The 117,966-nt window shown below is 41.1% G+C and overlaps 1 protein-coding gene across 1 annotated transcript; it reads left to right on the forward strand.

Moving 5' to 3' along the window:
* Positions 1 to 4,813: 4,813 nt before the first annotated feature.
* LOC122558118 (low choriolytic enzyme-like) lies at positions 4,814 to 114,972 on the forward strand. The gene is made up of 9 exons (XM_087996199.1): positions 4,814 to 4,949; positions 24,746 to 24,901; positions 36,018 to 36,135; positions 41,800 to 41,978; positions 58,950 to 59,031; positions 71,615 to 71,739; positions 101,355 to 101,482; positions 104,566 to 104,794; positions 114,293 to 114,972. Exons 1-9 carry the CDS (start codon positions 4,814 to 4,816, stop codon positions 114,364 to 114,366), a joined length of 1,227 nt encoding a protein of 408 aa, XP_087852325.1. The 3' UTR covers positions 114,367 to 114,972.
* Positions 114,973 to 117,966: the final 2,994 nt, after the last annotated feature.

The raw sequence follows: 117,966 nt of genomic DNA on the forward strand, positions 1-117,966 counted from the left end.
TGGAAGCTGGCTGATCCCATTGTGAACGGCAGTGACCACATCTGCAGCAAGTGTTGGTTGCTGGAAGAACTGCAGATCAGAATTGATGATCTGGAATCTGAGCTTCATACACTGCGACACATCCGCGAGGGGAGAGTTACCTAGATGCCTTGTTTCAGGAGGCGGGCATACCTGGCAGATTAAGTAATTCAAATTCAGTCAGTGATCAGGAACAGGGTTTGATTGTAAGTGAGGCAGGTGAGGGGATTCTGAGTTCAGGAGTGGAGGAGCCTCAGCCCTTGACCTTGTCCAACAGCTATGAGATTCTTGCTCCCTGTATGGATGAGGAAAAGGGCTCTGGACAGGATGAGCCAGCTGACCGCGGCACCATGGTGCAGTAGGCCATTCAAGAGGGGGGGGGAGCAAAAAGACAAGTAGTTGTTACAGGGGCTTCTATAATTAGGGGGCAGATAGTATCCTTTGTGAGCCCGATTGGGAGTCCCACATGGTGTGTTGCCTGCCTGGTGCCAGGGTGCAGGACATCTCCGACTGGCTTGAAAAGATATTGGAGCGGGAGGGAGAAGATCCAGTTGCTGTGGTCCACGTTGGCACAAACAACGTAGGCAAAGCTAGGAAGGAGGACCTGTTTGGAGAGTATCAAGCACAAGAAAGGAAATTGAAGAACAGGTCCTCGAGGGTCATAATCTCTGGATTACTGCCTGAGCCACTCGCTAATTGGCATAGGGATAAGAAAATTAGGGAAGGAAACACATGGCTAAGAGATTGGTGTTGGAAAGAGGAATTCCATTTCATGGGACATTGGCATCAGTTTTGGAACTGGGGTGATCTGTACTGATGGGATGGTCTCCACCTGAACCAATTTGGAACCAGTGTTCTGGCGAAAACAATAAATAGGGTAGTCACTAGGACTTTAAACTTGTGAGTCAGGGGGGGAAGGGAATGGGAAAGCAATAGGGAGTACGGAGTCAAGTAGAAAGATAAGCTGCAGGTTAGCATGTGTGCAAGTTTTAAGTTCAAGGCAGACTAGGAATGAAGCAAAAAGGAAGGATAACTTCGGACATATTACTGGAGATGATGGAAATCATGAGGATAAGAAAATTAGCATTAAGGTGCTTTACCTGAATGCTCATAGCATTCGTAAAAAAAGTAGATTAACAGCACAAATCATCGTAAATGATTATGATGTGGTAGGCATCACAGAGACGTGGTTGCAGGGGGTTCAGGACTTGCAGTTAAACATCCAAGGATTTACAACTTATCGAAAAGACAGGGAGGTGGGTAGAGGGGGTGGGGTTGCATTGTTAGTTAAGAATGGAATTAAATTTATGGCACTAAATAACACAGGGTCAGATGATGTGGGGTCTATGTGGGTGGAATTGAGGAACCACAAAGGGAAAAAAACCAGAATGGGAAGTTATGTACAGACCAAGAAATAAATAGGGCATGTCAGAAAGGTAAGGTCACGGTGATCATGGGGGAATTCAATATGCAAATGGACTGTGTGAATAATGGTGCCGATGGATCCAAAGAAAGGGAATTCATGGAATGCTTACAGGGTGGCTTTTTGGAACGGCTTATGATGGAGCCTACAAGGAAACAGGCTATTCTGGACTTAGTGCTATGTGACAAGCAGACTTTATAAAAGTTCTTAAAGTCAGGGAACACTTAGGAGGCAGCGGTCATAATATGGTAGAGTTCAGTTTGCAGTTTGAAAGAGAGAAGGCAAAATTGGATGTACTGGTTTACAGATAATTAAAGGTAATTACATGGACATGAGAGAGGAACTGACGAAAATTGACTGGAAGCAGAGCCTAATGGGGAAGAACAGTAGAACAACAATGGCAGGAGTTTCTGGGTGTAATTGAGGACACAGTACAGAGGTACATCACAAAGAAAAGAAAGATTACAGGGAGGGGGTGGAAGGGGAAGGATTAGACATCCATGGCTGATGAAGGAACTCAGGAAAAGTTTCACAGAAAAAGAGCGAGCCTATAAAGTGGTCAAGAACACTGGGTATTCAGAAGATTGGGAAGACTACAAAAACAAACAGAGGATAACAAAGAGAGAAATAAGGAAGGAGAGGATCAAATATGAAGGTAAGCTAGCCAGTAATATTAGAAATGATAGTAAAAGTTTCTTTCAATACATAAGAAACAAATGAGAAGCAAAAGTGGAGATTGGGCTGCTCCAAATTGATGCAGGATAGCTAGTGATGGGAGATAAGGAAATAGTTGAAAAACTTAATAAATACCTTGTGTCAGTCTTCACAGTGGAAGACATGAGTAATATCGCAACAATTAAGGAGAGCCAGGGGGCAGAGTTGAGTATGGTGGCCATTACAAAGAAGAAAGTACTTGAAAAGCTAAAAGGTCCAAAAATTGATAAATCTCCTGGCCCGGATGGGCTACATCCTAGAGTTCTGAGGGAGGTGGCTGAAGAAATAGCGGAGGCGTTGGTTGTAATCTTTCAAAAATCACTGGAGTCAGTGAAAGTCCCAGATGATTGGAAAATCACTGTTGTAACCCCCTTGTTCAAGAAAGGATCAAAGCAAAAGATGTAAAATTATAGGCCGATTAGCCTAACATCGGTTGTAGGTAAAATTCAAGAATCCATTGTTAAGGATGAGATTTTTAAATTCTTGGAAGTGCAGTGTTGAATTAGAATAAGTCAACATGGATTTAGTAAGGGGAGATCATGCCTGACAAACCTGTTAGAATTCTTTGAAGAAGGAACAAGCAGGTTAGACCAGGGAAACCCAGTGGGTGTTATCTACCTAGTTTTCCAAAAGGCCTTTGATAAGGTGCCTCACAGGAAGGTGGTCAAGGTGTGCTATTGGCACGGATTGAGGATTGACTGTCTGACAGAAGGCAGAGAGTTGGGATAAATAGTTCTTTTTTTGGAATGGCAGCTGGTAACAAATGGTGTCCCGCAAGGTTCAGTGTTGGGGCCACAGCTGTTCACTTTTTAAATAAATGGTCTGGACGAAGAGACTGGGGGCATTCTGGCGAAGTTCGCCGATGATACGAAGTTAGGTGGACAGACAGGTAGTTTTGTGGAGGTGGGGAGGCTGCAGAAAGATTTAGACAGTTTAGGAGAGTGGTCCAAGAAATGGCTGATGAAATTCAACATGAGCAAATGCAAGGTCTTGCACTTTACAGGCATGGACTATTTTATAAACAGTGAGAAAATTCATAAGGCCAATGTACAAAGGGATCTGGGAGTGCTACTCCAGGATTCTCTAAAGTTTGACTTGCAGGTTGCGTCAGTGGTTAAGAAAGCAAATGTAATGTTGTCATTTATCTCAAGAGGGTTGGAATGTAAAAGCAGTGATATGCTACTGAGACTTTATAAAGCTCTGGTTAGGCCCCATTTAGAATACTGTGTCCAGTTTTGGGTCCCACACCTCAGGAAGGACATACCAGCACTGGAGCATGTCCAGCGGAGATTCACACGGATGATCCCTGGAATGGTAGGCCTAACATACGTTGAAAGGTTGAGGATCCTGGGATTGTATTCATTAGAGTTTAGAAGGTTGAGGGGAGATCTAATAGAAACTTAGAAGATATTGCATGGCTTAGAAAGGGTGGATGCTGGGAAATTGCTTCCGTCAGGCAGGGATACCAGGGCTCGTGGGCAGAGCCTTAGAATTAGAGGGGGTCAATTTAGAATGGAGATGAGACATTTCGTCAGCCAGAGAGTTGTGGTCCTGTGGAATTCATTACCACGGAGCACAGTGGAGGCCAGGATGTTAAATGTCTTCAAGGCGAGATTGATAAATTCTTAATCTCGCAAGGAATTAAGGGATATGAGGACAGTGCAGGTACATGGCGTTGAAATACCCATCAGCCATGATTGAATGGCGGAGTGGACTCGATGGGCCAAATGGCCTTACTTCCACTTCTATTTCTTATAGTCTTAAAATTTTGAAAAAGCTAGCCATTCCTTGTAAATTGTCTGGAATCAATAATTTTACTAGCATGTAGTATCCTGTGAAATAAAATTATTATTATTAAGTAAGCCTTTGATGAAGAGAAAACAGATGAAATGAGATTTAAAAAATCTGTAAATCTACCGTATTTGTAAAGTCTGTGAATTAGCAGTTTAGATTTGATTCCCTACAGTGTGGAAACAGGTCCTTCAGCCCACCAAGCCCACACCAACTCTCCGAAGACTAACCCGCCCAGCCCCATTTCCCTCTGACTAACGCATCTAACACTCTGGGCAATTTAGCTTGGCCAATCCACCTTTTGACTTTGGGAGGAAACTAGAGCACCCAGAGGAAACCCACACAGACACTGGGAGAATGTGCAAAACTCCACACAGACAGTCGCCCAAGGCTGGAATTGAACCGGGGACCCTGGTGCTGTGAGGCAGCATTGCTAACCACTGAGACACCGTGCCACACATTTGGAACACTCCAGTGTTCATTTAATGGTATAGAACCTCTCCAGAAATTAACAAAATGTTATTGGCAGCAGGAGATAGAAATTTAGAAGACAGGAATTTAGTTATATTAACCATATGTCCTCCTGAAGGTTAAAAATTTTAGTAAATAATTGAGAATAAGGGATGATAAACTTACAGAATAGATGGGCCAAATGTGAGATTTGTAAGATACATTGAAACACACCATCACAGCCTATAGTAAATCTTTCCTTAATGAGGTAGTGGCTTTTGATTTGATTAAGAAAAATTTGGCAACCAGATTTTGCCAGTCGATGGTGATGCATAGTAAAGATTTTTTTAAAATGTGGATAAGGTAAAGAGAAGTGGATAGGAACTGGACTTACACAATTTGCAAAATTTGTCATTGATGACAAGGAGGGTGGAGGAGTTTGCCAACAATGGATTTAAAGATATGTGTGCAAATATGAACATAATAGTTATGAAAGCAGCAGTAGAAAGTCAAGTTAACAATGAGATGAATGAAAGGAACCACATAATTACAGGTAAGATGTTTCAGAAAATTTTGACAAATCAGCCACACTCTAAATTATCATCTGCATTAGCTTGGACAGTACATGTGAAAAACCTGCCATAGAAGGAGAGAGGGTATTGTTTGTATCAATTAATTTTTAGCAGAAATCCTAAGGTTCTCACAATAATAAATGATCAGTTTGAATCCCCTGCACTTAGGAAGAAAGGCTTTCATTAAAATTGAAGCTTCTGTGGCCTCTGTTCTGATAATGAGACCTTTTGCAAATGGGCCTCAGAAATTTCCACCTGTTTTGTCAACCCAGCATTCACTTGTAATTGTGGTTGATAGGTCCCTCAGCTGAATACAACCTATCTCCTGCACTTCTGCCCTCACCCCTTCCCTTCCTTCCCAAAACAATGAATAGGGTCCTCTTGTCCTCACTTATCACCCCACCAGCATCCGTATCCAAAGGATCATAACCATCATTTCTGCCACCTCCAGGAAGATGTCATCACCAGTCACATCCCCTCTCTTCCCTTGTCAGTATTCCACAGGCAAGTTTCCCTCTAGAGTGCTCTGGCCCACTTCTCCACTCCCAGTATCTCCCCACAAGCCCCAGCAACTTCCCATGAAAACGCAAAAGGTGTAACAGTTGCAATGTTCCCCATCCTCACTATCCAAAGCTCCTGACACACCTTCCAGGTGAAGCAGCAATTTACCTGCACTTCATTCAATTTAATCTGTATTCACAGCTCACAATGCGAGCTCTTCTATGCTGGGGAGCTGAAAAGCAGACTGGGTGACTACTTTTGGGACACCTATGGAATTCATTCAAGTCACTCTGGGCTTCCTGTTGTCTGCCACTTCAACTTGGCCAGCATTTCTGTCTCCGGTCTGCTGTACAGGCTAGAGGAATAGCATCTCATTTTCCATTTGGGTATCCTGCTGTAACCTTCAGGACCCAATATCAATTTCAGTATTTTTGGGTCTGACTGCATCCTTTCACACCCACCTCCTCACCTCCCAAGCAGTCAAGACATGGGTTGCTTTCAGCACAGCCAAACCATCCTTATCTACTCAAAGTACCTATATCACCTGTCTAGATTTACTTCTTCCCTGGATTACTATTAAAAATCCCTTTGTCAGCCTAATCTTTTCCCTCTCTCTCTCTTGCACAAGCACTCCCAAACCTTTGTGTTGTAGTTTTCTGCATTTTTTCTCAATTTAAATAATATTCACCCATTGTATTTTTCCTGCCAAACTGCACAATTTCACATGTTACCACATTACATTCCATCTGTCTATATCCTTCTGAGTCATCCTCACCACTTACTTTCTAGCCTATTTTTGTGTCATCCCAAACTTGGCTATAGTACATTTACTTTCCTCATCCAAGTCATTCATATATATTGTAACTAATTGTGGCTCTGGCAATGATCCCTGTGGCATTTCACTAGTTACAGTTTGCCACCCTGAAAATGCAATGTTTCCAACTCATTGTCTTCTAGTAGTTACCCAATCCTCTGTTCATGCTGATATACTATCTCCAACACCAATGGTTGTTATGGGTAGCCTAATATGTCATACCTTATCAAATGCCTTCTGAAAATCAAAAAAAATTACATTCACTGCTTCCCCTTTATGTAACCTGCTTGTAGCTAAAAGTGGATAAAGAATGGAGCTGGAAAAAGCACAGCAAGTCAAGCAGCATCAGTGGAGAAGGCGAGTCGATGTTTCAGGTCATAACCTTCCATCAGAACTCGGGGGAGGGGAAGGAGGCTGCAAAATAAATAGGGGGGAGGGGCTGTGGGAGAGGTGAATGGGATGGTGATAGGTGGATGTAGGTAGGAGGTAGCTGTGATTGTTACCTCTAAAGAATTCCAGTACATTTGTCAGGTATGATTTCCACTTCATGAAGCTACACTGAGCCTGCTTGATCATATTATGCATTTCTAAATGCTCTGCTATTATGTTCTGAGAATAGATTCTAATATTTTTCTAATAGCCGACATTGAGTTAACTGGCCTATAGTTACCTGTTTTTTGTCTCCTTCCATTTTTAAATAAAGGTGTTACCTTGGCAACTTTCCAATCCTCTGGGAGGTTTGCAAAATCAAATGATTCCTGATAGATTACTATAAGAGGGAGTTCTAGGATTTTGACCTGTTGACAGTGAACATTTGCAATATTTCTTATTTGCATCCTGTCCCTCATTAACACCATGCTGAAACACAGCTACAGATTCCAACTGTATGCAGGTATCTCATTGCTCTACTTCACTCCACCTCACTCAACAGTTTCAGAGCCTCTGATTTGTCATGCTGAGTCTGGCATCCAAACATTGATGAGCAAAAACGTTGTCCAGTTAAGTATTGGGATTTCTGAAGCCTTGACTTCAACCTTTTTCCCCAGCTACCAACTCCATCCCTCCTTCAAGCAAGTCTCCAAGGTTAAACCAGAAGGTTATCAACCAGGCCATTCTATTCAACCTTGAATTGAAATTGCAACCAATAGCCTGTTCACTGTTAAAAAGAGCACCTATTATCAACCTCTGAGCAATATTTCACCTCCGTATCTGCTTCTGCTCATCCTTTTTTTAATGTCCTGATTTGATTATTTGAATGTTCCTCAGTGAATATCCCAATTTCCGTCCTCCAAAACCTGACTTCATTCAAAACTCCTCTGCTTCCATTCCAACCCATATCAAACACCTATCACCTTGAATTCTAGCTCCTGTTCCAGAAATACCTCTGATTCAAATTTTCACTCTCGTGCTCAGATCTCTCCATTGCCTACTACTTACTGTTTCTATAACCTGAAGCCTAATTATCATCTGTGAGATTCATGTTTCCCAAATTTTAGCCTTTTATATATACAGTTTTGCTTTGACTTTACCTTGAGTCATTTGTTTTTAAAGTTTTGAATCTCCTCTCTAAACCTTGCTATGTTTTGCTCCCATATGTTGCTTCTGGAAACCTAACTCTTTCTCCAGGCTCTTTTCTTATTATTACCTCCTCTGGCTTGGTCTCACATTGTGTCTGAAAAAACCTATGTGAAGTATTGTAGGATGCTTTCCTATGTTAAAAAAATGCAATTTGTTTAGATTGAGTGAATCTTTTTTCAGTTGTGGCGTTTTGAGAAACAATTATGAATTGGATGTTCTGGCATAAATTTACTGGTTTCATTGTTGGAGTAAACAGTGAAACCTGCATTCCCTGATCTATTCCCTAAGTTTCCATCTCTGTTCATTGGGGCTGTGTTTATCTCTTTAATCCATGAATTATGTGACGCTGGTGAAAAAGGAAAATCCTAAGGAGAAAAGACCAATCAGACTACACATACTCATACTGTATAGAAATAACTTTTAATAAGTGAATAAATAAACTTTTTCTTTTTCTTTTTACATATGCTGAAAGAGAAAGGAACACACTTCGGCGAATTGGATATAGGTAGCAGTATTATGGAAATTAACAAACAACTTGGTAAGGAGTCAGTTGGATTAAAGAGTTTATGAATTCTTATGAGTTATTTTATATGCTTTTCTGATATCTTGAAATATCTTTTCATGAAACGGGGAAATGAATGTTAACTCATTTTAGAAAAAAAATCAAAATTCCATAAAATATTTTCAAGGAAATAAGATATTAGTTGATATATTACAATTTTCATTGAAAAATGTTGGAAATATGACCATTTTAATCTTTTTGGCACAAAGAAGCCTATGTTGAGTCCACTTCAAGGCTATGGGTCTAGTGCTGGAAGGTGGGACTAGTGTAGATTTAATGCTTTGTTGGCTGTACGCATGATGAGCTGAAGGACCATTTGTGTATTGTATGATTTAATGATTCTAGATGTGGAAAAATCAGAAAAGTCATTATTCTCTTTTAACTCCAAAACATTATCTGAGATTTTACCTCACCATGGTTAAAGAATGCATGAAACAACATTTCAATTGTCTTATATTTAAACTCATTTATGATTTTGGATCAAAATTAGTTTAGTTGACAAATGGGCACTTCTCTGGCTGCTTCGGTTTCCTCCCACATTCCAAAGATGTGCAGTTTAGGTGAATTGGCCATGCTAAATTGCCAGTAGTGTTCAGGGATGTGTAGGTTAGGTGTATTAGTTAGGGGAAATGTAAAGTAATAAGGTAGGGGAATGGGTCTGCGTGGGATACTCTATAGAGGGTCAGTGTGGACTTGTTGGGCCAAATAGCCTGTTTCTACACTACAGGGATTCTATGATTCCAAGTCAAGTTGCTCTGAGAATGCTAAGTGAGTGATTTAATTGTTTCCTACCAAATTATTAAGAAGAAGAATGATCAAGAGTAACATATTCAGTGTTATCTTTTGGCTGCAAGTTACAACTTACAGTTGAAGCTGAGTACATAAGTGCTTAATACACATGCTTCACTACAATTATTTGTAATTTGCATAGCATTTATTAATAAACTGAAATACTTAATAAAACAAGTAGTAAAGACAATTCAGCATCTTGCCTCACATCACCATGTCTAGCAAGATGCTGAGCATTAACTATACTAGTGATCAGACACTGAAGTTGTGAAAAATGAGCTATGTTAAGAATAAATCCTCTAATAATTGACTAATTACTTTTGAATCCAAATAATTTACTTCTATGTTTAATGACGTTCAGAACTTACATCATGCCATACTGATGAGTCATATTGATATGACCAGATCCCAGGCAAGGTACACCAAGATATTATGGTTTCAGACCGGGTACCCCAAGCTTTCAAGCCACAAAGTGAGTGAACTTCCCTTCTTTATTGACCCACACCCTCCATTTACAAAGGACTTCCTTCCCTAGTGTATACCTTTCTCCCAAACCAAAAGGATTTATGTTTTTAAAATGAATTAATTTAACCATGCTGTCTTGAAAGAGTGAGTTTATTGGCTACAAATAGTACGATACACATATTAGAAATGAGCAGTTTGTCCATGCACTGATCGTGAAGAGTGGAGGGTGGAACATTCATAGTCAACCAATTAATTGGAATTCTTTGCTGCGTAGGTTACTTGAAATTCTTTTATTCTATTTCCATTTGATGGTGGTTGGCTGGTAACACTCAGAATGAGAGAGTTTTTCTTGACTTGATTCCTTTTGACTGGCATGCTTGGCCATTTGGCTTCTAGCACTTAGGGTAGAGACAACATTCTACCTCCAAACAGTGGTGACAAATGGATAGTTCTTTGATTGTGACCTTTACAGCTCACTAGCATTCAAACCTGGCCTAGGACACACGAGTAACACAGCTCATCCACACAACCTCTTCCACCAGACCATGAACTGGGTTTTAACCCTTGTTCTTGTACATTCTTGACAGAGGAATGCATAAACCTTGTCTCTTGCCCAGCCTGCTATCTTTTATCCCACCATTTTCACAGTCTGAGACACTTCCCAAGAAATTACAATTTAGCTTCTCTCTCTCTCTCCCCCAGGCAGCCTTTTAGTCCTGTTTACAGAGTCAGAATGTCAATATATGATCCATGTTAATATTCTGCATTCCACAAGATGAAAAAATGAACTCTGGAATATTGAACAATGAACTTCCTTTGGCAGCAGAATAATCTGCTTTTTTTAAATTCTGAGTTAACCTCTCATGAATAATAGAGAAAAATAAAGAAATGAGTTACATAACATTACAGATCTGCATAGTGTAAGTTAGGAAAGTAAGAAATAAAGCTAAAAAGATAGAGATTACAATCTTTCTATAAGGCCTTCCATGTAGTCTGCCTGGGCTCCACTGGTTCCCATCTTCGCTCCAGGCTGCTGGCCATTCCCACTTCGCTCCTGGTCAGCTAGCCATCATTCTCACTCTGGGCCACTGGCCACCATCCCCCCTTTGTTCTGGGCTGCTGTCCCCACACTCCAGACCACTGGCCGCCATCCCCATTGATAAGGCCAATCTCATAGCGCATGGAACTGGACAAACCACTGCATGTATACTGACCAGTGAAGGTAGGTTTATGGTAGTCAATAGTATAAATGTGTGGCTAATTTCTCAATGATGATATCAGGGAAAGGGAGCTCATTTGACTGTTCCTTTTCAAATGTGAATTTAAGCACAGAAAAGGATTCATTAAGGCACGTAAGGAAATTCTTGCATGCAGCTATGGATTCAAACATGGCAAATGTATCATTTACATATTAGGAATATTCAAGAGATGCAGTTAGATGTCATTTGATTGACAGTTTGCTTCTCATGGAATCCAACAAAAATATTTGTGCAAGCTGAGCCTGGTGGAGATCTTATGACAGTAGAATCTGTTTGGGTATATGTACTGCCATTGAAACTGAACTCAGCTGCATGAGTCAACAAAATAGGTGAACCATAGAATCCCTATAGTGTGGAAGCAGGCCATTTGGTCCATCGAGTCCACATTGACCCCCTGAGGAGCATCCTGCTCAAACCCACCACCCTACCCTCTACCCCACATGTCCATGGCTGATTCACCCAGCTACACATCCCTAGACACTATGGGTAATTTAGCATAGTCAATCCACTTAACCTGCACATCTTTAGACTATGGGAGGAAATGGAGCACCCAGAGGAAAAGCATGCAGACACGGGGAGAATGTGCAAACTCCACACAGGCGGTCACCCAAGGGTGGAATGGAACAGTGGCGCTGTGATGCAGCAGTGCTAACCGCTGAGCCACCGTGCCACCCATGAATAGTGACAATCATTCACTGGTTTATTTCTCAGGGCAAAGGCTTGACCAATCAAAATCAATCTGCATGGTTAAATATTTAAACAAACCCTGGCTGTTAACTGTCAATCAGCATTAATGGGTCCATTCTCCATGTAAACACTTGTTCCACTTGCCAACAAATCAGACTCCTCTCTTGCAGTATCAATATCAGTTTTCCCCTTGATTTGGTACCCTTGTGAATTTCCTGTTGAGTGCACAATGGAAAGCTTCAACAATACTCAAGTTCAATTCTAGGAAGAAAATGAGGACTGCAGATGCTGGAGATCAGAGTCAAAAGGTTCTGGAAAAGCACAACCAGTCAGGCAGCATCCGAGGAGCTGGAGAGTCAACATTTTGAGCGTGAGCTCTTCATCAGAAATGTGGGGGGTGGGCCAAGAGGGCTGAGAGATAAATGGGGAAGGGGTTGAACTGGGGGGTTGTAGCTGGGGATGCAATAGATATGAGGGTGGGGTGTGAAGGTGCTCGGTCAGACTGGAGGGTGGAGCCAATAGGTGGGAAGGAAGATGGACAGTTAGGACAGGTCATGAGGGTGGTGCTGAGTTGGAGGGTTGGATCCGGGATAAAGTGGGGAGATGAGGAAACTGGTTAAATCCACATTGATCCCATGTGGTTGGAGGGTCCCAAGGTGGAAGATGAGACTTTCTTCCTCCAGGCGTCGGGTGGCTAGAATTTGGCAGTGGAGGAGGCCCAGGATTTGCATGTCCTTGGTGGAGTGGGACGGGACGTTGAAGTGTTCGGCTACCAGGCAAAGGGTGTTGTTTAGTGCGTGTGTGCCGTAGATGTTCTCTGAAACGTTCCGCAGGTTGGCATCCTGTCTCCCCATTGTAGAGGAGACCACATCGACAGCAACAGACACTGTAGATGAGGAGTGTGGAGGCGTAGGAAAATTTCTGTCGGATGTGGATTGGATCTTGTGGGATACTCTTCGGAGGGTCGGTATGGACTTGCTGGGCCAAAGGGCCTGTTTCCACACTGTAGGGATTCTGTGATAAATGAGTGTTCAAAAGCAATAAGTTTATTAGCTAAAAATAATATACATAGACATGTGGGTAAGGATAAAAGAATCTTCACATGAACATAAAATCACTTAGCGAATTTTGAGAAGATTTCACTGTCTAAGATTCTTGCAGTCCTGTTATCTCATGAAGTGAAGGGGTTAAAACTTGAAGTCAAATTCAGTATCTGTGCTGTTGCCTGTGGTCAGGTATTTGCCTTGTGATGTGTGTGATCCACTTTCTCATGATTTAAGGGCTCGCAGAGTGTTACGTTGTAATATAGCACAGGTTATTCCAGCGGTTGCTGTTTCCAATAGGATTTTTAAATTGTTGGATCCTGTTCAGGAATGAGAACAGGATGTTTTCAATAGGTTTCTCAAAATAGTTCAAGTACCACTGAATAGGTAATTTTCAGTTAAGTTGGTTGAAGACAATTAGTGCAGATGTTTGCTACTGATGGTTGCTGGCCAGTCATGTGTTTCAGAGCAGGAGAGAGTCACCTTATTGAAAATGTGCTGCTGGAGCACTTTGCAAACATTAGGGCTCAGGAAAATCCCTGTGAAATGTCTGGAACAGATGGGGGCTTGTAAAGAGCCTGGAAATAATTGATCATTCAGTGTGGCTATGAGTGTGAGTAAAAGAAGCCCACAAATATTCGTGCAGCTGAGATAGTGGAGTTCAGAGAACTCCCAAGGTGGAACTTGGTAGAGCTAGCTGACTGTGAAAGAACTGCAATTATACCCATCAACATACTGACGAGTTGCCACAGGAAGTCAGTGGGACACAATCTCGAGGGAGGAGATTAAGTAACTAGGATGTGTGCAGTCATTGAGGCAGTCCATGATGGAACAGCTTTTGAGGAAGTTTCATGATTAGATCTTCACAAGTGAAGAATTAGATTTCCTTGTTAAGGAGATAATGTTTTAGTGAGATTTGGTGATCCACATGTCACTAATGCCTGGGTGGTTTGTGGGTGGCATGGTGGCACAGTGGTTAGCACTGCTGCCTCACAGCGCCAGAGTCCCGGGATCAATTCCCGCCTCAGGCGATTCTCTGTGTGGAGTTTGCACATTCTCCCCGTGTCTGCGTGGGTTTCCTCCGGGTGCTCCGGTTTCCTCCCACAATCGAAAAATGTGTAGGTTAGGTGAATTGGCCATGCTAAATTGCCCGTAGTGTTAGGTAAGGGGTAAATGTATGGGTCTGGGTGGGTTACGCTTTGGCGGGTCGGTGTGGACTTGTTGGGCCGAAGGGCCTGTTTCCACACTGTAGGGAATCTAATCTAATCTAATCTAAAAAACCTGTGGGATCTGTTAATTGCATTTGCTATTTTATGTGACCTGTGGGGTGTTTAGCAAGTGGGTCTTGTTTTGTGGATAGTTTAACTTGCTATAGTAAATTTTATTTCATTTACAAAAAAATGTGGAATCTTGTGGTTTTAGTCTCTTAGTAAGTGCCTAAGATCTAAACCTTCATCTATAGTAAACAGAAAAAAAGCTGTTCGTCTCTAACCAGATTGTAATGTAATTTTTGCTCTCATAATATGTCATAACATCCTATATAGGTGGACTCAGCAGGATTTAGAAGAGAAAGAGAAGGTTTTTTTGTTTTTCCACAGTTTAATGGGTATGGTGTATGCAACTTACCTCCAATATTTGTCTGCAGTACAGGTTGCAGCATCTGCAGTAATTTGCTCCTGCAACTTACTACATTCTTTTTGTGAAACTATGGTTGATTTTTGAATGCCTTCTTCCTAGTACTCCCTTTGGCTGAGAATCTTCTCTGATGATATTTGTCAGTCTTCCATGGGAGTAAGAGAAATGGCCAGGTGCCCCTCAAGTGTCATCCTCAGAAGGAAATATGAGCACGTAGCAGAGAGATCAATTTCAACTGTCTAGACGTTTTTGGCCTGACAATAAATAGCGCTTCTCTGATAAACTCATGGGTGGCCAGTGTCAAAGATTGCATTTTCACATCACTAATCCAGTACATCTCCAATCTCATAAGTTGCTCCATTCAACACAACTAACAGCACTTATTAGCATTTAGGGCTTATGCCTAAGTCTAGCGATACTCCATCTTATCCTCACACACTTGCTCACCCACCTCTCACTGCTTCCACATCCCTCCAGCCAATCAGTTATAGCATGCAGTGCACCATAAAATCACTGATATCTTGTCCTCAGTCTTTCATGACAATAGAATGCAGCAGAGCAGAACCAGGAGGAGATAAAGACTTGCATTTCCTGCATCTGACAGAAAAAAACAGCTCTCAGCATCATAGAGTTAGCTGTAACCTGGCTCCTAGCATCTTGCGTTGCTGACAGCATTGAGATTGATGGTATGTTCAAGCCTTATAACACTTTCCAAGTCCCAACATACTGCCTTCCTGCTGACTGACAAAATGAGCAAACTGCAGGTGATATGATAATGGGCCTCTTGCTGTACTTCTGACCCCACTTTCATCACCCAGGCCTTTCCCTTTTGGCTGGCTGATTTCTGATATGCAAACCTATCACCAGCCTACCGCTGCAGTCTAAAGAGAAGAGAGACCAACAGCAAAGTACAGATGAAGAGGTCCTATCACTTGATTTGACACACATAGCCATCACCTCATATAATTGTATTGCATGTACCACAATAAATCAAGGCCGAACTGTGGTGTAATATTGAGTGAGCTGTTGGTGTTATCTTTCAGATGAACCATTATTTTGTTTGCTGCTCGGATAGATGTAAACGATCTCATAGGCAACCTTTGGAACCAGTCTGTGCTGGATTTCAGATCTTGCCATTCTTGGATGTGATTTGCTGGTTTGCTTTAGCCCATCTACTAGATCAATGGTTGTCCTGGGAGAATATAGCTTTTAATCCAGACATCATCAATTTTCATGACGTCAGATCAAACATAAGCAAGGAAAGCTCCTACTGATTGCATCTTTCAACTGAGGAATTTCCTCTACATTGAACACTAATTAGATGAATCATTGAAAGTGATAAGGGCACAGAATGTTTTCTGGTTGGGGGGGGATGGCGGGGAGGGGATTGATGTTCATCACTAAGAGTATCTTGAGATCTTCATTACTGACCAAGCATGTTGAACCCTGAAGAACAGATCTATTAGATTGGATTTGCGGCATATGGTGAAAAGCCAACATAAAGGAAAGACCTCATTAACTTTGTATCACCAATCTATCTGTCACAGATTAATTTGTCCATGACAGTATTGGTAGTCTTGACCATTGCATAGTCCTTATGGAGAAAACGTTGTGTCTTCACATTGTGGATACCTTCTACTGTATGTATGACTGAGCACCATGCTAAATGCTCCCCTTCTGTTGGCTATGAATCCATTCACCTTTTCCTTTTACTGACCTCACAGCTATAGATACCTCAGCTCATTGTTCAGGCTGCTGGCAGATATCCATTTGGCTTTCCACAGTTCTACAGGCTAACTCCGACTGCTTTCTACCACAGGGTTATGTAAAGACCATTGTAGGTTTTCCTTAATGAAATCCAAACTGTTTGAAATGCATTTTAACTTGTTTCAGATAGAAATGCAAATTATCGACATTTTGATCCCAAGGCTTTGCTTAGTTCTGGAAAACCATATGAATAATTTCTATCTCTAATGGAGTTTTATGACTCTTTTTTTTCCTGGAATTATTAGCTTTTAGCTTTTATTGAGTTGACAGAAAACACATTAGCTCGAATAAGACATCTAGAAATAGAAGAACATAAGGTACCTTTTGACTAATTAATTACTAGCTTTTCCGCTTAACTTACATTTAACACTTTAACCACCTAAACTAAGAACTATATTCTAATACATATGAATTAAGAACAAGATACATGGTATTTACACCAAATTGCACAAGAAAAGGGTAAGTAAGGATAATGGGAGCTGGAAGTTTGCAAGTCTTCACTGTTGCTCCAGTCCCTCAATATGACTTAATATGGCTTAGTGCATCTTTGCACAAGAGTAGGTGCAATAGTGTTCGGCAGAACCTCACTTCTAGAGGCTGCAGTTGTCTGCTAATGCATTCTCTACTTCATCATAGCCCTCTCATAACATCATAAAAAATAGGAGCAGAAGTAGGTCATTTGTATTATCATTTTTTCTCTTACTTGTGTCAATTTTAGATGAATGTGCTTATTTATGTTACAGTACAAGTAACGTTTTCATTTAAAATTAATTGAGATCCGAGGTACTTAAAAGAATAAATCTACAAGATTCCACAGTTAGCAGTAAAATAAACTTTCCGTAAAAAGGAAAAGAGTTGGCACTATTAATTAATTATGGTATTAGCACAATATAGAGGGATGACCTAAGTTCAGGAAACCAGAGGTGAATGCAGAAGTGGTTTAGGTAAAGGTAGGACTACCTTGTGGAAGTGGTGTACTGTCCCCCAATCAATAATCACATATTAGAATGGAGTATAAAAAAGAAATAATGGGAACTAGTCATAAAGATACGATAGTAATCCTGGGGCTTTTACTCTATGTAGAACTGGAAAAAACAGAAGGGGAAGGTAGCCTTGATGAAAAGTTCATAGAATGTTTTCAGGGTAGTTTCATAGAACACCTTGTTCTGGAGCCAACCAGAGAGCAGGCTGTACTGGACTTGGTATTGCGCAACAAGATCGAATTAATTAATGACCTTGTAATGAAGGTGTCTTGAGGTAGCAGCACCTAAAATATGATTGAGTTTAAATTCAGTTTGTGTGTGGTAGTTCCATATATCATGGGAGTGCAGCAGACCATCAAGAACTATAAAATAGTCATGGTCATTGGTTGGCATTGTGGGAATGAACTGCAAACTGTGTTGGTTTTATTTGTATTTGCTTTTGATGTTAGTCAATAAAAGCTCATGTTTAGAATTATCCAATTGCTTGTTTGTATATGAAGTTCCCCTTTGGACAGTGATAAGCTACATTGGGCATTGGGGATAGAGTAGCAGTGACAGAGAGTGTGTTAAGACAGAATGCAGCTAAGGACAGGTAAGCTGTAGCATGGTGGTTAATCATTGAGCAATGTGGCTCTGTGCTGTTACATTGCCAGTGGAGGGGCAGTGTTGGATTATCAATGCTTGATAGGTCCACGGCAGCCTTTTAAAGATGATGTGGGCATTAGAGATGCTAGTGTTTAGTTTGATGTCTGGTGAAAGGTCAGTTGTCTTTGAAAAGCATGTAGTAAGGTGGGTCTAGAATCAGATGTGAAGGATGGTAAACTAGAAAAGCAGGGTTTTGGCAGAATCAGGCAAGCAAAATTAATTTTATTGTGTCCATGTGACTATAGAGACATTGAAACCATGAGTTTTATTTTGTGGAAAAGATCTGAGCGGGCGGAATGCACAAACTGAAACCTGCGCTGTAACGAGAGCTAAGTCAAGGCTGAAACATTGCTACTGTGCAGTGCCCTCTGATCTTTTGTGCATCGAAGAAAAGCAATTTAAGATGGAAGTCTTGGGAATGAGAATTCTTAAAAAAGCAATAAGTCTTAACACCGTGGCACCGAAGTATCCAGTTATGAATTGAAATGTTCTGAACAAACATCATCAAAATTACGTAAACACAGAATGGAGCTGTGTTTCTTAGATCTATCAGTTTTAGAACCCAGCATGTAATCAGGAGACACACCGATCTGATTTGGGATGGTGGTCTTTATTGCGTTAACAGTCAGAAACAAATAAGAATTAGCCACTTAAACAATGGACAGTACAGGAAGATTAAATAAAACTTCAGGTCAAACTTATAATCTATTGAGTTAATCTGATCTATAATCAATACCCCATATAAACTATTAACCATTTCATTATTAAATGTCAGGATAATTTCAGATAGAGAACTTTCTGAGAGAATATTAGATCTGGCCTTGATTTCATATCAACTCCAGTAAAGGCATTCCAAAAGGAACTGCTTGATATGAAAAAGGAACACAGCATTGTCACTGAATTAAAGATGCCAAAAAGCACAAGACTGTAGTTACATGCAGAAATTAATGCATATGCTTGGAGCAGAAGTTGAGGTATCCAGGCACCCATGTGGACAAGGCTTGCAGCAAGTATGATCAAATGCAACAATGACTCACCTCCTCACTCCCAAAAACCTGTCCACTTTCTACGGCACAAGTCAGGAGTTTAACAAGAATGCTCCCCACTTGCCTGGATGTGTGCAGCTCCACCAGCATTCAAAAAGCTTGATATAATCCAGGATAAGGTAGCATGCTTGATTGCCATCGAATTCACAAACATCCAATGCCTCCACCACCGACATTCAATAACAGCAGAGCATACTATTTATAAGATAGTAAAGATATTAAATGCACTGCAGAAATTTACAACAAATCCTTGGACAGCACTTTTCAACCCGTGGACAGTGCAGCAGATGCAAAGGAACACCACTGTTGAGTATTTGGTAAGTATGGTTGTCTGTCACTTTAACAATCTGATCAGATGACAATGTAATGATGCTATCAGTCACTTTGGAGGGAAACATTGCTTCCTGCAGACTGAAAGTTACTGCTGTTTAATACTTGGGCCTCCCGGCCCTTCTTGAAATGTAACACAAGAAAGAAAAATGGCAATGAGGATAAAAACTGCTTCAGGCTTCAATGTGTCAAACCACTGATTCACCAAAACGAAAAGAATTGTGATCCTTACAGCAGATCTCAGTCATTTTAATAAAAAAAGGAAATCAAAAGACACATCTCCGCACTGAAATAAGTACAGTCAATGGAAATAAATAATTCATGCCAGGGAACAGGTGAACAATGCAGAAGAAGCTTAGAGCCCTAAACAGAAGGAAATGATTTGAACTAGGGGTATAGACTCAGAAAGAAATAGCCTCAGGAATACCTTGTTTTACATGCAAAGAAGCAAGGTGATGCTAAAGTTTTGTGATACATGGTGTTACACAGGCACTTTCTATTTAAAAAGTAAGGCAGGGAATTTGGCATTGGAGGACAGTGTGGTCAAAATACAGAGAGCTGGAACTCCTACATAGATTTAATTGTTTTGTTCAAGCTAACAAAACTGAAGCAGTTACAGTTAATCCTGTGTCCCTGAGTATTATGGAAGGTAATACTTTGTAACCTCCTGGAGGAATCTGGTGCAGCCAGAGAAGCTGGGTTCCAAAACTTATGAAGAAATAGTCGGAATCCTACAGAATCATTTTTCATGAATACCATTGGTACTTGCTGAAAGGTTCAGATTTCACAAACACAATCAGCATGATTGAGAATATACTTCCAGGTTTGTAATAGTTTTAAAGGAGTTAGCAGAACACTGTGAATTCAGAGACAACTAAAATGATGCTATCATTGGTGTTTATTTTAAGATGCAAAGAAATCCAGAAGTGTTTACTGATGAAAAGGAAGCTTACAGAGGCTGAAAGAAACAATGGAAATATCAGTCTCGATGGAATTAGCAGCCCAGGAAGTTCAATATCTAGGTTCGAGCATCAGAGCTAACAAAAATGACAGCTGAGAGACAAGCACCAGCACAGACTCAAAACCGCTATTGGTGTGAAGAAACAGGTCACTCAGCAGCAAACTGCTGGTATAAAGAAGCTTTATACAGAAACATTGGGAAAGGAGGGCACCTTGAACCGGCATGGTTGAGGAAGAAACATGAACAACTTATGGAAAAAGTACAGATACCACAAAGTAGTGAAGAAAACTACATAGTACAGAAAGGGCATGAGAAAGGTCCAAGCTTTCAATCAGAAGAGGAGCTGTTATTCAACAAATTAGCCATTACTGGCAACACCAAATAATACTGGGTCACTCCCTCACTGAGTGGCAAACTGATAAGAATAGAGGTAGACACTGGACCAACGGTTTCATTGATACCTGAAAGTGTATCATAGGCATTTTTAAGGGGTTGTTTCAATGTGAATTTCAGTTATACAATCAGACCAAAGATTTGTTCTTACACAGTGTGAAAGGATATTTTCTAATTTTATCAGGAAGGACATGGTTAGAGAAAATCAAAATCAACAAAACTGAAGTTAAAAATCACACAACACCAGGTTATAGCCCAACAGGTTTAATTGGAAGCACTAGCTTTCGGAGCACCACTCCTTTATCAGGTGGCCCAACCACCCTATGAAAGAGTGGCGCTCTGAAAGCTAGTGCTTCCAATTAAACCTATTGGACTATAACCTGGTGTTGTGTGATTTTTAACTTTGTACACCCCAGTCCAACACCAGCATCTCCAACTCGTGAACAAAACTGAAATAATTGTCAGATTCTGAGACTAATCTACTATAGGTTCTAAAGAAACATGTCATTGTTTTCAGTTGGGATCTGGGAAGCATTGAAGAGATCTTTGTCAAATTGAAAATAAAGGATGAGAATGAAGAGATATGCTACAACTAATTGGAGATTAGCTTTTTAGTAAAATTGATGTTTGTTAAACCAATCTTTAGATGAAGATGATCCTAAGTCATGATTGTAACACATATAGGGCTATTTAAATATAAGAAACTTCCATTTGGAAACTAAATCAGACATTTCTGGAGAAATTTGGGTCTGGCAGCATCTCTAGTAGCATCTTCAAACTAGGAAGGAGCACTCTACTAATGGCAAGACAAGTTAAGAAATGCACAAGAAATAATTAATTACTTATCAAAAGTGATGGATATGGTACGCCGTGGCAAGATCACAGGAACAACTGCAGAACTGAAGTCATATGAAACACTGAACCTAGAGCTATATGTACAAGCAGGATATCGCCTGTGGTGAGGGAGGATCATTATTCCACTATAATTAAGGGTATGTGTATTAAACCATCTACACAAAGGTCACTTTGGTATTGCTGAATGAAGGAGATAGCCAGAAGCTACTTTTTGTGGTCAGGACTCGACCCTGAAGTTAAAGGGAAGGTGGGAATATGTGCAGCTTCTGCAAGAGTTCATAATCTACCTCTGTTAGCTCAATTACACTGAAAACATCAAAGGTTAATGCCAACCTGAAAAGTAAACAGAATGCCTGGTATGGTTGATAGCCACACAGAAATTGATACCATCTGAAGTGTCCCACCTATTGACGGTTGTGCATATGATTGTAAATATTGTCAATGTTTCATTGCAGAAACCATTGATGTAAAGAGGGAAAGATTTTATACATTTGTGTAAATATGGTGGACTGTCATTTTCAGAGTCCGATCATGTGATGTCATGCTAATATTGACCATTTTGCACAGGAAATAGCTTAGTCTAACCTTGCTACCTGCAGAGTGGACACCTCTTTAACAAAGCTCCTGCTGTTCCTCCTTGAAATATAACAATCACCACTTGTAAGTTACCCTCCAAACCATTCAGCATCCTGCCTTGGCAGTATGTCATCATTTCTTCAGTGTCATGAGGTCCAATTCCTGGAATTTTCTCTCTGATAATATTGTGGGTCTACCTGCAGTGCATGGGTGACAGCATTTCAGGAAGGCAGCTCACCATCAAGGGCAACTAAGGACAAGCAATAAATGCTGCCAGCCAGCAATGCTCACATCCCACCGTGAATAATGGAAAAAACCTGAATCAAAAAATTATTAGAAGACCAAAGAAGGTAATCTAGATACACAATTGGCTTGATGGTAGGAAGCAGAGGGTAATAGTAGAAGGATGCTTGTTGGATTGAAAGCCTGTGACGAGTGGAGTGTCTTAGGGGTTTTCGCTGGGCCAATTGCTGTTTGTTATCTATATCAATGATTTGGATGAAAATGTACGAGGCATGATTAGTAAGTTTGCTTGACACTAAAATAGGCAATATTGTGGACAGTGAGGAAAGTTGTCAGAAATTGCAGCAGGACCTTTGATCAGCTGGGGAAGTGGACCGAGAAATTGCAAATGGAGTTTAATATAGATAAGAGTGAGGTCTTGCATTTTGGAAAGTCAAATCAAGTTAGGAGTTTCATGGTGAATGGTGGAGCCTTAAGGAGTGTAGTGGAACAGAGAGACCTTGGAGTTTGGGTGTACGATTCTCTGAAAGTGAAATCACAGGTAGACAGAGCAGTGAAGAAGGCTGTTGGCACACTGGCCTTCAGCATTCAGGACATTGAGTCAGGAAGTTATGTTGCGGTTGTACAGGATGTTGGTGAGGCTGCAGTTGGGGTATTGTGTTCAGTTTTGGTTGTCTTGCTTTAGGAAGCGTGTTATTAAACTGGAAAGAATGCAGAAGAAATTTACAAGGATGTTGCCAGAACTCAAGGCTTTGAGTTATAGTGAGAGGTTGAACAAGCCAGGACTTTTTTCTTTTGAGCATAGGAGACAGAGAGGGGTTTTACAGAAGTGTATAAGATCATGAGAAGCATGGATAGGGTGAACGCACTCTGTCTTTTTCCTAAGGTTGAGGAATCAAGGACTAGAGGGCATCAGTTTAAGGTTACACGGGAAAGAATAAAAGGGAACCTGAGGGGCAACTTTTTTACACAGAGGGTGGTACGCATATGGAATGAACTGCCAACAGAAGTGGTTGAGCAGGTACATTAACAACATTTAAAAGACATTTGCATAAATACGTGGATAGGAAAGGTTTAGAAGGCTGTGGGCCAAGTGCGGGGAAATGGGGTTAGCATGGGGTTAATATTAGCATATTTTGGTCATCATGGACAATTTTTGGGTCTGTCTCTGTGCTTTAAGACTCTAACTCTGTCAAGCCTGCAATGACGCTCTAATTGACTAATTAACCTCGTGCCGTTCTCCTGCCTTTTCTTCGTAACCCTTCACATTGTTCCTTTTCAGATAGCAGTTTATTCTCTTTTGAATGTTTTAATTTAACCTGATTCTCAAGCAGTGCGTTCTAGGCTTTAACCACTTGCTGCATGAAGAAATGTTTTCTTCAGATTGCCTGAAATTATTTTGCCCATTACTTTAAATCTGTGCCTTCTCGCACTTGATGTTCTCACGAATGGGAACAATTTCTCCTGTCAGCCTTCCAAGAGGAGCAGTGCCAACTTCACAAATCTGTCTTCCTGACAGTCATTTCTCATCCCTGGAAACATTCTTGTGAATCTTTCCTGTACAGTCCCTGATCACTTTGCTTATTTCCTAAAGTGTAGCACCCAGAAATGGGTATAAGCATCCAGCTGAAGCCAGTCTTAGTTCTTACTCAACATTGTTTCTTGCTCTTCTGCTCTCTCTTCCTATTAATAAAACCTATGCATCCAGGTCCCTCTGACCTAACACTCTTTTTTTTTAATTGTACCCTTTCTTGTATATTATCTTTCCATGTTTTTCCTACCAAACTGAACCACTCCACGTATTCAGAATGAACTCCAGCAGGTACTTGTTCACTCATTCCACTGACTTGTCTGTGCCCTTTTAAAGGTCTGCACTCTGATCCCCATTTTTCACAATCCTTCCAAATTTTGTATGAACTGAAAACTTTGAAATTGGCTTCCAGACACGAAGGTTTTTGTAATTGGTATATATCAAGGATCTCGACACTGACCCTTGTTGAATTCCACTATTAACTTTTCTCCAACCCAATGAATATTCACTAACCACTTGTCTCTGTTTGCTGCCAGTCGACCAATTTTGTATCTATACTGCTGCTGTCCCTTTATTGATTGCGCTATAACTTTGTTCTCAAGTCTGTTGTGAAGCACATGGTCAAATGCCTTTTCAAAAAAGTTTTGGAAGTCAAGAAGATGCATGGGCTAACTTAGATATTTGAGCTAAATAGCTTCATTATGCAGGCTGGTTCATTTAGATATGCAGGCTAGTTAACTCATATGGCCTGAATATTCAGCTTATAATCTCCAAAAGACCAGTTCATTCCTTACACTGGTTAACTGTGTTCCCTGCAATTACTTTTGTACAACAGCAGATATATGGAGTTTGGTCATATTAGCTAAGACCTCTTGAATAGTAGTACAGGCTAAATAGTTTACTTGTGTTCTATATGGTGTTCCTGTGTGCTTAAGAATAGAAAATTAAATCTTACTTTGCATTCTCTGGGAAGTCATTATTTAGGACAACAACTTCCATTCAAATTATAGACACATAAATGGATACACACCTACAACTTATACAAAATTGTCAATTTTTCCTCTGGTTATAGAATCTGTATTTTACTTGATGCATGAACTTTTTTCTTTTGTAGAAAATACTAGTGCCTGGAAGCATATTATGGGTGGAGATGTTAAAGTTGACATATACAGAAGTGCCAAAAAATGTCCACATGGTTTATCAAGTTGCTTATGGCCCCATTCTAGTGATGGAAATGTTTATGTACCATATGTTTTGATGTCAAATTTTGGTAAGTTAATTGTCCTTTTAAAACTATTTACTTTCATGATTTGGAAGTGCCGGTGTTGGACTGGGGTGTACAAAGTTAAAAATCACACAACACCAGGTTATAGCCCAACAGGTTTATTTGGAAGCACTAGCTTTCGGAGCGCTGCTCCTTCGTTTGTGTGTGTGAGTGAGTTAGTGTGTGTGTAGTGTAGTGAGGTCAACTGTAGTGTGACATGAATCCAAGGTTCCAGTTGAGGCCATCCCCATCGGTACCCATACACGCACACGCACACTCTCTCACAGACAGACAGACAGACACACTCCTACAGACCCAGACACTCACGCAAACCCTCTCTCATACACAAGCTCTCTCTCATACGCTCACGCATACACTCCCACACTCACACACACACCCTCTCACAGACATATACCCCTTTACACTTCTCGCGCACACTTAGATATAAGTTTGTGGGGTGAATTTGTACTTGCAGAATTACATTTTATTTTGCTCAAAAACTGCATGAGTCCATGTAAGATTCTGTAAATCCCTATTTTATAAATAGAATCAGTCTGAACACTGGGGCACAGACAGCCTCGCACAGGGCATCTCACACCTTCAATGCATTATCTGGGCCAACATGGCACCTATTGTTAAAGTTCACTTGAGAATGTAACTTTAAGAATGTTCTGGAATTTACATATGAAAGAAATGAAACCAACATGCCCATTTTAAAACACGAGAGATTTAACAAACAATCCAGGTCTCTTTCAATGTATAATCTCAGTTACATCACACTGTAAACTTTTGCTTTAATTCTGTGTTTTACAATCTTATTCTCCGCAACCACCCGATGAAGGAGCAGTGCTCCAAAAGCTAGTCCTTCCAAATAAACCTGTTGAACTATAACCTGGTGTTGTGTGATTTTTACCTTTGATTTCATGGCTTACTAAATATTAAAAGATAAAATAGAAAGTTTTCAAAAAATTATATACTTCAGTTGAAGAATTATATAACTTTTACAATATATATTAGTCAAAGAGGACAGACATGCATGGTATGTATTTGCAATATTGCAGGTGAGTGGATGGCCTAGTTAAACATTATATAAACTTTGTGTCTAAAGTAACATGCACAGCTAAAACATAATACTACCTCACCTTATTTTCCATACAGCTGGTCAAAATAAAAATGGAGATTGTCAATGTAAAATTGTTATCTTTCATTGATGCGGTCTGTCTACCCATGACTTTCTATCAGTGGAGTGGCAAAGTTTAAGTCAAGGAAATCTAATAGGAACAGCAGGGAGGGTCTGATTAATGAAGACTTTTATAGACACAAACTGGAAGAATTAGGTTGGGAGCAACTGTTTGAAGGTAAATCTACATTTAAAATGTGGGAGTCTTTTAAAGGCCAGTTGATCAAAATTCAGGACAAGTATGTTCCTGTGAGGATGAAATTTTGAAAGGTAGTCAAGAAAAATAAGGAAGCATATGTATGGTTTAGGAAACAGAAATTAAACAAGGCCCTCGATGCGTATAAAAGAAGCAGAAAAGACCTTAAACAAGAAATTAAGGCTAGAAAAGGCCATGAAATATCTTTGGCTAGGAGGATTAAGGAGAATCCCAAGGCATTTTAAATGTCTATTAGGAGCAAAAGAGTAACTAAGGAAAGGGTGGATCTATTCAAGGACAGGAGGGAATTTATGCCTGGAGCCAGAGGAAGTGGATGAGGTCTTTAACAGGTACTTCATATTGATATGCACCAAGTGGAAGGACATGGATAATGTTAAAATTAAGAAGGAGTATATTGATATTCTGGGGAATGTCAATCTTAAGGAGTAAAAAGTATTGGGTGTTTTGAGAAGCAGTAAGGTAGACAAGTACCCAGGTTCTGACGGGCGGCAAGGGAGGAGATTTCTGGGGCCTTGATCAAGATCTTTGTATCCTCTTCAGTCACAGGTGAGGTCCCAGAAGATTGGAGAACAGCCAATGTTGTTCCTTTGTTTAAGAAGGACAGTAGGGATAATCCAGGAAATTATAGGCCAGTAAGTCTTATAAATTATTGGAGAAAATTTTAGGAACTGGATTGCATGATTTTGGAGAAGAATGGACTTATTCGGGATAGTCAGTAGGGCTTTCTGTGGTGGGCTGGGGGTCTTGTCTCACAAACTTGAAGTGATGAATATGACTGAAGGTAGGACAGTAGGTGTTGTCCACATGGACTTTACTAAAACATTTGACAACGTCCCTTATGGTAGGCTGGCCCAGAATATTAAATCGCAAGGCATCCATGGTGAATTAGCAAGTTGGTTGTAAAACTGGCTTGGTCTTAGAACACAGAGTGTAGTTATGAAGGAAAGTGTTTTTTCTGTCTGGAGGTCTGTGACCAGTAGTGTTCAATGCTTGGACTTGTGTTGTTTGTAGTATATAGCAATGATTTGGATGACAATCTAGGTGGCCTGATTAGTAAATTTGCAGGTGACATGAAAATTGATGGATCAGTGGATATTGAGGAAGGTAATCAAAGGTTACAGCAGGATATAAATCAATTGGAATGTTGGGTGGAGAAATGGCAAATGGAGTTTAATCCGGTCAGATATGAAGTGATGGATTTTGGGGGGTCAAATGCATGAGGAAGGTATACGTTAAATGGCAGGACCCCTAGGAGTGTTGATATACAGAGAGTGTAAGTCTGTAGTTCCCTGAAAGTGGCATCATAAGTGGACAAGAAGACATAGGCAGTAAGTCATGTTACAGCTTGAGTGTCAGAGGCTGAGGGAGTGACCTGATGGAAGTATTTAAAATTATGAGAGGCATGGATAGGTGTACAGTCAAAACCTTTTTCTCAGGATGAAAATATCAAATACTCCGGGCACAGGTTTAAGACGAGAGGTGAAAAGATGTGCGAGGTAAGTTTTTTTTACACAGAGGGTGATAAATACCTGGAATGTACTGGCAGAGGAGATAGTAGAAGCAGATACAACAGCAATGTTCAAGAAGCATTTGAGCAAGCACATGAACGTGCAGGGGATAGAGGATATGTATATACAGGCAGATAGGATTAGTATTGAATGGCATCATGGTTGGCACAGACATGGTGAGCTGAAGGGCCTATTCCTGTGTTTCATTGTTTAATGTTCTATGTCATTGAGTCAGTTTTCCCAGTAAAACCTAACAAGAAAAGTGAAGGACGTCCCTTCACACAGATGACTTTAAACTTTTAGAGATAATGAGCTAGACAAAGAATTGTTTTCTGTAGCTTGCTTTCCCTGGAACAGGTTTCTTAGTCATAGAGTCATAGAAATTTACAGCATGGAAACAGACCCTTCGGTCCATTTTGTCCATGCTGACCAGATATCCCAACCTAATCTAGTCCCATTTGCCAACACTTGGTCCGTATCCCTCTAAAACCTTCCTATTCATATACCCATCCAGATGCCTTTTAAATGTTGCAATTGTACTAGCCTCCACCACTTCCTCTGGCAGCTTATTCCATATAAGTACCATCCTCTGCATGAAAAAGTTGCCCCTTTGGTCCCTTTTATATCTTTTCCCCCTCACCCTAAACCTATGCCTTCTAGTTCTGGATTCCCCCACCCCTTGCTTAAAGCCCGAGGGCTAGAGCATGAGGGGTGACCAGGAACCTGTCCCTTTCTTAACATTTGCCAGAATGAATTAGAAAGATTTGTAGGTTGGCAGTCAACCTGCTTGGCCACATTATGAACACCATTTCTATGGCCATCAAGTCTTAGGTAGGTTTTGAGCCTGGAGTGTCTAGCTCAGAGACAGAGATGCTAACTACTGCATTTGAGCTCCCAGTCGTCAAAAGGTTTCCTTAGTGAGTTTGGAGGTGCGGGATCTCTTCATGAAAACTTAGAAAAAAAGATTATGCTTCTATTGACTTCACCATCCCAGAAATAGCCAGAACCTCCCCAGCACAGTAGTATTTAACTTAATACCTGTTCATACTCTCAAGGTCAAAAAACCTCACTTGTTTGCTTTATCTTACCCAAGGCCTCTTATGGAGAGTCCAGGGCAGGGCAGCTTCACAACCAGAGGTTAAAATCCATTCTCAAAAAATCCAGCAGCAGGTGAAGCTTCACTGTCCAACTCCACTTCTTTCAAGGACCACCCTTCAGAGTTCCATGAAATCCTAGGTTCCCATTTCACAATGATGCCAAACGGAGAGAACTCTGCACGGTACTAAACTTCAGCAGCGGCACTGAAATCCTATCAAATTCCACAAACCTCTTACCCAGTGTTGCCTAAGACCTGAATTGCTCCAAAGTGCAAACAAATACTTTAGGACACCAAAATAGGAGGATTAGTAATTTGTAGATGGGAAAGGATATTACAAAGGGACATAGATGGATTTTGAGTGGATAAACTGTCACAGATGAAGCACAGAGTAGAAAAAGCAAGTGTGAGATCACATGTTTCATATCTAAAAGAAAACTGTGGCTTGTCCCATTCACCATGATCTAGTCTGCCAAGCTACTGAGCCATGAGGATTTGTAGTCATTGGTGGGTTCCCTCAAGTGCAAAGAGGCATTGAAGTACACTCACGGTGCTCAGAGGTCCATACCATCACCAAACAAGATTTCTGACGAGCAAGGAATTTCACATTTTTAATTTCAGTTTCATTTGTGACCACAGGAAGCAGTTCCTATAGGCATGCAGCCACTATCTAGAGAGCTGTCACAGTGCTTACATTGTACACCTAGATTCTGCAAATGTTTGCCCCTCTCCCTGCATCATTGCCAGGGCTGACTATGGGAGACCATGGCTAATGACTCCAATGTGAAACTTTCAGACTGACGGCAAACAGCCACTACAGTGCAGCACAAACAGCCACTAAAGCCATGATTGATGAGATGGCTGGGCATCTGAAAGTGTGCCTCCATTGCCATCAGCCATTCAGGAGGAGCATTTCTTTGTTAGTACTTGTACTCAATGTACTGGAGCTCCAGAATAGCCTTTTGTTTGCCTTGCCCTGTATAACCTAACTTAACAACAGCTTGAGAACTTGGAATGTGGGCCAGCCATTTGGCTTCCTGGATGAGAAATAAGGGATGTCTGACAAAGGTGCAGAAGGAGCAAACTCTGATGCTAAGGATGCTGAGAAAGCTAAGGAAATGGTGCAATTTGACAGATGAAGCCCAAGAGAACCTGATAGTAGTTAGGTTTGAGAACAAATATTTTGCATGAACATTTGTGGACATTTCAGAAATGATAGGCAATTACTGCCCTCAAGGAAGGTCTTGTTTTATAACAGTGAAACATTATAACTCTCTATTTGTCATACATTGTACATTATAATGCACCTTTTGCAGTAAAATGTTCCTTTTCGTTTTGCTGACCAGGTCATATTTTGGAGTTCTGTAGGCTTACATGGTAGGCATGTATGGATAATGCAAAGCTTAGTTTACAAATGCCACTCATTTATAAAACAAATGTTATGCTGATTGAATCCTGAGGGACAATAATGTAGCTTACATTCTCATTTCTCAAAGGATAAGACATTCCAGCTGATAACTGTGAAGAGAACCTCAGAACTATTTGCAATACTCTGGATGATGTGCATATGAGTATGTAGGGTAATCATGGCCACTCATGGTAGTCTACAATGAAATGGGAATACAGTATTGTGTTGGTAATGCCACGAGACTAGTAATCTGGAGATATGAGATAAAAGCCCTGAGGTCTTGGTTATTGATGTTTAAATTCAGTGAATAAATCCTGAGCATTAGTTTACTTCCAATTGGAGACCTTGAAAGTACAATTGATTGTTGTAAAAGCTCAGCTGGCTTTAGAGAGGGAAATCTGCCCTATTAACCAGTCTGACCGACATGTGCTTCCAGATACAAGTAAGAAAGTTTGATTCTTCTCCCCTCTGAAATAGGTTAGCAAAGCATTGGTTTGAGAGCAATTGGTGTTCGGCAACAAATGTCAGCAAAACCAACTTCCCACAAAAGAATTAACAGAAGTTGGAAAACTTTATAGAGTAAATGAAACCAAAGGAATGCAGATAAGGTTTTCTGTTATTGTTTTCTTTAGTGATGTATAGACGATTTATAACTATACATCCAAGATAACTTCAATATTCTTTAACCTCCCCTTTTCTCACACTAATGTGAGTAGTGGAAACCTACTGACTCCTTTGCTGCCTTGCCTCAGATGACTTTGGCAGGTTTCTTCTGGTAGCCTAGGGCCTAGAGGACCCTGGCTTACTGTTTGGACTACTGCACCAATGCAGGTAAAATTTATTCAACTAAGCTGATGATAGCATGTGGGTGAGAGTCAAAACGTGTAGTGCTGGAAAAGTACAGCAGGTCAGGTAGCATCCTGAGGAGCAGGAGAATCGACATTCCGGCCATAAGCCCTTCATGAGGAATAAAATGGGTCCCTGACATATATGAAGTGGTGCAGTAGGCCACCCTGAGTACCCTGAATTCCTTGGTTGTCCATCTATTCATTCCTTCTCTGTGTTGATGGTCATGGGCACCTCCTTCACCTTTTGAGGGATGGCACACTTAGAGATAAAGGCCAGGGTTCCCTGGCCCTGTCTCACCAAGCCAGTGAATAAATGTGTCCAGTACTCAATGAAGTGAAAATGAGAGTAAATATCCAGCAGATATTGACAGTCTACTTGGAGTCTTGCTGGAGCCATGACATCAGGCAAAACTTGGTCAGACTTCTGTATCCTGTGGTTTAGTCTATGAGAGGTGTTTGGCACATCTCCCGGACATTCCCCTGCTTGCCTCTCCATTTCTGTCAGCTCATTAATGGCTGAGTACAGAGATTCATCAGCTGTATTGAACTCAACAGGGGCATGTTCTCCAGCAGTTCTACAAGTGTTAGAGACCTCAGCTATTTCTTTCATCATTATTGTGGGTCATGTCACTGCAGTGCTCACCAGTAGGTGACCCTGAGCCGACTCTAAACACATTACCCATTGCGATGAATGTTTCTGCATTGGTGGAGGAGGAGGTGGATTTCCTTGATGGTGCATTCTCTGGAGCTAACTGGACAACTCCCCAGTTGCCTGCATGGGTGCAACTCCAACAACACCCAAGAAGCTTGACACTATCCAGGGCAAAGCAGCTACATGATTGGCACCATACCCATAAGCATCCATTCCTTCCACAATTAACTGACACTGAGGAGCAGCAGTGTGTACCGGTTACAAGATACACTGCAGAAATTCACCAAGGTACTTTATATGGCACCTTCCAAACCTATGAGCACTTCTAGAAGGACATGGGCAGCAGATACATGAAAACATCACCACCTGCAAACTCCCCTTCAACCCACTCACCATCCTTACTTGGAAATACATTAGTGTTCCTTCAGTATAACTGGATAAAAGTCCTAGAGCTCCCTTGTTAACAGTATCATGAGTGTACCAATAACACATAGACTGCAGCAGTTTAGAACGCAGCTCACCACCACTACCTCAGTGGGCAATAAATGATAAGCTAGCCAATGATGTTCAAATCCCTTTAATGATTTTTTAAAAAAATGACTCCAAATATAATTGCCACAGGTTTTCATGAGAACAGTCTAGTCTGTACTGTGACTTTACGGAAAATAGCACTGCCGTAATTCACTTACAAATGTGTGCCAATGTTTGAGCCCCACTGCTCCTGGATCTTTACAAAACTTAAAGATTTGATCAATTTAATCACTTTCCCCAATTTTCCAGTCTGATTAACTCAAATTAAAAGAAAACACTGACCAGGTTTCAGTATATAAAAGGAAATTACTATTTATATCACAAATAGATCAGTTCTAAACACCATGATTGTGGTTGTTGGAGCTTAGTTATCTCAGCTCCAGGATATTTCTGCAGAAGTTCCTCAGAGTAGTCTCCTAGGCCCAACCATATTTAGCTGCTTCATCAATGACCTTCCCTCCATCATAAGGTCAGAAGTGGAGATGTTTACTGATCATTGCGCAATGTTCACCATTTGTGACTCCTCAGATACTGAAGCAGTCCATGTTCAAATGCAACAAGATCTGGACAATATCCACGCTTGGAGTGACAAGTGGCAAGTAACAGTCACACCATATGTCAGGAAATGATAATTTCCAATAAGAGACAATCCAATCACTGTCCCTTGACATTAAATGATGTTACCATCACTGATATTCCCACTATCAGCATCTTGGGGATTACCATTGACCAGAAACTCAACTGGACTCACTATAAAAACACAGTGGCTACAAGACCTGCTAGGAAAGCTGTGAGTAACTCACCACCTGAGTGTGATGGAATATTTCATCACATGAGCTGCACCCAGTGACTGAGATTCATCAGTAAGGTTCACTAATGTCCGAAGGAAACTGCCATCCTTACCTGGCGTATATGTGGCTCAGGTTCAGTAATGTGGTTGACTCTTAATTGCCCTCCGGACAATTTAAGGATAGGCAATAAATGCCAGTCTAGTCAGTGACATCCTAAACCCACGAATGAATGAAAAAAATTGCATGTGCCTGTGTCTTTAGCAAAGAATTGAAAGATCAGATATGAAAAGGACTTGGAAGAAGAAGGACACTGCACTGCCTGGATCAGTGCAGCTGCAACAATGTCCATGAAGCTTGACTCCATCCAGGACAAAGTAGTCTGCTTGATTGACACCACACCTACAAGCATCCACTTCCTCCACCACCAATACTTAATAGCAGCAGAGTGTATAATCTACACGATGCACTGCAGAAATTCACCAATGATCGTTAGATAGCATCTTCCAAACCCAGGACCACTTCCAGCTAGAAGGACAAGGGCAGCAGATACTGTACATGGGAACACCACCTGCAATTTCCCCTCCAAGCCATTCACCATTTTGACTTGGAAAATATCACTGTTCTTTCACTGTCGCTGGATCAAAACCCTGAAATTCTCTCCCTAAAGGTATTGTGGGTTACCCAACAGCATATTCAAGAAGGCAGTTCACCACTAGGGACAGGCGGTAAATGCTGGCCAGCCAGCAACATCCACATTCCATCTGTGAAATAAAAAAGAAAAAAAATGAACCCATAACTCTACAAATATCTACACTTTAACCATTCTCACCCCATAAATACACATGCAGACAGCCATAGAATAAAAACCAAAAATGGTGTAAATGGAGAAAAAAATTCCTCAGGGAATGCAGTCCAGTACCATTAGTGTCAGTGCAGTGTCCTTCTTCTTCCAAGTCCTTTACATATCTGATCTTTCAATTCTTTGCTAAAGACACAGGCACATGCAATTTTTTTCATTCATTCGTGGGTTTAGGATGTCACTGACTAGACTGGCATTTATTGCCTATCCTTAAATTGTCCGGAGGGCAATTAAGAGTCAACCACATTACTGAACCTGAGCCACATATACGCCAGGTAAGGATGGCAGTTTCCTTCGGACATTAGTGAACCTTACTGATGAATCTCAGTCACTGGGTGCAGCTCATATTAAATAGTGGGAGAAAGTAGATAGCTATCTATCAGTTCTTGGGTCCTTCTCTGCAGTGAGAGGGCAAGAGAGAGAGATGCTATCTTCTTACAGTCTGGAGGCTTTCAGGCCATCTGTCCCTCTGCCTAGAAGCCAATCAGAGAATTGTTGTCATGCAGATGATTCCCGGCCTATACATCTGGGCCTGATTGAAAAACCAAGCATCGATCTGTTTCTGGATAAAACCTGTCCTGTTCACACACTTAAGAGTGCCGTTGACTGTTTAACATCATCCCCAAAGCAAATATAAACACAACCCACAATGAATTTCAGTGACTTCTCTTTGAAATTGCAACAACTCCTTTTATAGTTCTTCGTTTAAAACAATTATTTTCCTATTTTGATCCACAATTAAAAATAAATTAAAACATATGATCTTTACATTGCAAGGTGAATATCTCCAGTCAGTGCTCTTGGCAGAAATCACATGAGTGCAGCAAATCAGGAGGACCATTGGTACATTTTGTCCCAAACAGAAATTTCAGTGCAGGTGGCCAAATTAAAACTGAGAATCCAGAAAAAGGATACTCTTTAGAACATTTGATAAAAGTAAGGAGACACTTCCTTCAAACCAAACTCTTGCACCAGCTGTAGAAACTAAGGAATAAGATTATATAGAATAATACACCATCAATGGTACTCATTCAGCCCCTTGAGACTGTGCTGGCTCTTTGAAAGAGTTTTCCATTTAGTTCCACTCCCTTTCGTTTTCCCTGTAACCCTGCAAGCCTACTTCCTCTTTCAGTATTTACTCAAATCCATTTTGAAATTTGCAGAATTTCAAAATCTGGAAATAATGGAACTGATCTGAATTTGTCTTATATACCTGAAAATGGAGCTTCAATTCCATAATCAGAATGATATGCAATTAACTGGTTTTCCCCCTATAGTTTCAAGAAGCATTTTGCAGATCATAACATCTCACTGTGTTAAGGATATAGTGGGAGCTTCGATAATTACCTTATTCTATAGTTACTAAAGCTCCTGCCATTGAAAATACTAGAACTCTCTATTACTCCAGCAAAACTCCATAGAAGTTTGAATACTATTATATTTCCCTTAACTTTATATTCAGGAAACAATCCTGGGTTCTCAAGACCCCCCGAACAATTGAGCTTCCTCATCCTTGGTAACATTCTAGTATATGTCCATTGTACCTTGTCAAAGACTTTACTATTCTTCCTAAGGTCTGACACCAGAATTGAACACCATACTCCAGCCAGGACCGAACCAGTGATTTATTACATTAAATACTTTTAACATAACTACTTTGCTTTTGTGTTCTGCCTCTTTTATGACACATACATCTATAAATCATTTATGTCACTGGCTAGGCTGGAATTTATTGCCTATCCTAAACTGTCCGGAGAGCAGCTAGGAGTCGACCACATTGCTGAATCTGAGCCACATATAGGCCAGACTAGGTAAGGTACTTCAGCAAGGAAACAAACTTAAAATAAATAAAGGAGTGTTGTATACCTGCAAATGTAATGTAGACTTTGGTCTGAAAAATCCTATGAATATCTATCTTTGTTTCCATATACAAACAACACAAACAGCAGTGAAGTATGAACAAAATGGTTTCAAATTTTAATTGTGATCATTGGAAAAATAATTATTGCAAACTGTTTGACATCTTTTGTAGATCAAAACGAGCAATTATTGTTGCGTATTGCCTTGGATGAGTTTGGATTTTTGACATGTGTCAAGTTTAAACACAGAGTATTTGAGAGTGACTACATTCAAATTGTTTCGGAGTCAGGGTAAGTGACAAAGATACTTGTATAAAGGGTTTAATTGACTCCCTGCCAAGCCGTCACCTCTTTTGGGTATTCCTTTCTATTTCTCTGGGAATGCTGGTGATGAACTTTGTTCCATCCCATCATTTCTACATCTGCTGAGCATGGGTTCTGGGTTTTGCTGTTTACCTGATGAATGATCAAACTATTCAAAATTATTTTTATCATGTTTTCAGCAACCATAATTTTAATCAAGACAATTATTTCACAAAAGATTGTATTAATATGATCTCCAGTGTTGTCTTCAATATATTTTAATAACTTGGTTAAAATGTTAATGAAAGATCTAAGCCTGCCTTAAAAGTTTTGGTGAGAAATAAAAAAATTTGCAGGTGCTGGCTCCAAAGTAGATAGGCAGGGGACTGGAAGAACACAGCAAGCCAGGCAGGAGAAGTTGACATTTCGGGTGTAACACTTTTTCAGGACTGGGGATGGGTGCAGGCGGAGCTGCAGACAAAGGGGATGGCAGGGGTAGGTGGTGAATCGAGGATAAGGGTCAAGAGTGTGGTGCTTGAAAAGCACAGCAGGTCAAGCAGCATCCGAGGAGCAGGAAAATCGACGTTTCGGGCAAAAGTGCAGTCAGGTCGAAAGTTGGTCTTGGTTGGTCAATGGGAGGAATGAATCCAGTTAGTTGCAGGGAGGAGTGGAAGGGAGCGGGAGGGAGGGAGGGTGGACGGATGCTGGGAAGGGAATTGGGGGATGGGAAGCAAGTTTATTTGAAATTGGAGAACCCAATGTTGAGTGGGCTGTCGGCTGTCCAGGCGGAAGATGAGGTGTTGTTCCTTCAATTTGCGGTGTGGTTCGTTATGGCAATGGAGGAGGCCAAGGATGGTCATGTTATAAAAGGAATGAGAAAGGGAATTGAAATGGGTGGGACTGGAAGGTCAGGTTGCCCCCTGCAAGCTCGGCTGCAATACCCCTGCAAGCCCGGCTGCAATGTTTGGCAAACTGTTCCCTAAGCTTATGTTCGGTCTCCCCGATACAGAGAAGACCACATCAGGAGCACCTGATACAGTAAACTAGGTTGGAAGATAGGCAGGTGAACCTCTGACTCACCTGTAAGGACTGTTTGGGGCCCGATGCTGTCTTCGATGTAACAGAGAAAGAGTTGGGACGCAGTGCCTGTATAGGTAATAAAAAGCGACTGTTCAATACAGCCAACAAAGAGGCAGACATAGCGTGGGCCCTTGCGGGTGCCCATGACCACCCCCTTGATTTGGAGAAATGAGAGGAGTTAAAGGAAAAGTTGTTGAGGGTGAGGACCAGTTCGGTGAGGTGAAGGATGGTATTGGTGGTGGAGTTTGAATGGGTCAATTGGAGGGGAAGAAGTGGAGGGCCTGGAGGTCATCCTATGGACATGTGTATGGACTGCAGCATTCACTTGCTCCACAACAACCCCAGTTCACCATCAAACTGGCTGACAAAGACAGGGCGGTGGTAGTCTGGAGAACGGACTTATATGTCGCCGAAGCTGAACGCGAAATCTCCAACAGCATGTCCTACCTCCCCCTTGCCCACAACTCCACCGTGACATATCAGGCCAAAATCACTTGCACTGTCAGTGCCTCTGGTGATCTCACCTCTACTGACTCCAAACTTGTAGTACCCAGCCCCACACTGTCCAGTTCTACCTGCTCCCCAAGATTCACAAGCCTAACTACCCTGGCCAACCCATCATCTTGGTATGCTCCTGGCCCACCAAGCTCATCTCGTCCTATCTCCACCACATCGTCTCCCCCGTGCTTCAGGCACTTCACACCTAATCTGCAACACTACCCATGCCCTCTATCTCTTCAGCAACTTCCGCTTCCCTGGACCCCAGTGCTTTACCTTCATTAAGGATGTGCAGTCCTTATATACATGCATATCCCATAAGGATTGGCTTCATGCGCTCCATTTCTTCCTTTCCATCAGACCCATCCAGTCCCCCACCACCAATACCCTCCTCCGCCTCCTGGTCTTCACCCTCAACAACTTTTCCTTTAACTCCTCTCATTTCCTCCAAATCAAGAGGGTAGCCATGGGCACCCAGATGGGCCCAAGCTATGGCTGCCTCTTTGTTGGCTACATCAAACAGTCCCTCTTCAGTACCTACTGCCCCAACTCTCTGCTGTTACATCAATGACTGCATTGGTGCAGCATCCTGCATCCAGGCTGAACTGGAGCAGTTCATCCACTTGGCCCACAACTTCCACCCCACCCTCAAATTCACTTGGTCCAACTCGGACACTTCCCTCCCCTTTCTTGATGTCACCATTTCTGGTGACAATCTCCAGATGGATGTTCACTACAAACCCACAGACTCCCATAACTACCTGGGCTACCCCATCTCCCACGCAGCATCCTGCAAAAACTTCATCCCATTCTCCCAATTCTTCCGCCTCCGCTGTATCTGCTCGGAGGAGACATTTCACACATGAGCATCCCAGATGTCCACCTATTTCAAATAACATGCTTTTCCTCCCTCTGTCATCCAGACAGCCCTCTGCCGCATCACCTCCATTTCCCCCTTGTCCTCATTTACCACCCCATCAGCGTCTGCATCCAAAGCATCATTCTTAAACACTTCCGCCAACTCCAACTAGACCCCACCACGAAGAACATCTTCCCCTCCCCACCCCTCTCTGCCTTCCGCAAAGACTGTGTCTTCGACAGTCCTTGATTTGCGTCACTCTCCCCACTGAACCCCAGGTACCTTCCCCTGCAACCAGAAAAAATGCAAAACCTGGTGGCACACCACCGCCCTCATCTCCATCCAGGGCTCCAGCCAGTCCTTCCAGGTGAGACAGAGGTTCACCTGCTTCTCCTCCAACCTAGATTACTGCAACAGGTGCTCCTGATGTGGTCTTCTCTATGTCGGGCAGAACGAGCGTAAACATAGGGAACAGTTTGCCGAGCATCGCAGTCTGGCCCGCACAGGGTGACTGGACCTAAATGTCCTTCAGGTCATGTACACATCAGCCCCTTTAAATTTCCCCAAGTATACCGCTGTGGAAAAGAATTTAAAGAAGCCGTGCACTTAAAAAGTTCACTCCAAAGTTACATTGATCAGCATGCATTTATATGGCATGCTTCCTTATTCTGTGAGGACTAAAGAGTTTCTTTACCTTATTCAAAAACACAATGAGTAAACTGGAAAATAAATTATCAATATTTTATTTCAGCAACAAGTTACATTGCACCTTTAATGTTGAAAACAAAATTCCAAGGTGCTCAGATCTTTTTATTTACAATGTCCAATTTCAATTAGGAACCGATCATAGATTAGGCAATGCTAGGCCAGCAGTGATTTAATCATTGATGTTTAGTGAACAACCTGACAGATTGTTAAAACACGAGTATAGTGATATTTTTGAGTCTCAGCTCATTTTATTAAGCAATTTAAATTTAGCTGGATTTAAATTATTAAACTCTCCTCAATCACAGCAAGTCATTTCCTCTATTTCAACTGAAAGAATTTTCACATTTAAGATTTGGAAACTGTATAAATTATTAACCTTAGAGATAATTGTTTACTTGAGGAAGTTAATGCCAGTTAAAATCCATTTAAAATGGTAAATTTCAAAGTATTCTAACTGCTTTTGGAACATATCAAAAAGAACAATTAGATGACAGAAAAAGGGGTACATGACAAAACAAAAGAAGCTTCACACAGAAGCTTCCAGGAACGGGACTGAAAAGTAGAAATCAATTTTTCTGTGCCTACCCTCCCAAAAAGATTTCTCCCCTACTCTTTTTATCTTCTCTGACATACTGCTAATATTATTTTCATCCAAACTGCAGTCGCTTGAGATATTTTTCTGTGTTAAAAACCATAAATAAATGCAATTTGTCGTTCTTCTCATTACTCAGCATATCTCAGCTACTCACAATACTAGCCTACTTTGTTCCCATTGCTTGAAGATCCCTCCCCAGATCTGCTGAACCAGAGATAACATTACTTTTTCCCTCTCAATGTACATCATGATTATCAAGCCTCATCTCAGAGTAATATACTTTATATTTTTTATATTTATATTCTTTATAAATCCCAAAACCATAATCCCAGTGCTCTTTAATCTGAAAATTACTCCTAGTCCTGCCACTCCTGAAATTTTCTTCATGAATCTCAGGTTCATATCTCAAGTGAATCCAAATATCGTGATGTTCCCAAAATTACCACTGCAGCATTCGTGAATCTCCAAAACACCCTCACTTTATTTTTGTGGGGATTAGATTTTGTCAATATTCTGCTTTGGAGTATGGTGGGAGCTTGTGGAACCGCTGCATTGATCTTTCATATAAGAGGTTGCAAATTCAATGGTTATTTGGAACCGCATGATGTCCAAGTTCCTATGCTTCCTACCTGACCAGTCATGGCTAGCTCTTCCAGCTCCTCTACCAATATCTGCCGCTCATTTCCATTCAGTGCTAGGGTTTTACTTCGACCTCTCTTGGAAGATTGCACAACACCCAGTAGATCAGGATTTGTGTAGCATGATGAAACAATTGATGGACCAGTATTTTCTTGTCTGCCTATTTTGTATACAAGTATATAAATTTCCATCCCTCCTATGACAAGTGACAATAACATTGAAGTTCTCCCCCACAGAAGACATTAAGCATCACGTATCCTTAGCCTTTTTTCAGAGGAATCCATGAAACCTCACAGCATTCATCAAGTGTTCAGAAAGGATTGACAAGGATATTGCCTGGGTTGAGGGTCTAAGCTGTACGACAGGCTGAATAGGCTGGGACTGTTTTTCCCTTGAGCATCGGAAGCTGAGGGGTCACCTTATTGAGGTTTATAAAATCATGAGGGGCATGGGTAGGGTAAATAGACAAGGTCTTTTCCCTGGGTTGGGGGAGTCCACAACTAGAGGGCTTAGATTTAGGGTGAGAGGGGAAAGATTTAAAAGGGGCCTAAGGGGCAACTTTTTCACACAGAGGGTGGTACATGTATGGAATGAGCTGCCAGAGGATGTGGTGAAGGCTGGTACAATTATAACATTTAAAAGGCATATGAATGGGTACATGAATAGGAAGGGTTCAGTGTGATATAGGCCAAGTGCTGGGAAATGGGACCAGATTAATTTAGGATATTAGATCGGCATGGATGGGTTGGACCAAAGGTTCTGTTTCCGTGCCAAACATCTCTATGACTCTAAGTGTTGGTGCTGAGGAGTCCAAAAAACAAGTTCACCCAACTATATGTCATCTCAGCCCACCAATGGTAAATCCAGCTGGGGGCAGTGCACTTCAGGGATGATGATGATAATGGAGGAATATGAGATTTATTACTTTTTTAAAAATCTAATACTAACTTGGAGCTCAGAACACAATAGTAGATGCTGAAAAATTGAAAATTATTTGATTCACAAGTATTCACTTCACCAACATTGAAAAATCAACATTTATAAAAGAAATTCCTCAGCTTATTATGCATAGTGACAGTATAAATGCGCTTGTGATGGATTTCCCACTAGAAATACTGAAACAATAGAAATATTCAGATATGTTAGAATTGTACTGCATATGGGAACAAGAGACAATTGTTATCACCAATCAGTATCTTAGATTATTTTATTGAATTTCACGTCTCATATTTTGAAAAGTAGAAACATTTATGTGTTGATTTTTATCTTGTAGTTGTACATCAACTTTAGGACCAGTAGGAGGACCACAAACAATATCACTACAGAAACCCGGCTGTGTGAAATTTTCAACAATACAACATCACTTGATGCATACAATTGGTTTTTATCATGAACATACCAGAAGTGATCGTGATAAATATATAGATATCAAACATGCAAATATTCTTAGTGGTAAGAAAATTCAAAACATTCTATGTAAACCATGTCTTGTACATTTGGTATTGCATTTTACAGTTGAAATTTAAATATTAGGGACAGCAAACAAATGGCTCTTACATGTGCAAGAAAGCACACCGAGATTAGAATTGTATTGACCCTATAGAAGAATCCAAAGTGTAGGAGAATATGATGAGAATTAAAGTTGCATCGGTCATGATTTTTATGGAGACCTTTTAAACCAAAAGAATCGTAAGGAAAGAATGATTCCAACAAAAAAGAACAAGATTTTACTTGGTATAACTTTTACTTTAACAATAGAATCAAAATCAAGATCAATTAAACATGAATTAACAGACATGCCTTGGTCAATGTATATTGCACATTATGCATTAAATGTTAGAAAAGAAAATAGATATCAGGGCCATGCATTCAGCGTATTTGGCACCAATTTCAGCCACAACATCCTTCAGAGCTCTGAACTCGCTTACGTAGAATTCCAGCTCATTTTCTTCAAAGAGTTAGCCAACAAAAACAGCATTCAGGATGAAGATCAGCCATGATCTACTTGATTAGTGGAGCAGGTTTGAGTGGTCATATAGCCTGTACTTGCTCCTGTTTCCTGAGTTCCTGATTCGCAACTGACAGCAGCTCCCAATCATTCCAAGTTCCATGGTACAGTCTTTGAACAAAAGGAGACGATTTTCATCATCTCCTCACCTTCACTTACAAGTCTTGATGATGTGGATAAACCTGTATTAGCTTTGTCCACGCCTTCAATGACAATTTTGTGCATTGTATGGTCGAATCTGGCTAATTCATTTCCTTAAGTCACAGAGAAAGGTATAGCAACTCTGAATTTGCCAACTTCTAGCTCCTGGATTCAGCCCTGCTTTTCTTCACTAAAGTAGTGCACTACTGGGCAATCTAAAGTTTGAGCTTTCCTTTCACTTAAGATCTGATTCAAAAACAAATCATTTGGAACCAGATTCATGCATTAAACAGAACATCAAACATCTTGCATACACTTCTCTCACCCCTTTTGGCCTAGAGCGTGGGACACTGCCACTGTGCTACAAGACCCTTTTAAAGCAACTGCACCAAATGTGGAGAACAATCCCATGATTCTGAAATTGAAAGTCTCATCTTATCAACTGATCTAACGAGACATTGATTGACGTGTGTAACTCTTCTAAGCAACTGTAAACAAATTAAACCAAATTATCAACCTTTAAAGAAACACTGTAATGAAAGAAAATCTCATCCCATCCAAGGGGCAGCAATGGCCTAATGCTATTGGCACTAGATTGTTAATCCAGGGACCCAGGTAATGTTTGCAGGTTTAAAATCCACCACAGCAGATGTGGAATTTGGAATCAGTAGAAATCTGAAAGTAAGAGCCTAAGGAAGAAACCACTGTCAATTGTCATAAAATCCCACCTGGATCACTAATGAGGAAGAAATCTGCTGATCTTACCTGTATGGCCTGCATGTAACTCCAGACTCACAGCAATGTAAATGACTCTTAACAATTAGGGATAGACAATAATGCTAGCCAAGCTCACATGTGAGCAGCCCTCTCAGAAAGTAAAAAAGGAGTTGCAGTTTATCCACAAGTGTACATGTGGAATATCTACTCTTCAAGGCTGCAAAATACACAAGGAAACTGCGAGTCACCTTAATATGTTATTGCGTGGGACTGCTGTGTGCAACACCCCTCCATGTTTTATCACTGATGCAAAGGGGAGTACTTTTACATAGGGAACTTCCCACTGGAACCCTGCAGTTTTGGAATGTGAGAACTAAGAGCCAGGGTTCAATGAATACTCTTTAAATCAGTTAAATCAAATAAATCAATTTGAGTCCAAAACTATGGGGCACTGTTTGAAATGTAGATGTTACCCTTTTAGGAGAGAGAAAGGAGATTTTCTTTTCTCTCAGAAGATTGTGTCACTTTTGAACTTCTGCCTCAGAGAGTGGTGGAGATGGGAGTCCTGAATTATTTTTAAAGCAGAGGTTAAATTCTTGGTAGATGAAAGATTATCAGGGGTAGGTGGGAATATTCAATTTAAAACACATTGATAAATGAATTTTCATTCTATTGTAATCTCTGATAGCATATGTGAAACCAAATTTCTCCCATTGGTGAGAAATTTACACTACATCAATTGCAAAAAGCCTGAAAATGCAGAACAGCTTTGCAGTGGTACAATGACTTCACTTCCTATTCATTTGTCTTATAGAGTCATAGAGATTTATAGCACGGAAACAGACTCTTTGGTCCAACTCATCCATGTTGACCAGATATCTCAACCTAATTTAGTCCCATTTGCCAGCACTTGGCCTATATCCCACTAAACGCTTCCTATTCATACACCCTTCCAGATGCCTTTTAAATGCTGCAATTGTACCAGCCTCCACCACTTTCTATGGCAGCTCATTCCATACACACACCACCCTCTGCTTGAAAATATTTCCCCTTAGGTCCCTTTTATATCTTGCCCCTCTCACCCTAAATCTATGCCCTCTACTTATGGACTCTCCCACCCCACGGAAAAGACTTTGTCTATTTATCCTATCCGAGTCTTCATGATTTTATAAATCTCTAATTAGGTCACCCCTCAGCCTCTGATGCTCCAGAGAAAACAGCTCCAGCCTATTCAGCCTCTCCCTATAGCTCAAATCCTCCAACCCGAGCAACATCCTTATAAATCTTTTCTGAACCCTTCCACATTTCACAGCATTCGTCCGATAGGAAGGAGACCAGAATTGCATGCAATATTCCAAAAGTGGCCTGACCAATGTCCTGTACAGCCGCAACATGACCTCCAAACTCCTGTACTCAATGCTCTGGCCAATAAGGGAAAACATACCAAATGCTACCTTCATTATCCTGTCTACTTGCGACTCTACTTGCAAGAAATTATGAACCTGCACTCTAAGGTCTCTTTGTTCAGCAAAACTCTCTAGGACCTTACCATTAAGCATATAAGTCCTGCTCTGATTTGCTTTTCCAAAATGCAGCACCTCGCATTTATCTAAATTAATCACCATCTGCCAATCCTCAGTCCATTGGCCTGTTTGTTCAAGATTCCATTGTACTATTAGGTAACCTTTGCTGTCCACCACCTCCAATTTTGGTGTCATCTGCAAATTTACTAGTATACCTCCTATGTTCACATCATTTATGTAAATAATGAAAAGTAGAGGACCCAGCACCAATCCTTGTGGCACTCCATTGGTCACAGACCTCTTGTCTGAAAAGCAACCCACCACCACCACTCTCTGTCTTCTACCTTTGAGCTAGTTCTGTATCCAACTGGCTAGTTCTCCCTGTATTCCATGAGATCTAACCTTGCTAATCAATCTCCCATGGGCAACTTGTCGAATGCCTTACTAAAATCCATATGGATCACATCCACTACTCTGCTCTCATGTATTCTCTTTGTTACTTCTTCAAAACACTCAATGAAGTTTGTGAGACATGATTTCCCATGCACAAAGACATTCTTACTATCCCTAATCAGTCCTTGCCTTTCCAAATACATGTACATCCTGTCCCTCAGGGTTCCCTCCAACAACTTGCCCACCACCAAGGTCAGGCTCACCGGTCTATACTTCCCTGGCTTTTCCTTACCACACTTCTTAAATAGTGGCACCACGTTAGCCAACCTCCAGTCTTCCGGCACCTCACCTGTGACTATCGATGATACATATATCTCAGCAAGAGGCCCAGCAAACACTTCCCTAACTTCCCACAGAGTTTTAGGGAGCACCTGAATCAGGTCCTGGGGATTTATCCACTTTTATGCATTTCAAGACATCCAGCATCTCCTCCTCTGTAATATGGACATTTTTAAAGACATCACCATCTATTTCCCTACATTCTATATCTTCCATGTCCTTTGCCACGTAAACAATGATACAAAATACCCGTTTAGTATCTCCCCATCTCCTGCGGATCCACACATAGGTTGCCTTGCTGATCTTTGAGGGGCCTTATTCTCTCCCTAGTTACCCTTTTGTCCTTAATAAAAAAAAACCCTTTGGATTCTCCTTAACCCTATTAGGATGTACATGTATTTGGAAAGGCAAGGACTGATTAGGGATAGTCAACATGGCTTGGTGCATGGGAAATCATGTCTCACAAACTTGATAGAGTTTTTTGAAGAAGTAACAAAGAGGATTGATGAGGGCAGAGCAGTAAATGTGATCTATATGGACTTCAGTAAGGCGTTCTACAAGGTTCCCCATGGGAGACTGATTAGCAAGGTTAGATCTCATGGAATACAGAGAGAACTAGCCATTTGGATACAGAACTGGCTCATAGAAGACAGAGGGTGGTGGTGGAGGGTTGTTTTTCAGACTGGAGGCCTGTGACCAGTGGATTGCCACAAGGATTGGTGCTGAGTCTTCTGCTTTTTATCATTTACATAAATGATTTGGATGCGAGCATAAGAGGTATAGTTAGTAAGTGCAGATGACACCAAAATTGGAGGTGTAGTGGACAGCGAAGAGGGTTACCTCAGATTACAACAGGATCTGGACCAGATGGGCCAATGGGCTGAGAAGTGGCAGATGGAGTTTAATTCAGATAAATGCGAGGTGCTGCATTTTGGGAAAGCAAATCTTAGCAGGATTTATACACTTAATGGTAAGGTCCTAGGGAGTGTTGCTGAACAAAGAGACCTTGGAGTACAGGTTCATAGCTCCTTGAAAGTGGAGTCGCGGGTAGATAGGATAGTGAAGAAGGCATTTGGTATGTTTTCCTTTATTGGTCAGAGTATTGAGTACAGGAGTTGGGAGGTCATGTGACTGTACAGGACATTGGTTAGGCCACTGTTGAAATATTGCGTGCAATTCTGGTCTCCTTCCTATTGGAAAGGTGTTGTGAAACCTGAAAGGGTCCAGAAAAGATTTACAAGGATGTTGCCAGGGTTGGAGAATTTTAGCTATAGGGTTGAACAGGCTGGGGCTGTTTTCCCTGGAGCGTTGGAGGCTGAGGGGTGACCTTATAGAGGTTTACAAAATTATGAGGGGCATGGATAGGATAAATAGGCAAAGTCTTTTCCCTGGGGTTGGGGAGTCCAGAACTAGAGGGCATAGGTTTAGAGTGAGAGGGGAAAGATATAAAAGAGACCTAAGGGGCAACTGTTTTACGCAGAGGGTGGTATGTGTATGGAATGAGCTGCCAGAGGATGTGGTGGAGGCTGGTACAATTGCAACATTTAAGAGGCACTTGGATGGGTATATGAATAGGAAGGGTTTGGAGGGATATGGGCCGGGTGCTGGCAGGTGGGACTAGATTGGTTTGGGATATCTGGTTGGCATGGATGGGTTGGACTGAAGGGTCTGTTTCGATGCTGTACATCTCTTTAACATATTTGCCAAAGGTATCTCATGTCCCCTCCTGATTTCCCTCTTAAATCTACTCCTACTGCTTTTATATTCTTTGAAGGATTCACTTGATCTATCCTGTCTATACCTGACATATGCTTCCTTCTTTCTCTTAACCAAAACCTCAATTTCTCCGGTCATCCAGCATTCCCTACACCTACCAGCCTTTCCTTTCACCCTCACAGGAATATACCGTCTCTGGACTCACATAATCTCATTTTTGAAGGCTTCCCATTTTCCAGCCATCCCTTTACCTGCAAACATCTGCCTTCAATCAGCTTTTGAAAGTTCTTGCCTAATACCATCATCTTTCTCCAATTTAGAACTTCAAGTTTTCGACCCGGTCTATCCTTTTCCATCACTTTTTAAAAACTGATAGAATTATGATTGCTAGCCCCAAAGTGTTCTCCCACTGACACCTCAATCACCTGCACTGCCATATTTCCTAAGAGTTGGTGAAGTTTTGTACCTTCTCTAGTAGGTACATCCACATAGTGAATCAGAAAACGTCATTGTACACACTTAATAAATTTCTCTCCATCTAAATCGTTAACACTATGGCAGTCCCAGTCTATGTTTGGAAAGTTAAAATGCCCTACCATAACTACCCTATTATTCTTACAGATAACTGAAATCTCCTTACAAATTTATTTCTCAATTTCCCACTGACTATTAGGGGGTCTATAATACAATCCCAATAAGATGATTATCCCTTCCTTGTTTTGCAGTTCCATCCAAATAACTTCTCTGGATGTATTCCCAGGATTATCCTAAGTTCAACTGTATTATTATCCCTTATCTAAAACACTCCCCCCCCCCCCCTCCCCTGCTTTCCCTTCTGTCCTTCCTGGACCATTAAGCTGTCAGTCCTATCCAGCCCTGAACCATGTTTCAGTAATTGCTACAGTATCCCAGTCCCATGTTCCTAAACATGCCCTGAGTTCATCTGCCTTTCCTGTTGCATTGAAGTAAATGCAGTTTCATTTATCAGTCCTACTTTGTTCTCTGCTTTGTTCCTTCCTGCCTTGACCATTTGACTTACTCCCTTTCCCAACTGTACCAGTCTCAGATCCCTTTCCTCACTATCTCCCTGGGTCCCACCATCCCACCTTACTAGTTTAAATCCTCCCAAGCAGCTCTAGCAAATCTCCCTGCCAGTATATTAGTCTCCTTCCAATTTAGGTGCAATCCGTCCTTCTTGTACAGGTCACTTCTACCCAGAAGAAATTCCAATGAACCAAAAATATGAATCCTTCTCCCATACACCAGCTCCTCAACCATGCATTCATCTGCTCTATCCTTCTATTCCTGCCCTCACTAGCTCGTAGCACCGGGACTAATCCAGATTTTACTACTCTCAAGGACCTCCTTTTTAAATTCCTGTCTAACTTTCTACATTCTCCCTTCAGAATCTCATCCTTTTCCCTTCCTTTGCCCTTGGTTTCAATGTATACAGTGACCGCCTGCTGGTCTCTCTCCCCTTTGAGAAAATTCTGCATTGTCCCTGAGGCATCCTTGATCCTGGCACCAAGGAAGCAACACACCATACTGCTGGCCACAGAAACATCTGTCTGTGCCTCTGACTAGAGAGTCCCCTATCACAATCAATCGCTTGGAACCCAACATACACCTGATTACATTAGAGCCTGCCAGAAACCTTGCTGTTCGTGCTTCATTCCCCTGAGAGTCCATCACCCCCTACATTTTCCAAAACAGTATACTTGTTTGAAATGTGAGAACCACAGAAGACTCCTGCACTATCTGCCTACTTTTCCTGTCTTTCCTGGAGTTAACCCATCTATGTGACTATACCTGCGGCTTTTCTCCCTTCCAAAAACTGCTATCCATCACTCCCCGTAGCTCTTGTAAATTCCTCATTGTCTCTAACTGTTGCTCCAACCAATCCATTCGATCTGATAGGATTCGCAACCAAAAACGCTTCCTGTGGGCATAATTGTCAGTAACATATAAACTATCCCACATCCGACAAGAAGAGCATATCACTATACTAGAATCTTAGAATCCTGACAGTGTGGATACAGGTCCTTCATTCCAACAAGTCCACACGAACCCTGGAAGAGGAAGCCACCCAGACCCATTCCCATACTACTCTACATTTACCCCAGACTAATGCACCTAACCTACACATCCCTGAACACTATGAGCAATTTAGCATGGACAATTCACCTAACCTGCTCACCTTTGGATTGGGGGAGGAAACCAGAACACCCAGAGGAAACTCATACAGACACGGGGAGAATGCACACCCTCTGCACAGACAGTCGCCTGAGGTGGGAATTGAGCCTGGGTCCCTGGCATTGGGTCCCTGAGGCAGCAGTGCTAACCGCTGAGCCACTCTGCCGCCCCAAAAGGCCATCTTTGTTCCTTCACAATCTACAAACCCAGGAAATAGCACTGTCTTTTTGCTCTTTAAAAAAAGTGCTCCAGGCTAACTTAGTATTTATGGTTTATATTTTTAAAATGTAATCAAGAGACAAATTTCAATAAAACATATAAACAAGAAAAAACCCACTCTACTCACTACTGTAGACTTACAGTAAGGTTACACATATTATACATTGTGATTTTTATCCATTATGATTTATACATGTATATTAATATCAAATATAAATCATTTATTGAATGGACCCCAGAGTTTTAATTGTTTTATTGTGTCATTTTTAACATTCATGGCTGCATTTAATGATATGTGTATTGATATCCCATATTTCTCTGTTCTTCTACCCATTTAAACAATTGCTTTCCAAGAATAGAGCTCCTTTGTTCTTCAAAGTATTCACACATAGTTAAATTGAGATTAATTTGCAAATCTTATGCTCATTCTATAAGTTTATTCATAGGTTGCTGCATTTTTGCAATCCTCTTCTGTCTTAACAATACATTACTGATCAAACAACAGTAGCCTAGGACATGAATGAGCATTGCAAAACTCCATTTTTCTAGATTTATTTAAGTTGCAATGGTCTTGAAGTTTGTAGTGTTGATTCAAGGTATGACCATAAGACAAAGGCATGGGCGGCACGGTGGCACAGTGGTTAGCACTGCTGCCTCACAGCGCCAGAGATCCGGGTTCAATTCCCGCCTCAGGCGACTGACTGTGTGGAGTTTGCACGTTCTCCCCGTGTCTGCGTGGGTTTCCTCCGGGTGCTCCGGTTTCCTCCCACAGTCCAAAGATGTGCAGGGTCAGGTGAATTGGCCATACTAAATTGCCCATAGTGTTAGGTAAGGGGTAAATGTAGGGATATGGGTGGGTTTCGCTTCGGCGGGTCGGTGTGGACTTGTTGGGCCGAAGGGCCTGTTTCCACACTGTAATCTAATCTAATCTAAAAATCTGAAGGAACATTGCTAGTGTATCGCTTAGTAAGGCAGTACACTCTCATGGCTATTTAAGCCCTTCGCTTGGCCAAGCCTTTATCAGAGGTGCTCATATGTACTTTTGGGCGTCCACATGCCTCATATCATTCACTATATTAGTTGTTATGATCCCAGCTGAAGGTGATACTGGACAAAACAAATTCGAGAGAGAGAATCTGATTGACATAAGTTTGTTTGGTTACCACGTGGTCATTCAATGAACACAATCACATGAATTTGCCAATATATTTTTATCTAAGAACATAACTTTTTAACATAAAAGAAAAACAACTTTACGTATACAACGAAATAGAAAGATCATATCATGAACAGCAACACAAAAGATTCTTTCACAGAGATATCCTTTAGCGAATCTTAACCTCAGTGAAGCATCATTCCTAGTTTCACTGTTTCATTTCTTATTTAGTTGACGAGGTTGAAAGTGTTTCCTTTCAATGAATATCTACATATTCACCAGATATGGTCCTCTCCACCCTGAGACACAGAAATACAAAACAACTCTTTGACTTGTCCCATTTAACTCTTGTAGTGATTGGATCTCTTTGAGTATGAGTTCCCTGATTGGGGCTGTTAACCTGGGCCCATCAGAGATTCCTGGCTGACCAATATAAACAGGAGTGTCAGGGATTCTCCTCACTCTAAAGGACTGACTGTGAGCTGGTTGGTCAGAATCCAAATACTTGGTGATGGGATACCAGCCTCTGTGCAGTAATTTCAATGGCAGTGAAAGAAAACACTACACAAATAAAAAGATCTTGCTTGCAACAGTCATCTTTGAGTTGAAGTAAGCCTTGCTATCATGATGTCTTTGCCTTTATTTGGGAAGCTTGACTCATTCAATCCTGCAGTCAAAGACTGGGCGCAGCATGTGGAAAGAATGCTTTACTTTTTCTGGGTAAATGACATCCAGAGAGATGAAAAGAGATGTAATTCTTCTGACTGCTCGCGGACCTGCAGCATTTTCAGTTATTAGGAGCCTGATTTTCCCTGAGGTACCAGACTCTAAAATCTTTCCACAGCTTCCTCTAATTCTAAGATCCTATCTGTTTTATACAGCAGTTTGAAAACGAGGGGAATCTGTATTGGAATTTTTGATAAGGATAAGATGACTGTCAAAGATATGTAATTTTGGGTTAACCTTGAATGAGATGCTGAAAGGTTGTTTGGTATGTGGGATTAATAATATAACCTGTGCAAAAGCTGAAGAACTGGATTTCAAACAGACACCACAACTGATTTTGCCATTAGTAAATGCAACAAGTGGAGCATGCAAGCTGCAGGGTATCCGGATGGAAGTGGACACCCTCACCTATCTTATTGAACTTGGAGAACACAGCTTGAGTGCAGGTAATCACAGAGACTAAGCAGAGGGACCCAAGGTCAGACCCAGCAAAATCCCAAAACAAGGTTGAACCTCAGCCAAATAGTTAAAGGTTTCTTCAGAATTCAGGCCATCAAGCCATTGCAGACTCGAGACAGCAAAAGAATCCTACAAGGGCTGACTTGTGTAAGAGAACTCATAGGCTGGTATTTAGGAGAGTGCACATCTCTGAAAGTGCATCGCATGTGGTTTAGAACAGTTAAGTTACTTAGCAACATTAAAATCTGAACCAATCAAACTAACTGTCTGGCCTCAATTAGAACTCTGTGACCATTTAGAGTAGTTGTATCTGTGGTTGCAGAACCAAGATTCACTCTGGACTCCAACCCTTAAGTTTGCATAAGACCTTGGCCAGACTGAGGAGCAGTTGGTGCCATTACCACTGATTGTAATAACAGACTCAGGCCCTAGCTCAGTGGGGCAGACTTTGTAGAGAAAGGATCACCTTGATTGCTCAATATTTTTCAATTAGAAAATAGCTGCCTGAGTGAAGACCTAATTAAATACCCAGAATTTTTTTCAGTAAGGTCTAGGAACTATCCCAACACCTGACATGTTGACCAGGAAACAATTTTACAAGCAATACCATTTGCCTGTGTGCAAAAAGAGAGACAGAAGTCAGGAGGCCGGAAAACAAAGGAATCATCAAGCCAGTATAGTTTGTGGAATGGGCAGCACCAGCTCAACAATTGTGGAGTCTGACAGATCAGTCCACCTTTGTGGGAATTTTAAACAAACGGTAAATTGCTTCTCACAGCTGGATAAATACCCAATTGTTTGCATAGAGAACTTGTACACAAAACTGGTGGAGGGGGTTGTCTTTCATGAAGCTGGACATGAGCCTGCAATTGTAACTAGATGAGGAGTCTCAGAAGTATGCCACAATTTATACCTATAAGGGTTTGTACCAATGTATGGGACTGCTATTTGGCATATCACTAGTCTGCGTCCTTATCACGCAGATGATGGAAAACATTTTACAAGGTCTACCCCAAGTTTGTATTGTACTAATAATTGGGAAAACCAATAACGAGCACTTGAAAAGTTTGGATATAATGTTTAAATGTTAAAGTGGGATTATGCCTTAGGAGAGAAATGTGTGTTCCAGGCACCCCTAGTATCCTACTTGGTCTACAGAGTTGACAAGACATGGTTGTGTCCATTGGAAGCTAAAGTAAGGGCAATCAAAGGTGCCAGCTCCCATGTCTGTACCAGAGCTTAGGTCTTTCTTTGGATTGGTGACTTAATATGGAAAATGCATATGTAACCTGGCCTACATCTTGGCACCATTGCACCTATTGAACGAGGGTCAGCCTTGGAAATGGTCACATAGCCAAGGTGTAGCCTTCAGTGAAGTGTAAAAGTAGTTATTGTCGTCTAAGGTCAACTACAGTCCCAAGCAAGATGTGGTGCTGATATGTGATGCCGCCCGTATAGTGGTGGAGTAGTGTTGGCTGACTGGTCACACAATGGAGAGGAACACCCAATAGCGTATGCTTCCCAGATTTTGGCTGATGCTGAATGAAAATATGTCCAGATAGAGAGGAAGGCTTGGTGGTCGTCTTCAGTGTGAGAAAATTCTACCAATACCTTTATGGATGTAAATTTGTCGTAATACTGGATCACAAATCCCTGCTGGGTCTACTTTAAGAGGACAGGGCCACGCCTACCATAGCTTCAAGTCAAATTCAGTGGTGGGCCCTTATTCTAAATGCGTACAATTTCAAGTTGGAACATGATCGAGAAGGCCAAGTGGCAATGCCTTGAGCCACCTCCCACTGGCAGATACACCATCGGAAGATCCTCCTCTGGAAGGGTTCATTCTGGATTTAAACTTTCTAGATACCTTTCCAGTTACCACTGACAATATCAGACTGAGGATGTTAAAATATTCTGTCCTGGCAAAACTAAACCAGCTAGTACTGATGGGAAAAACAAAAGAGCTATCACAACCAGAATTGAAACCTTTCTGAATCTGGTGAGTCCAGATCACTGAGGCGGACAGCATTTTATTATGGGGAGCAAGAGTGATAGTCCGGAGTAAAGGTCACAGCCTGATACTGGCTGAACTCCACCAGGCTCACCCAGGGTTTTCAAAATGAAGATGTGGCAAGAAGTCACATCTGGTGGCCAGATTTGGATGCCAACAGAGCTGTGTTGGTCGGGCAGTGCCCGAATGTGCCAAAAGGACAAAACTTACAAGCAGAAGAACCCCACATTTGTGGGAAACTCAGTTACATGTCGACTATGCCAGTTCTTTCATGAGTTTAATGTTCTTAGTCATGTAGATGTCATTCAAAGTGGTTGGACATGCATAGACTTCACTCATGAAACTCGGATGACAGTTGAAAAGCTGCGAGCATCGTTTGCAATACACAACTCCCAGAAGTATTTGGTCATGGGCAACAGGACGTAATTTACAAGCAGGGGTTTTGAGTATATCTTAAAGTCAAATGGCATTCAGTATGTATTGAAAGTGGAGTCGCAGGTAGATAGGATAGTGAAGAAGGCATTTGGTATGCTTTCATTTATTGGTCAGAGTATTGAGTACAGGAATTGGGAGGTCATGTTGCGGCTGTACAGGACATTGGTTAGGCCAGTGTTGGATTATTGCGTGCAATTCTGGTCTCCTTCCTATCGGAAAGATGTTATGAAACTTGAAAGGGTTCAGAAAAGATTTACAAGGATGTTGCCAGGGTTGGAGGATTTGAGCTATAGGGAGAGGCTGAATGGGTGGGGCTGTCAGATGCTGAGGGGTGACCTTATAGAGGTTTACAAAATTATGAGGGACATGGATAGGGTAAATAGGCAAAGTCTTTTCCCTGGGGTCGGGGAGTCCAGAACTAGAGGGCATAGGTTTAGCGCGAGAGGGGAAAGATATAAAACAGACCTTCAGGACAACTTTTTCACACAGAGGGTGGTACGTGTATGGAATGAGCTGCCAGAGGAAGTGGTGGAGGCTGGTACGATTGCAACATTTAAGAGGCATTTGGATGGGTATATGAATAGGAAGGGTTTGGAGGGATATGGACCGGGTGCTGGCAGGTGGGACTAGATTGGTTTGGGATATCTTGTTGGCATGGACCGGTTGGACTGAAGGGTCTGTTTCCATGCTGTACATCTCTATGACAGCTCCATACCATCCATCATCCAATTGTCTGGTGGAAAGAGCAGTCCAAACTTTGAAGGCAGACTTAAAGAAACAGCCTACAGCTTCACTTGATACCAAAACTGTCCCGGTTTCTGTTTGGTTACAGGACCATGCCTCACCCAACTATAGGGATTGCTGATGGGGAGAAAACTCCGCACCAGGTTAAACCTGATATTCCCAGATCTGGGGGAGAGAGTGAAACGGCAGCAGGAATACCAATGCCAGCCAAATGCTTCCACTAAGAAAGACAGACAGTTTACTTCAGGGGGTGAGGTTGGTGTCAAAACAATGGAAATGGCAAGGTAATGTCAATGCAAGGTCAGGTCCAGTGACATACAGTATTTGGGTAGGAGAGGCGGTCCTGAACAAGCATGTGGATCACATAAATGCTGCAAACTCGTGAGTGGGGCAGGAGAAAACATATCCTGCTCCTCAGAACAGCTGGCAACATTGTAAGAAGCCATGGGGTCTTCTTGCCTACTGTCAAAGAAACCTTGGAGTCTGAGATGGATTCAACTGATGTTGCATTACCATCTGAAGAATGGGAGGAATTTCTTCCAAGACGCTCCAGGCTAAAGAGATGGACATGGTCCAGTACACACCGCTCGTGTCAGAGTCAAAGGAACCAGACCTCAAGCATAAACACCCTTTGAGAAGTTACAAAAAAGAACAGGCCTACATCCCAGCCTTACCTAGGCAGGAATGTAGTGATTGGAATGAGGTTGGCCAGGTGTTGGCCATTAAGTATGAGTTCCCTGATTGGGCTGATAACCTGGTCCCATAAGGGAGTCCTGGCTGACAGGTATAAACAAGAGTCTCAGGGATTCTCCTCACTCTAGGGACAGGCTCTGAACTAGCTGGTCAGAGTCCATGGACTGTGTACATGTTAATAAAGGGTGACTTGTTGACAGGATACCAGACTCTGTGGAGTTATTTCAACTCTCAGATAAAAATTAAAGTTTGCTAAAATAGATTTAAATTTTAGTTTTGGTTCTGATTTGTCTGTGGTCTGCCAAAACTAAATTCTGGCCTATTGATGATGTAGATCGTTTCTTCTTCTGAATTACAATCTGCTCTGGCCTCTGGCCTGTCCTTTTATGTGTCATATAAAAGCTTAACTTAGTAAACAACTTAAACAATTATCTCATCAGGTAGCTTGACTTGTCATTTAGTTTAAGTCACATGCTTCCTTGGAAATGAAGTTTTGAACTCATTATTTAGAATGATTTCTGACCTTTAAAAATATTGTGACTTCAAAATGTTGTAGAGTCACCAATAGGCTCGATTTTTATTCTCTGCAGTATTGAATATTTTTGTTTGCATGCAGTACGTTTACTTATAAAAGTTTTTGACTTTTTGCATTTCTTGCCTTTTCACAGCAAATTCTGAACTAACCTCCAAATAAAATCCATTTGTGACAATATATTGTAGGATTTTGCATTTTATCTTAGGCCTAAAAAGTTCCAAATTGCCCTTATGTTTGTTTTTCTGTTGCTATTTGCCTCGTTCCACAGTGTGGTCTAAGTAAGTTAGTTTGGCTTTGGAGAATTCACTTTGAGACAACCGCATGTCCAAATTATACTTTTGTCACCAATTAATCAGTTTGTTCAAGTTATGTAAATGGTTTTCCTAGGTTTGGCAGAATGCAATGAAATCATCAAGAGCTATGATATGATTTCCCAGCTCTTCAATGACCTTGCTAGTTAAAATAAGTTTTTACTGTGGTTGGTGCATTTTTCATTCCAAACAGCATTTTTCATTCCAAACAGCATGACTTTGTATTGCATCCAGTGTTACAAAAGCTAATATTTCTTTGATTGTATCAATCACTAGAGCTTGCCAAAATCCTTTTATCAAGACAATGTTTGTAATAAACTATGCTTGTATTATCTCAGTACAATCCTGTAATCATGGCATCAAATATCCAAAATTGAGGATTCACCTTTCTCATTCAGGAACATCTCCCTAATTAATTTTAATGAATCTCTAATCTCATGATCTTAAAACGTTTGAATGATCTAAATCCAGTAGATTCATTTGGGGAATTTCTGGTAGCAAGTAAGAAATCTAACCCTTTACCCAAATCCTGTGAGTATTTGTGACAGTATGCCTTAATCATGGAGAGTCTAATTACGGCGACGTCCCCAAATATTCCTCAAAGATTGTAGGAAAGGAAACTTGGTACATAGTCAGCCTTTCATCTCCTTGGAATTAATGCTTGTATACAATTTATTTAATAATGTTGTTTTTCAGGTTATTAATGTGTAGTAGATTATGATGACTTCATTAAGGCACGTTTCTTAGTAATTATGGTGTTTAAGGCAAGCTGAAATGATGGACACATTCTCAACTGTAAACTGGTTCTTTTCCAGATTCAACACATTATTAGTCTATAATGCAATTATTGGCAGGAACACTTTTTGAATCATATATTCCAACAGCAGTTTTTCAAATTACAAACGCAATAAATACTTGGCATTAGCCATCCATTAAATTTAAAATCTCATGTAGAACTGGTGAAAGTATTCTCCACTAGAACCTTGCCAGAATTTTATTGAACCTATCTCAGCTGAAATCTAGCAGGATCCTTACATATGTCACTGGTACCTGTGATCCTGATTCTCTTGACTGGTGTTTTATTTATGAAAGTTGTTTGGAAAAGTTAATCCTCACAGACTTTAAATGTTAATCTATTTGTGATCCTGTATTTCTGATGGTTCATTAAGTCTCATTATTTTGCAGCTTTAAATTTTAAATCCCGGTAACACAAATGTAAGAGCTTTCCCTGCCACACAGTATTATCACTGTTATGGACCAGACCAGACCAGGCTCCATATATTATGGAGATAGCTTCGACCCTACTTTTATACTTTTTAAAAAGAAAAGTGTAAGGCACTGTGTTCTAGACATAATTCAATTGGTCCACCATTAAGCTTTAATCAAAACACACTTTATTCTTACGACACAGTTAAAATACAATTTAAAGAAGCATTGGCACAACTTTATTCTATTGAAATATTTGACACAATGCTGTATTATTTAACCACTACTCAACAACTATTCCAATATGGGCAGCATCCCATAAACACACCCTTGGCAAAAGCAATTCATCATCACAACTATTAGTCTCATGTACTGTCACTGTCCAGAACAGTAAAAAGAAGTCTATCCTTTCTGATTCTTAAGAGGAAGCTTTCTGTCTAAGACTTTATCATAGCAGCAGTGAATTTAAGCTCTAGCAACCAACAAAACCCACCAACTAACTGAAAGCAAAACTAAAATCTTTTTGGGTCTATTTGAGCCTGGTCCTGCTGACTCATGATTCTTTTGTATTACTTTTAAAAAATACTACCAGGAAGAACACAAAACTGTTTACCAACTGCATGTCTGAAGGAGACATTCCAGCACCACTGTGACAACACCCCGCTGCAAAATAAAAAGGACAGAACATGTCTCTTAAAGGCGCAGTAATGCCATATCACCTGTTCTCAATTGCAGCATAAACTCTAAGAATTCAAGACATATTTGGTGGAGATGACAATATAATCCACAACAGAGAATCATGAAACAGTCATCATGTTCACTAGTTGTCAGAGATGTGACAATGTGTAAGTGAAAAGTAACTTATTTAAATTAATTTTAATATCTGTTATTTTTAAAGGCAAGGAAGAACAATTTGAGAAGAAAGACTCAAATAATCTGGGCACACCATATGATTATGATTCCATTATGCATTTTGGAAAGTAAGTGATACGTTGTATTGTGTTGTAGTTATGAGTAATATTTACTTAATTACGACATGGGGGTAAATCCCTCAGTTAATTTAAACCCAACACACAGAGAAGCTCTCCTCGCACCATTATCTGTTAAATTTCGAGAGGCAAAGAACTATCCCAGATCTCACTGCTTAAAGTAAAAATTAACAATTTTATTCTTTAAGTCCAAAAGAGAACATTAAAACCACAACTATTTACAACTCATTTCTCTTAAACCTACCTTTTACCTCCCACTCTACAATACTGGTCTGATAAAAAATAACTCCAATTAAGATTTACAAAAAAGAAATCACGTTTCAAAGCCAGGCAGCTTTGTAGATTTTCCTCTGTATTTTCCTGGGTCACCTTTTCTTCGGTCTTCTACTGTACAACTTTTCTTATAGACGGGTACCTTTCAGAGAGAAGTCTTTACTTGTTGGTGCTCTTTGTGGTCCTCCCCCTAACTGTTCAAAATCTCCGGTTTTATACGCTAAAACATCGGATCATTTCATTGGTTTGATGTCGTCCCAAACAGTAAAATTCAAATTCCACAGGATTGTAGTATCTGGGGCATAATTTAAACAGATTGGCCGAATTTAAATTTGTTTTGTTCCATGGCAATGCAACTCTAGCTATTTGTTTCAACCAAATGTTACATTTTTAAATTGTTCAGGACACTCTGTGCTTTCAGTCAGCTCTTGCCAGCTTGCTCTCTCTCTTAAAGGTACAGCACACACCTAGACTTTCATAACAATATGGTAGCTTTTCAAAGTTTGGGAGAAGATTTGTAGCTTGGGTGCTCGTTGTTGTGGTTCTGTTCGCCGAGCTGGGAATTTGTGTTGCAGACATTTCGTCCCCTGTCCAGGTGACATCCTCAGTGCTTAGGAGCCTCCTGTGAAGCGCTTCTGTGATGTTTCCTCCGGCATTTATAGTGATTTGTATCTGCCGCTTCCGGTTGTCAGTTCCAGCTGTCCGCTACAGTGGCCGGTATATTGGGTCCAGGTCGATGTGCTTGTTGATTGAATCAGTGGATGAGTGCCATGCCTCTAGGAATTCCCTGGCTGTTCTCTGTTTGGCTTGTCCTATAATAGTAGTGTTTTCCCAGTCAAACTCATGGTGCTTGTCATCTGAGTGTGTGGCTACTAAGGATAGCTGGTCGTGTCGTTTCATGGCTAGTTGGTGTTCATGGATGCGGAACGTTAGCTGTCTTCCTGTTTGTCCTATGTCGTGTTTTGTGCAGTCCTTGCATGGGATTTTGTACACTACATTGGTTTTGCTCATGCTGGGTATCAGGTCCTTCGTCCTGGTGAGTTGTTGTCTGAGAGTGGCTGTTGGTTTGTGTGCTGTTATGAGTCCTAGTGGTCGCAGTAGTCTGGCTGTCAGTTATACCGGCCACTGTAGCGGACAGCTGGAACTGACAACCGGAAGCGGCAGATACAAATCACTATAAATGCCGGAGGAAACATCACAGAAGCGCTTCACAGAAGGCTCCTAAGCACTGAGGATGTCACCTAGAAAGGGGACGAAACGTCTGCAACACAAATTCCCAGCTCGGCGAACAGAACCACAACAATATGGTAGCTTCTTTATGAAATTAATGTTCCAATCCCCAGAGGTAGTTAGTGAGTCTCAAGAGGGGTATGTTAGTATCCAGGGCATGCCAATATAAAAAAAGAGTAGGTGTTAGGTGTTTTAAAAAGCATTAAGGTAGACTAGTTCTCAGGACCTGATGGGATCCATCCAAGAATGCTAAGGGAGGCAAGTGAGGAAATTGCTAGGGCCTTGTATGAAATACTTATATCCTTCTCTACTCATAGGAGAGGATTCAGAGGACTGGAGAATTGCCAACATTGTTATAAGAAGGGCAACAGGGATAATCTGGGAAAGACCAGTGAACCGTATGTCAATGGTAGGGAAATTATTGGACAAGTTTCTAAGGGATAGGATTTACTCACACTTGGAAAACTATGGATTTATTAGTGATAGGCTGCATGGTCTTGTGCAGGGAAGGTCATGTATCACAAACGTGTTTGAGTTTTTTGAGGAAGTGACAAAGAGGGCAGGGCAGTAGATGTTGTCTAAATGGACTTTAGGAAGGCCTTTGACATGGCAGGCTGATACAAACGATGAAGTCACATGGAATCCACGGTGAGCTGATAAAATACATACAGAACTGGCTTAGTCATAAAATGCAGAGTAGTGGTGGAAGGGTGTTTACCTGATTCGAGATCTATCATCAGTGGTGGGACCCTTGTTGACTAATATACGTAAATAATTTGGAGGAGACTATAGGTGGCCTGATTACTAAATTTGCAGACAGCACAAAGATTGGGAGAGCTCTGAATAATGAGGAGGATCACCAGAGAATACAGGAAGATGTAGATAACTGGAGAGATAGGCAGAAAAATGGCAGATTGATTTTAATCCGGACATTTGCAAAGTGATGCAATTTGGAAGATGTAATGCTAGAATGAAGTATACAGTAAATGACAGAACTCTTAAAAGCATCAACATGCAGAGGGATCTGGGAGTACAGAATCCCATGCAAGGACTGCACAAAACACTACATAGGACCAACAGGGAAACAGCTAACACAGATCCCTGAAGTTGACAACACAAGTGAATAAGGTCATCAAGAAGGCATAGAGCATGTTGTCTTGGTTGGTCGAGGCAGAGTGTAGAAAGTGGCAAATCTTTTGCAGCTGTATCGAACTTTAGTTAGGCTCCATTTTGAATGCTGTGTACAGTTCTGGTCACTGCACTACGCAAAGGGTGTGGAGGCTTTTGAGAGGGTACAGAAATGGTTTACCAAGATATTGCCCGTTTTGGAGCTATGACGAGAGATTGGACAAGTTTGTTTTCACTTGAACATCAAAGGATGAGATAACCTGATAGAAGTTAATAAAATTATGAGGGGCATGGATAGATTGGATAATTAGAATTTTTTTACCCGATTACTAGGGAAGTTAGATTTGAGGTAAAAGGGGGTAAATTTAAAGGGATGTGAGATGCAAGTTTTTTACAGAGAGCACAGTAACTGCTTGGAATGTGCTGTCAGAGGAGGTACTGGAGATGGATATAATAACAATGTTTGAAAAGCATCTTAAAAGATGTATGAATGGACAAGGAATACGGGGATATGGCCTGCATAGAGGCAGAAAATCTTTGGTTTAGAAAGGTATCATGTGTCAGTGCAGTCTTGGTGGGCTGAAGGGCCTGTTCCTACGCTGTACTGTTCTTCTTTGACAAGACCTTCATTCCAGGGACCAATTTTGTAAATCTCCTCTGGACCCCCTCCTAAACCAGTACATCTTTCCTTAGATATGGGGCCCAAAACCGCTCGCAGCATTCGAAATGTGGTTTGACAAGAGCCTTCTGCAGCCTCAACAGTACATTTCAGCTCTGTATTCTAGCCCTCTTAAAATGAATGTTCATATTGTACTTGCCTTCCTAACTGCTAATAGAACCTGCCTGTAAATCTTAAGAGAATCTTCACCATGGCTCACAAGTCCCTTTGTGCTTCAGATTTCTGAAGCCTTCCCCTGTTTAGAAAATAGTCTGCACCTGTATTCCTCTGACCAAAGTATATAACCGCACACTTTCCCACATTGTTTTACTCTGTCACTTACTATCCTATCTAAGTCTTTCTGCAGCCTCCCCACGTCCCTAACACTACCTGTCCCTCCACCTATCTTTGTGTCATCTGCAAACATAGCAACAATGTCCTCAGTTCTTTTGTCCACATTGTTAATGTATAATGTGAACAGTTGTGATCTCAACACGGAGTCCTGTGAAACTCCACCAGTCACCAGCTGCCATCCTTTTATCCCAACTCTGTCTTCTGTCAGCCAGCCAGTCCTCTATCCATTCCACTACCTTGCCCCAACACCACATTATCTTATCTTAATTAACAGCCTCTTATGCAACGCCTTGTCAAGGGCCTTCTGGAAATCCAAATAGATTACGTTCACTGGCTCTCCTTTGTCTAACTTGCTTGTTATCTCCTCAGAGGATTCCAACAGATTGATGAAGCTGTGCTGACTCAGTTCTATTTTACCATGCACTTTCAAGTACTCTGCAATCTTATCCTTATTCATGGAATCTAAAATCTCACCAGCGACAGAGGTCAAGCTAACCAGCCTATAGTTCCCATCTTCTGCCTCATTCTCTTCTCAATCAGGGGTGTTACATAAGCCATTTTCCAATTCTCTGGGACACTTCCTGACTCCACTGATCCCTGAAAAATCCTCACCAATGCTTCTAGGACCTTCTCAGCTGTCACCTTCAGAACTCTGGGGTATAGTCCATCTGGTCTGGGTAATTATCTATCTTCAGACCTTTCAGCTTCTCCAACACCTTCTTCTTAGTGATGGTCACTACACTTACCTCTGCCCTCTGACCCCTTTGAAGTTCTGATATGCTGCTGGTGTCATCCACTGTAAAAACTAATACAAAATACCTGTTCAGTTCCTCTGCCATTTCTTTGTTCCCATTACAGCTTCTCCAACCAATCAATTCTTGCCTGTCTCTTTCCTTTTAGATATCTAAAAAAGAATTTTGTTTTCTGTTACATCTAGCTTATCCTCATGTTTCATCATTTATCCCCCCATCATTTGCCTTTTTAGTTATCCTCTGCTGATTTTTAAAAGCTTCCTAATCCTCTGGCTTCCTACTAAACTTCACCACAATGTGTGCTTTTCTTTTGCTTTTATGCTGTCCCTAATGTCCCTTGTCAGCCATGGTTGCCATGTTCTCCCCTTAATATGTTTTTTCTTCCATGGGATGAATTTCTGCTGAGCCTCCTGAATTGCCCCCCAAAACTCCTGCCATTGCTCCTCCATCATGTCTTTGTAATTACCTTTACTCACTTGTAAGACTGTTATATCTGATTCCAGTTTCTCCTTCTCAAACTGCAGGGTGAATTCTATCATATTATGATCAATGCTCCCTAGGACTTCCTTCACCTTAATCTCCCTAATCAATACTGCCTCATTACATATCACCAAATCTAAATAGTAGGATCTACCATAAGCTGCTCCAAAGAAAATCTTGTAGACATTCCACAAATTCTTTTCTTCATGATTCACTACCAACCTGATTTTTCCAGTCCACCAGCATATTGAAGTCCCTCATGATAATTGTAAATGTGCCTTTGTTACATGAATTTTCTATCTCCTGATTTATTTTCTTCTCCTCATTCTGACTATTGCTAGGAGGCATGTACACAGCTCCCATCATACTATTCTTTTTAATTTGTAGCCTGTAAATATTTCTCCTAATTACGTTCTGTCTGTAAGTAAACTATAAAGATAATCCAATTAATCACTATCACCAATGAATGAACTCACGTTTTACCTGTGATGTCACTCTTTTGTGCTGGATCCCTAATCCTGGGCTTCAATTTGTCCTGTAAAAAAAATTCACAAGCTGTGAGGCAAAACAGCAAGCAAAAATCACCTATTATCTTCCAAATTTGCTGAGCTATAAACTCATTCAGCTATGTCTCATTCCCAATTTGATCTGCCCTTCCTGACCATGCACAGCTTACTAATCATACACTTTAGTAGGACTTCTCTGTATTGGGTTCTTCTCCTCACAAGAATTAATTGTGTTCCCCTTCCTGTGTCTTTGTATCTGTTTATGTTTTAATCCTCCGCCTCCTCCACTTTTAGCTCTCCTTTATGTCTGTTCCATGTCTTGACATTTTATTCCTTCCTGACTGTACCTCTTCCAGATCAACGCTCTCCAGATCACACAGATCAGCATTCTCATTATCCAGGAAAATGTAAACTCTTATGACTCCAACAGTTCTTCAAATGGGATTACAAATAGGATTCCAGGCACCCCTAAGTGACATACTGGGGCTACAGAGGCAACAAGATGGGTTACACCCATTGTAAAATAAAGTGAGAGTGATCAAAGGTGCCCCAACTCCCAAGTCTGTACTAGAGCTTGAGTCTTGCCTTGAGTTTGTGAATTATTATGGAAAGTTCATATGTAACCTGTGGGTCTCCAGCCTGGCACTCTTACATTTGTTATTGAAAAAAGGGTCAGCCTTGAAAATGGTCTCGTAGTCAAGATTTAGACTTTCGGAAGGTGAAAAAGCCATCATCATCATTTAAGGTGCTGATACATTATGATCCCAAGCAAGATGTGGTGTTGACACGTAATGCCTCTCATGATGGCCAAGTGAGAGAACATGCTATAGCTCATGCTTCCTGGACGTTGGCTGATTCCGAATGAAGATGTGCCCACATAGGGAAGGAAGGTTTGGTGATCATCTTTGGTGTGACAAAGTTCCACCAATAACTTTATGGTGTAAATTTGTAATAGTACTGGACCACAAACCTCTACTAGGGCTACTTAAGGAAGACAAAACCATTACTTCAGGTTAAATTCAATGATGAACTCTTATTCTGAGTGCATACAATTACATGATGGAACATTCTGGAAGGCCAAGAGGCAAATGCCGATGCCTTGAGCAGCCTCCCACTGACAGATGCACCACCGATGGTGCTGCTATTGGAAGAGTCCCTTCTGGTTTAAAATTTTCTGGACACCCTTTCAGTCACTGCTGACAATATCAGAATGTGGACTGCGTGCTGGCAAAACTAAAGCAGATGTTACTGATCAGGGAAGCAAAAGGGTTGTCACTACCAGAATTGAAAGCTTTCTGGACCTGGCGAGACCAGATCACTGTAGAGGATGGCACATTATAATGGAGATCAAGATTAGGGTAGTGCTAGAAAAGCACAGCAGGTCAGGAAAATCGATGTTTTAGGCAATAAATGAAGGGCTTTGCCCGAAACGTCAATTTTCCTGCTCCTTGGATGCTGCGTGATCTGCTGTGCTTTTCCAGCATCACTCTAATTTTGACTCTGATCTCCAGCATCTGCAGTACTCACTTTCGCCTCCATTATAATGGGGATCAAGAGTGATTGTCCAAGTCTAAGGTCACCATCAGATCCAGGGGTTTCCAAAATGAAGATGTTGGCAAGACGTTTGTGTCTGGTTGCCAGGATCAGATTAGCTGTGTTGGTGGGGCAGCATGCCAACAAGGATAAAAATTACCTCTATCAGCTCCCCCACATTCATGAAAATGACCTGGTGAACCCTGGACTTGGTTACATGTCAACTGTTTACGTTTTATGCTTCTAGTTATTGTGGACACCCTTTCAAAGTGGTTGGATGAACATAGAGTTTATTCATCAAACACAAGGGTGGTGATTGAAAGTTTGTGAACATCGTTTCCAATACAGTGATTCCTAGAGGTGTTGCTCACTGTCAATGGGTCATCATTTACCAGCAGGGAGTTTGAGTCGTTCCTAAGGTCAAATGGAAATCGGGATATAAGGACAGCTCCACACCATCCATTACCCAAAGACCTGTGGAAAGAACAGTCCAAACTTTGAAAGCAGGCTTAAGGAAGCAACCTGCAGCTTCACTCGATCCCAAACTGTCCTGGTTCCTGTTTGGTTACAGGACCCTCATGCAACTACAGGTACAGCCCCCAGCGGAGTTTCTAATGGGGAGAGGACTCTGCACCAGGTTAAATCTGATCTTCCTAGTCCTGGCGGGGAGGGGGAAACAGCAGCACAAACACCAATGCCGGACACAAGACCCCTCTAAGTGAGAGAGGCAGTTTACTTCAGGGAATGAAGTTTGGTGTTGAAACCACAGGAATGGCCCTGCATGTGTAAGAACCATGGTTGGCGGGTGGGTAGTCAGGTCCCGTGAGGTATAAAGTATGGGTTGGGGAGGTGGCCCTGAACAAGCATGTGGACCACATGAAAGCTGCAACCTTGCAAACAAGGCAGGGGCAAAATGTTACCGGCCTTTCAAAACATCGGCAAAGCTGTCAGAATTAGTGGGCTGTCTTCCTCCACCTAGCGTCAAAGACATCTCAGAGGATAAGATGGACACAACATATGTCGCAGCCTTGACACTGTTACCGCCTGAAGATGAGTTTCGGCAGAGATGCTGTGGGTGCATCATGTGGCCTACGGTCTGGTAAATGCCACCAATATCCAAGGCAGTGTGAGAGGAACACAACCTGGTGCAAAAACACCCCAGGAGAGGCTGCAGGATAAAGAATGGGCCTACTTCCCATAAATTAGAGGGGAGGGATGTAGTGATAGGAACGAGGTCAGCCAGATAGACCTTTTAGAATACAAGTTCCCTGAGTGGGACTCCTGGATGACAGATATAAACAAGACTGGCACGGATTCTGCTCACTTTCGGAGCAAGGCTCTGAGCTAGTTGGGTCAGTGTAGTGTACATTGCATGTGCAAATAAAGGGTGACTTGATAACAGGATACTGGCCTTCATAGAGCTATTTGACCATCTTGATTGTATTATCAGTAGTCTTAGATACATTGCTCTTTGTCTTTTCATGATTGTACGATAGATTGTAAATGGCTGAGGCTCTCATACTGATCCTTGTCATTACTCCACCTGCTCAACAGTACCTTAGTTAGGTGTTCTATTGATTTTCTGTGTGTTAATCAATCTTTTATCCGTGCTAATATATCACCCACACCTCCATGAGTTCTTAGTTTATGTATTAACCTTTATAAGGCACCTTACTGATTGCTTTTTGGAAATCAAGGTATATTAGATATTATCAACATTTTAGTGGCATTTTGCACAATACTATATTTCAAATAGTTTTATCCTTAGTTGGTTCTACACCTTATTGTGACTACGTGATCTGTCACAAAAGATTCTGCAAACTCATCTTCCAGCCAACTTTTTCCAATGTGATTGATCTAGTTTGAAGGGAAAATTAAACTCCACCACAAATCTTACATTACATTTGTTGCAGTCCCCACTAATTTCTTATTTTAGGCTGTGCCCAATGGTATATCTGTTGTAAGGGAGCCAATAAACTACTCTCAACATTTCCTGCTTTTCCTGATTTCCATTCTTACTGATAGTATTTCTGGATTTTCTGAGCCAAGATGCTATTTGTTATTAATATTCCCTCAATGCATCTTACTCCCTGATCCACTTTTATCATGAAACTTTTCTGGTTCCCTCTACTCAGATCATATTTGCTAGTGTAGATATTAACTTTCCAATGTTCTCATTATGTGAATTTCAATGTCCAAAGCTCAGACTCCAGCCCGGCCTCTGTGAGTTTAAGCTACTTTAATCTACTTTAAGATTCAAATTTATTCTGAAGAAGGGTCACTGGACTTGAAGCATTGATGCTGTGTTCTCTTCTCTCAGATGCTGCCAACCTGCTGAGTTTCTCCAGCAGTTCCTATTTTTGATTGTATGAATAACTAGGTTGTTGTGGAGCAGAAGGCAGCAGCAAGTGGGGTGCCACAGGGATCAGTATTTGGGCCCCAGATATTCACAATGTATATCAACAGTTTGGCTGAGGGAATCAAGTGTAATATTACCAGGGTTACTAACAACATAAGACTACGTGGGATTGTGAGGCTTCAGAGCAATTTCAACAAATTGACTGAATGGGCAAATACATGACCGATGCAGTATAACATGGATAAATGTGAGGTTATCCACTTTGGTGAGAAAAAATCAATGGAAGGGTATTATTTAAATGATAATAGATTGGGAATGGTTGATGTACAAAAGGACCTGAATGACCTTGTATAGTGATCATTGAAAGCAAGCATGTAGGCATGGCTAGCAGTTAGGAAGCCAAATCATATGTTGGACATTCCAAGAGGTTTTGAGTATGGGAACAAATGCATCTTATTGCAGTTGTTTGGGTCTTAGTGAGACTACACCTGGAATATTATGTGCAGTTTTTTTCTCCTTACTGAAGAAAAAGCATACTTGCCATAGAGGGAGTGCAGTAAAGGTTCACCAAACTGATTACTGCTGGCAAACCTGATGGCAGGTTTGACATAAGAGTTTGACTTGACTGCATCTGTATTTGCTGGTGAGGAAATTGCATTGAAATGTATAAGCTTCTGGTAGGATTGGACAAATTGAATGCAGAGATGATGTTTCTCCTAGGTGGGAGGTGGAGTCGTCCAGAACAAGGGGTGACTGTCTCAGGATATGCAGTAAACCACTTCAAACTGAGATAAAGAGAAATGTTCTCACTCATAGGATGGTGAACCCATAGAATTCTTTGCTACAGAACTACGGAGTATGAGATTGAGTAAGATCAGTTATGAACATATTGAATGATGAAATAGGCTCAAGAGTTCAGGTGGGCCCCTGCTACTCCTATTTTTAATGTTTCTATGATTGTTTACTGCCATATCTTTTAATGTAGTCTTCCAACTACCTTAGGCAGCTGGCCTCTAATGTCCATTTCATTTGCTTTGTTCAGGTTCAGAACATTGTTTCTCTTCTACTCTCATATGATGGTAACACCTTGCTGGAAGTCCATTTGCTACAGGATTATTAATTAATCCATTCCCATTCTTGCTGACCTAAAACAACTTTGTGACATTCCATGATCTCATCCACCATAATATTTTTACAAATTTGGTTTTCCCAGTGAAGGTGAAGTTTGAAGTTGCTGGTTTCACCAACCTGGAGAAGGGTTTGGTAGTGAGCCTGCATTCTGCATCCCTGACCTGGCTGGCTCTGTATTTGTAGGTTGGCATTTTCAGTGCCATGCTGGGGCCATATTTATTTACAGGCTCATCAATATCGTGGATAAAGGAAGTGAATGTGCTCTAGCCAAACTTGTGGATGACAAAAATAGGTGGAAAGGCAGCTGGTGAGGATAACAAAAGTGCCTACAGAGGGATATGGACTGATTACGTGAGTGGGCAAACGCTTGTCATGTGGAACATAACACAGGAAGATGTGAGGTTACACTCTTTGGTGAAAAATAGAGGAGCTGAATAATACTTAAATGGCACAAATCTGCAGAAAACTACAGCACAGAAGGATTTGGGTGTACTACATGAATCACAAAAAAGCTAGCATCCAAATTCAGTAGGTAATAGGGAAGGCAAATGGAATGTTATTTCAGAGGTAATGGAGTAGAAAAATAGGGAAATCTATACAAAACATGTGTTAGCCCACATCTAGAATATTGTGAACTGTTTTGGTCATCTTATCCACGGAAAGATATTTGAGCATTGAGGACAGTCCAGGGAAGATTTGTGAGGTTGATCTTCAGCATGGAGGGATTTTTTAATGGGAAGGGTTAGTAGGTTGAGCATTTAAACATTGGAGCTTAGAAGAATGAGAGGTGACTTTATTAAAATATAGAGGCTTGACATGGTAGATGCTGAGAGAATGTTCCCCTTCGAGGGAAAGTTTATGACCAGAGGGCATAATCTCAGTGTAAGGGAATGCCCAGTAGACCAAAGATGAGAAAGAATTTCTTCTCTTGGAAGGTAACAAATCTATAGAATTCCATATGGTAGAGGGTTGTGGAGCTGGGACATTATGACTATTCAAGACTTAGACAAACAAATTTTCAATCAGTAAGGGAGTCAAGACTTATGGGGATAATGCAAGCAAGGATGATTAGATCAGTTACTGAATGGAGGAATAGACTCAAAGAGCTGAATGATTAGATTCCCTACAATGTGGAAACAGGCCCTTCGGCCCAACAAATCCACACCGACCCTCCGAAGAGCAACCCACCCAGACCCATTCCCTGACATTCACCCCAACTAAAGCACCTAACACTATGGTTAATTTAGCATGGCCAATTCACCTAACCTGCACATCTTTGGACTGTGGGAGGAAACCGGAGCACCCGGAGGAAACCCACGCCCCCCTTCTGCTCCTATATTTTATGGTCTCTGTTGTGTCATAGCCATCTTCATGAACTGTTGCATTAAATCTAGTATCCAGCAGTTTGGTACAAGTAAGTAGTTTTAAAGAGCATTTTAGGGGGCAGTTAATACGCAGTCACATTTTTCTTAGTCTGGAGTCACATGCGGGCCAAACCAGGTAAGGATGGCAGATTTCCTTCTTTAAAAGGCATTAATAAGTCAGATAGGTTTATACAATAAGCCTTCAATGCCAGATTTATTAATTGAATTCTATAAGGTGGGATGTGAGGATTTATAATGATTCTATAATGGGATTTGAGCTTATTTCTCTAGAACATTCACCTGAGCTACTAGATAACTAGTCTGATGACATTACTACTATTTCACCGTCTCTCCCATTTGAGTCAGGTGTGTTTGTGCCCCAAGCCTGCAACCACACCCCTCCACCCCAACACAAATGCACTAGTTTCCAGTCTTTAATCTTTTACTGTTTTCTCCAAAACATGAGCTGCCATTTCCTCCTTCTGATGTTCACTTTTGACATTGAAGGTTACATCGAATGAAAATATAGTTTAGATAAGGACACATCAAAGGACTTTAACAGGATTAAAAGTATAATCTGAATAAGAATGCTTACTGCATTGAAAATAGATTACTAATCTTAAATTGATAACAGGCATCACTGTTTTGAGATTGAGCATCATATGTCTCCAGTAGTTTTTGTTTACAATCGATAGTTAATGCAACCCATGCAGAAATAATAAGAGGAGCAAGACTAATAGAATGGTTTTAAGCATTGAATACATAATGAGTGTTTCTTTTTAACTGCAATTTATTTTTGATTGCAGGTACTATCTTGCCAAATCTTCGCAGCCTACTATAGTACCCAAACGAAATCCAAACATACCCATTGGATTTGCTGAGGGGCTCAGTGAGATAGATGTTTTGAAAATAAATAAATTGTATCAGTGCAGTAAGTATGAATCTAGTTATTCTGCTGGAGGTGGGTTATGATCATATAAGATTTTGATTGTAATGGGTGTTTATGCCACACTACAAAAATATTCAAACTTGCATGGCACATTAACATAGCATTTTATTGTAGTAGTATACCACAGAACACTTTTTATTGCATCTTATTTTCTTAGATATTCATAGGTTTAGACAAAGGTTTTCTTAAGAACTAGAGTACAGAACAGAACTCAAATTCTAACTGAGGCAGCTCAAATGTATTGCTGCTCAGGTTAAGGATGTTTTGTTTCAATCAGATTCAAAAACATGCGCTTTCCAGTGCAAAACTGAGTAAATAATAACATTCAAACTTGTTCACTTGCTTGCTTTTATCTAAAAGTAGAAACAGCTTAAACACAGATCGAGAATGCTGACATCCATGCAGTATTCACATCACTTAAGATGCACATGATCTAAAAAAAACCTTCCTTAGGAATCTCATTCCCTTCCTTCTTTCCAAAACGATTTGGATCAAGCATTTGTCATTATTACATAAATGTGATGTAAATGTATTTGATTCACTGGTAAATTGTGTTTGATAATGCTCCTGTGATTTGCAAGGGAGCACCTTGTTATGTAAATTTACATTACATAAATTCAAGTTATTATTGTAGTTGCAATGGGAATGTGTTCTGAATGTGTCTATGATGATATATTCTAGCGAGAATACATTGAGATAATATGCTGGGATCTGTCTATAGTGAGATGGTACATACTGATCTCGATGGATTGAGATAGGGTACACATATGAGCCTATAACAGGAAGCTTGATAAGAATGTGGCAGATCTTTCCCTTTTGTTGATTTTCTGATCATCTGCTGCAGGGCCAGTATTGGTGGATGGATCATTTAGGATTCAGCAAACTTGGTCATTAGTGATGCTCCTGACCAGTATTGGTAATGGACATTGAAGCCCCCCATTCAAAGCACATTCTGTGTCCTTACCTGTTCCCTTCCTCTTTAACATTCCATGGTTGACTCTGGAATCTCCGTTGAAATAAGATCTCTATTTTATTGACAACTTTCACAACTAATGTCTTCAGAAGTATACCTGTGTGTCTCTTTTTCTTTGGTACTCCAGTAGTATTATATAATTTAAGCAGATCTTGCTGCTGCATTTCCCTCCACATCAATTATTATTCCATCGTAAGTTTTCATTAAATAGAGATCACTTATTTCAGAAGCTTTGGTCATTTATATATAGCACAATTCAATCTGAATTGAATGACCAGGTAGTACAAGTTATATGAGGACACCAGGCAAAAGCATATTCTTCTTGAGGTAATGTACAATCATCTTTATAAAATGCTTGAGAAGACCATTAGGTCATTCTTAACTAGAAGTTAGCACCTCCAACAACTCAGTATTTCCTCAGCAGCGCATTAATGTGTCAAAATAGAGTTATGTATTCAGCATCTACGGAGTCAGGCTTGAACCTACATCTTTCTGGCACAAAAGCAAGAGTGGTATAACTGATTCAATTTATAAATTGCTGATAGAATAACCAATCATCAGATAAGATGAAATGAACGACAGTTGAAAATAATCATATTGCAAAATATCATGGTTTTAATTTTGTGGTTATTCATCGTATTATCTAATTTATTTGATACCATTGTGTTTCGATCTGATTCATTTTAAAGAAACGTGTGGAAACCTCTTAACTCAGAATGATAGAAGTTTCACCTCTCCAAATTTTCCAGCTGTGTATCCGAATAATGTTCGATGCAAGTGGATGATTCGAGCTCCTGCAGCAATGAAGGTAGGCCATACAGAGTATCTTGAAGCAGCAGTTGATTTCTTGTACTGTAGCAGTGTGAGGAGTAACTTTAACTTGTACTGGAGTAGTAAATGGACTTTATTGGTTTGGCTACCATTTATACTCCACCCAAATTTCACTTCCATTTGATTTGAGGTGTGATTACAGTCGGTTCTGATGTAACACAATAGTTCAGTTCCCATGCAATCTCACGTTATAAGAAAATCTGCAATAGCTGCGCTATTTAAACTAATGGGGCTGGAATTGTGTCATAGCCAATACAGGTAAGGAAAGTTCGGGTTCTACAACTAACAGTCTAAATTCTTCAATTGCATTAAAGATGTTTTGCATTGAAAAAATACACATTATAGCAAAACCAATTATATAGCCCTATCTGTCCAGCCAAAGCCAAGTTGACAGGTGGTTAAAATTGATCAAAAGTGCTTATCCATTCCTGATGAAGGGCTTATGCCTGAAACATTGCTTCCCCTGCTCTTCAGATGCTGCCTGACCTGCTGTGCTTTTCCAGCACCACACTCTCAACACAAGAGTGCTCATCTACTCACATCCTGCCCCAGTGCTCTTGACTGAATTTTAATTTGTTCTTTCAAACCTGTCCAGATCAGGATGATGTAACGTCATTGGGTCCCAGCAATAATATTAATTGATGGCCAGAGCGAGGATCTCATTATGGATTCCCTTAGATAAGATTTCAGCAAAAGCAACTGAGGCAGACAGAAAACCAAAGTTTTTAATGAAAAATGAAATACTGCAAAGTTAGAAATGTAAAATAAAAACAAGATTCTGAAAATTCAAAGGCAGTATCTGGGGAATGGAAAACAAAGACAACAAAGGTGATTGACCTTTCAACAGAACTGGGAAAAGTTAGAGATGCAAAAGCTTTTAGCAAATGGAAAGGAGGTGTTTGAAATACAAAGCATAAGAAAGAAGAGATATAATACAAAGGAGAGATGAAATGATAAATGAATAGATGATGCAAGGCCAAAAGCAGTAGCAGTGGCACAAGAATTTTCTGAAATCTCTGTTTTAATTTCGTATGCCAGTTTCAATCAAAGAAGCTACACCATTGACTGACTGAAGAAACAAAGGTAGTATGAACTTAGAACGTCCAAACTTTTGAAAGGCTAAAGGCTATTTTAACAAAGAAGCTTTCAGCTCCAAATCTTAACCAAGTATTTAAAATAGCCTTTGATAATAGTGGTATCAGGACAGGGGAAGTCCTACTTCAGGTACTTGAATCAGGAATAAAGAGACCAATCAGCTATTCATCCAAAAAAATCTAAACAGACTTCAGAATCAGTGGTCCACAGGAGAAAAGGAAATTCTTACTTTATCACTGGTTCTAAAATATTTTGATATATTCACAGGGTGAGAGGGTCCCTGGCTAGGCCACCCCTACTTGCCCAGAGCACATTTAAGAGTCAACCACATTACTGTGGTTCTGGAATCACATGTAGACCAGACCAGGTAAGGATGTCAGTTTCTTTCCCTAAAAGGCATTAGTGAACCAGATTTTTTTCTGACAGTCAGCAATGGAGTCATGGTCATCATTAGTCTGTAACTTACAGATTTTATTGAATTCAATTTACACCATCTGTCATGGCAGGATTCAAATGTCAGTCCTCAGAACATTGCCCAGGTCTCTGGATTAACAGACAGTAATAATACCATTAGACCGTTGCTTCCTTATATATATTGATTGCAACTATCTTTCATAGAAAGGTTTAAGACCAAGGATACCAGGTATTCCACTAGAGCTTGTTCCTTGAACCATACCAGTTAAAAATCACTCACAGTGCTGGGCAACCAAATCTGATTGCAACCCATCTCCAGGATTTAAACAGTCTCAGTTAGAATTATAAAGCTAATTGACCAAGGGTAGAGGAATGAACGTGTCAGTGTCAGCTGTTTCATGCTTTTTAAAAATATTTTTCCTCTGTTGTAATGAAGTGAGAATGAATGAGAATCAGAATCTCATTTCATTGCATCGGAGGAAAATATATTTTTTAAACATTTTTAAAAATGAGATTGAATATCATTTCATTCATCCTGCAGGGGGAGTGCTGCAACATTGGATTAGAATCTTTAGAACTTGCAGATGGTTTTTAGTTTTAATTCCAGCATGTGTACTTTTTTTTGAAAAGAAGAACTGCTGCAGAGAAAAAAATAACTAGGAATGTAAATACAGTGACTGTTTGGCAGTGAATAAAACCCGCAGAATGTCCCACCCAGAAAGTTTTAGGGAAACATCAAACAGGAAGAGTCTTAAGAGAGAAAGTCTTAACAAGGCGAGATAACAAGCAGGTCTAACTAGGGTAAAACAGCTCGAGAGGGGGGCTAGCCAGCAACAAACTATCTCTTGAAAGTATATATGTTTTACCCTCCATCAATATACAAAGAGGGGGTTAAAAACTGACTGCAACACTAGTATATGTGTGTTATTGCCAGATGTCCTAATGTATGGATGAGAGTGCTGTGAGTGTCACAGCTTTGGGCACTGTCATTTAAAACACCCCACACTTCAGGTAAACAGAGGGAAAGTCTCTCTCACCATGAACACTGGAATTCAGTCACCATCAAAGTTATCAGAACAACAGTATTTATGGAACCTGCAAATCAAAAACATCTCACCTGCTGAACTGTCAACACCAATGCTATCAGTGCCATCCAGTAGCAATCATAACTCTGCTCTTCTTATCTCCTCTTCCCAAACAATTAAGGGGCTGATCCATTTTTTTTTACTTTGATCTATTTGGCCTTGCCTCTCGTTTTGATTCTGTATAACTGTGTTGTGTTACTATTTCTTTTTGTGTTTTGTAATTAATAAACTCATTCTTTTTGTTAATTTAAGAAAGTCTGGTTAAATTGGCTGTTTTTAAAGCATGATTAATTTGAATCTGGGAGAAAGGTATCCAAAGGGTAAAGGATCATTTGTAAATTAATCTTGTTGTAACCAACCAAGGAGGCAGATGAATAACCAGAAGGAGCTGGTTCATCACTTCTCTCTTGGAAGCTTGAGGTATCCCATCTGGAACCAGAACAAATTGGGGAACCTCAACTGGTGTCTGGTCATAACATATGAGGTGGGATATGACTGAATTTAACACTGACACTCTAATTGAGAGCACCATTCAATTAAATACCTACACTAATGTGGGCAAATGGAGTGCAAGGTCAACATAACTGAAAGTTCCTCAACTTACCCATTATTGTAGCAAGATATGTCAACAAACCAAGGTTAATGGGCAAAAGCTAATTTCCCAAACTGTACTAAGACATGGAGCACGTTTTTCAAGTTGAGATGACTAAGCAGCTTAATCAGCTAGTGAATAGCCGTAGTACTATTTTCAAAGACATTTATAAAAGTATGGTTGACATGAAGGTATATATCTGAATCAGGCATGATGTAAGGCCAATCAGTTCCAAGGTGGTTCTGCTCAAAACCCAGTTGAAGAGGAATTAAAGAAGTAACAAAGAAATGGTGTGCGGGTGAGAATGGGTTATAGTGATTGAGTACCTCCAATCCTAGTAGTGCCTCAGATAGAAAAAAGACTATTTGAGGTCCATAACATCATAATCAATAGGCAATGAATGATGAGCAGCATCCATTACTAACCTCTCAAAGTTTGTACAGAGTGAGAGATCCAAAGTATATCCTGAATCTAGGTGTGTCCCTTGTTTATGCTTAGTGTAGAATAAAACCGTCAGTAGCATTTCAGGATTGGTATGATCAAGATGGGAGGAATGTACTGTCTTTAATTCCATTACTCTGCAAGTCACAGCACAAATTTAATTCTTTTACAAGGTTACTAATTTGACCAATCATATATTGGACTTCAAATAAAAATATTCATCAAACAAAATCTTTAATAAACACAAAATACTGATTTATTATGAAATAAAATCTATTCAGTGAAGATGTATAACTAGTTAACACCTTGTTTTCTATACAAAATGTAAATGTTTATAAATAACCAAAAATACACAAACAAAATGCTCTTGTACATATCATGTAAAGGGGAATAAACAGATTTTTCTGTGCAAAGAATCATTTCTGGGGAAAAAGACACTTTTGTTCAAGAAGTATTAGTTCTAGAAAGCAAGAAGGATAAGATTTGAAATGTTTACGTGACTGTTAGTGTGACATTCTGGCATGTGCAGACAGATGGCACCTAATATAATATAGCTCCAGGCTCTTAGAAGCTGGCTTCAAATTCATAGTGTCAATTATTTCCCTGAATGCTCTTCTGAATGACAGTCAGGGTTCAGACTGGGCCAGAGCTCTAGGTACCACACTGCACTCAGATCAAGAGGTTTTTCAGAAATTGGAGAGCTAGGCTAGGATGCTTTTTTCTTTCTCAAGGCTGGCCACCTACTGAAAAGTATAAGCTGCAACCTGACAGTTGTAAATCTAGGTAGAGACTGCAGTAAACAAGCAGCTAGCACAAGACATGAGACTTTTAAGCAATGCTTTGTTTAAAAATAAATCCAACATCCTTTAATTGACCTCTTTACAACACACCTTCATGTCAACCATACTTTACAACACAAATTCCACAATCCTTTAAACTCAACTCTATAAACAATTGTTAAACAGAATGCCACTGTAACATGATAAACACACACGTGGGATTACACGCCTACATGAAACTGCCTTATGATGTGAAGTCTTCAGCAAATATTTCCTAAGTTATAATTAAGCTAAGATTTTGCAAGGAATGCTGCATGCACAGGGTTATGTATTGATTTGGACTGGAGCAGATAAAGTGAATCTTCAAGTGTTAGGCAAAGTGTAAAAAAGGCTCCATGGTCATAGTATGAAGCTGTAAGAGTACTGGCCTGAAAATCAATCTACAAATGGCTCTAGCCAATGAAAGAGAACATAAAGATGTTTAGTCAATGCTCTAAAACCAAAAGACATGTCTCAGCTTAGATCTTTTCTCACAATTTCTACCTGAGCTCACAAGTGTTAACTTTACAAAATGAGGTGTTGAAAAAAAATTGAAATGGGAATGGTCTCAAATGCATCAAGCTGCTTATGATGCATGTAAGGAAAACATGGCTAGTGATTCTGTACTCATTCATTATGACATAAATCATGACCTCAAGGTAATGCATCATGCTTTAAATGTTGGAATTGAGGCAGTCATTGTCATGGGGAGTGTTCAGGAGAAGCCTGAATTAATTTGTGTACACCAAATCTAACTGCACAGATAGACAAAGATTGCCTTTGAATCATAAGATGCAGGAATAGAATTATGCCTTTTGGCCAAAAAAGTCTGTCATTCGATCATGTGTGGCACGAGAATTGGCATTCGGGCCTCAGCCCTTCTGGTGAAGAGCTTATGCCTGAAATATCAATTTTCCTGCTCCTCAGATGCTGTCCGATCTTTGCTATGCTTTTCCCGCACCACACATTTCAACTCTGATCTTCAACATCTGCAGTCCTCACTTTCTCCCTGTCATTCGATCATGGCTGATATATTTCTCAACCTCATTCTGGCTTCTCCCCGTAACCTTTGATCCACTTTATCAATCAAGAATCTATCTATCTCTGTCTTAAAGACACTGAAAAACTTGGCCTCCACAGCCTTCCATGGCAATGTGTTCCACAGATTCACCACCCTCTGGCTGAATGAAAACTTATCATCTCTATTCTAAAGAGTTGTTCCTTCACTCGAAGGCTGTGCCCTCATGTCCTACTCTCTCCTACTAGTGGAAACATCTTTTCCATGACCACTCTATCTGTGCTACTACGCTTACCCTTTGTAAAGATCCTATCTTTATTTTCGCATACTTTTGATTGTGGACTGAAATGGGAAAAGAAGTTTTAAAAGCCAAGGATAGAATCATAAAATTTAATAGAATGAAAGGAGGTCATTCAACCCATCATGTATGTACCAGTTCTCAAAAGAGCTACCCAGCCAGTCTCATTCTCCAGCCCTTTCTCTGTAGCCTTCTAAATTCATCACCTCCGAATATATGTCCAGCTCTCTTTTGAAATTTCCTCTGGAATCTGCCTTCACCATCCTCCTAGGCAGTGCCTCCAAATTCCAGCAACTCTAAGTAAAGATGTTTCTCCTCATCTCACTCCTAGCTGTCTTGCTGACAGTCTTGAGACCCCTGGATACTGACATACCAAGCAGTGGAAACAGTATTTCCTCTTTACCCTGTCAAATTTGTTCATAATTTTGAACATCTCAATAAGGTCACCTCTTAATCTTCTCTGCTTTAAGTAGAATAAGCTTATTTTATTTAGTTTTTCTTGTATCTAAAATCTCTCATTCCTCATATCATTCTAATAAATCTCCTTTGAACTCTCTCCAAGGACTTAACATCTTAAATAAGGTGCCCAGAACTGAACACAGTGCTCCGAATATGGTCTGCTCAATGATTTGCAGAGGTGTGGCATAAGTTCCTCACTTTTATTCTCTATTTATAAATCCAAGAATCCTACGAGCCTTCTTAACGACTGTTTCAACTTGCCAGGCCAATTTCAGACCCAAGACCCCTCTGCTCCTGTAGCCACTACAAAGTTGTCCCATTGAACCTGTACTGTCTCTCCATGTTTCTTCTACCAAAATGCATTACCTCACATCCCTCTGCATTGAAATTCATCTGCCAGGTGTCTGTCCATTTGGCCAACTTGTCAGTGACTCTTTGAAGTTGTTCAGCATCATCCTCGCAATTCACTATTTTCCCTAGTTTAGTATCATAAGTTAAAGTTGAAGGATTGCCTTACCTTTTAAAATCAAGTAACGTGACTCATTGTAAGTGCTTTTACATGGCTGCTTGTTCAAGCTGTAGTGCAGGATGCTATCTACAAATGGAGCTTTAGGCAACAAGTACCAGATTGGTCTAAAGACTAGTGACCAGTTATCAATGACAAGGGCCTCCTGCTTGCCAACAACGATATGATTAGTTCCCCAGTTGCTGAACAGCTCAGGAGTGTGAAATAGTTAGACCCCCAAAAACTAGGAGTCTGGTTTCTGCTGTACAGTAAAAACCTTGAGTCTACAAACCTGAAAAAAGATATTTTATTTTCCATCAGCCATTGCTGTAATCTTCAGTTCTTAATCTGTAAATCAGATACTTTATAAATGTGAACTAGCCACTCTGTGCTTTTTCCAGCAAGTGAAAGTATCCAGAGAAGGAGAATCAAAGGAGCAGAAGTATCATCTTGTGAATCTGGTGAACAGGGGCCATTAAACTGCCTTCCCAGACTTTCCCTCCACCCATCACACCCATTTGTTTTCTCCCTGTTTGCACCTGTCTAAGAAACTAAGAGTTTTTGTGTTTTTTAAAAGTTTTTACAGGTAAGTTATATGTCAGTAGTTCATAATTATACACTTGTGGCTAGAATCTATTTATTTATATTAATTTTTTGTTAAATACAGAGCCTGGTCTGTTTTCTGTCAACCTGGGTCTACAAGGCAGATAAATTGGGGAATTTATTGTACTTTTTTAAAATCATTAACTTTTGGGATGACTCTGGAAAAGTGGGGATTGATTTCCAGCACATTACTCTACTGACTGGTAAGACTTTGCTTCCCTGGACAGTACTTGTTTTTCACCCTCTATGTGTCCTGACACATCTTTTGGGCTTTAGTAAACTAGCACCTTGCAAGGTTGGTCACTTGGTACTGCTGGGTGATCCTTTTCACCCAAGGCACAGCACTGACCTGAGCAATCTGTATTCTGGCTGGCTGTGAATGAGCTGTGGCTGTCTGCCAGGAAAAAGCTTGCCTTCCTCTCCATGACCTTGTCCATGAACGCAATCAGAAGTCCATGAAGTGTGGAGCTAGCTTGTCTTTAGTCCTGAAGAAGAGTTATTCCTGAAATGATGACTTCTCCACATGATCCTGCCTGGTTTGCCGTGTTCTTCCAGCCTCCTGTTTGTCTTTAATCAGGGCTACATCCTTGGTGATTAGGCTCGAAAAACACAGTGTGAAGGATTGTTGTCGGTATCGCATAACTCGGTTTTAAATATGGCACAAGAAGTATGTATGCCAATGGTCTTCAACCTCTGTGGCTGTGTAGTGCTCTGAGAAACATACATACCAGCCTCATTACAAAATTCAAAAGAAGAGCATGAAATTGTGTGAGAAAATTCTGCTCTAAGCCTAGATGTATTAGGTGCCATGAATGAAAAAATGCTTCTAACTGCAAATGGAAAACTCCACCCATAAAAGTCTTTAATTGCCAAAATAACTATCATGATGCAGGAGAGTTCTCTATGCAAGGACTAAACCAGAAGAAAATAGCAGCACAGTGGCTCAGTGGTCAGCACTGCAACCTCACAGCACCAAGGACGCAGGTTCATTTCCAGCCTTGGGTGACTGTGTTGAGTTTACACATTCAAGGAATTCATTCAAGGTATGTAGGTGTCACGGGGGTAGGCCAAACTTTATTACTCATTACTCATTGCCCTCGAGAAGGTGAGCTGCCTTCTTGAACCACTGCAGTCCAAGTGCTATATTGTCATTAGGGAAAGGATTCCAGGATTTTGACCCATTTACACATTCTCCTTGTGTCTGCTTGGGTTTCTGCCAGATACTCTGGTTTCCTTCCACAGTCCAAAGATATGTAGGTTAGAAGGATTGGTCATGGCAAAAATACAGGATACAGGAATAAGTTGGGGGATGGATCTCTGTGGGATGGTCTTTGGAGGGTCAGTACAGACTTGATAAGCCAAATGGCCTCTTTCAATGAAAAGATGCTCAGTGATTTTCTGCACTGTATAATGGTGAATGATATCTTCTCTCTGCCACTTCATTCTCACAGGGCCTAACTCTGCCATTGTACACGCGTCTCACCAAGGTTCATGGACTTCAACTCTCACAATAGTATGTATCATTTCTACTCAATGGCTCTCACCCACCTCATCCTCCCAAACCACTAACACTACCTGTCCACTGCACTTCCTACTCACTCCCTGGGGACACCTCGCCATCTCTCGTGTTCATGCACGTTCAGTAACCTCTCTTAAACCACTGCCTTATTTCCCTTTATGTCATTGCAGGAAAAACAATAGATAATGATTACATGGCTGCCATTAGACCAACTCCCTTTATTCTAGATATTTATCGAAATCAAATTTCACCATCTGCCATCAAGAAATTTAAACTCATGTCCCCAGAGCTTTGGCCTGAGGATTACTAATCCGATGACAATACTTCTACAACACTACCCCCCCCCCCCCTCCCCAATATTACCACCAATGCTTTATGCATCTTCTAAAACTCATTTCCCCATCTCTCATCAACCAGCAAATCTCGATAAAGCTGGAGATCCTCAGCTCCACCACCACCTACATTCCCTACCGTCTGGAAACAGACCACTTGGCCCAACAAGTCCACACTGACCCTTCAAAGAGCAACCCACCCAGACCCATTCCCCTACCCCTGTCTAATGCACCTAACCTAAATATCCCTGAACACTGAGGGCAATTTAGCATGGCCAATTTACTTAACCTGCACATCTTTGGATTGTGGAAGGAAACCAGATCACCTGGAGGAAACCCATGCAGACACGGGGAGAATGTGCAAACTCCACACAGACAGTTGCCTGAAGTTAGAATCAAACCCAGGTCCTTGACACTGTGAGGCAGCAGTGCTAACCACTGAGCCACCGTGCCACACCTCTGAGGAGGAAGTCAGTAAACCCTCAGAGAATACACGAGCATGGTTTTGACCTGCATCCGCCACAAGCTCAGCGAATTTCACATCAGTGAACATTCTTCCTACAGACAATCACAATCTGGTGAGCACATAACTGACTCATCTCCACAGCTGGTCAAGGGAGAAACACTCCAGGTCTGTTACACTCAGACAACTGCCAGGTACCTGCTCAGTCTACACAGAAGGCCAACCCCTGTTCAAAGCAATTAGCGACCTGGTTAAACTACCAAGGTAAGTTCAGAAACAGCAAGTAGATTTACAGAGGCACATGACAGATGTTCAACTTTTCTCAGTCCCGAGCATAAAAACAAGTTTCAAACAAGCATTGTTCATCTCTCATAAGCAACACTCCTTGTCTGCAGATAGCCTCAGACATCAATGTTGAGGACTGTAGCTAATGCATTCCACTTTAACATGGACAGCACTAAGGCCACAATTTGCAGGGAATGTGCTAGGGCCTGGCACCCTCCACCCACCCAACCCATTCCACATTTACACTCAAATTATGAGTGAGAGTACTGAATAAGTGACTTTTAAAAATTCATTCAAGGGATGTAGGTGTCACGGGGGTAGGCCAAACTTTATTACCCATTACTCATTGCCTTCTTGAACCACTGCAGTCAAAGTGCTGTATTGTCATTAGGGAAGCAATTCCAGGATTTTGACCCAGCAACAATGAAGGAACAGAGATATCAAATCTATATGATGAGTGACTTGGATGGGTCTTGCAGATTGTGGTATTCCCATATATCTGCTGCCCATGTCTTTGATGGTGATGGACATCAGGAGTTTGGAATGTACTGTCTAAGAAGCCTTAGAGTCATAGAGATGTACAGCACGGAAACAGACTCTTCAGTCCAACCGGTCCATGCCGACCAGATATCCCAACCCAATCTAGTCCCACCTGCCAGCATCCGGCCCATATCCCTCCAAACCCTTCCTATTCATATATCCATCCAAATGCCTCTTAAATGTTGCAATTGTACCAGCCTCCTTTGGCAGCTCATTCCATACTTGTGCCACCCTCTGTGTGAAAAGGTTGCCCCTTAGGTCTCTTTTATACCTTTCCCCTCTCACCCTAAACCTATGGCCTCTGGTTCTGGACTTCCCGACCCCAGGGAAAAGACTTTGTATGTTTACCCTATCCATGCCCCTCATAATTTTGTAAACCTCTATAAGGTCACCCCTCAGCCTCTGATGCTCCAGGGAAAACAGCCCCAGCCTGATCAGGCTCTCCCTATAGCTCAAATCCTCCAACCCTGGCAACATCCTTGTAAATCTTTTCTGAACTCTTTCAAGTTTCACAACATTTATCCGATAGGAGGGAGGACAGAATTGCACGCAATATTCCAACAGCGGCCTAACAAATGTCCTGTACAGACGCAACATGACCTCCCAACTCCTGTACTCAATACTCTGACCAATAAAGGAAAGCATACCAAATGCCTTCTTCACTATCCTATTTACCTGCAAATCCACTTTCAAGGAGCTATGAACCTGCACTCCAAGGTCTCTTTGTTCAGCAACACTCCCTAGGACCTTACCATTAAGTGTATAAGTCCTGCTAAGATTTGCTTTCCCAAAATGCAGCACCTCGCATTTATCTGAATTAAACTCCATCTTCCACTTCTCAGCCCATTGGCCCATCTGGTCAAGATCCTATAGTAATCTGAGGTAACCCCCTTCGCTGTCCACTACACCTCCAATTTTGTTGTCATCTGCAAACTTACTAACTGTACCTCTTATGCTCGCATCCAAATCATTTATGTAAATGACAAAAAGTAGAGGACCCAGCACTGATCCTTGTGGCACTCCACTGGTCACAGGCCCCCAGTCGGAAAAACAACCCTCCACCATCACCCTCTGTCTTCTACCTTTGAGCCATTTCTGTATCCAAATGGCTAGTTCTCTCTGTGAGATCTAACCTTGCTAATCAGTCTCCCGTGGGGAACCTTTTCAAATGCCTTACTGAAACCGATATAGATCACATCTACCGCTCTGCCCTCATCAATCCTCTTTGTTACTTCTTCAAAAAACTCAATCATGTTTGTGAGACATGATTTCCCACGCACAAAGCCATGTTGACTATCCCTAATCAGTCCTTGCCTTTCCAAATCCATGTACATCCTGTCCCTCAGGATTCCCTCCAACAACTTGCCCACAAGTGACATCAGGCTGATGAATTTTAGCAGTGTTACTTGTAGATGGTATGCACTGCTGTTACTGAGCATCATTGATGGAGACACTGAATATTCATGGTGCCAATTACATGGCCCTGGATTGTGTAAAGCTGTTCTTGGAGCTGCATCCATCCAGACAAGTGAGGAATATTTAATCACACTTCTGACCTGTATCTTATCATAGAATCATAGAGATGTACAGCATGGGAACAGACCCTTCGGTCCAACCCATCCACGCCGACCAGATATCCCAACCCAATCTAGTCCTACCTGCCAGCACCTGGCCCATATCCCTCCAAACTCTTCCTATTCATATACCCATCCAAATGCCTCTTAACTGTTGCAATTGTACCAGCCTTCACCACATCCTCTGGCATCTCATTACATGGTGGGCAGGCTTTGGGGGTGAGTTACTCGCCACAGTATCCCTAGTCTCTGACCTGCTCTTGTAGCCACTATGTTTATGTGGTGAGTCCAGTTGAGTTGCTGGTCATTGGTAACCCCAAGGATGTTGATAGTTGGGGATGGTGAGACCATTGAAAGTCAAGGGGGAATGTTTAGAATCTCACTTGATGAATATAATTATTTCCTGTGTGATGTCAATGACATTTGACAGTTGTCCAGATTTTGCTGGATTTGGACATGGACTGTTTCATTATCTGAGGAGTCATGAATAGTGCTGAACATTGTGCAACCATTGGCAAATATCCCCATTTCTGACCTTAGGGAAGCTCTTTGACGAACCACTGAAGATGGTTGGGCCTAGGACACCTGAGGAACTCCTGCACTGATGATTCCAGACAACTCAACAGAGAAAAGTTTATTCAATTTAGAGCTTTCGATGGGTATGTCAGGAATAAAAGAATTACGAGAGTAAGATTAGGGCCAGTCAAGCACAGTACTGGGAAGTTGTGTCTGGAGTCTAAGAAGATAGGACAGGTGCTAAATGAATATTTTGTGACAGTATTCACGCTAGAAAAAGACAATGTTGTCAAGGAGAATACTGAGATACAGGATACTAGACTAGATGGGATTGAGGTTCATAAGGAGGAGGCGATAGCAATTCTGGAAAATGTGAAAATAGATAAGTCCCGGATAGGATTTATCCTAGGATCCTCTGGGAAGCTAGGGAGGAGATTGCAGAACCTTTGGCTTTGATATTTATGTTGTCGTTGTCAACAGGAATAGTGCCAGAAGACTGGAGGATAGCAAATGCTGTCCCTTTGTTCAAGGAGAATGAAGGCAACTCTGGTAATTCTAAACCAGTGAGCCTTACTTCGGTTGTGAGTCAAGTGTTGAGAAGGATTATAAGAGTCAGGATTTATAATCATCTAGAAAGGAATAATTTGTTTAGAGATAGTCAACACGGTTTTGTGAAGGGTAGGTCGTGCCTCACGAACCTATTGACTTCTTTGAGAAGGTGACCAGACAGGTGGATGAGGGTAAAGTGGTTGATGTGATGTCTATGCTATAGTAACAGGGATTCAATTGTAAGGGAACAGATAGACTTTTCTATGACTGCAAGTGAGACTGCAGGATGGTATGTTGCTTCGCTGGTGGTAAAGTCTTGGACAACTTGATGCAGCTACAGAGCAGTAGAGAAACAGGGGCAAAAACAAAAGACAGAATAGGAAATAGGCAGAAATTAATCAGTATGAATTGAATAGGGCCATGATGCAAAATAATACAAACAGGACTAAGAGTGTGGCCTTGTGTCTTAATGTGCAGAACTTTTACAATAAAGTGGATGAATTAGTCATGTACAAGGTTATGATATGGTTGGGGTGACAAAGAAATGGCTGCAGGAATGGGAACTGAATATTCAGAGGTATTCAGTTTTTAGGAAAGACAGACAAAAAAGAAAAGGAGGTGGGAGAAGCCTTACTGGTTAAAGAAAAAATTAATGCAGTTGTGAGGAAGTCATTAGCTCTGGTGATGTGGCATTTGTTTGGATAGAGGTGAGAAACACCAAAGATCAAAATGACAGTGAGAGTTATATATTGACCTCCAAATGGAAAAGATACCAACCAGAATACTAGAGACACAAACGAGAAAAGGTACAGCTGTAATTATGAGTGACTTCAGTCTACATATAGATTGGACAAGTCAATCGAGAACAATCCTTGAATTCCTTCAGTATCAGAGTTGAAAAATGTGGTGCTGGAAAAACACAGCAAGCCAGGCAGCATCCGCGGAGCAGGAGAACTGACGTTTCAGGCATGAGCCCTTCTTCAGGAAGGGCTGAAGAAGTCCTGTAGAAGGGCTTATGCCCGAAACGTCGATTCTCCTGCTCCTCGGAGGCTGCATGGCCTACTGTGTCTTTCCAGCACCACATTTTTCAACTCTGGTCTCCAGCGACTGCAGTGCTGACTTTCTCCTTCCTTTAGTATCACCCTCCTTTTCATCCTCATAGATCAGAAGGAGGTATCACGCCTTGTTAGTATTCCGTCTCATCGTGCTTATCTTACTTCTTCATTATATCTATTGTACTGAATTTTTAGGAAAAGATGATTCAGCTAAAAATATGTAAACATATTCTTGCAATTAAACATAGAGAGGAGTGGATGATTGTATATTTAGTAGTTCTTCAGAGAATACCATAATGACACTATAAGTGTATCTAACCTTGTCTGACTTTTAATCTCCCAAGGCAACAGCAGTGTGATTTCTCATGTTAAATTTTTTTAAATTCTCAGAATTTGAGGCTATACTAGCAAAGCTGGTATTTATTGATCATCTCTAGTTGCTCCTGAGAAAATGGTGTGAGAGTTTCTGAACTGCTGTAATCCAAAGACTGAAGAAATTATGACCTTCCAAGATTTTGACTCCATAATGATGAAGAAATGACAACGGAGGTCCAAGTCAAGATGGTGGGGATTTGGAGAGGAACTTAGGATGATGGTTATCCTATGCATTTGCCAAATGTTGGAAGTCAGAAGATTGTGAAGTGCGCTTTGTCAGTTGCAACTGTACATCTTCTAGATTGGATACAACAGAATAGTTTCCTCACACACCAATCCAACCAGCACCTTTGGATGGTGTTTAGTTTCTGGAGGGCTATTTCAGCCACAATCAATCAAATGGAGGATATCCTGTGATACTCTGAACTGGTAGTGAGTCTATGGTACCATACAGGCAGTGGAGATGCTTTACAGAAACAGGAGGTAAACCACTTGTCACAAAGTATGCAAGTCCTGGGTCTCCTCCTTCGCCACACCCTAACCACCCAATGCCTGGAGGAAGAATGCCTCATCTTCCGCCTTGGGACCCTCCAACCACACAGCATCAATTTCCCCTCCCTCCACCTTATCTCAGTTCCAACCTTGCAAATCAGTATCACCCTCATAATTTGTCCTACCTGTCCATCTTCCTTTCCACCTATCCACTCCACTCTTCTCTCCAACTATCACCATTACCCACCTCTGTCTACCTATCACACTCTCAGCTACCTTCCCCCAGCCCCACGCCCTTCTCATTTATCTCTCCACCCCCTCAGCTCACAAGCCTCATTCCTGATGAAGGAATCTTGCCCGAAACATTGATTCTCCTCAGATGCTGCCTGATGTGCTGTGCTTTTCCAGCACCCCATTCTCGACAAAATATCTAATGTCAGATCTGCTGCAATAGCCATAGTATTTATGACTGATAAAGTTAAGTTTCCATTTGATGTCAAGCCTACAGCCTGACAAATGTAATGTCATTCAATGTGAGATAAGGTGAAGGAACTCTCAATTTGCAAATGGTCACTGTCAGGCTCATCTGACTTGAATGTCATTTGCCACTTTTCAAACTGGATTTGGCTGTTGTCCAGGATCTGCTGCACATGGGCAGAAATTGCTTCGTTAACTGAGAATTTGTTTAATGCTATGCAATGATCAATATACAGTTCTCTTTCAGACTTCATGATGAAGGGAAGTCATTGAAGGAGATATTTGGGGCTTGGATTCTGTTAGAGTGTATCCTGCTGTAATGTTGTGAGGCCATAATGGGTCTATCTACTCTGCCCATGATTTTGAACAAGTCTATTAAATTTTCTCTCAACCCCCCCAAAGAAAATAGTCCTGGCTTCTCCAATCTTTCCCTCAGAATTGAAGATTGTAATTCTCGTCAATCTTTTCTGCATTTTGTTTAATGCTTTCAAATCCTTACAAAAGTGGACAGAGTATTCCAGCTGAGGCCAATGCAGTGTTTCATACAGCTTTACCATAGTTTGTTTGTTTTTGTACACTACAGCAATAAAATTCCTAATCTTGCATTAACCACACTCTCAACCTGTCCTGCCAGCTTCAATGATTAATGCACATATATCCCAAAGTCTTTCATATCCTCCATTTTTGAATTTTAGTCTTTATTTTACATTGTTTCTCCACATTTTACCAAAATAAATCACTTCTTCTCTGTTAAAATTCATCTACAATTTGACTATACATTCCACAATCTCTTTTTTTGAAATTTAATATGTTCTTCACCAATTATAATGCTTCCAAGTTATGAGTGATCCTCTAATTTTGAAATTACTGTGGTATGTTACTTGCCACAGTATTTCTAGCGGCTGACCTACTTTTGCAGCCACTGTGTTTATGTGGTGAGTCCAGATGAGGTTTCTGGTCAATGGTAATCCCCAGGATGTTGATAGTGAGGACTCAGTGATGATAACACCCTTGGTATCAAGGGATGGTTGTTAGATTGTCTCTTAATGGAAATGGTCATTGTTTGGTATTTGTGTGGTGAATATGTTACTTGTCACTTGTCAGTTCAAGCCTGGATATTGTCCAGACCTTGTGTAATTGAACATGGACTACTTCAGTATCTGAGGAGTTGCGAATGGTACAATCATCAGCAAATATCCCCATTTCTGATGTTGTGATGGAGGGAAAGTCATTGATGAAGCAGCTGAAGTTGTTTAGGCTTAGGACACTACCCTGAGGAATTCCAATAGAGATGTCCTGGAGCTGAGATGACTGACTTCAAACCAATATAACCATCTTCCTATGTGCCTGGCATGACACTAGCTGAGAGTGTGATAGGTAGACAGAGGTGGGTAATGGTGATAGGTTGGAGAGAAGGGTGGAGCGGATAGGTGGGAAGGAAGATGGACAGGTAGGACAAATCATGAGGGTGATACTGATTTGCAAGGTTGGAACTGAGATAAGGTGGAGGGAGAGTTTGCCCCGATACCCATTGATTTCAGTTTTGCTAGGGCTCTTTGATGCCACATGCGGTCAAATGCAGCCAAGGGCTGTCACTCTAACCTCCCCTCTGGAATTCAGCTCTTTTGTCTATGATTGAACCAAAGCTGTAATGAGGTCAGGCGCTGAGTGGCCCTGACAGAACCCAAACTGGGCATCACCGAGCAGGTTGTTGCTGAGCCGGTGCTGCTTGATAGCACTGTTGGTGATACCGTCCATCACTTTACTGATGATTGAGAGTAGACTGATGGGGTGGTAATTGGTCAGGTTGGATTTCCTCTGCTTTTTATGAACAGGGCATACTTGGACAATTTTCCACACTCTCAGCTAGATGCCAATGATGTATATGTGCAGGAATAACTTGGCTGGGGCAGTAACAAGTTCTGGAGCACAGGTCTTCAGTACTATTGCTGGCGTGTTGTCAGGGTCCATAGCCTTTGCAGTATCCAGTGTCTCCAACCATTTCTTGATATCACTTGAGTGAATTGAATTGGCTGACGTCTGGTAACTGTGATGCTGGGACCACTGGAGAAGATGGATCTTCTGGCTGAAGATTGCTGTAAATGCTTCAGCCTTATCTTTTGTACTAATGTGTTGGCCTCTTCCATCATTAAGATTGTCAGCATTTGTGAAGCCTCTTATTCCAGTGAGTTTTTCAATTGTCTCCCACCATTCATGACTGGATGTGGCAGGACTGCTGAGCTTAGATCTGATCTGTTGGTTGTGGGATGGTTTAGCTCTATCTACCACTTGCTGCTCGTGCTGTTTGGCATGCAAGTAGTCCTGTTTGGTAGCTTCACTATGTTGACACCTCATCTTCAGGTGTGCCTGGTGCTGCTCCTGGCATGCACTCCTTCACTTAACCATTGATCGAGGATTGATCCCCTGCAGGAATTATAGTTATTGAGCTGTACAGCATGGATGCAGACTCTACGGTTCTACTCATCTATACCAACTAGATATCCTAAATTAATCTGATCCCCTTTGCCAGCGTTTAGCCTATATCCCTCTAAACCCTTCATATTCATACACCCATCCAGATGCCTTTTAAGTATTGTAATTGTACCAGCCTCCACTACTTCCTCTGGCTGCTCATTCCATACATGCACCATCTACTGCGTGAAAAAGTTGTCCCTTAGGTACCTTTTAAATTTTTCCCCTCTCACCTTAAATCTAGTTTTGAACTCTAGTTTTGGACTTCCCTACCCTGGGGAAAAGAACTTGGCTATTCATGCCCCTCATGATTTTAAGAACTTCTGTAAGGTCACCCCTCAGCCTCTGACACTCCAGAGAAAATAGCCCCAGCCTATTCTGCCTCTCCCTATCGCTCAAACCCTCCAATCTGGCAACATCTTTGTAAATCTTTTCTGAACCCTTTCAAGTTTACAACATCCTTCCTTATAGCAGTGAGACCAGAATTGCATGCAGTATTCCAACAGTGGCTGAACCAATGTCCTGTACAGCCGCAACATGACCTTCCAACTCCTGTACTCAATGCAATGACCAATAAAGGCCAGCATTCCAAACGCCGCCTTCATCACCCTATCTACCTGCAACTCCACCTTCAGGAGCAATGAACCTGCACTCCAAGGTCTCTTTGTTCAGCAACACTCCCTAAGACCTTACCATTAAGTGTATAAGTCCTGCTCTGATTTGCTTTTCCAAAATGCAGCACCTCACATTTATCTGAATTAAACTCCATCTGCCGCTTCTCAGCCCATTGGCCCATCTGATCAAGATCCTGTTGTACACTGAGGTAATCTTTGCTGTCCACTACACCTCCAATTTTGGTGTCATTTGCAAACTGACTAACTATTCCTCCTATGTTCACAACCAAGTAATTTATATAAATGACGAAAAGCAGTGGACCCAGCATCAATCCTTGTAGCATACCTCCTTGTAGAGGTCACAGACCTCTATTCTGAATAGCAACCCTCCACCACCACCATCTGTCTCCTACCTTCGAACCAGTTCTGAATCCAAATGGCTAGTTCTCCCTATATTCCATGTGATCTAACTTGTAAACCAGTCTGTCATGAGGAACCTTGTCGAAAGCCTTACTGAAGTCAATGTAGATCACGTCCACCGTTGTGCCTTCATTAGTCCTCTTCATTATTTCTTCAAAACACTCAGTCAAGGTAGTGAGACACAATCTTCCATGCACAAAGCCATGTTGGCTATACGTAATTGGTCCTAGCCTTTCCAAATATATGCAAATCCAGTCCCTTATGATCCTCTCCAATAACTTGCCCACCACTGATATCAGGCGCACTGGTCTATAGTTTCCTGGCTTGTCCTTACCACCTTTTTTAAATAGTGGCACCACATTAGCTAACCTCCAGTCTTCCAGCGCCTCACCTGTGACAGTCGATGATACAAATATCTCAGCAAGGGGCCCAGCAATCACTTCCCTAGCTTCCCACAGATTTCTCAGTAGACTGATCGGGTCCCAGGGATTTATCCACCTTCATGCATTTTAAGATGACCAGCACTTCCTCCTCTGTCATTTGGACATTTTTCAAGATGTCGTGATTTATTTCCCCAAGTTCTTTAGCTTCCATATCCTTCTCAACAGTACACACGGATGCAAAATACTTGTTTAGTATCTTCCCAATCTCCTGCAGTTCCACACATAGGCAGCCTTGCTGATCTTTACGGGGCCCAATTCTCTCCCTAGTTACCCTTTGACCTTAATGTATTTGTAGAATAGGCAGGGCCTTGAAGTTACAGATTGTGCTGGCGTACAATTCTGCAGCTGTTGATGGCTCACATCACCTTGTGGATACCCAATCTTGAGTTGCTAGCTCTATTTGAAGTCTGTCCCATTTAGCACAGCAATAATGCCAAACAACACAATGGAGGGTTTTCTCAATGTGAATTTGTCTCCACAAGGACTGTACGGTGGTCACTCATACCAATACTGTCATGGACAGATGAATCTGCAGCTAGCAGATTGGTAAGGATGAGATCAAGTATGTTTTCCCTCTTATTGGTTCCCTCAGTAATTGTTGCAGACCCAGTCTCGCAGCTATGTCCTTTATGACCCAACCCCCTACTTGATCAAAGTTACAAATCACACACCACCAGGTTATAGTCTAACAGGTTTAATTGGAAGCACACTAGCTTTCAGAGCGACGTTCCTTCATCAGTTGATTGTGGAGGGCTCGAACGTAACACAGAATTTATAGCAAAAATTTGCAGTGTGATGTAACTGAAATTATACATTGAAGAATTGATTGTCTGTTAAGCCTTTCATCTGTTAGAATACAGTGATAGTTTCACTTCTTTCATGTGTAAATCACAAAACCCTTTTTTTTAAAGTTGCATTCTCGGGTTAGCTGTTAACAATGGTGATAGCTAGACAATATGTTGAAGGTGTTAGCCCCTTGTGTTCTCTGTCTATGCCATGATGTTTAGATTGATTCCAATCTAAAAAGTGAGATAACAGAGTTTTACATAGATTCATGCAGTTTTTGAGCTCAGAATTCTACATGAATGTATGCAGTTTTTGAGCAAAGTGCAATGTAACTCTGCAAGTACAAATTCACCCCACAAAATATATGTGTGCATGTGGGTCTTCGTCTATCTGTGTGTGTGTGTGTGTGTCTGTCTGGGGTGGGGGTTGTGAGTGTGAGAAAGTGTGTGTGTGTGTGTATATATGTAGTGAGTGCAGAGTGTCTTAAGTCTGTGAGGGGGTGCATGTGTGAGTGTGTGTATCTATAAGGGTGTGTGTGGGTGTCTGTGTGCACGTCTGTGTGTACCTGAGTATGTGAGAGTGTGTGTGTGTAGGAATATCTATGTGTGTGTGTAGTGCAATGCTGATCACCTGTAATGTGACATGAACCCAAGGTCCCGGTTGAGGCCCTCCCTATGGGTACCGAACTTAGCTATCAGCCTCTGCTCGGCCACTTTCCTCTGCTGCCTGTCCCGAAGTCCACCTTGGAGGATGGTCGCCCTGCTTGATCAGTAGTGCTGCTGCCGAGCCACTCTTTGTAGTGATTTTTGAAATTCCAAGGGAGCACTTGTCACCTTCAGTGTTTCCTCCAAGTGTTGTTCAACCTGGAGGACTACTGATTCATCAGCTGAGGGAGAATGGTATGTGGTAACTGACAGGAGGTTTCCTTGCCTATGTTCTTCTTAATGTCATGAGGTCTGAAATCGATGTTGAGGACTCCCCAGGCAACTCCCTCCCAACTGTGTATCTTTGTGCTGTCACCTCTGTTAGCTCTGTCTTCTAGTGGGATGGAACGTATCCAAGGATGGTGATAATGGTGAGTGGGACATTACCTTTCAGGATATGATTCTGTGCAGATGACTATGTCAGGCTGCTGCTTTGACTGGTCTGTGAGATAGCTCTTCCAATTTTGGCATTGGTCCCCAGATGTTAGTAAGGAGGACTTTGCAGGGTCAAGAGGGCTGTTGCCATTTCTGGTGCTTAAGTTGTTGCCAGGTGGTTTGTCCAGTTTCATTTCTTCTATGTTGAGATTTTGTAGCAATTGATACACAGAGTGGCTTGCTCGGCCAGTAGCAGAGGGCAGATCAGAGGCAATCACATTACTGTGGGTCTGGAGGCACATGTAGGCCAGATGGCTGATTTTCTTTCCTGAAAGACATTAGTGATGGTCATCAGTAGATTCTTAATTCCAGACATTTTTATTGAATTGAAGTTTAAATCCTGATCCCTTCAACATTAGCCATGTTTCTGGATCAAAAGTCTAGTGATAATACCTCGAGGTCATTGCCTCCCTTGAGAGTAGGCCATTTAGGCCTGAGATGAAGAGAAATTTCTTCACCCAGAAAGTGGTGAGGCTGTGGAATTTTCTACCACAGAAAAGGTTTGTGGCCATAATTTTGAATGTTCTCAGGAAGGAGTTAGGTTCTTAGGTCTCAAGGGATCAAAGGATATGGGAGAAAGTTGGGATAGTGTACTGAATCATATTGAGTGGTGGAGCAGGCTAGAAGGGCTGACTGACCTGCTACTGCTCCTATTTCCTCAGTTTCCAACATTGCAATGCTGCTGGAAGGACACTTTATGTATTCAGACAGGGCACAAAATGGACCATGCTGCATCCAAGGGCTGCCAGCCCATTCTCAGTGCCCATCCATTCCATGCCCACTTGCAAACCCACAGCATTCTCCTTGCCTCACTTTGCTTTCTTTGTATTTTGCCTCCTCAGCCTAAGATACCAGACTCTCAGTACATCTGTCTTGCCTTGCAGACATCAACTCAGGAAGCCTGTCAAAGTAGTCAGCAGTCCGGTCGGAGGAGGAGCGTCTTATCTTCCGACTGGGAACCCTCCAACCGCAGGGGATGAACTTGGACTTCACCAGTTTCTTCATCCCCCCTCCCCCCACCTTGTCTCAGCCGGATCCTTCCAGCCCGGCACCGCCTTCCTGACCTGCAGTCTTCTTCTTGACCTCTCCGCCTCCACCCTACTCCGACCTATCACCCTCACCTTGACCTCTTTCCACCTATCACATTTCCAACTCCCCTCCTCCAAGTCCCTCCTCCCTACCTTTTATCTTCTCCTGCTGAACACTCTCTGCTCATTCCTGAAGAAGGGCCTGTGCCCGAAACGTCGAATCTCCTGTTCCCTTGATGCTGCCTGACCTGCTGTGCTGTTCCAGCAATAAAGTTTCAGCAGTCCTCAGTCAAGGGAGATAGCCTTTAATCAGGAGGTCATGGCACAGGAAGTCAAGGGTAGTCTCTGATACCAGTCCAGGCATTTGCACAGGGTCCATCAGTCACTTGGGGCATTGAGGGACTTTGCTTACAAATTTGTTGTGTGCAGCAGTTTGTCAAATTTTTTTTGAAGTTCATGCACACCGCATTAACGATTTTACCTTCACGTATCTTCTCGATTACCGTGTAAAAAATCTCCAGCTGGTTAGTTTGAGATTTGCCTTTAATAGCTCCATGGCAGCTTTCTTCCGTTAATTTTCATTTGACCAAATGACTATTTATTCTGTTGTACATCATTGGTTTAAAATATTCTGTGGTTAAACTGGCTGAACTGTGATTGCGGGTTTCATTTTTTCAACTTATTTTTGAAATAAGGGTCTAGCATTTCCAATTCTTCAGTCCGCGAGCACCTTCTGTGAGTTGAAGGAGGATTGGAAAATTATGGATGGTGCCTCCTCAATTTCACCCTCACAGCCCTTCTTATCTTGCATTCGTTCCATTTGATGCTGGTGTCTTATCAATTCTTAGTATAGATAGCCTACCCAATACTTCTTTATTATCAATTTTAAACACATACTGTGTCTAAGCTACTTCCTCTTTCATGCTTTCTGTTTCGATAGCATTTTTTTTCTCGATAAAGACACATACCAAGTATTAACATAATATTTCAGCCATGCACCCCGTCTCTGCATGTGAATCTTGTTCTTGTCCCTATTAGCTCTACCTATCTTTTTTGTTACCATTTTACAATTTACAGATTCTCCACATTGTTAATAATTAGTGAAAACTTTTTGCTCACTTTTTGTTGCAAGGCTTTTCTCCCACTCCATATGCTTCTCTTAATTCTTTCTTGCAGTTTGCTTTGATCACTTACGCTGAGTCTGATTCTCCATTTTATTAACCAACATCTGTCATAAGTGCACACTTTTGCTTCAACCCGCAAATGGTCATACATGACATCCTTTGTACCTATGATTGTGGTGCACTATCCTTCTGCTACATACTCCAGTTCAGTTGGATAGCTCTAATGACCTCCATAAACCTCTTAGTTTCTCCAATTCGTTCTCCCTAAAGCCCATCTCTAGCTAAGACTTTTATTCAGCTCTCCTCATTTGTAATGTTTTTACTTGGTTTAATTTCTTCATTTTAGTCTGATTACACTTCTGTGAAGTATCTTTTGGATATTTTCCTTCAGAAAAGGTATTAAGTAAATGAAATTGATTCTTGCTGATCTGGATGCTATCACCCTATTAATGCTGTCAGGGACAATGACATCTGATCAGCAATCCTGTGTTTCTGCTGTTCACAGGTCAGGGGTAATCAGTGTCCAAAGATGGCTACAAAGTTATGTGTCCCTGTGCTTAAGAGTTTTAATGTGGATTGATGAACAAAAGCAATATTGACTCCCAGCCAAAGCTATCCTAAGATATAGGAAAAGCCATGAATGTCTTATATATATATATATATATATATATTAGTAGTTAAGCTTTGTTCTTTGTATTGAAATTGTTTAATATTGAAGTGAAGGTTCACTTTCTGGCCCATGATAATTTAGGCATGGATGTTAAATCTCCAACTGTTTGTGACAAAAAATTACAAGTTACAGCAGTTACAAGTAGAACTTTCAAACCTGATTGCATTGCTTTCCTCACGGCCTGCAGGATATTGTGGTCACAGAATATTGTCACATGCTTGGCACATGAGGCGATGAGCTCTTTCATAATAGTGAGGAGGAAGGATTTTACATAGGGGATAAACCAACCATGGTCAGCCAACGATGTTAAGGATAGTATCAAACTGAACCAAAAACATATGCCAAAGATTAATGTTAAACTCGAAGATTGGGAAAGTTTTTTAAAAAAAATAAAATAACCTAATTGCAAATAAAGACAGAGAAAATAAATTTTGAAGGTAAATAGCAAACAATATCAAAACAGACAGCATGAGATTTTCAAATATATAAAAAGGAGGAGAGGCCAAAATGAACATAAGACCCTGAGGGAATGAGGGTGGGGAAATAATAATGGGGAACCAGAAAATGGGAGGGCATTTTAATAAATACTTTGCATCAGACGGCACATTAGAAGACACTAATAGCATTTGAAAAATAATACATAATCAAGGGCAAAAATGGGAGAGGAAGTAAATAACCTGTCATTAAAGAAAAAGTGCTAGGGTAAATTATGGGACTAAAAAAACCAATAAGTCCTTTAAAACAAGTTTGAGAACGCTGGGACTATACTCAATGGAGTTTAGAAGGATGAGGGGGGGATCTGATTGAAACTTACAGAGTACTGAACAGCCTGGACGGAGTGGGTGTTGGGAACGTTTTTCATCAGCAGGAGGTATGAGGATCTGAGGGCACAGCCTTAGAGTAAAGAGAAGGCCCTTTAGAATGGAGATAAGGAGAAACTCTTCAGCTGGAGAGTGGTGAATCTGTGGAATTAATTGCCACAGAGAGCTGTGGAGGCTAGATCATTGAGTATATTTAAGACAGAGGTAGATAAGTTCTTGATTGCCAAGGAGATCAAAGATTATGGGGAGAAAGTGGGAAAATGGTGTTGAAAAGCCTATCAGCCATGATCAAATGGCAGAGTAAACTTGATGGGCCGAATGGTCTACTTTCTGCTCTTATGATCTTAAAGGATGGGGATTTCAAGACGAGGGGCATATTTTTAAGATGAGAGGGGAGAGTTTTAAAAAAGACACGAAGGGCAAATTCTTTACACAGAGAGTGGTTTGCATGTGGAATAAATTTCTTGAGAAAGTGGTGGGTGTGGGCACAGTTACAATGTTTAAAACACATTTGGATAAGTACATGAATGGGAAAGGTTTGGAAGGATTATGAGCCAGGAGCAGGCAGGTGGAACTAGTTTGGTTTGGGATTATGCTCGGCATGTGCTGGTTTGACCGAAGGGTCTGTTTCTGTGCTATATGACTCTGTAAGACAAAAACAATAGCTACAGGCCAGTAAGCTCAATGTCTGTTATTGGAAAAATCTTACAGTCTATTATTAAAGATGTATGGCAAGTATTTAGAAATACATAATATGATCAAGTCGAGTCAGCATGGATTTATGAAGAGGAATTCAGGCCTGTCAAATTTATTTGAATTATTTTAGTGAACAACAAGAAGAATAGATAAAGGGAACCAGTCAATATAATAGATTTGAATTCCAAAAAACATTTGAAATGGTACCACACAAAAGGCTACTTGATAAGTTATACCAATGGTGTTGCAGGTAGGGTATTAGCATGGTTAGAGGATTGGTTAACTAATGGAAAATTAGGAAGGGGGAAATGATTTTCAGGATGGCAACTATACCTAGTGGAAAGTCACAGAGATCATTGTTGAGGCCATAGTTATTTACAATTTACATTCATGACTTGGATGACAGCTGAATTTGCTATCACCAAACTTGCAGATGACACAAAAATATGTGAAAAGCAAGTGATAAGGATGACACAGAGGGAGTGCAAAGGGATATAGGCAGGTTAACTGAGTAGGTAAAAAACTTGACACATGGAATATAATGTGACAAATCATGAAATAATGGACTTTGGTTGTAAGAATGGAAGAGCTGAAAATTACTTAAATAGGGAAAGCTACAAAACAGAGGGATGTGAGAGTCCTTGTCTATAAATCATGAAAAGCTAGTATACATGTTGGGTGGTGTTATGGATCAGGCCAGACTCCCTCAAAACATTTCAAGAAAGTGGCTCAGACCCTAACTTTGCTAGTTGTTTTAAGCAGGTAGATATTCCAAGAGGGATGTGGGATGTAGCTGGTCAAACTACTAGTGGGATGTAGCTGGTCAAACAAAACAGAATTTATTTACAAGATTACCGAATGAAACACAATCAAAAGAGAATAGAATGCCAAATAACTTAATCTATCCAAAAACCCAACAGATCATCCCAGTATAATGATGCTGTTCCAATACTTGCAACAATCCCCATAAACACCCTTTGGCATAAAAGACAAAATCAAACATAGGGTCTTACAGGAGGTAAATCAGAGAGGGGAGGATCAGCCTGGACCTGCTTCTTTGGGTCCAGCAGCTTTTACAACACCACTGCTAAAAACCAAACCAAACCAGAGAAAAGCTGAGCTGGGAGAACTGGCCACTCCCCTTTCATTGTACTTTTTTAAAATTTAAAAGTCTTTTGTCTGAGGCAATATCTGTTGTCTATAATCAAATTGTCTCTAAAACCCTTCAACTTAGACTTTTCGGAGTCTGTGTCTTTTACAACCTCCCTGATTAAAAAAAAAATAAGGGCAATGTAACCTTGTTAAAAGAGCAGCTTTGTCACAGTGGGTAGTCAGGAAGTTATTTTCTGTACTCTCCCATTCCTGCTCTTCGGTCCTGCTTTTGAATATATGGCTGTATTTAAATCGTACTGCATAGTAGACTGATGTCTGGTGATCTGTCTCAATGATATACAACTGTTTGCAGTCTTTGCCAATAAGAAAATATATCCCAGCTGCCTAAATTTTTAGACCAACGAGATCTATGCTAGGCTGAGACAATATTTCGATTTTAAGTCTGAGCTGATCATCCAAAATCAAATTTCACTAACAAGGCACATTCTGGGAAGAGATAACTTGGTTCTGTGAAGATGCCATCATTATTTCATGTATTGTGAAGAGGTTATTGTTATGATATAACCATTATGAATCATAATTCTTTTAATTATAAAATAAGATTTGACAATTTGTTTTTTTTTAAACAGATTGTCTTGGAATTTGATTACTTTAATATTCGACCATTTATAGCCTGCCTTCGTGATCATCTGTCAGTTTTTGAAGGTTCAGATTCTGATTTAAGAGTCATAAGAAGGCGAAGTTGTGGTAAACTAGCTCCAGCAGCAATCTCTTCTGAATTTAAAATACTTCTTGCATTTTTTACTGACGACTCAAAACAAGCCAAGGGATTCAGTGCTAAGTATCGATTTAGTAAATATTTTGTTCCAAATATCATTGTATGTTTTTCTGAATTACATGGAAAAATGTTTAAACTCATTCTTTTGTCAGTTGCTTAATTTCTCTCTGCTTTTATTTTCAAGTTCATTGTGCAACAACATTGATGACTTCAGCTAGAAATTACAAAGGTAAAATTGATCATCGAGGTCCTGGCTCCAGTTTTGAACAATCAAATTGTATTTGGCTCATCCAAGCCCATTGGGGACATAAGGTATACATATATAATATTGAAGAAGAAAGGCAATATATTTTTCAAGAAAATTTCAAATTCAGTTCATATTTTGTCATTTATTGTTCTTCTGTAATTTATGATCCATCATTCATTCCCTGAAAGGACATAAAATCATTAACAACTTTTGATAAGTTACTGAATAAAGGGTAGAAAGTGTAGGTGGATATTACCAACATCCTGAAGGTTACCATTGACCAGACTGGGCTGAAATTGAAATAATCCAGCTATTTAAATATTGTGGTTACAAGAGCAGGTCAGAGGCTATGAACTCTGCACTAACTCATCTCATGACTCCCACAGTGCTATTAAGGCATTCCAGTATTTAGACCCATTAATAGTGAGGGACAGCATTACAATTCCACATCAGAATGGTGACTTTGGGGCATATCTTGTGAGCTGTGCTGCCTTTGTACTTCTGGATGGTAGTGGTTTTGGGGCTTGGGAGGTGCTGAGTTTCTGTGTGCATCTTCTTGATGGTACACTCTGCTGGCAATGGGATTCACTGGTGGAGGGAGTAAATGTCTAACATAACTCCCAAAGCCCATCTACCATCTAAAAGACACAGTCACCCATATCCCCAAAGAATAGAGCAAGAAAACGGAGCTATTATAAAACCTCTTTCAACGAGCAAGCACGAGCATAATGAACCAAGTGGCTCCTTCTATGCTACATGATTTTGTAGTTTTGTGATAGCTCTGTATAAATTTCTCAGGGCAGCATCCTTCACTTGGCTATCTTCAGTTGATTCATCAACCACCATTTCTCCAAAACAGAAGTAGGGTTGTTCACTGATGACTTAAGTGTAAAGCCTTATTTGCAATTCTCCAAGTAATGGTGCAGTGCACCCTGTAAGATGTGGAGACCATTCAAGCTTGGATTGTTAGATGGCTAATAGCATTTCATCGAATCATAGAATCCCTACAGTGCAGAAGCAGGCCATTTGACCCATCGAATCCACACAGGCTCTCTGAAGAGCATCCCACCCAGACATATCCCCTTACCCTACCTTCATAACTTTGCATTTCCCATGGCTAATCCAACCAGCCTACACAACACTGGACACTATGGGCAATTTAGCATGGCTAATCCACCTAACTTGTGTATCTGTGGGAGGAAACCAGAGCACCCACAAAAACCCATGCAGACACAGGGAGAATGTGCAAACTCCACACAGATGGTCACCCAAAGGTGAAATCTAAACCAGATACCTAGTGTGTGAGGCAGCAGTGCTAATCACTGAGCCTTTGTACAAAACAATTACCAGCCAACAACTTTCTCCAACAAGAGAAAAGCTAACCATCCCACCTTGGCATTCAGTGGTATTATCAATACAATTTCTCCAGCATCAACATCCTGGGCACTACCGATTGACCATAAACTCAGCTGGACCAGCTATGTTCATGCCTTGACTACGAGACAAGGTCAAATACTTGATATGCTGTGGCGCTGTACACATCTTGTATTTTCTAGGTTAGAAAGTACGATGAAGAAGATAGAGAAGCAGATTTGAGACAAGTAACTAAGAAGAGTATGAAAAGTGATAATGGGACCCTTTACTAGTCTTGTAAATTGGGAAAGGATCGTGTAAAGGGCAGAGAGGAGGAAGAATTTTTGAAGGGTGTTCAAGAAAATTTTCTAGATTGGTTTGCTTTCAATGAGGAAGGAGACGATGAATGTAGTAGGTTCAAGTGGGGAATATCACATCAACAGGATAAGGACAAGGAGCAACCAAGAATGGAAATATTTACCTGGAAAAGGGATCATTTCAGTCAGCTGAGGAAATGGATGTGAGTAAGTTGGTGCAGGAAGTGATTCTGGTGTGGTCTAGGTATTTTCCCAGGTGCAAGGAAGGGACAACAAAAGCTAGAGCCTAGATGAGCAAGAAGTTAAAGAGTGACATATGGCAGGAAAATGATATATGGTAGATGTCAGCTTGGTAATACAATGCAGACTGTAAAACGTATAGAGAAAAATCTGAAAAAAAGATAATAAAAGGCATAGTACTAAAATAGATAGGTTTCCAGTATTTAAAGTTGGTACAAAGTTTGAGTACTGTTGGTAAACAACAGCTATTGTTAGGTCAATTATTAATTTATACTTTGAGATCGATAGGTACTAAATGATATGGGTTGGAGGAGAGTTCAAAAGTTTTGTCATAAATAAGTCATGATTTCATTAAGGTGAAACAGACATAAGGGACTAAATGGCATCTTCCTGCTCCTGTGTTTCTATATTGACAGTAAAAGGATTGTCAGAGGAAAAGTGAGAACTATTAAAGGTCAAAACAGGGATTTTTGGTGAAGGCAGAAAATATGACTTTATCCAATGTATGGGGATCCTGGATCAGCATTTTTAGAAAAACAATGTCGAGATAGTAGTAGAAAGCTTGACGTGACTTAGATTCTATGCATCACCTAATTTGGATGGAATGCCGCCGAAGTTGCTGAGGGATGTAATGGTAGAAATTGCAGAGATGCAGGTCACAATCTTTCATCCTCCTTTAACAATGCAGGCCAGCATCAGAGGACTAAAAGAAAAGGAAAGAGTTACATTTATATAGAACATTTCACTGCCATTTCAGAGTGCTTTAGAGCTAATTCAGTGCTTTTAAAGTGTAGGTTTTGTTGTTATATAGGAAACATAGGCGACAGTTGTGCGCAGCAAACTCTAACAAACGGCAATGGGATAATGACCAGATAATCAGTTTGTGATGTTGATTGTTGGATAAGTATTGGGCAGGGCATTGGGAAATAATTTCCCTACTTTCTCTGAAAAAGTGCTAGTGTTTTTGTTCCATCCATCTGAGAGGCCATACAGTTTAAAGTATCATCTGCAAGAGGACACGTTCAACAGTGTAGCAATCCCTCAACATTTCAGTGTCAATCTTGATTTTTCACTTTCAAGTCATGAATGGGATTTAAACACAAACTCTTCCAAATCAGAGACAATCATTCTACCAATATTCTTGGAAAATTAGGAAATAAGAGTTAGAAGGTCCTTTTATTTGCATATTTTTTCTGAAAAGATATAAAAATGTTACTATTGTTGATGTTCTTTAACAGATACTTTTGAGGGTTACTGCACACAACCTTCAAGAATCTGACCAATGTGCAAAAGCATTTTTGCTTATTCGTGATGTCGCTGAAGGACCTCCTGTCTTCAAAGCAAAGATTTGTAAAACGACAATGGCATTTGTGGTGGACGGAAAGGCACTTATGGTTGAGTTCTATCATCCTGGGGCACCAAACCATCCTGGATTTACAGCTCAGTATGCTGCTGTTCATAACACAGGTAAACTAAAGCTCTTAGAATCTCGCTAACCTGAGTGTACACAACATCATGTTGTTGTCACAAGTGGAAAACATGGAGAGCCATTTTGATTTAATCAAGTGACCAAATACAGATTTATATAAATCAAAATGTTGCGAGTGCTGAAAGTATGAAGTGAAAACAAAACTCTGAAATATAAATCAAGCAACATCCAACGTTAATGTTTTAGAGCAATGGTCTTTCATTAAAGATTCTGTCGAGGGATCAACTACAGAATTACTAACTTGGTATCTGTAGGCACCTAAACAGAGCTGAGAACACCATTTTAAAACACCATCTTTAAAAGTGTTGGTGGTCTTCAAATTCCATATTATGTGAATTTTTGTCATCATTTTTAGATTGAGCATGGTACTGCTTTTTACAGAGATCAGCTCAGACTTGTTATTCTCAATCTAAACAGTCATTTTCCAGTGGCTCTTTGATCTACCTTAATGTGTTTGCTTGTTTGTGCTTCTACTGAGCCAAAACTGACATGGAAATGTGCATCCAATAACTAACACTGACTGCAAGAATATACAGTGGCACAGTGGTTAGCACTACTGCCTCACAGCGCCAGAGACCTGGGTTCAATTCCTGCCTGGGACTACTGTCTGTGTGGAGTTTGCACATTCTCCCCGTGTCTGTGTGGGTTTTCTCTGGGTGCTCCAGTTTCTTCCCACAGTCCTCTGGGAATTACAGACCAGTCAGTCTTGGGTGAAGTTTTAGAGAGAATTCTGAGAGACAGGATTTATGATTACTTGGAAAACCATCGCTGATTACAGATAGTTAGCGTGGCTTTGTGAGGGGCAGGTCATGCCTCACAAACCTTATTGAATTCTATGAGGTTGTGATAAAACATGTTGATGAAGATAGAGCAGTGGGTATGGTGTACATGGATTTAACAAAGCGTTTGATAAGGTTCCTCATGGTAGGCTCATTCAGAAAGTAAGGAGGCATGGGATACAGGGAAACCTGTCTGTCCGGATACCGAATTGGCTGGCCCATAGAAGACAGAGGGTGGTGGTAAATGGGAAGTATTCAGCCTGGAGCTTGGTGACCAGTTCTGAGATCGGTTCTGGGACCTCTGTTCTTTGTGAGTTTTATAAATGACTTGGATGAGGAAGTGGAAGGGTGGGTTAGTAAGTTTGCTGATGACACCAAGGTTGGTGGAGTTGTGGATAGTGTGGAGGGCTGTTGTAGATTACAACGGGACATTGACAGGATACAGAACTGGGCTGAGAAGTGGCAGATGGAGTTCAACCTGGAAAATTGTGGAATGATTCATTTTGAATGCAAATTACAGGGTTAAAGGCAGGATTCTTGGCAGTGTGAAGAAACAGAGGGATCTTGAGGTCCATGTCCATAGATCCCTCAAAGTTGCCACCCAAGTTGATAGGGTTGTTAAGAAGGCAAACAGTGTGTTGGCTTTTATTAGCAGGGGAATTGAGTTTAAGAGATGCAAGGTTATCCTGTAGATCACACTTGGAATATTGTGTTCAGTTCTGGTCACCTCATTATAGGAAGGATATGGAAGCTTTAAAGAGGGTACAGAGGAGATTTACCAGGATGCTGCCCGGACTGGAGGGCATATCTTATGAAGAAACGTTGAGGGAGCTAGGGCTTTTCTCATTGGAGTGAAGAAGGATGAGAGGTGACTTGATAGATGTGTACAAGATTATGAGAGGCATAAATAGAGTGGATAGCCAGAGATTTTTCCCAGGGCAGAAAAATCTATCACGAGGGGGCAAGATTGGAGAAAGGTATGGGGGGGGTGTCAGGGGTAGGTTGTGGTGGGTGTGTGGAATGCACTGCCAGTGGTAGTAGTCGAGTCAGATACATGAGGAACTTTTGAGTGACTCTTGGATGGGCACATGGATAATGTAAAATGAAGGGTCATGTAGGGTAGTCTAATCTTAGAGTAGATAAAAGGCTGGCACAACATCAAGGGCCGAAGGGCCTGTACTGTGCTGTACTGCTCTACGTTCTATGTTTACCACCAACTGCCGTCAGTGTATAAGTACTGGCTTTCCTACTGTGTTTCCATGTCACAACACCCACACCATCACAATCAGTGAAGAGAAAAGGAGATCTCATGTCTTTGATCAGCTATGATTCTTCTTCAGAATTAAGAGTGCAAAATACCATGTTGTTTTGAGTAGGACAAGAGGAATGCACCATGATCCTGTATCCCATTACTCTGGATATTTCTAACCAACCTGTCTCAGAAGTGTTATTACACACCTCTGTGGCAGGTAGGATTTGAACCCATTCCTCTTGCTCAGAGGAAGGGACACCAGCACTGTGCCACAGAGCCACTACTTCACGCCATAAATTAAAAATATTTCCACCAAGGCCTCCAGTTAAATCAGTAATCTCATTTCATCTGGGAATCTCCACCTGTCATTGCCTCCAAGCTCACAGTCCCCAAACCCCACATAGCCCACTTCTATCTCCTTCCCAAAATCCACAAACGGGACTGCCTGGGCAGAACCATTACTTCTGCCTGCTTTCATCCCGCAGAATTTATGTATTCCTACCTCAACTCAGTTTTTTCTCCTCTTGTCCAGTCCCATTCCAATTATATCTGCAATTCTTCCAGTTCCTCCATGTTCGTTATGTCTGTTCCGATGGTGAGAACTTCGACAAGGGACCCTCCGAAATGTCCTTCTTCTTCCTCAATTGAGGAGTCCCCAGCATCATAGTTGACAGAAGCCTCAGCTGGGTGCGACCCATCTCCTGCACTTCAGCCCTCACCACCCCCCCCCTTTCCTTTCACAAAATGACAGGATTCCCCAGTCCTCACCTATCATCCTACCAGCATTTTCATCCCGAGGATCATTAGCCACCATTTCTGTCACCTCCACCAAGATACCACCACCAAACACATACTCTCTTCCCCTCCCTTGTCAGCCTTCCACAGGGATCATTCCCTCTGCACCACCTAGATCCTCTCTTCTGCCACTGTCAGAAGCTCTCCACACCCCCATGGCAACTTCCATTCCAATCCTAACATTGTATTTTAGCTTCTTACTGCAGATACTATTTGGATCAGCGTAACTCTTCTGCAAACTGGGGTTCTGCTTCCTGTGTTCTAAGTTGCATCCTGTCCTGTTAATCTATCAACCCTGTACTTGTTAACATGCAATGGCCCCAGGTTAAGCAATGTCAATTTCAATTTCACATCCTTGTTTTAACATCCTGATTGTAATTACTATGTCAATGAACTCTGTGGGAAGCTAGAGAAGTGATTGCTGGGTCTCTTGCTGAGATATTAATATTATCGATAGTCGCAGGTGAGGTGCCAGAAGACTGGAGGTTGGCAAATGTGGTGCCGCTGTTTAAGAAGGGCGGTAAAGACAAGCCAGGGAACTATAGACCTGTGAGCCTGACCTCGGTGGTGGGCAAGTTGTTGGAGGGAATCCTGAGGGACAGGATGTATTTGGAAAGACAAGGACTGATTAGGGATAGTCAACATGGCTTTGTGCGTGGGAAATCATGTCTCATAAACTAGATTGAGGTTTTTGAGGAGGTAACAAAGACGATTGTTGAGGGCAGAGCGGTAGATGTGATTTATGTGGACTTCAGTAAGGCATTCAACATGGTTCCCCATGGTTCCCCAAGGTTAGATCTCATAGAATGTAGGGAGAACTAGCCATTTGGATACAGAACTGGCTCAAAGGTAGAAGACAGAGGGTGGTGGTGGTGGAGGGTTGTTTTCAGACTGGAGGCCTGTGACCAGTGGAATGTCACAAAGATCGGTGCTGGGTCCTCTACTTTTTGTCAGATGGGCCAATGGGCTGAGAAGTGGCAGATGGAGTTTAATTGAGATAAATGCGAGGTGCTGCATTTTGGGAAAGCAAATCTTAGCAGGACTTATACACTTAATGGTAAGGTCCTAGGGAGTGTTGCTGAACAAAGAGACCTTGGAGTGCAGGTTCATAGCTCCTTGAAAGTGGAGTCGCAGGTAGATAGGATAGTGAAGAAGGCATTTGGTATGCTTTCTTTAATTGGTCAGAGTATTGAGTACAGGAATTGGGAGGTCATGTTGCGGCTGTACAGGACATTGGTTAGGCCACTGTTGGAATATTGCATGCAATTCTGGTCTCCTTCCTATCGGAAAGATGTTGTGAAACTTGAAAGGGTTCAGAAAAGATTTAGAAGGATGTTGCCAGGGTTGGAGGATTTGAGCTACAGGGAGAGGTTGGACAGGCTGGGGCTGTTTTCCCTGGAGGTTGAGGGGTGACCTTATAGAGGTTTACAAAATTATGAGGGGCATAGATAGGGTAAATAGGCAAAGTCTTTTCCCTGGGGTCGGGGAGTCCAGAACTAGAGGGCACAGGTTTAGGGTGAGAGGGGAATGATATAAAAGAGACCTAAGGGGCAACCTTTTCACACAGAGGGTGGTACGTGTATGGAATGAGCTGCCAGAGGAAGTGGTGGAGGCTGGGACAATTGCAACATTTGAAAGGCATTTGGATGGGTAGATGAATAGGAAGGATTTGGAGGGATATGGGCTGGGTGCTGGCAGGTGGGACTAGATTGGGTTGGGATATCTGGTTGGCATGGACGGGTTGGACCGAAGGGTCTGTTTCCATGCTGTACATCTCTATGACCCTATGGCTGCTGTTCCTTCTCCTGCTAAGGATTCAATCTTTGAAACGCTTTCCGAAAGTCATTATCCAACTCCATTTCTCTTCAAGATGTTAAAAAATTTGTCATGGGATGAGGGCCGTCATTGGCTTTGCCAGCAATTATTGCCAATCCCTAATTGCCCAGAGGGCAGTTAAGAGTCAACCACAGTGCTGTGGGTCTGGAGTCACATGTAGGCCAGACCAGGTCAGGATGGCAGTTTCCTTCCCGAAGAGGCATTAGTGAACCAGATGGGCTTTTCCTGACAAACAACAATGGTTTCAAGGTCATTCTTCAATTCTTAATTCCAATTTTCTTTTATATTGAATTCAGATTCCATGATCTGCTTTGGCAGGATTCAAACCAGGGTTCCCCAGAATATTACCTGGGTCTCTGGATTGACAGTCCAGCAATAATGCCACTAGGCCATCACCTCCCCCTTAAAATGCTCCTTAAAAACCGATACGTTTGGCCAAGCCTTTAATAAGCGGCCCTCATGGTTTGCCATCATATTTGGCTTGACAACATCCCTTAGAATGACTTGCAATGTTTGAGGTACTATATGTAGTTGTTATTAAGCCAGTGCGTTGGCTGCTAAACAACACCAGAGGAGGAGAGATACAATTAGGCGATAGCCAGCCATGAAGGTTTACTGACAGGGAGGATTATCATGAACCTCCGTACTATCCATACTTCTGGAGGCTGAAATTGCTTCGGAAACTGCATTGCTCCAAAGAGACAATTTACAACCTCCTTGAAGTCAGCTCTTTATTCTTTATGCTAGTGAAGATCATAATAGTATGTAAAAACATCAGCATCAACTAGCAGGAGCATTTTTTACAGGTGCCAACCAGTTCATGGTCTTGTTTCTGGATACCAGCATTAGTGCCTGTTTATAGATTTTTGGGGTTTCATCAGGTTTACTGAATCCTGGGTGAGATTGATCCAGAACTTCAATCTTTTTCAATAGAAAAACGAAACGATGTAATTATGCAAATTGTATACAAGGTTTCCTGGTAGCTTGTGCTTGTATTATCTCTTTATTCAGGCATTCTCACCCTTATTTAAACAACATAGAAAGACTGGCTGTTATAAGACACTAATGATATCTCCTTTTAATTATGCTAAGCAGTGCTGTAATGAAACCTTCCTACTTTAGCATCTCTGCCAAACTGTGGAAGTGTTCAGCTTCTAGGGCAGGGCTGGCTCCTTGTTGACGTGAGTGATTCTAACTGAGCATTGAGAAGGTTTGCTGCCATAGTCTAAGTATCAATAACCGAAAAGAAACATGATCCTAGTGAAGATGGTTGAGGAGCTGCTATCTGCTCCAAAGATGACTGACAGGGCAGCAGTGTAATCCATAATGATAGATCATAGAATCCCTACAGTGCAGAAAAAGGCCATACACCCCATTTGAGCCTCCAAGACATGGGAATACACGCAAGCTCCACATAGTGACCAAAACTGGAATCGAACCTCAGTCCCAAGTGCTGAGAGGCAGCAATGCTAAGCACTTAATAATGAAATCTGGTGCTTATGTTTGTTTTGTGTTGGTCCTTAGCTTAAAAATGTGTTGCTGGAAAAGCGCAGCAGGTCAGGCAGCATCAAAGGAGAAGGAGAATCGACGTTTCGGGCATAAGCCCTTCTTCAGGAATTTGCACACCCTCCTCATTCCTGAAGAAGGGCTTATGCCCGAAACGTCGATTCTCCTTCTCCTTTGATGCTGCCTGACCTGCTGCGCTTTTCCAGCAACACATTTTTAAGCTCTGATCCCCAGCATTTGCAGTCCTCACTTTCTCCTTGTGTTGGTCCTGTCAGCCAGATTCATCAATGTGATGGTTTAATTTGTTTGTTACACATTTGTGATGGCTTGTGGAATAATGGGGCTTGAGTGGGAACACAGTCAACAACAGAAGAACCAATTTAAAGTTTTCCTTGAGGAAATAGTGATCCAGGCCTTATATTTTGGCAACTGAGTTTTATATCAATGTCATGTCATAAATTTCAGATTAGACACCAGGACAGGCGAAACTATATTATCAGATAGTGAGCTGATTAACAAAATACTGCCTGCAGCTGACAATAGTGCAAACCACTTGGTCCGGGAGACAAGACTGTATGCTTTAAGCAACCTTCCAACACAGCAAGTATAAAACAATAGATAACTTATACGAACTTCAAAACCAGGAATTCTTACTCTTGAGTAAAAGGGCATGTGTTGACCTCAAACTTATTCCAAGATTGAACAGCAGAAGCTAAGAATCTATTTTAAAATGGAATACCTTAAATTATTTAATGAAGGAGAGTGAATACCGAATACAGCATTAGATTGAAGAAAGATGCTAAATCTAAACCAAAGATATAAGGTTTCTATTAATCCAGGAGAATTACACACACAGAAGTAATTGAGAAGCAATTTGCAGAGTAATTTCCCCCTTTATGAAACCAACAAAATAGTGCTTGGGCATGGCTTTGGTTCCCAACCATAAATATGATATTTCAATTTGTGTTGACATTACACAGCTCAAAAGGCAGTGTAAAACGTCGATTCTCCTGCTCCTTTGATGCTGCCTGACCTGCTGCGCTTTTCCAGCAACACATTTTTAAGCTCTAATTTCCAGCATCTGCAGTCCTCACTTTCTCCTATATCCACATGTAACCAATGTTTAGCTAACCTATCAGAAAATCAAATTTTCAATGGATCTTGGCAACTGCCATTAGATTATTAAATTCATAACTCCATCTGCGAGGTCTTATTTCAACAGATTACCGTTTTGGATACCTCGGTCCCAAATAGTTTGCTGCAGAATATGTCCAATATTTTACAAGGACTTCAGGAAACATAAGCACTGGAATTACATGATATATGGGGAAACAGTAGAATGGTGTGATTACAGAATGCATGTAATCTTAAAATGTTTACAATCAGAACAACTGACCTTTAGTGCCCACCTGTGCCTCCTGCAGTAAGTGAAGCTACCTGGAGAAGGAAGATCAAGAGTGCACAAAGTCCTGACAAGCTAAAAGGATCATTTCAGTGATCCCTGTGGACAGGACCACTGAACTACCTTCTCAGTCTTTGCCTCCATTCTTAACACCCAAGCCTACCTTGTGGCTTATCGTTGTTTATCTGTAATGAGAATCTATTTATGTAGTTAAGTACAGAAACCTGACCTGTGTTCTCTGTCAACCTATGTCTAAAATACAGGTACACTGGGGAATTTTGTGTACTTATTAAAAACTCTTAACCTTATATGACTACTCTGGAAATAGTTGGCTAGATTCTCATCCAGCTCACCCAGTGAGACCTCATGTACACTTTTTCATAAATCCTGCACTATTTACCCAACTCTTACACTGTTTAATGAAGCCTCTCCACCACTCATACACTGTTTAACAGACTCTCATACTATTCAATAGACTATTGTACTGCTGATTAAATTCTTGCACTGTTTAGTGGACTGTTGTCACCTTTATGCTGTTTAATGGACTCTCACTGGTGTCCACTCACTGCCTAATGGAATCTCTGCATTGCCATCTTCCTATTTAATGGACTATCTCCATTACTCTAGGCTGTTTAATAGAGACTTGCTGTTCTCATGTTAATGGATACCTTCCATTTCCTCTGACGATAGAAAATGTAAAGACAGCCCTGCATTCAAACTCTGTTGGATATTCTGGAAACTCATTCTTCCCAGCCTTACTACATGGAGATGGTGGCATGAACCAATGACAATGAGTTCACTCTTCCTAATGTTTGCCTTTAGGCAATTGAAATTCACCCAGGAGATAGCAGAAAGACAAGAGGCCCCAACGATAAATCCTCTCTACCTCCCTCTTGTCCTTCAAGATGTTCGTTAAACTCTCCATGTCTGGCCATTTTTGGTACCCTTCTTACCAGACACACTGGAATACAATATTAACATCATTTATTAATGTTAATGTTTGCAGTATAAGTGTACACTATGTAAATCTGAAAAGTGGGATGATAAAATAAAATGCTTGAGCAAGCCAATGGTAATAACTCTACAGCGGGAGTTCTATGTGCTGTTTAAAGGTTCTTTGCAAATAATTACCCAGGAAAAGGTGCATACCAAGAAAACACCAGGGATGATGCCAATGGGCAGCATGGTGGCTCAGTGGTTAGCACTGCTGCCTCACAGTGCCAGAGACCCGGGTTTGATTCCACCCTCAGGTGTCTGTGTGGAGTTTGTATATCCTCCCCGTGTCTGCGTGGGTTTCCTCCGGGTGCTCCGGTTTCCTCCCACAACCCAAAGGTGTTCTGGCTAGGTGAATTAGCCTTGGTAAAATGTGGGGTGGGATGCCCTTTGTATGGTCACTGCAGACTCGCTGGCCAAATAGCCTCTTTTTGCACAGGAGAAATTCTATGAGTTGCAAAGATAAGTTTGAATTAATAAGATGATTTGATGGCTTCATCCATGTTTCTGTAAAGTATAAATAGGGTTGTCTTGGATAGATTGTTTATTAATGTAAATTGAGTTTCAATTGTCACCCAGACTTTGCCAATCAAAATGTAAATTAAGGAGAAGTGAAATTGGAGCTGTTTGTACTTCATCTACAAGGTCAATATTACTCTTGGCTGGCATTCTGAAACTCTACCTCATGTAATGCAGGTAGGCACTAGATGGAATCAGATTAATAGGTTATATTTTCATTTGCGAGTTTCTCATGATGGGAACAGCTGTAGGGTAGGACCATATGAAATCAGCTTGTGCAGCAGTTTAAGTTTAGAGGGCTTATTAACTTCCTTCTAAAACCATCCAAATGAAGACAACTCCTGTTCAATGATATTCAATAGTAATTCCTTCATTTTGTTTCGTGTTTTCACAGGTGAGGGTTCCTTTCAGTGGAGTCAATGCAGTCTGTGTACGTTGATATTGTGCCTAGTGTTAATTTCCTCATGAACACTATCATTTCTACAGGACAACCTGAGCTAGCATTAATACTTTTCTAACTCTAAGATCCAACATTTGTTGTACAGTAATCAGCTAAAGTCATGAATGTCATTCGTGATAATGTTTAACTTGTTATTTTTGTTATATCTTGACCTTAAAAGCAGCAGCTTATGGCCAAAAACATATATTTGAAGGAAAGATGAAAATGTTTTCCAAAACGCATGTTCAAGTCCCTTGGTATGCCTGAGGAAGTCTGGATCATTGATACTTGTGCCAACTATACTGTTCCATTGCACTGATGTAGTAGACAGAGTTCCTGGTTTTACTGCTCCAGCAGAGATTAGGGATGATTAGGAATCTTCCTGGGATTTAAAAATGACACAGAATTGATCTATGCAATTATTGGCTTGCCTTCTCATTTGTTCTGGTTGTGTTGTAATAATGTTTTTGATACTTTGTATGTTATTTTTATGATTTGCAAGGAAATGTGATGTCAGAATAAAATTAAAATTTTGCTTGGAGTTATGACTGGTTCCATTTCACTGAGAGCCATTTGTTCTCTATTTATTCTTGTGACAAATAAACATTTTATGATGTATTAATAAAGGAAGTTAATGTAAATATTAGTGTGCTTTGAGTATCTTCAAAACTCTTTGCAGATGTCCTAACACCTAAGAATCACATTCGTTTCTGACTAATCTCAATACCGTTGGATGACCGTTCACTTTGTCTCACTACTAGAGTGGCATAGTCATGAGAGGTTGGTGTTGTGACCCTTGAAATCTGGAAGGGGAATGTGGAGTTGACTTGCTCGCTGAGCTGGTAAGTTTGTTTGCAGATGTTTCTTCACCTTACTAGATAACATCATTTAGTGAACCTCTGGTGAAGCATTGGTGTTCTGTCACACTTGCTATTTATGTGTCCTGGTTTGCTGAGGTGGGTGATATCATTTCCGATTTTTGTTTCTTAGTGGTTGGTAATATGGGGTCTAACTCTACATGTTTGCTAATGGAGTTCCAGGTTGACTGCCAGGTCGCCAGGAATTCCCGTGCATGTCTTTGTTTGGCTTGTCCTAGGATGGATCCGTTGTCCCAGTCCGTGTCCTTCTTTGTCTGTGTCTATGGAGTTGCCAAGCTGACGGCACTCTGAGCAAAGATTCACAACAAATGGAGTGAAAATTTCACAACTGAACAGAGCCATAACCATTACCTCCATAAAGGAGCAGAAGGCAATGACTATTCAAGAGGAGCAAAAACCAACCCCCCACTGAATAGTGTCATTAGGGTTTCTCTCTCTGCTGGCCTGACCAATTCCATGTTAATGTCTGAAGGTAACCACTGACCAGGAATACAACAAATGGTTACAGGATAGAAAGAGGTCATTGGATCCCTGAAGGAGCAGACTATCTGTGGCATTCCACCACACATCTAACTCCCCACCCTACTGCCCTCCACAGCACCCACACGCACACACAAACATATCAACCTGACCTTCTCCCTGTAACCCTGCAAATTCTTTCAATTCAATAATCCTATTCCATCTTGAAAGCTTCAATTGAACTTACGTCCACATCTCAGTCAATGCATTCCATCCTCTTAATCATTTGCTGCTTCCTCCAAGAAAAGTGTTTGCCTCATGCCTCCACTGCTTCTTTTGCCAATTACATTAAACAGACGTCCTCCAGTTCCTGATCTGTTTATGATTGGGAACAGATTTTTCACTTCTGTCTGGATACCTCATGATTTTGAACATTAATATCAACAATCTTTTCAACCTTCTCCAAGGAATATATTCAACTTCTCTAGTCTGTATGACCAAAGTTCCACATTCCTGGAACTATACTTGTAAACTTTTTTTCTGCATTTTCCCAAATGTTTTCATCTCCTGCCAAATGTGTGCTGGCCAGATCCACAGGCAATACTCCAGTTGAGGCCAAACTAATGTTTTATCCAGATTTAGTGTGACTTCCTTTCTTTTTGTACTCTGCTTTTAAAGCGAGGAAAACTGAAAGATTTACTTGATCCTTATTTTTATTTAATTGAAGTTTTTAATTCCCAGTTTAGACTAACCCCTAACTGGAGAGAAAAGTAAATACAGTAAGAATACTCACCAGTCAATCAACTCAGTCTTTCTGTGAAGTCACGGTTTGAGTTTTTTTTAGATTACTTACAGTGTGGAAACAGGCCCTTCGGCCCAACAAGTCCATTCTGACCCTCCGCAGAGCAACCCACCCAGACCCATTTCCCTACATTTACCCCTTCACCTAACACTGCGGGCAATTTAGCATGGCCAATTCACCTCACCTGCACATCTTTTGGACTGTGGGAGGAAACCAGAGCACCCGGAGGAAACCCAGACAGACACGGGGAGAATGTGCAAACTCCACATAGACAATTGCCTGAGGCGGGAATTGAACCCGGGTCTCTGGCACTGTGAGGCAGCAGTGCTAACCACTGTGCCACCGTGCCACCCATACTATACTTTTTCAAACTCTGACTCACCCAGGTCCACACCAGTTCCCAACACTTTTTTTCAGATAAATGGTTGGCCCAAGCTTGGAATTCAATTTGTCTTCTTCCCAGTTTTCCTGATTTCTTACTGCTCCAGCTCCCAAATTCTCTGAGCTGCTACAGCAGGTCTGAGGCTGAGAGTTATACATTGTGCTCAAGTGTCAACTTCTCCAAGCTTGTGCGTCCCAAGTAGTAAAACAGTAGTGTGAGTCAATACCTAGCAATTGATTTGACTTGATAGATGTTTCTTCAACAACATTCAGGAGGCTAGACGCTGGACAAAGTTTGATCAGCATCCCAATAATTAATTTAAAACGCTCCACCATATTGCACCATTACTGAAGTGTTCAATTCCCCCCCCTCGGGTGATTGTCGGTGTGGAGTTTGCATATTCTCCCTGTGTTTGTGTGGGTTTCCTCCCACAGTCCAAAGATGTGCAGGTTAAGTGGATCTATGATTTTTTTTAAAAAGTCTCTGAACCAAAGGACTGATTTCCGTTGGCACTGAAGCCCATTGGATTGGCTCTGTGCTTGCTACGGTGAGCTAAACTCAGACATGGATTAAAATTTACCCCTCGCAACTTGTGAGCAAAGTTTATGAGCAGTAGTCAGGCACTACTTGGTCAATAAACTCAAAATTCATTTAGAAACTAGGTTTAAAATTTAATCCCACAGAAACCAGCAAGAAAATTGCACTTAGAAGAATTTTAATGAGCAGTAGTTGGAATAAAAGGATTATAGAAATCACCTAAAGCATTTTTTAATTCTGCATGATGTTCCTGAAGATGTGCCTCATCTTTGTACTGGATTCCAACAGCGAGCAATTGTTAGCAAGTGATGAGAGTCAGATTTTTTGACATCCTCTCACTGTTTGGGTTTGTAATATCGAGTGAGGACAGAGTCAGAGACCACAACAGAAGCTGGGCAATTTTGATACTCACCAAAGCTGCAGCCCGTTGGAGAAATCGGAGCTGTATAAAGTGGCTTATTTGAAAAACTGGCACCAAGCTAAGCATCTGAGTTGAAATTGGGAAGTCAGCCAATGATCTTGGGCCAGGGTTAATGTTTGAATGGAAACTTAGAAGCTTGGACTGTTTGAA

Source organism: Chiloscyllium plagiosum, unplaced genomic scaffold, assembly GCF_037043375.1.
Source record: "Chiloscyllium plagiosum isolate Xiang-an unplaced genomic scaffold, Cpla_swu_hap1 HiC_scaffold_18, whole genome shotgun sequence".
Classification (NCBI taxonomy): domain Eukaryota; kingdom Metazoa; phylum Chordata; class Chondrichthyes; order Orectolobiformes; family Hemiscylliidae; genus Chiloscyllium; species Chiloscyllium plagiosum.

Coding starts and splice junctions, on each gene's coding strand:
- LOC122558118 (XM_087996199.1), top strand. CDS start 4,814: ATGACAAGGAGGGTGGAGGAGTTTGCCAACAATGGATTTAAAGATATG. Junction 36,136..41,799: donor CAAATTGTTTCGGAGTCAGG/GTAAGTGACAAA, acceptor TTTATCTTGTAG/TTGTACATCAACTTTAGGAC. Junction 101,483..104,565: donor AAGCCCATTGGGGACATAAG/GTATACATATAT, acceptor GTTCTTTAACAG/ATACTTTTGAGGGTTACTGC.